The sequence below is a fragment of the Myotis nattereri genome, assembly GCF_964212035.1.
Source record: "Myotis nattereri genome assembly, chromosome: Y".
Lineage (NCBI taxonomy): Eukaryota > Metazoa > Chordata > Mammalia > Chiroptera > Vespertilionidae > Myotis > Myotis nattereri.
The window spans coordinates 20,283,191-20,422,366 of NC_138094.1; the positions used below are offsets into that span (position 1 = coordinate 20,283,191).

Consider the following 139,176-nt stretch of genomic DNA (forward strand, 5'->3'; position numbering starts at 1 on the left):
ATTGTGTATAAATTTTTACCAAACAGGATGATGGTCATAAGCATGCTGGTTAGCCCAAAATGATAAAATTCTATCTTTACATGTCTTCAGTACAGTGCTCAGAGTTATTGAAAATCAGTTTGGATAACTGAGAAAGAACTGAAGCAGCATTATATATATGTGCCAAAAAACAAAACAACACACACACACACACACACACACACACACACACAGAAACACACACCGGAATTTGAATGCAGAGTATCCAGTTATGGTAAGTGAAAGAAGTTATTTTAAAGATACAAGGTAATAGTCTCAACTAGTATTTAAATTAGTTTCATCTCAATAAAAGCTTTTAAAACGTGTAACGTCATAGTTAAAAATTAAAATGTAAAAAGTCAAAACATGCATTACAAAAAAGTGTTATTTAACGAATGTTATCATATAATTCCTACAGTTCATTTATAAAATAATTCTTTGATCAGAAAACTATACTCTATTTTAATAGTATTTAAAGTAAACATGTTGAATAATACATAATTAACAATCACTCTTATCAATTTTAAATAGAAAATAGGCTTATCTTCCAATTCTGTAATTTGTCATGGGAAAGAAGAACTAAGAGCATCCTCATATGTGGCCCAATATGAACTGGCAAACTCTTCTCAGTATCACCTCGGTGGGAAAAACAGGAACATCCACCTTCATCTTGCACAAACTCTGCAATAACACTTTAGGAAATTTCCCGTGAAATGTCACACACCTAATTATCACAAATGGACACTAAATCTTTGAAATTGGGAAAACTGGTTAATATGAAACCAACTTTTCCTGCTACAGATATATTGAATTGAATATACCTTCCTTTCATAGTCAGTAAAATAAGTAAATAGATAAATTAATTACAAGACAACTTCCCTGAAAATAGCTCATCGACATTTTTATTCATGTTTCATATTCCTCATATACAAGAAAGAAAGAGAGAAAGAAAGAAAGAAAGACCAATAAACTTGGTGAGTCATTGGTTTTTAGCCTTTTCCTGAGTCAGAGACCCCTTGGTGAATCTATTTAATACTATAGACATTTCCCTTATGTAGTTTCCAAATGGAAAGTTCTCTACACCAAATATAGGTACAAGATCCTCTTATCAAAATAATAATAGAGATTATTTTACACAGTACAGGGTTGCACATTCCTATACTCAAAGCTAGTATTTCAAATCCAATTCTAAATGAAGTGTGTGTCTTTGAAGTTTATATAGTTAGAGTAACTTTTATTTCAATGGGAATTTTCTAAGGTGAACTGATGTGCTTTTTTTGAGACGAAAGAAGTGTACTTTCAGAACAGATTCTTAGTAGTTCAGTAAGTATGAATCTTCATTTTAAACCTACATAGCTTCTTGTTCCCAAAGTGTAACATACTAACATTATATCAATAGAATTGAGTTCTTCGGAGAAATATTGAAGTCACTAGAGGCAAACAGTAATGCTAAAATAGACTGAATTTAGCTTGAGGTTTAAATCCTATCCCTAGAAGGTGATTAGGAGTGTTTCACACATTACATATTTCATTCATTATTATAAGTGCTATGCCTCTTTAGCAATTACAAATCATACTGATCATCAGTATACATTCTCAATCTAACGAATGGTATCATTACTTTTGCTTTTAAAGATATAAATGAAATTGAGGTGTATCTCTTCATTCAATGGTACTGTTTTCATATAAATAATGGTTTCATGCTCATATCTTTATTCTTTAATTTTTTAAAAACATTTGAGTTACTGACCATTTCTGCACTTTGTATTGAACTTATAGGAGTCAATATGATCACATAGGCTTCAGCTACAGAAGTCTATGATACCTCATTTTCATATTGTAATATATGTTTACCTAAGTCAGATCTCCTACCATCCCTAGATTTTGAAATATTACCTAAGTGTTTTCCACCTGAGGGATGTCCTTTTCCTTCTCTTACTTCCTCCTCTTCCACTTCTCAGACTTCTTACATCACCTCTATTTCTTTATGGAAGTGGTGCCCTCTGCCCACCCCCACTTTGAAAAGATGGTTTCTTGGTGTAGTCTACTTCAATTGTTTTTCCATCCACAGACTAAAATGAGTACACATAATATGAACATTACATAACATTTAACCTGAACAAGTGAACAACTGTTAGAAACCTACTAATTATTGCAACTAAAATCAAGATCTACCTCAAATTCTTCTTCCAAACCAAGCATTTCCTTCAAAAATGATAGAGTCCTTTTCCATGGTAAGTATGAAACACTTCATTATTACCAATATTCCATTGAGGTATTCAACACAGAACCATATATGTTGGTTAATAAAAGTCCTCCAAAGACCTCTAGTAATAAGCACTAAAATGTCTCACATTCCAGGGGAAAACAGATACATTCCATTCTTGTCTTTTAATAGGCTTATTCTTGGTTTTCTGGAGAGAGAGAAAGGGAAAGGGATAGAGAGTTGGAAACATAGATAAAAGAGAAATATTTTGATCAGCGGCTTCCTTAAATGTGTCAAACTGGTGAATCAGCCAGCACCCTGGGAATTTGTCCTGACCAGGAATAGATGATGAGACATCTTAGTTCACAATTCTATCCTCAACCATTGAGCAATACTTGCTGGGCAATGTGGATTACTTTTTAGAATGTGTCAGTTACTTCATTTTTGTTTTGACAACATCTATTTAATTTTTTCCAGTGCACCCGGCTTACATAAGCTATTTTTTAAAACAAACAATCATTCATTCAAAATGATTAGGTACTTTATTCCTCCTCTACCCCCTCTCAGTTTTCTTACTTTTATTATTTCTTCAGTTAAAATGACAGAAAAAAATGTCCAGTATGACTGAAAATCTGTATTTACATAGTTCTGATTTTTTCTCCATTTTATTTTTAATTGGCTTCTTGCACAATCTTTAGTATTTATATGTTATACACTGTTTGTTAAATATGGTTCTAAGAAAACAAGCCATCTTGAAGGGGAGAGCTGCTATGACTAGGAACCCAGCCTCACCTCCACCCAGATGGGCCTCAGACATCACCTGTGATCCTAGAGCCACTCTGGCCAAAGACCTTTTTATGGCAGCAGCAGGCCCACGGACACCGGGACTTCAGCCCCCCACCAACGCCACTGCCTCCTGTGAGACTTGGAGTGCACAACTGAATTGCCGATCCACTCTGTGGCCATTGGCCCCTCGCACCCTGGCACCAAAGGTTCTGCAATGATAGCTAAAATGGGGAGACAAACAAACCACCCCCAAAGGAGAGAAAAGGAGGAATTGCCGAGAAGGGAAACGCAACTAAATGGAGGCATACAATATGTTCGAAAAGGAATTCAGAATAAGGGTCATACAGTTTATATATCAGATGCATGGGAAATCCACAACTTACATAAGAATCAAGGAAAATGAAAAAATTTGATAATAGCTACAATAGAATATACGATGGAAGGTTTCAATAGTAGACTAGAATTAGCAAAGGATTAAATCAGCGATTTAGGAGACAAGGCAGAGTAACAACCCTGAACAACACAATCTGAACAGCAATTGGAGAGAAAAAATAAAAAGCAGGTGGATATCTTAAGGGAGACTGGGGACAACATGAAACAAAGTAACATGTGTATAATGTGTCAGAGGGACAAGATGAGGAACAAGGATTAGGAAACCTATTAGAAGAAATAATCACAAAACCTTCCTGATCTTGGGAAGAAAAAGTCACACAAGCACAGACAGTCCCAAACAAGATGAACCCAGTAAGACCTATACCAAGACACATTGTAATTATAATGGCAAACAATAACGACACAAACAGAACCTTAAAGGCTGCAAGAGAGAGAGAGAGAGAGAGTCACCTACAAACGCTCTCCTGTTAGATTATCAAATGATTTTTAACAGAAACACATCAGGCCAGAAGGGAATGAAAGGAAATATACAAAGTGATGCAAAACAAGGGACTGAATACAAGAATACTTATCCAGCAAGGCTATCATTCAAAACTATAGAGGAATTCAGTTTCTTCACAGAAAAAAAAATCTAAGGGAATGTTTCACTACGAAACCATCAATGCAAGAAATGCTAAACAGAAAGTTGTAAAAAGAAGGAATAGAAGAGACAGAAGAAAAACAGGCATAAAGAAAAAAGTGGCAACAAATCAGTACCTATCAAAATAACCTTAAACCTAAATGAAATAAACACTCCATTCAAAAGATATAGGATGGCTAAAATTATAATAAAACAAGACCCATATGTATGCAGTCCATGATAAACCCACCTCATAATAAGGGACTCACACGGACTGAAAGTGGAAGGAGAGAAAATATTTTTCAGGCAAAGGCGGGGGGGAAACTAGGGGATCAATAATTATATTTGAAAAAATAAATCTCGAGAAGCCAAGATTGTGGCGGAATAAGCAGAAGCGTCCCAGGGCTTGTCCTGGAGCAAATGGAGTGAGCAGCTGAAACTAGTAACACCCACCCCGAATTGGCGAAGTACACTCAGGTGGTGAGACAGTTTGCAGCAGGGAAGGGCAGAGTTCCTCTGGTAAGGTAAAAACCAGGGATCTGGGCAGGAAAGTTTGCCACACCTCTGAGCCCAGAGGGTAGGAGGGAGACCACGCAGCACACAGCCGCGACTCTTGGGACAGGCACAGCTCCTGACTGTGGAAAAGAGATCCGCGGGACTGTTGGTGCAGGGAGATTTGAGATCTGGTTTCCATAATTACGGAGGACTGAGCCTAAAGGGGCAGCCTGAAGTGTTGACCAGACCATGCCGTGCCCGTAAAAGAGGAGCTTACAGAAACTCAGCCTTCCCCGTTTCTGTGGCTGGAGTTTGTTTGTTTGTTTTCACTGAACCCTGTTCATAGGACATTTCGGATACAGACACTCACCTGTGCTGAAGAGCGGGAGAAGGTGAGGACAAGTGGAATCTGGGGAGAGGCTGGGAAGAGAAGGTGTGCCAGGAGAAGTGGCAGTAAATTGAGTTTTGAGTCACCCCTGAGCCTAGGACTTGGGCAACCATTTTCTACTGAGGCTATAATTCCTCCGTCCAGGCCCCAGGCAAGGAGAACAGCCACATCCAGATTCCACCCTGAATGAGATGAAGGATTAAAATAATATGATTAGTCCCTGGGACTTATCAGGGTCTGGCCTATAGCAGGGCTTTCAGTCCCAGCAATGACAACAAAAACAACAACAACAACAACAACAACAAAAAGCACAGACATTTCTGAAACCTGGGATCTTAAGCCAACCTAAGGAATGACATTTCAATTTTTCATTTTAATATTATTATTATTATTATAATTTGTTAGCTTTTTTCTTGCATTTTTCTTTGTTCTCTTTTTTTTTTTGTTTATTCCTTTATTTCCTACTTCTTTTCACATTATTTTTTCAACCACGGGAGCAGCAGTCACGTGAGTGGCACGCACTTGTCCAGGAAACATCAGCCCTATGAGCAGCCTACCTCGAGCCTAAGGGCAGCAGCCTCATGTGACCTGCCCCGTCCACAGAGCAGCAGCTGTGTGAGCGGCCTGCTTCCCCTTCTGAGGAGCAGCAACCATGTGAGCAGTCTGACTTGTCCAAGGAAGAGCAGCCACTGGAGCAATCTTCCTACATCTGAGGAAAAGCAGCCCTGTGAAGCCCGCCCCCATCCGAGGAGCAGCAGCTGCGCACACCCTGCAGTAGTCTGAGGAGCAGCAGCTGCACAAGCATCTTGGAATCGTCCAAGCAGCAGCAGCCACACGAGCACTCTGCCCAATCCAAGGAACAGAGGCTGTATGGGCAGCCCACCCCCATTGAAAAGCAACAGTTCTGTGAGTGGCCATGCCCCATTGGAGGAGCAGCAGCCCAACCCTGTCCAAGGAGCAGCAGCGACACGAGCAGACCGCCCACGTCTGAGGAGCGGCAGTCCTACACAGCACGCACTGGTCCGAGGAGCAGAGCCACAACAGCCTGCACCTGTCTGACGAGCAGCAGACGGGTGAGTGGCGCATCCCCATCCGAGGAGGAGCAGCCACGCGTGCAGCTCACGCCCGTCCAAAGATCAGCAGCCTTGCAAGCAGCCCATTCCTGTCTGAGGAGCAAAAGACTTGCAATCAACCTGTCCAAGTCCTAGGAGCAGTAGCCCAACAAGCAGCACACCACATCAGAGGAACAAGAGCAGCGTGCATCCAGCCCCCATCGAAGGATCAGCAGCCATGTGAGCAGTCCGCCCCAGTTCAAGGAGTAGCAGCTGCGTGTGTAGCCCACCCCCATCCAAAGAACAGATACCTCGTGATCAGCACATCGTTCGTCTGAGGAACGGCAGCTGCGTGTGAAGCTTCCCCGCACCAGGCAGAGGAACCACCACAGCTGTGAACAGCACCCACCAGAGGAGCGGCTGCCAACTGAGGAGCAGCTGCTACCACAACTGCTTGAGGAGCAACCACAACTCGAGGAGCCACTGCCACCCAAGGAGCAGCTCCTGAATGACTCAACATCTAGATATGTCGGTGAGATCAAACATGGGTAGACAAAGAAACCCCCAAAGGAAAGAAAAGGAGAACTCACCAGAAAAGCAGCTAAGTGAAACAGAGGCATGCAGCTTGACAGACAAAGAATTCAGATTAAGGGTGCTAGAATCCATAAACCAGATGGAGGAAAAAATAAACAACTTATCAAGAACATAGAAGAAACAGAAGAAAAAAACCATCAACTTATATAAGAATCAAAAAGAAACGAATGAAAAAAATCAATAAATTATGGAAGAACCAAGAAGAAATGAAGACTGTTATAGCTCTAATAAAAAACACCATTGAAAGTTTCTATACTAGACTAGGAGAAGCAGAGGACTGAATTAGCGACTTAGAAGACAGGGAGGCAAAACACACCCAAACTGAACTGCAATTGGAGAAAAAAAATTCAAAGACAGGAGGAGAGCCTAAGGGAACAATGGAACAACATGAAACGAAACAACATGCGAATAATAGGGGTTCCTGAACAACAGAAAGAGGAACAAGGGTTAGAAAACCTATTGGAAGAAATAATATCCGAAAACTTCCCTCAGGTGGGGAAGAAAAAAGTCACACAAGCACAGAGTTCCAAACAATGTGAACCCAAAAAGACCCACATCAAGACTCATCATAATCACCATGGCAAATGTTCAGGACATAGAGAGAATCTTAAAGGCTACAAGAGAGAGACTGAAAGTTACATACAAGTGATCTCCCATTAGATTATCAAATGATTTCTCAACAGAAACACATCAGGCCAGAAAAGAATGGATGGAAAATAACAAAGTGATGCAAAGCAAAGGACTGAATCCAAGAATACTATATCCAGCAAGGCTATCATTCAGAATTGAAGGGGAAATAAGAAGCTTCACAGACAAAAAAAGGCTAAGGGAGTTTATCACCACCAAGCCAGCAATGCTAAAAATGCTAAAAGGACTGGTGAAAAAAAGAAGAAAGACAAAGCTAAGAAAGAAAACAGGCACAAAAAATAGAAATGCCTACAAACAAGTACCTTTCAATAATAACTTTAAATGTACATGGACTAAATGCTCCAATCAAAAGACATCAAGTGGCTGAATGGATAAAAAACAATGACCCATATATGTGCTGTCTACAAGAGACCCTCCTCAGAAGAATGGACTCACAGAGACTGAAAGAGAAGGGATGGAAAAATATCTTTCAGGCAAACGGAAATGAAAGAGAAAAAAAAAAACAGCTGTGGTAGCAATACTTATATCGGACAAAATAGACCTCAAAGTGAAGGCCATAACAAGAGATAAAGAAGGCCACTTCATAATACTAAAGGGATCAATACAAGAGGCTATAACCCTGATAAACATATATCCACCCAATGCAGGAGTTCCCAAATACATAAAAAATAGCTCCTGGAAGACATCAAGGGAGAGATCGACAACAATACAATCATAGTAAGGGACTTTAATACACCACTGACATCACTGGATAAATCCTCTAGACAAACAATTGGCAAAGAACCAGCAATCCTAAATGACTCACTAGATCAGATGGACTTAATTGACATCTTCAGAACATTTCACCGCAAATCCAGGGAATATATGTTCTTCTGAAGTGCTCATAGGACATTTTCAAAAGTAGACCACGTATTGTGTCACAAAGTCTACCCAAATTCAAGAAGATTGAAAGCATCTTCTCAGACCACAATGGCATAATATTAGAAATAAACTACAATAAAAACCATCCAAAATACTCAAACACTGGAAGCTGAATAGCATGTTATTCAATATTGATTGGTTACCAATGAGATCAAAGAAGAAATGAAAAACATCCTGGAAACTAATGACAATGAAAACACAACAATCAAAAACCTATGGGACACAATGAAAGCAGTCCTGTGAGGGAAGTGTATAGCTCTACAGGCCTATCTCAAAAAACAAGAAAAATGGTAGTAAATCATCTAACTCTACAACTCAAAGAACTAGAAAGAGAGCAACATGAAAACCCCAGAGTGAGCAGAAGGAAGGAGATAATAAAGATTAGATCAGAAAAAAATGACATAGAGACCAAAAAAATACAGAATATCAATGAAACCAAGAGCTGGTTCTTTGAAAGGATAAACAAGATTGACAAACCTCTAGCCAGGCTCACCAAGAAGCAGAGAGAGAGGACCCATATAAACAAAATCAGAAATGATAGAGGCGAAATAACAACAGACCCCCACAGAAATATAAATGATTGTTAAAAAATACTATGGACAACTCAACTCCAACAAACTAGACAACCCGTAGGAAATCGACATGTTCCTAGAAAAATACAACATTCCAAAACTCAATCAGGAAGAATCAAAACATCTCAAAAGGCCAATAACTATGGAAGAAATTAGAGCAGTCATCAAAAAGCTACCAGCAAACAAAAGCCAGGGTCAGACAGCTTCACAGGGGAGTTTTACCAAAATCTCAACAAAGACCTAAAACCTATCCTGCTTACACTTCTACAAGAATCCAAGAGGAAGGAACACTTTCAAGATCATTCTATGAGCCAGTATCACCCTAATACCAAAACCAGGTAAAGACAACACAATGAAAGAGACTTACAGGCCAATATCCCTCATGAACAAAGATGCCAGAATCCTCAACAAAATCTTAGCAAATCAGATCCAGCAGTATATCAGAAAGATCATACACCATGGCCAAGTAGGATTTTTCTCAAGGATGCAAGGATGGTACAATATCAGAAAATCAATAAACATGATACATCACATAAACAAACTGAGAGTAAAAATCCACATAGTCATATAAAGTGATGCAGAAAAAGCATTTGACAAAATCCAACACCCAATTTTGAGAAAAACTCTAAGCAAACAGGGCATAGAGGGATCATACTTCAACATAATAAAAGCCTTATTTGACAAACCTACAGACATCATACTCAATAGGCAAAAACAATTACTCTAAGAAGAGGAACAAGACAGGGATGCCCACTCTCACCATTTCTGTTCGACAGAGTACTGGTAGTGCTAGGCAATGCAGTCAGACAAGAAGAAGTCAAACAAGGCATGCTAAGTGGAAAAGAAGAAGTAAAACTGTCATAATTCGCAGATGGCATGGTATTGTCCATAGAAATACCTAAAGACTCCATCAAAAAAACTAGGAGATTTAACAAATGAATTTGGCAATGTAGCAGGGTACAAAATTAACACCCAGAATTCTATGGCTTTTTGATACACGGATAATGAACTCAGAAATAGAAACAAACAAACAAAAATGCCATTTAGCAGTGCAACAAAAATTTAAGGAACCTAGGAATAAACTTAACTAAGGGGGTAAAAAGCTGTTCTTGGAAAACTACAGGAAATTGAAAAAAAGTGATAGAGGAAGACTAAAGCAAATAGAAGAACATACCATATTCATGGATTGGTACAATCAACATCATTAAAAATGTTCATAGTACCCAAAGCAATGTACAGTTTTAAGGTATTCCCCATTAAAATATCAATGGCGTATCTCACAGACCTAGAAGAAAGTTTCCAAAAATTCCTATGGATTTAAAAAAAGACCCCAAAGAGTTAACCGCAATCTGGACAAAGAAGAATAAAGTTGGAGGGATAACCATACCAGATATCAAGCTATATTACAAAGCCACCATTCTCAGAACTGCCTGTTACTGGCACTAAAGCAGACATAAAGACCAATGGGACAGAACAGAGAACATAGAAGTCGACCCTAACCATTATACTCAATTAATATTTGACAAAGGTGGCAAAAGCATAGAATGGAGTCATACAGTGTCTTCAATAATTGGTGTTGGAACCTGGATGGCAATCAGGCCTAGGCGGGGTGGGACAGGTGAGGCCGCGAGGCAGGGTGGGGCCTGGCGGGGCTGGGCGAGGCAGGGTGGCTGTGCACTGGGCTAAGACTAGGCTATCACAGGCAGAGAGACTATTGCCCTTCCCACAAGGTCTGGGGCCTCTGGGCTGGGTCCCATGTAGGAACTTAGCCTGGACAGCTGCAGAGAGGAGGATGAGGCGCCGGGCACCAAGGGGTGGCCCACACCCCAGGCGAGGGTGCACTTACAAGTGACAAGGTTCATCATGGAGGCAGGTGTCAAGCTAGGGATGCAGTCCGTTCCCCTCGCAACCGCCTGTGCCATTTACTGTAAGTTCTTCTGCGAGATCAACGTGGAAGCCTATGACCCCTACTTGGTCGCCATGTCTGCCCTTTACGTGGCTGGCAAAGTGGAAGAACAGCCCCTGCTAACCCGCGACATCATCAACGTGTCCAACAGGTACTTCCACCTGGGCAGCGAGCCCTTGGAGCTGGACTCCCGATTCTGGGTGATCCGGGACAGCATTGTGCAGTGCGAGCTCCTTGTGCTGCGGGTACTGCGCTTCCAAGTCTCCTTTCCGTACCCACACAGGTACCTGCTCCACTACCTGATTTCTCTCAAGAACTGGCTGAATCCTTACAGCTGGCAACGGACCCCCATCTCCATCACTGCCTGGGCCCTGCTGCGGGACAGCTACGAGGGGGGCGGGGGGGCCAGTGCGTCCGGTTCCAGGCTCAGCACATAGCCGAGGCAGTGCTCCACCTGGCCCTGCAGGTCTATGGGGTCCAGGTGCCCGCCGAGGCTAAGGCTGAGAAGCCATGGTGGCACGTATTTAGTGGAGACCTTACCAAGCCAATCATAGATAACATTGTTTCTGATCTCACTCGGTTTTATACCATGGACAGAGAGATCCCCGAAGGCCCTGGCCCAGGCCTGCCCAAAGAGAAGCCTGGGATGCTCGGCTGCCAGGGGACAGCGCCACCACATCGCCCTGATGGTCTGTCCCCAGAGCACTGGCTGGGAGGACTGGTTTTGTGCTGCTGGAGACAGGCCAGAGAAGGCAATGATATGCTGCCACTTTGATTCTCAGGCTTTGACTCTCCCTGGCAGCCAAGGTCCAGATGGGGATGGGCGCTGCACCTCCCAAGGGCAGGAGCGTGCAGTGGGCGGCTCTGAGGACTCAGTGTCTGCTTTTTTCCTTTGAAAGGATGCAGACTACAGCTGAGGTTTGGGATCAGTGGAAGGAAAAATCAAAGAATGGATGGGATTGTGCCCCAGGGGATTTTTTTAAAGGCCAGATTTAGAGAAAGCATGACTCAATTAACAGAGGAAATTTTATTTTGTTTCATTGAAGATATTACAAAGCCAAAATAAAAACATAATAATAATTGGTGTTGGACATATAGCATACATACATGCAAAAAAGTTAATCTAGACCACCAACTTACACCATACACAAGTATAAACTGGAAATGAATAAAAGACTTAAACATAAGTGGGTAACCATGAAAATCTTAGAAGAATCCATAGGCAGCAAAATAGCAGGCATCTGTCTCAGCAATACCTTTACTGATACAGCTCCTAGGGCATTGGAAACTGAGGAGAAAAGAAACAAATGGGATGAAGTCAAATTAAAACACTTTTGCAGAGAAGAAGAAGCCAACAAATACAAGAACAACAACAACAACAAAACAAGGAAGTCCACTGCCTGGGAGAAGATATTTGCCAATGTTATATCCGATGAGGACCTATTCTCCAAAATTCATACTGCACTCATCCAATTAAACAAAAGGAAGATCAACATCCCAGTAAAAAAATGGGCACCACCAGCACGAAGGCCCCCTCTGACTTATGGTGGTCCAGTCCCTGTGATGATTATTACAGCCACACAAGAGATGGATATGATGGGGGCACGGCAATTACTCCAGCAGCTGATGGGACACTCCTGTAAGAGGTTCTGAGTGTGGTGCTGGCGGTGATCACAGGATACACCATGTACACAAGAGAGAGTGATTCATGCAGTACAGTAGCTCACCTGATTGGGCACTTGGGGAGCCAGGGGGGAAGCCCCTGTGACAGAAGAATTAGAGACTGAAATTAAAAATGATAAGGTACCGACAAAATTTTATTGTAAAGAATGTGGCTTCTGTTATTTAAGGTGACTAAAAGGAAATGGTAGGTTTGGGGGAGGCATCAAGAATTGTAGGTACCATTATGAAGTTTCAGGATTGGAGGCAAGTTTTGAATTATACCAGGTTGTTTCATAAGTGCTGATTTAAATTACAATACACTTAAATGTTTAAATTTTACATATTGTATTGTTAAAATATTCAGAATATAAGCACAACCAACAGACCAACAGAGGAAAGACACTGGGAGTGGGTGACGAGAACAAGTGACTAGGAATAGGGGAGGCCAGGGGGAGGTCAGTAGAAAAAAAGAAAGAGACATATATATTACTTTTTGTAAAAACTTAAACACTAACATTACAAAAAATTTTCAGAAGAAAGTGTTCTGCAAATGGGATTTCTTGTCTGATTTTATGACAAACACATAAAAGCAATCTGTTTGGATGGTGAGTTATATTCATGGCCCTAAATTTCCCAGGGTGTCTATGACCATATGTGCATAAAGTCTATGAAGTGAACTGTATACAAAATGAAGCAGTGTGTTATTTCGTCATGGCATGCTGCCCTGTTTTCAGGTTAGGGAGGGTAAACAAATGAGGTATTCTCCTTGGAAAACCTAAATGGATAAAAGGATTGAAGAACCTCTGACAAGGCTGCAAAACAAGGATTCCTCCAGCTCTGTGGCCCACACTTTGCCCCCTAAGATACTGATAAGGAGCAGGCCGATCCCACTGGCCCCAGGAGGAAGAGGAGACCTTGGGGAAATAGGAGATGGTGGTGAGCAGCAACAGGGCAATGTGGTGTGGCAGCGCAGCAGCCTAGGCCTCAGCATGAGGAAGATTCACAGACACCTGTGGAAAGGAGTATAGGAAGAACATGTCATGGCAGCCCCTGTTGAGGGGCAGGTGGAAAGGCCTGAAGGTGCTGTGGGTGGCCTAGAGGGAGAGTTCAGAGGAGGGGCTGAGGTAATCTGCTTTGACTCTGAGTGACAATGGACATGCACACTCTCTCCCCCTGCCTAAGCCCCCCTGCCTGATCTGGAATTGCACTGCACTTGTTGTGCTGGTAGTTCCTGTCTCAGGCACACATCCTGAGGTCCGGGGGTCACAGGCTGTATCCTTCCCAGCATCCAGGTGTCCCTGTGAGAGAAAAGTAATGGCCCAGGAACCTGGCAGCACACCAGGGGAGAGCCCAGGCAGCCCCTCCTCACCCGCCCTGTCCACTCTGGGGACCATCTTCCTCTCATAGTTCTCCAGGGGATTGAGCCACAGGTCCTTGCTGATGATCTGGTAGGGCAAACAGGAGACCATAGGGACCTGAATAGAATTGCAAGCAGCAGGTGGACACAGGAAGCTGTATGCTGGCATGGCCAGTGATCCAACCTCAGCAATCCTGCCAGATCCTGCCACGCTGTTGTCAGAGAACCAGTAGAAGAAGCTGGCGCTGTTGTCCTGGAGCCTGTGGCTGTAGGCTTCTCATTCACAATGCTGGTACCACTGAATCGGAGTGGCACTGGACAACCTGTATCCTGTAGGAGAGGGGTATGTGAAGCTGGGCACATGGCCTTCCATCCCTGCCCACCACCAGCTGCAGCCCATACAGGGAGCCTCCTGTTACTTGTGAGAGTGATGAGATACTTCTTCACAATCACATGGTTGCGGAAGTAGGGGTTGCTGCAGAAGTACAGGCTAATGGTGCACCAACCCCAGGGATGCCTGACTTCCCTCACCTGCAGAAGGAAAGTGGATCCAGGGAGTGAAATCGCTGCCCAGGGCTCCAGCCTGTAGCTGTTTTCAGGGACAGGCCACTTACCCACCTGCCCTCCACCACTCCCTGGAGCAGGTAGACTGACCTTCAAATTGATCATGTGACCAAGGATGTTTTCACCTTGGACCCTGATCATTGCCGACAACTCTGGGTGGTTGACAAACTGCTGTGGGTCAAGCAACCTGCACCTTGGGCGCTGGGCATGGACCAGCTAGAAAGAGCAGCCTGGCCTAGCCTCTCCTTCCCTTAAGGCCACTCCTTCTCCATCAAGGGCAGAAAGGGGCACAGCACCACTCTGTTTCCTGACAGACCCTGATGCCCACCAGACTGTGTTGTGCTGAGGGTTTGACAGGTTACACATCACACATTCATGCTTCTGACTGAGGAACTGGACATACAGATGGCCTGTAGGGCAGTGTTAGTCCCAGAACAGCCCGTGCAACACAGCCCTGTCTGTGGGCATCAGCCTCTGGTGTATGGTGCCTCTGCGTTGGAGCTCTGCCCCTGGACACCCTGGTAATGCTTCTATGGTGCCTGTACAAGACAGAGGGTGTCTCCAGGATCCTGGGCCAGACCGGGATGCACTGCCCCTAGATTGTCCTCAATGTTCTTTTCTATGGGAACCATCCCCGCTTACAACGTTCTCCTGCACTGTCCCATGCTCCTTGTGATCCTGCTCCTCTACCCTCAAGGATACAGCTGTGAGCCAGAACCCAGGGATGCGCCTTATATTGAGGCTTCTCTGTTCGAAATAGGGCTTGAGCCTCTGCCGAGTCCTGCACCTGAGCCGAGAGAAGGCCCTGCTGGCTTGCTCGTTCATGGGCTCCATCTCCAATTGGAGAAACTGGAGCACCTCCAGAGGGGACCAGGTGAACTTGGCCCTGGGCCCTGACTGGGCCTCCTCCTGCTGCACTGGCTGCTCTTCTTCTGGCTTTGCTTTGGCCTTGGACTGAGGCTCCACCTCTCCCACCTGTTCCACTCCCTTCATGGTGCCCTCCACTCCCCCTGCAGGAAAAACTGCTCTACTGCAATTAATTGCTCCTCCATCCACCCCTCCTCCTGGTGGTCACTCCCTTGCGGGTCACCTGGATCCTGTGCCTCCAGCCTCAGCTCTTCACTCACCACCTTCTCCTGCCTCCCCACCTGCAGATCTGGGAAAACCTCCTCACCTGCCCACTTGGCCTGCCATGGCACCACCTGCAGAAGGCCCTCTGTCCACAGGATAAACTGAGCCTGTGCCTGGAACACCTCCCCCAGGCCCTCCTTGTCTTCCCCTTGCTCCTCACTCTGGGTTCCCTGCTGCACCTCACTCTCCTCTCCCTGCACACACTGCTCTTCAGACACCCAGTCCTCCTCTTTCCTGCACTGAAGATCAAGCCCAACATCCTGGCCTGTGTCCAACCTCCGCTCCAGGGTCTCAGCCTCCCCCACCTGCATGAAGTCCTCCCACTCCAGCCCCAAAGCTGCCCTCTGAACCTCCTGTGCCCTTGTGTCCTGGGTATCACCACTTTCCTGCACCGAGGTGAAGCTAAAAGCCTCCTGGATCATCCTGCTTGCCCTGTCCTTCCTGGTGCAAAGGCCCTGGGGAGCCCTGTGAATCCTCAGGCGCCCTGCAGCTGAAGGCCCCCTAGTGGAACTGAGAGGAAGCGCGCTGCCCCCAGGAGCCCCTCAGTCTCCCAACACAGCCTGACTCTGGATGCCCCCTGGCTCTGAGACTGGTGCTGTGAAGGAGCAGGTGGTGCAGAGCCTGCTGAGTCCAGGCAAGGTGCTTGCTCACTGGTGCATGCAACCAGGCCCTGGTGTGCTGAGTGGGTGCACACTGGGCTCATGCACAGGCGCTGGTCATGTGAGCATGTGGTACAGAAGGCACCTAGCCAGGCCCAGCCTGCTGTTTCTGGGTGGGCTCCACAAAAGCCTCCTCTAATCACAGATGGGGCAGTGGGCGTCACCCTGCGAAGCCCTGCCACTTACTCAAAGCTCTGGTGTAGATAGTTGGTAGACTCAGAGGTATCCTATTATTAGCCTGAAAACCGAGATTTTGCAAGCTTAGAAACTTGACCTGACTGAAAAGAAGGAAGAAATGGTGGAACTTGAAAATGACTTCAGGTTTTCTCACTGTGCAGAATAAAGTCAAACATTGCTTCAGTTAAATATTTTAGCCGTTGGTCTCCCCACATGAACTACAATAATAATGTGCTTTGTGTTGATATTTACTGCTGTGTTGCTGACAATTACCTGGAGGAGAAGTTAAGGTGATTCAATGGCTTGAAAAAAGTTTAGCTAAATCTGATTGCAGGTCTAATTAAGCAAGTTTATTCCATATATATATGGCTAAGTTGACTCGTGCATGTGTGATACATATGAAGCTCTTACTGGCGCCAATTGCATGAGTGTGTTTCAATTTGTCATTGTCAATCTGCATTTGATTGACACTGCTATTATAGAGAAAGGGCAAATAGCAGTATTATGGTATTTCTTCTAATTAATTTCCTTTCAACATGCACGAATCCATGCACCTGGCCACTGGTATTCTAATAGTGGCAAGATATCATCCGTGAATGGTAATATTCTATTGGGCAGGACATGCCAAATTGGTCGCACATATCTATCCTATCTAATAAAAGAGAAATATGGTAATTGGCGTACGACCGCTACCCTTCCCATTGGCTAATCAGGGCGATATGCAAATTAACTGCCAGCCAAGTTGGAGGTTAACTGCCAACAAAGATGGCAGTTAATTTGCATACATAGGTTCAATGCTAGGAGGCGAAAGGGGAAGGAGGGAAGAAGCCGCCTGCCCTGACTGCAATTGGAAACCCAGTGGCAGCCAAGAGCCAGAGAACCAAGCTGCTTTTGCTCAGAGAAGCCAGGCTGCCTTTGCTGGCTTCTGTGATAGGAGGACCTGGCCACCTTTGCTGGCCCTGGGCCAGTAATCGGAGAAACTGGGTGGGGCAGGGAAGAGGCAGATGTCTGCCTCTTCCCTGCCCAGCGTGGCTTCTCAGATCACTGATCACCAGTGATGGGAGAACACCCAGAGGCGGGGCCAGAGGCCAGGCTGTATAGCTGCCTGGGGACACCATTTGGACCCCAGGGGCGAAGCAGCCAGGCCCCAGCAAGAGACCCAGAAGGCGACCCAGGTGCTGGGGCTGCATCGCTGCTGGGTCAGAAATCCAGTGCCCAGGCTGAGGAGACCCAGGACCCAGAGCTGCGTTGCAGCTGGGGAACACGATCCGGTGCCCAGGCTGAGGAGACCCAGGGCCCGGGGCTGTGTAGCAGCTGGGGCACGCCATCCGGTTCGGGGGCGATGCAGCCAGGCCCGAGAAGGAGACCCAGAAGGAGACCCAGGGGCCTCCCAAGAGGAGAGTCTCCATGGCCAGATGGCGTGGTGTCGGGGCAGGAATAAAGACCCGAGGTGACTCAGATGCCTGGCCACAGGGTTAGTCCAGCCAGCAGGGCCTTTCAGTTGGGACTGGGGTGGGGGTGGGGCAGGGAGGCAAGCTGGAAATAGAGAACTACAACTCACAGGAGGCTTAGCAGCCGGGCCTGGGTGCCTGGCTGTGAAATCCAATGGGCTGTAGTTTTGCAAGCCACTTTAAACTAGAGGCTTGCAAGGTTGGAAGTTCTGCGCCTGGAGCCAGGGAGAAATGGAGCTGGGGCAGAGAGAGGGGTCCATGGCAGCCGTGGGCTTTGAGGAGTTCTCAGCACCTCCTGGCTGGGAGCTGGCGCTGCCTCCGCTGAAGGTGGTCACATCCTGGAGAGCGAGCTTGAGACCGAAGTGGAGTTCCTGTCTGGGGGTCTGGGCAACTGCAGCCTCCAGGAGCTAGAGGAAGAGGAGGAGGCAGCCTGAGGCTGGCAACAGCGGCGCCAAAGGGAACTTAATCGCAGGAAGTACCAGGCGCTGCAGGGAGATTGAGCAGGCGAAGGAGTGGGTCCTGAACAGGCTCCATCAGATATAGAGGATAACATGGAGACTCCAGCAGGAGAGGAGGTTCCTCATGAAGGTGCTGGACTCCTACGGTGACAACTACTGGGCCAGCCAGTTCACCATCTTACTGGAGGATGAGGGCAGCCAGGGCACAGATGCCCCCACCCCAGGCAACGCTGAGAACCAGCCTCCAGAGAAAGAGGGGCTGTCCCCGCCCAGGAGGACGCCAGTGCCTGCAGAAGCCAGCAGCCTGGCCCCTGGCGAGGGGCCCAGGGGTTGGAAGAGGCGGCGAGTGCCACCGGAAGGGGGCCAGGCGTGAGTCCCGCTGTCTCTGGAGCTGGCCCCCATGCAGATAAAGGTGGAGGAAGACTTTGGCTTCAAAGTGGTCGAGGCTTTGGACACAAGTTGGGTTTCTGGGGGCCAGACAAGTAGCTGCCCTACCCCACCCTAGCCAGCTCCCCCTTTGACTGACCCCCCAATAAACAGACCCCATGCTCTCCTTGGCAAAAAAAAGCTTATAGAGGCATGCTTTTAGGATCAAATAGTATAAATATAGATGTAACAGGACAATAAAAAGAGAACCTGGACATGATGATCACCTGAATGCTGCCTCTGTGTCATTCCTTCGTCGCCGACTCCATCCACACCTTTGGGAACCCCCGGACCTACTGAGGCAGGGCCCCAACATTCCTCTTCTTATAAGGACTTCAGTGAGATGGGCTAAGGGTCCCACTAGAACTGCCTCAATTTAATCTAATCCCCTCTTTAAAGATCTTATCTCTATACACAGGTACATTCTGAGGTTCTGGAGATTAGGATTCTAACATACATTTTGTTGATTACCCAAATCAGCCCTTAACAACCAACATGTTTCAGAAAGGAGATTCCTACAGGGTTATTTACCAAACATTCAGAAGTATTTTTAAAAGAGCTAAGTCCCTAGCCCACTGTGCACGCCCCTCCTGGCGAAGAGGGAAGGCCTGGGTTCCAGGCGCCGGAAGAAAACTGGTGCCAGCAGCCAGGGGAAGGGGCCCTCAAGGGGCCCCAGATTGCGAGAGGGCACAGGGCGGGCTGAGGGACCCACCCGAGTGCACAAATTTTTGTGCACCGGGCCTCTAGTATATATATATATATATATATATATATATATATATATATATATAAGCATAAGCGACATTATGAGTGGTTGGTACGATGCACACCGACCACCAGGACGCAGACGCTCAACACAGGAGCTTCCCCCAGGTGGTCAAGGCTCTCCCACAGCGAGAGCATCACTCAGCCAGAAGCCGGGCTAAAGGCTGGAAAGTGCAGCTGTGACAGCAAGAGCCTCTGCTGCCTATGTGACAAGGCTACGAAGCAGTGGTGGCAGGTGGAGTGGGGCCTGGATGAGCGGGAACACAGCACCTGGCTCCAGCTTGGGCTCCTGCCCGGCTGCCTGCCGTTTCGTGCACTGCTACATCCCTCAGGAGGTGTCAGACCTAATCTGGCAGTCCCACATCTCCCAAGGGGTCCCAGATTGCGTGAGGGCGCAGGCCAGGCTGTGGGACGCCACCAGCACTTGAATTTCGTTCACCGGGCCTCTAGTCATTTTATTATTTATCACCGATTTAGCATGGTTCTCTTCTAATGCTGAATAATTTAAAGGTATAACCTGAATTTTGGTAATGATGGCCATATAGATTTTACTGCTCTTTAGTGGTATTATTTAATGGCTTATAGGAAGGGCACTAATCTCCTTCAAAATATGAGAAATATTACATCTCCCACAAACAGTACTATGTTTCAGTGCTAATTCTTTCCACTAATGCCACTAAATGAGCCTTTCACTAATTTTCTTTGCTCACTAGCTCATCCAAAATTGAAATGGGAAGGCTGCTTGTCTATATTCAAGTGCAGAGGCATATTCTTCTTAACTACACTGATGCTATCAATACTTCCAATTTTCCAACATAAATTATAGTGAGGGTCTCAGTGTTAGATTTTAAAACATCTCTTTACTAATATGAATAAGTCACTTTTACCTTACTTCTTCACAACGATGTGCACGCTCTAATTTGGAACTTGCAATGCCTGACTCTTTGAAGTGTGCCTTCCCAACCTTGTTTTCATTAAAAACAGACTATCTGAATCCACATTGGTCACTTTTCAGCCTGTTGAGATAATGTAGACATTCCTTGGGTTATGTTGGACTCAAAGTACAAAGTTTTCTGGATACGTCTCCATACCCCATTTATTTATTTTTTAAAAAAGTTTGATCATTTCTACGTATGTACATATATGCTTCATGGTTTTTTTATTATTATTATTATTCATTTACCACAAGTAAAGGTCAGGAATTGTTATCTTTCTTTTAATTTTTTTTTTTTTTTTTTTTTTTTTTTTACTGTTTCACGCCATTACTGCTGTGTATGTGTACTCCATGTGAGTGACATACGTGCTTATGTAGGTGGGTTCTGACTTACGCGAATATTGCATTACATCCCACTTCAGGAACGTGTCAACAATGTAATGCGAGGAACTACAGTAATTGCATCCTATTGATTCAGTTGTAGTTATTTGGTCTCCACATTTCCTCAATACGTATATGATTGTTGGAAGCACAAAGTATATCTTTATATATTTATTAGAGGCCCGGTGCACAAAAATTTGTGCACTCAGGTGGGGGGGGGGGGTCCCTCAGCCTGGCCTGTGCCCTCTCGCAGTCTGGGACCCCTTGGGAGATAACGACCTGCTGGCTTAGGCCTGCTCCCGGGTGGCAGAAGGCAGGCCCAATCTCTCGGTGCAGCTCCTGGTTGGGCTCAGAGCAGGGCCCACTGGGATTTGGGGCACCACCCCCTGTCATGCACAGAGCAGGGCGGATTGGGAGGTTGCGATGCCACCCTCAGTCATGCTCAGAGTAGGGCCAATTGGGGGGTTGGGGCACCGTCCCCTGTCACACTCAAGGCAGGGTCGATGGGGAGGTGGTGGCACCAACCCTTGTCACGCACAGAGCAGGGCCGATCAGAGGGTTGGGGCACTGCCCCCTGTCACGCACAGAGCAGGGCCGATCAGGGGGTTGGGGAACTCACCCCCCCCACCTGTCACGCACAGAGCAGGGCCCATCAGGGGGTTGGGGAGCATCACCCTGTCACTAAAAGAGTAGGGCCGATAGGGGAGTTGGCACAACACCCCGTCACACACAGAGCAGGGCGGATCAGGGGATTGGGGCGCCACTCTCTATCACCCACAGAGCAGGGCCGATCAGGGGGGTTGGGGCGCCACCACTGTCACACTCAGGGCAGGGCCGATGGGGAGGTTATGACTCTACCCCATCACACACAGAGCAGGGCCCATGGTGGGGGGTTGGGGCGCCGCCCTCTATCACCCACAGAGAAGGGCAATCAGGGGGTTTGGGCGCTGCCCCCTGTCACGCTGATCCTGGTGCAGGGAGGCCCCTTGGCTCTGCTGATCCTGGTGCTGGGAGGCATATTATCCTTTTACTATATAGAATAGAGAACTGGTTCATGGGTGGGGCTGGCTGGTTTGCCCTGAAGAGTGTTCTGGATCAGGGTGGGGGTCTCCACTGGGGTGCCTGGCCAGCCTGGATGAGGGGATGTTTGCAGCTGGTCACACACCCTTCAGGGTGGGGGTCCCCACTGGGGTGCCTGGCCAGTCTGGGTGAGGGGCTGAGGGCTGTTTTCAGGCTGGGACTGAAGCTCCCAACTGCTCCTTTTTTCTTTTTCTTTTTTTAATTCTGGGCCAGCTTTAGCTCTGAGGCTCCAGCTCTTAGGCCTCCGCTCCTGAAAGCAGGTATCTGGTTTGTTTTAGTTCTCAAAACTCTGTATCAACCCCAGCTCTGAGATCCCAGCTGGCTGAGGTTTTGTTTAGCGTCTATATTTGTTACAATGTTTGAAACTGCAGGCTCAGAGGCCTGCAGTAGCCGGCAGGGAACGTTGGAGTCCTCCGTCACTGAAGCAAGCAAGCCTCATTTTAGGTTCAAGCTGCCTGGCTGCCGGCCGCCATCTTGGCTGACAGTTAATTTGCATATTGCCCTGATTAGCCAATGGGAAGTGTAGCGGTCGTACACCAATTACCATGTTTATCTTTTATTAGATTAGATGTGTTTCTTAGAATTATCATTCAATAAAAATAAATGCCTTGTCCTTATAAAAAGATCTGGCCTTATAATTGAATGGCCTAATACATTTTAGAGTAGGGCACCATTACCAAAGTTTCTCAGAAGAACACGTGTTGAAATGAAGAGTATATCCTGCCAACCCCTACTTGAAACAAGAGCCTTAGTTGGGATCCATCATGATCCAAACAGAGACAGAAACAGTAAGAGACATGGCAGGTTTATGTTACTATATGCCTACTAAGCATGCCTCAATGCACATTTCCTGATGGTGCTATTGATCAGAATGTGCACTCACAGGACATTAGGGCCTTCATGCACAACTCCATCCTGAAACCACATGAAAAGGAGTGTATTGGACAAGAATGTTAGCAGGGACTTTACAATGCAGAGGGATTCTGAAGAAGATTGAAAAAGGTGGCAGAACCCTAGTGAATTTGGAACAGTGGACAGATCACTGGCCTTCAGACCGAAGGGCCCAGATTTGATTCAGGTCAAGGGCACTTACCTGGGAGTGGAATAAATCACCAGTCTGGGGCTTGCAGGAGGGAGCTGATCAATGAATCTCTCTCATCACTGATGTTTCTCACTCTCACTCGCTCTCCGTTTCTCTCTGAGATAAATAAAAATATTTTTAAAAGAATGGTGGAAGAATAAGTGGATGCTGCAGGGACATGCTCCCAGGAACAAACTGATATTCCAACTAAAATACGGAACAACTTCCTGAATAATCAATGGAAAACTCACAGGAGAGAACCGTGACACCCGAGGACCGAAGGTGGAGGCCACTTAGACACTGGTAGGAGAAGAGGAGGCTGGAAGGGGGCGGGCCTGACACCCACAGACAGCAACTGAAGTCTCGGAGAGATATCTCAGCTGTGGAGGACTGCCACTGAAAACTCTGGGTCTAATCCCCAAGCTGGGCCTCCTAGCAGAGAGCACCAGAACTGAGGAGGGTACCCATATAACCTGTGGATGTGAATAGCAGCAGGGCACTGTCTGCCAGGGAGAGACAACTGGAAATTCAGGCATCCTCTTAAAGGGCCAACGCACAAACTTCCCTGTGGAGCCACACACCTTGTGCCCTGGCAAAGGGAGGGTGAAGCGGACTGGAGCTGTGAGGGAAAAAGCCAGAACTGGGAGTCAAGGTTACCAGCTCAGAAGACAAACACTTCAAGTTCCTGGGAGAAGTCATTTCCTCATGCAGCAGAGAAAATCTCTCCCATGCAGACATTTGCTTTTCCTGGAGGGGACACAATTAACACACACTACTGGTAAACACCGTGCCCTGAGGGCAGTTAAGAGATTATAAATAACAATTAACCTCCAGGCAGAGGCAACTGCCCCACCTTGTTGAAACAAACTCTTGTCACAGCTGATGACCATTGCCTTGGAGGCAAGTGAAGTTGGAATCCTACCAGTCTATAGAGAGAGGAGATCTCTGGAGGCTTTGAGTCTTTGCCTGACCGAATTAGTCAGAAACATACTTTAACAATGTCCTGCACTAGAGACTGAGAGGCATATAGGATCCACCTAGCTCCTCACCACAAACCCAGACAGAAAGCCAGAAAGAGGAAACAAAGAAACAACCCCCAATAACAGAACTAGAGAATTCTTCAGATATAGAGATAGATGAAGCACAGAGCAGACATTTATCTGAATCTGACTTCAGAGTTATGAGGGTAAAAGAGCTCAAGAGCATGAAAAAAGATATAGTGACTATGAAAAGAACAGTCCTAGATATAAAATGACATAACACAAAGAACACATTGGAAGGAATAGGCAGATATTAGGGAAAGCTGAGGATCAATCACTGAATTAGAACAAAGTTAAAAATATCACCCAATAAAAAAAAGACAGAAAAAATAAGATTTAAAAAAAAAAACCCAAACAAACAGGAGGACCACTTACCTAACAGTATTAGAATAGCGAGAGTGACAAAAGAGGCAGGAGGAGAGAAAGGCATAGAGGTCTTTGAAGAAACAATCGCAGAACACTTACCTAACCTGATAAAGGAAAACCCTACACAAGATCAAGAGCCAAAGAGAACCCCAAAGAAGAAGTACCCAAACAAACCCATGCCCAGACACATCATAATTAAAATGCCAAAAATTAAAGACAAAGACAGAATCTTCAAGGCAGCAAGACAAAACTGTTAGCTATGAAGGAGTTCCCATAAGGCTGACTCCTGATCTCTCATCAGAAACTCTACAGGCCAGAAGAAGATGGCATGAAGTACTCAAGTTAATGGAAAGTAAGGATCTGAGGCCAAGATTACTATATCCAGCAATTCTTTCAATCAAAATAGACGGTCAAATACAGAGCTTCCTAGACAGAAAAAGGCTGAAGGAGTACATCATATCCAAGCCAGCTTTACAAGAAATGCTAAAGAGATTGCTGTAATGAGAAGGAGAAACAGAGTCAGAAAGTTAGCCACACAGAAATGAAATGGAAAGAAATAAATACCTATCAATAATAACCCTAAATGTAAATAGGTCAATGCTCCAATCTAAAGGTGTATTGGAGCAAAATGGATACAAAAACATGATGCAAGTATATGCTTTCTACAGGAACACCACCTCAAAACAAAAGACACACACAGGATGAGAGTGAAGGAATGGGAAACATTTCCATGCAAATGGAAATGAAAAAAATAAACAAGGCTGAAGTAACAATATGGGTATCAGACAAAATAGACTTTAAAATAAAGGCCATCACAAGAGACAGAAAGGTCACTGCATGATACTAAAGGGACCAACCAACAAGACAATATAACCCTAGTAAACATATATTCACCCAACAGAGGAGCACCTCAATATATATATCTCAAACAAACAAACAAAAAATCAAAACTAACAAAAATTCTAGAAGACTTTTACAGAGAGTGTGACAACAGGACAGTCACAGTAAGGGACTTTTATCACCCCTCTGACTTCTCTGGATAGATCTTCCATATGAAAAAATAACAAGGATGCAGAGCCTCTAAAGGACACACTGGATCCATTAGATTTAATTGACATTTTAGAATAGCGGTTCTCAACCCGTGGGTTGCGACCCCTTTGTGGGTCAAATGGCCCTTTCACCGGAGTCGCCTAAGTAAAGGGTGTCCTAAAATTCACGCGTGAAGTAATTTTGATAGAACACAAGGTTTATAATTAAAAACTGTACATTTTTATTGACTCATAAAGAAAGTAAAAGAACTGCACTTGGAAAACTACAGGCCATTGAAATGGAGATAAAGATATCAACCAATGGACTAATATACCATGTTGATGGGTTGGTAGAATTAACATCATTAACATGTCCATACTCCCGAAAGCAATCTACAGATTAATTGTAATCTCCATTAATATACCAACAGAATATATCACAGACACAGAAAAAAATCCTCCAAAAATTGAAATGGAGTAAAAATAGCCTGAGCAATCTGAGGAAGAAGAAAAAAGTTGGCAGGCACACAATACCAGATATTAAGCTATAATATAAAGCCACCATTCTCAAAACTGCCTGCTACTGCCACTAGAAAAGACATATACTCCACTGAAACAGAACAGAGTACCCCGAAGTGGACCCAAGTCATTATGCTCTATTATTAATTTACAAAGGAGGCAAGACCATACAATGGAGTCAAGATATTCTCTTCAATAAATGTTAGGAAAATTAGAAAGATACATGCAGAATAATGAAACTGGACCACCAACTTACACCATTCACAAAAATAAACTCAAAGTGGATAAAGGACTTAAACATCAGATGAGAATCTATAAAAAATCTTACAAGATTGCATATGTAGCAAAATATCAGATACGTCTCCGCAATATCTTTACCGATACAGCTTCAAAGGCAATGCACACAAAGGGGAAAATAAACAAATTGACTACATCAAAATAAAAATCTTTTGCACAGCAAACAAAATCCTGAACAAAACAATAAGAAAGCCCACAGCATAGGAGAACATATTTCCCAAGTATCTCAGATAAGTGTTGAATATCCACTCACACAAATTTCAGGGAACTCACACAAATTAACAATAGGAAGATAAACAATCCAATCAAAACAAAGGACCTAAATTAACACTTTTCAAAAGGGGAACTACAAAAGGCCAAGAGACATACAAAAAAATGCTCAAACAGTCCAAGAGAACAGTCCAAGAGATGCAAATCAAAACGACAATGAGTTACCAATCCACACCTGTCAGAATAGCTGTCAGAAAAAAATCAACAAACCACAAGTGCTGGTGAGGATGCAGAGAAAAAGCAACAATACCCACATCAGACAAAATAGACTTTAAAATAAAGGCATGCTTAATGCAATAACAATAAACAACAAAGACAGATATAATAATAAAATATAATATTAAAAAAATAATAAAAATATCAAAAGGTACTCTCTGAACTCAGGCTCAAGGAAAACAAGTAACCTTGTCATCTTGAACTATGTGTGCTCTTATTCGAACTGCATTATGCCTAATTCGTATTGGGGATCAAAAGTCTGTAATACCTAAGGCCCTGGATCCAAGAAAACAGCCACACAAAAAAGAATCCATGTGCACTGCTGGTGGGAATGCAGACTGATGCAAGCACTGTGGAAAACCGTGTAGAGTTTTCTCAAAAAATTAAAAATGGAGCTCCCATTTGACCCAGTATTCTCTCTTCTAGGCATATATATCCCAAGAAGTGAGATAGACCAATCAGGAAAGATATATGCAACTGTATGTTCATACCAGCCCAATTTACAATAGCTAAGATTTGGAAACTGTCTCAGTGCCCATTAGCAGATGCACGGATGAATAAACTGTGATACATCTATACAATGGAATACTCTACTGCTGTAACAAAGAATGAACTCTTATAATTTGAAAGAGCATGGATGGACTTGGAGAGCATTACACTAAGCAAATTAAGCCACTCAGAGAATGATAAATATCACATTCTCACTCATTTGTGGAATATAATGAACAACATTAACTGATGAACAACAAGACATCTAGACACAAAGAAGCACTGATCACACTGTCAAACCTCAGAGTTAAGTGCTGGAGATAAAGACCAACAGTAGTATGTGTCTGTGTGTATGTGTGTGTGTGTGTGTGTGTGTGTGTATAGATGTATGTGTGTGTGTGTATATATATATATATATATATATATATATATATATATATGTATATATATATACTATCTAATAATAGATAAACATGGGAATTAACCATAACTTCACTACCCTTCCCATTGGCTAATCAGCGAGATATGCAAATTAACTCCCAATCAAGATGCCTGCCGGAAGCCACGCAGCTGAAGTGAACATGAGGCTTGGTTGCTCCAGTGATGGAGGAAGCCAAGTTTCCCCACCTGCGGCAGCCCTGCTCTGAGCTCCAGATGCAACAATGTTGCAATTATAGAAGCTAAACAAACCCAGATACCTGCTTTCAGCCAGCCATAGCCTCAAGCTGCAGCCGGCTCTCAGCTCCAGTGACAGCAATAGAAGGTAAATAAATCCCAGAATAAAAAATAAAAAAAAGAGGCTGGGAGCTTCAGTCGCCTGCCATCCTGAAAACGGCCCTTAGCCCCTCACCCAGACTGGTCAGGAACCCCAGTGGGGACCCCTACTCTGAAGAGTGTGTGACCAGCTGCAAACAGCCATCAGCCCCTCACCCAGGCTGGCCAGGAACCACAGTGGGGACCCCACCCTGATCTAGAACACACTTCAGGGAAAACCAGCCGGCCCCGTCCCATGCACCAGGCTTCTATCCTATATAGTAAAAGAGTAATATGCAAACTGACCCTAACAGCAGAAAGACTGAGAATGACTGGTCACTATGACACACACTGACCACCAGGGGGCAGACGCTCAATGCAGGTGCTGCCCTCTGGTAGTCAGGTCGCTCTCACATGGGAGGAGCTCTGCTCAGCCACAAGCCAGGCTGATGGCTGCCATTACAGCAGTGGTGGAGGGAGGCTCTCCAGACTCGTCAGCAGTGCTAAGGATGTCTGACTGCAGCTTAGGTCTTCTCCCCGCTGGCAAGTGGACATCTCCCGAGGGCTGCCAGGCTGTCAGAGGAATGTCTGATTGCCATCTTCGGCCCAATTCCCTGGGGAGCAGGCCTAAGCCAGCAGGTGGTCATCCCCTGAGGGGTCCCAGACTGCGAGAGGGCACAGGCTGGGCTGAGGGACCCCCTCTCCCCTGAGTGCACAAATTTTTGTGCACTGGGCCTGTAAAATATATATATATATATATATATATATATATATATATATATATATACACACACACACATATATGTATATATATATATATATATATACATATATATATATATATACACATATATATATACACACACACACATATATATATATATATATATATATATATATATATATATATACATATATATATTTTTATACAGGGCTAATGAACTTTGATAAACAGCAGGGCTGAAAATCTGCATTATATTACCCTGCTGTTGGCAAAATGGCTGAAGGCAATCTGCTAACCTGATAATTAAAGTAACTAATCATCAGAGAGATGCAAATCAAAATAACAATGAGGTACCATCTCACACCTGTCAGACTGGCTATCTTCAACAAATCAACAAACGACAAGTGCTGGAGAGGATGTGGAGAAAAAGGAACACTCGTGCACTGCTGGTGGGAATGCAGACTGGTGCAGCCACGATGGAAGACAGTCTGGACCTTCCTCAAAGAACTAAAAATGGAACTCCCATTTGATGCTATGGTCTCACTTCTAGGAATATATCTCAAGAAACCAGAAACACCAATCAGAAAGGATATATGCACCCATATGTTCATAGCAGCACAATTCAACATAGCTAAGATCTGGAAACAGTCCAAGTGTCCATTAGTAGTTGAATGGATTAGAAAACTGTGGTACATCTACATGATGGAATACTATGCTGCTGTAAAAAAGAAGGAACTCTTACCATTTGCAATGGCATGGATGGAACTGGAGAGCATTATGCTAAGTGAAATAAGCCAGTCAATGAAGGAAAAACAGCACATGATCTCACTCACTCATGGATAATAAAGACTATTATAAACTTAAAAAAAATAAGAAGACTATTGGCTCATGAAAGAGTGCACTCATTCATTCTTTAAAAAACATACTGAGATCTTAAGGTTTCCAAATAATACATATATTTATTAAAAAAGAAAGAGAACTGTGCTCGTTTCGGCACCACATGTACTAAAATTGGAACGATATAGAGAAGATTAGCATGGCCCCTGCACAAGGATGACATACAAATTCATGAAGCGTTCCATATTATTTTATATGAAATGCTGAAAGGTATTCTTTAAGAAGAGGAAGAAGTAAAGGTAAAGATAAAAATTATGAACAACAAATACATGTCTATCAACAAGTGAATCTAAAAATCAAGTGAGTAAAAAATCTGATCAGAGTAAACTGGTGAATATAATATAAAATTGGGCATAGAGAGGGGGTGGACTGAAAATTCTTGCGGGGGAAAGGGATGTGGGGGGTGTGGGGAGCGTGGGAGGAGACTGGACAAAAATCGTACACCTATAGATGAGGACAGTGTCAGGGTAAGGGCAGAAGGTGGGGTGGGAACTGGGTGGAGGGGAGCTATGGAGGAAAAAGAGGAACAACTGTAATAATCTGAACAATAATGATAAAAAATAAATAAATGAAGCAGCGTGTTACTTCTTCATGGCATGCTGCCCTGTTTCCAGTTAGGGAGGGTAAACAATTTACATATTTTCCTTGGACAACCTAAATGGAAAAAAGGATTGGGGAACCTCCACCAAGGCTGCAAAACAATTCTTGACCTCCTTCCTGTGACATTTTGTATGTCCTCAACCTTGAAAGGAATAGTAGAAATAGAGAAATATTGCATACGGAATGATATAAAAGTTTGAAGAAGTATAAATGTGGGCATCCTTTTGCTTACTTAAGTGACATCAGCACTTTCTGAAGTGGTTATACTAAGATTGAAACAGAGATTACCACTTAAATGGAACCAGTTAGCTTCCTGACTATACTTCTGAACGGAGTGAACAAAAGTGCCCCTAGATTGTGATATGTATTTTATTGGAGAACTATTCAGGCAATTTCTCTGCAACTATTTGACATTTAATGTACCACAAAGGGTATGATCACTCAAACTATGAGTTATCTTGAATCCTCAGTATTTTTATTAGTGAATATAAACAAACATCATGAATGGGAAAGGTTTTTAAAAACTCACCTCTTGGACTGTTGAGTGTATACTTATCAACAAGCCTTCCAACTTCAATTTTAAAAATTACCCCAATAATGTGTGGTTTTTTTAACATTCTTTTTATTGAAATAGTGTATGTGAAATTAGTTGAAAATTTAGGAAGCCTTGGACCTCAAAATTTTAAGGATTTTAAAATGTAGCCTGTCAGATTGCACATTGTGGGGTGGAACAAACCATGAATGGCATGGCTCAGTGAGCCCATTTTTCATTGCCAGCTGGCATGCACCTGGATTGGTGAAATACTTAGTAAAGCCATTTGGATGCCAAATTCACTCAGCCTAATTTTTCCACTGTAGGTTTGTATTAATAACGTATTATGGTACAGAGAAATACAACAAGACAAACAATACAAAACGTCCCAGCATGAAATAGATCACTTTATATACAATCCCATGGGGAAGTGGACTAGAAAGGAAGATTAAAGGGGAAGAAGGAACAGCATATAAATCCTGACCATGACAAAAGGCTCTCTTGTATTTCTAAATGGATATTCAGGGTATCAAAACCCTAAACTATGTACATACTTTTAGATATATATATATATTTTTATTGATTTCACAGAGGAAGGGAGAGGGAGAAAGAGTTAGAACCATCAATGGTGAGAGAGAATCATTTATTGGCTGCCTCCTACAAGACATCTACTGGGCTAAGAGCCCACGACATGGGCATGTCCCGGGCTGGGAATTGAACCCTGACCTCCTGGTTCACAGGTCAAAACTCATTCAATGAGCCAAGCATGTCAGGCTTTGGCTCTTCTTTATTCAGAGTCTTCCCTTTGACATTCGTGTGCTCCAGCTGCCCTGTATCCAGCCTGCCTGACTGCGGTGCAGATTGGTGGACTCTAGGGTACATTCTAGTAGTAAGGAACCTATTATGTGTGCCTTACTCTCCCTGCTTGCTTTCTGATGCCCTAGAGACCCTGCCCAAGGGCCTTCATGTACAAGATGCCTGTGCACCAGCAGTCACCTCCTATCCAGGCCCCTTCTGTGCCCAACTTCACAGATGTAGTCTCTATCTAAGCTTTCTCAGCCTCATTGCCTTAATACTATGTTTTTCTGAATATTTTATAGAATAATCCAGATTCCAATAAAGAATTTTGCTAGATTTCTCACTGTGGTCTCGAGAACAAATAAAGCGTCAAGTGCAGGACACTTGGTTTTAGAGGCAACATGCAGCAATGAGTTTTCTTTTGTTGTGTTTTAATATGGTGGGTTTTTAAAATTAATTCTTTAGAGAGAGGTAAATGGAGAGAGACAGACACAGAAGCATGCATTCCTGTGAGAGAGAAACAATGTTGGATGCCTGGGGACTGAATCTGCAACCTGGACATGTGCCCTGGCCAGAAATCAAATCAGTAAACTTTCTGGTGCACAGGAAAATGCCCAGACACACTGGCCAGTGTGCACTGTCTTTCATTTTCTTCCTTATCTTGCATCTGGTGGATAATAAATACCATCAATGCTAATAACAGTGGGCAATTCCAGAGGAGGACATGCTGACAATAGCTTTACATAAGTTGGCCCCACAGGTGAATCTCCACACAAGGTAATGGGCACGATCTCTTTGTGCAGAGGAATTAACACCCAGACCACAGGATGTTTTGCCTATGTCCTTCCTCCCTAAGAACCTGCCCATTTGTATACTTTTCCCCAAATTCCAGAGGTTCTGATTCCCATTATGGACACTATTTCCTGTTAATGTGGGGATGGGAAGACAAGGTGCATGTCAGACAGAGGGACAGGGAGAGGGAGATGGAATAGGAGAGGGAGAGGAAGAGAAAGAGAGCATTTGCTGTAAGAGATACACATTTTCTGAGCCTTGTTCTCTTATCCTCTTTTTTGGGGGAGTGGGGAGCTCACAGACTGTTACAGAGACTTCAGCATTTTCTCTTCCCACTAGAAGAAGCAGAGAGTGATGGCCAGTGTGGCTCAGTAGGCCTATGAACCAAGAGGACATGGTTCAATTATCAATTGGAGGAGGGGCCGGAGTTTATGTTTGGATCCCCAGGTGGATGTGCAGGAGAAAGCCAACCAATGATTTTGTCTCATTATTGGTGGTTTATCCATCTCTCCTTCTCCCTTCCTCTCTGAAATCAATAAAAAATGTACTTAAGAAACGGGAAAATGAGCTCCTACGCTGATGGGCCCAAGCTAGAAGACTGGAAGGTAGAAGACAAAGACAGGAAGAGCAATAAAAAGAGAACGAAGGGCCAGGTGCTATATGTGACAAGCTATGAACTTCTGAAACACAGCAGAGAGCAGCAAGCACCTGAGTGGCTGGCACTGAATGAGGAGCAGTAGAAGTAGAAAACGCAGGACTGACTTCCTCACAATTAGGGAGACATACAGGCAAATGGAGTCCTGCCCCTGGGCCTGGATGTGTGGCCTTCTTCCTAGGTGCTCCTCTGGCAGGCCACACAGTGAGCAAACTGAGACAGCCTAGGGCCAGAATGCAGTGGCAGGTGGGCAGGGAGCCTGTTCCATGCTGAGCAGCTAACTGTCCATTGACTGTGGGATCCAACAGCACACTAGGACATCTCCCTTTCACTTGGTTGTATTGACCCTCAGGGTGGCCCTCCATACCCCTATCTCCCCGGTGTGACCTTCACCTGTGTCCACTTAAATGCTCTCTGGGAACTGGCTTGGGGTTGGCCACTCTTCAGACCCAGGGCCTGTCACTGGCTGAGAGTTGCTTTACCACCTCCTTGATTGATGGGAAGGAGGATCATGAGGGATAGTCTTTGAACATTAGACCATCCTCTACAAAGGATGTCCTATTCTAGGGCGGGACACAGAACAAAGCAGAGGTTTATGCCAGCTTAATATTTTGCTGAAAAGAATGTAAATGTGTTTCCAGGCCACAGGAACTTGAGTTCAAGTAGGGCCTTGATCCAGGGGAATAACAGGCATGGACTGGTGAGGCCAGGGCTCTGGGTTCCTGACAGGCTTATGTCCCTTTCAGTATTGGGGGCCTGACTTGTGTACAGGGAAGCCCTACCATGGAGCCGCCACAGGCAACTGGGGAGGAGTGTTGGAGACCAGGGCCTGGACTAGTTAACGGTGACAGCCCCAGAGAAGTTGTACCTCGGTGGTGCTCACTGGAAACCACTTGTTCCAGTCCCTATGGATGCGCCTTGTGTGTGCTGACCCAGTACAAAGAGACAGAGAGGCCCAGATTTTCTGTAGGCTCTTCTGTACCCGCTGCATTGTGATGCCCAACAACTCTCATATTCCAGGCAGAGGGACCACATGACAGATTAGCACAGTGGTGTTGTCCAGAAAATTTCAGACTGGCTGTTTAGGTTTCTGGAAGAGGTGCAAACTGTAATGAGTTCAGCAGTTGAGCCTAGACTTGGTATCATGGGATTTTAGCCTGAGGGTGCCACCTGGGGGCTGAGATTTTCTCTTTAACACAGACATTACATGCACCAGGCAGAAACTGGAAAATTATAGGAGCCCAAGCTCAGGCTGCCTCTATGAGATCCCAGTGTCCAGGAGATACAGGGAGGCAGGATGGACCACTTAGAATGACCTAGAAACAAAATCTGAGCCCAACATGCCTTCTTCATGAGCAAGAAACACTCCTCTATCCACGCCCCCCATGCGGAGCCAGCTTTACCCAGGGCATGTGCTATGGCACTGTGGGCAGAACTTCCTGCCCAGTAATGGACAGGCCCTGCCGACTCCCAGCACCCACACATGAATTTGGGGGATGTTTTCACCACATCCTGGTCACCTGCCACCTGCTCTCATCATAGCCCTCACTTACGTACAGAACACAGTAGCCTCTGAGCCCACGAATAGGGCCGTCCTTTGCAACCTGCTCCAGTCACAAAATTCCTACTGCGATCCCAGGTCATCTGCCCTTGTGACATTTTTTGGAAGAAAGGGGGTCCTTAGAATGTGCTCCAAGTCTGGGACCCTCTTTATGCATCCCTGGAATGTCAGTCAGCCCATCAGGAATCTCATGCTGGGGACACCCACTGATAACAGAAATCAGGAGTTCTCCCCAATTCTTCTGAGCTGTTTTGGAGAACGTGACAAGCTACAGTGTACAGAAGGAAAATCAACATCCCAACTGCCTTTCTGGATCCAAAGAGGCACCAAAAAGGCACCAAAGAGGCAGGAGGATGCCCTTCCTGGGTTCCACAGCAAGCCCTGCCTCTATGGGCCTTCAGAGGCCCTGGGGACCAGTCCCCATGCATGGGCTTTCCCATCGTCCGCTCTCTTAACCCAGCCTTCGAGCAGACAGCCTTCCACCTGGCTTCTTTCCCTCTGCAGTCAGACCTCTTCCTACCCTGACATATTTTGTCCTCTGTGCCTTTTTCAAACTCACAAGTCTCTGCTGGCACTACCTGCCCTGCCCGTGCCCAACAAGACCTGGTTCCAATGACATCTAGACCTAAACAAGGGATTGCCCCTCTTTTTTGCTCCCCAAGGAGAACATGCCTCATATCCAAGACATGCCTGGCTCTAGCCATTTAATGCCAAGGGCAGTGCTTCTAGAGGCACAAGGGAGGTGCATGAGGAAGAGCACTCACTCTGGGCTAGAGGGACAAGGCAGAAAATGGCCCAGAGAATCCCATAAGGAACCCAGAATGAGGCACAAAAGTGAAATGGCAGCAGAGCATGGGCCAGTCTTGCTGAATCTGTGATCTGCATCCCTTAAATATCAGAGACATAATCTACCAGATTATGCAGACAGCGGTGGTGTTGGGGAGGGGTTGGGGTGCAGGGTTGGCCTGGCGTAGATGAAGTGCCAGTGACATTCCCAGATCCCAACCCCAAAGGCACTGGGTCATTCCAATATAGAGTGCAGGGCAAGGTGGGGAGAATGGCACACACCGATCCTGGACACAAAGAAGACGAGAGGTCGAGAGGGAAAGGGAGGGCCCGACCATGGCATTCAGGCCTGCAGAGGGATGCTTCTGGTGAAGATTGCACTTCTGCCTCATCAGATGGTAAGAATTATGCTTCTGACCAGAGAAGGAGAGAATGGTTCCTGCTACTGCATCCCTGTCATCCACTGACCCTAAATCTCCAACTCGAAGCCAGAGGAAGACTATTGTGGCTGAGAGGAAAACCAGATGCTATAGGCTGTACAGCCCATTCCACTGCTGATTGTTCCCCTGGAGACGGTTCCATAAGACTCATGGCCACAAAAGTTCTGTATCCATACTTGACAGGAAATCCCTCTATGCCCTATGTGAGGGCTGGCAGGAGGCACTGGCACAGAGTGGACATCTTCTCAGGGATGTCCACGGGTCAGCTGATCCTCACCTGCCAAAGCCAGACACCTCTCCTCGCTCTTCAATCCTTGATTTACTCCAAAAAATTTACTGAGTGCCTAAGGGTACATCCACTGCTATTCTGGGTGATCAGCTCGGACACCTCATGAGACGTTCATGATCTTCCTCAGGGTATCTCTGAGCCATGAACCCTCACTAGATTGAGGAGACCAACAAACAAACAAAACAAATGAAATGCAAAATGAGTAAATCACAGACTAGTCTTGCTTTGCACTGTAGAGCAACGCACATAGAATAGTACCTCCAGCTAATACCCTGCCCAGCAATCCAAATAACCATAGGAAAAGTTGTTATTTTTCAATGGCTATTACAGAGTTATGGCACAACATTAAAAAACTGTTATAAACATACCATACATGTAAATAAATAAAGTAGTAAAATCACTAGTTAGCACTCTGTGATTTTAAATATTTGAGAATTAAACACTGACATGCGCCTTTGCAAACTATTTCAAGAGTAGTTTAAACATGGCTTGAGGGTCTTCTGCTCATACAACTTTCCACACAGAGTGAGAGTCTTTTCCATGCCCTGGTGAACTGTCACATTGCTTACTAGTTTTGGATAAGCTTCCAAGGTCCCATCCTTCCTGCTGCCTACGTGGGCACCCGTCTCTGGGAGAGTTCCTTTAGTGTGAAGCTCTTTGGCCTCATGGCTTGCCCTGGGACCTCTCCATCCTTTTTTTGGTCACAACCATGTTGCTCATTTACACTTGTCTGATAGCTGGCCATTGTGAACCTGAAGCTGGATTCTGAGTCAAGATGATGAGTAAAAGTAATTCCTCATGTTTGGCAGAATTTAAGAAATTACAGAAGCATTCCACTTTCCAAGTCTCATTACTTCTCTCTCCAGGCAAGAGACCTTGGCAGGGGCCATCAATTGACTTCCTTCTCCATGTTCAGTATCTGAGGCCTGAATCAGTCGCCTGCACTCGTATCTCTGAGTGGGTCATGGGACGGTGACACAAGAACAAGGCACTGGTTCCTGATGTAAGGCTCCCATGTCCATCACCTGGGCCAGCCTGATGGGAGTGTGCCTAGAGAAGTCACCGGAGAATGGGAACATGCCACTCTATGTGTGGCAGCGGTAGACATGATCAGGGTCATGGGCAGACAGCGGGAGTGTACATTTAGGTGACCATCACTCACCGCAATCCAGGTTCTCAGCAGGTCTGTGCTCAGTCTTGGTCTATAGACCCAGCCAGTTCTTCCAGTCAGATGGGGGAGGGGAAAACATGTTGGAAGAAATAACGACAGAAAACTTCCCTGATACAGGCCAGAAAATAACTATGCAAGTCCAAGAACCACACAGAGTCACAAATAAGATGAACCCAAAAAGACCAACACCAAGCCACATCATAATTAAACATCAATGCAAAAGTAAGAATCATAAAGGTTGACAGACAGAGACAGAAAGTTACCTACAAGGCATCTCCCATTAGAATATCAACAGATTTCTCAACAGAAACACACCAGGCCTGAAGGGAATGGAATGAAATATACAAAGTGATGTAAAACAAGGGGCTGAATCCATACCCAGCAAGGCTATAATTCAAAATTGAAGAACTAATAAGGAAATTTACAGACAAAAAAGGGCTATGAGTGTTTATTACCACCAAGTCAGCAATGCAAGAAATGCTAGAGGGATGGAAGTAAAAAGAAGAAACAGAAAGGCAAGGAGAAGCACACACATTAAGAATAAATATGACAAACAAGTACTTACAATAATAACATTAAAGGTAAATGGATTCAGTGCTCCAATCAAGACATGAGGCAGCTGAATGGATAAGGAAACAAAACCCATATTTTGCAGTATGCAAGCGACTCACCTCAGAGCAAAGGATTCACACAGATAGTGAAAGAGGGAAAAATAAATTTTCAACAAATGGAAATGAGAAAAAAGCTGGGGTGGCAATGCTTATATCTGAACAAAATAGAACTCTAATGAAGGTCATAGCAAGGGATAAGGAAGGCCACTACACAATACTAAAAGGAGCAAATCAACAAGAGGATATAACTCTGGTAAACATATATGCACCCAGTACAGGAGTGCCCAAATACAAAAAACAACTTCTGGAAGGTATCAAGGGATAGATAGATAGCAATAGTATCAATGTAGGGTACTTCAATATCTCACTGACACCACTGGATAAATCCTCTAAACAAAAAACCTCCAAACAAACAGCAATCCTAAATGACTCTCCAGTTCAGATGGACTTGACATCTCCAGAACATTTCATCCCAAAGCTACCAAATATACATTCTTCTCCAGTGCACACGGGACATTTTCAAAGATAGGCCACATATTAGGACACAGGCAAAGTCTCTTCAAATTCAGGAGGATAGAAAACGTAATAAGCATCTTCTCAGGTCACAATGGCATAAAACTAGAAATCAAGTGCAATAAAAACAATGAAAAAAATCAAACACTTGGAGGCTAAATAGCATGCTATTAAACTATAGTTGGGTTACCAAAGAGATCAGAGAAGAAATGAAAAGCATCCTGGAAACAAATGACAATGAAAACACACAATCCTAAAATCTATGGGACACAATGAAAGCAGTCCTGCGAGGGAAGGTCACAACTCTGTAGGCCTACCTTAGAAAACAGGAAAAAAATGGTAATAAATTAAGTAATCTTCAACTTAAATAATTAGAAAGAGTGCAACAATAAAAGCCCATATTACCAAAAAAGAAAGAGATAATAAAGATCAGAGCAGAAATAAAAGCCATAGAGACCAAAAAAATAATACAAAAGATCATGAAAGCAAGAGCTGGTTCTTTGAAAAAAAGAAAAAAAAAATGATGAACCTCTAGGGAGGCTCACCAAGAAACTAAGAAAGGGGACCCAAATAAACAAAATCAGAAATGGAAGAGTTGAAGTAACAAATAACCCGGCAGATATACAAAGGATTGTAAAAACTATAAGAACTCTACTCCTACAAATGGAAAACCTGGACAAAATGGACACATTTCTAGACAAATACAAGCTTCCAATACTCAATCAGAAAGAAGCAAAAAACCTGAACAGGCCAATAACTACTGATAAAATTGAAACAGTAATCAAAAAGCAACCGAAAAACAAAATCCCTGGACCAGATGGCTTCACAAGGGAGTTTTTCCAAACATTGAAAGAAAAACTAAAAGCAATCTTTTTCACACTATTTCAAATAATTCAAGAGGACGGCATACTTCCGAGCTCTTTTCATGAAGCCAGCATTACCATAATCCCAAAACCAGAAAAAGACACCACAAAGAAAGTGACTTACAGGCCAATATTCCAGATGAACATTGATGCTGCAATCCTCACCTAAATTCTACAACCCGGATACAACATTACATTAGAAAGATCATACACCATCACCAAGTGGATTTATTCCAGGGATTCAAGGATGGTACAATATCCACAAATCAATGCACATGAAACATCACATAAACAAATTGAGAGAGAAAAACCACACAATCATATCATCTGGTGCAGAAAAAGCATTTGACCAAGTGCAACAGCCTTTTCTGATAAAAACACTCAGCAAAGTAGGAATAGAAGAATCATACTTCCACATAATAAAAGCCTTATATGACAAACCTACAGCCAACATCATACTCAATGGGCAAAAACTAAAACCATTTCCCTCTAGAACAGGAAAAAGAGAGGGACACCCATTTTCACCACTCCTGTTCAACACAGTACTGGAAGTCCTAGTCACAGTGATCACACAAGAAAAGGAAAGAAATGGTTCCCAAATTGGAAAAGAAGAAGTAAATTGTCATTATTTGAAGATGACATGATACTGTACATAGAAAACCACAAACAGTCCTTCAAAAATTTAGTAAACTTAATAAATGAATTCGGCAATGTAGCAGAGTACAAAATTAACGCCAAGAAATATATGGAATTTTTATACACCAATAGTGAACTTACAGAAAAGGAGATTAAAAAAAGAATCCCATTCATCATCCCACCAAAAAAATTAAGATAACTAGGAATAAACTTAGCTAAGGAGGTAAAAGACCTCCACTCAGAAAACTAGAAGATGTTGAAAAAAGAGGTAGAGGAAGACATAAAGAGATGGAAGAACATACCTTGTTCATGGATTGGTAGAAACAACATCATTAAAATGGCTATACTACCCAAAGCAATCTATACATTCAATGCACTCCGCATTAAAATACCAACAGCATATTTCACAGACCTAGAAGCAACTCTCCAAAAATCCATCTGGAATAAAAAAAAAAAAAAGATCACGAATAGTGGCAGCAATCTTGAGTAAGAATAACAAAGTAGGAGGGATCTCAATACCAGATATCAAGCTGTATTACAAAGCTACTGTGTTCAAAACTGCCTGACACTGGCACAAGAATAGACACATAGGCCAATGGAATTGAATAGAGAACCCAGAAACCAATTCAAACCACCAAGCTCAATTAATATTTGACAAAGGAAGCAAAAACATACAATGGGGATAAGACAGTCTCTTCAATAAATGGTGCTGGGAAATTTGGTCAGACAAATGCAAAAATGAAACTAGGCCACCAGCTGACACCATGCATAAAAATAAGCTCAAAATGGATAAATAACTTGAACATAAAGCTGGAAACCATAAAAATAGTAGAGGAATCCATAGGCAGCAGAGTCTCAGATATATGCGGAAGCAATATCTTCACAGACACAGCTCCTGGGGCAATGGAAAATAAAGTTAAAATGAACAAATGGAAAGACATCAAAATAAAAAGCTTCTTCATAGCAAAAGAAACCATCAACAAGGCAACAACAAAGCCCATTGCATGGGAGAACATATTTGCCAATGTTCTCTCTGATAAGGGTTTCATCCTCAACATTTATAGGGAACACATACTACTTAACAAAAGGAAGATAAACAACCCAATCACAAAAATGGGCAACGGACCTAAATAGATACTTTTCCAGAGAGGACAAAAGGAAGGCCAAGGGACACATGAAAACATGCTGAGAGTCACTAATCATCTGAGAGATACAAATCAAAAGGACAATGAGATACCACCTAACAGCTGTCAGAATGGCTATCATCAACAAAGGGCAAGTGCTGGTGAGGATGGCGAGAAAAAGGAACCCTCCTTCACTGGTGGTGGGAATGCAGACTGGCGCAGCCACTATGGAGAAGAGTATGGAGTTTCCTCAAAAAACTAAAAACGGAACTCCCATTTGACCCAGTGATCCCACTTCTAGGAATATATCCCAGGAACCTAGAATTACCAATCTGAAAGGATGCATGCTCCTCTATGTTCACTGCAGCACAATTTACAATAGCTAAGATTTGGAAACAGCCTAAGTGCTGGTCAGCAGATGAGTGGGTTAAAAAGCCCTGGTATATCTACATAGTGGAATAGTATGCTACATCAGAGCAAAAGCTGGCCCAGTATAAAACAAAAAGGAGCGGTTGGGAGCTTCAGTCACCCGCCAGCCTGAACACAACCCTCAGCCCCTCACCCAGACTGGCCAGGAACCCCAGTGGGGACCCCCACCCTGAAGGGTGTGTGACCAGCTGCAAACAGCCATCATCCCTTCACCCAGGCTGGCCAGGCACCCCAGTGGGGATCCCCACCCTGATCCAGGACAGCCTTCAGGGCAAACCAGCCGGCCCCCACCCATGCACCAGGCCTCTATATCCTATATAGCAAAAGGGTAATATGCCTCCCAGCACTGGGATCAGCGTGACAGGGCAGAGCGCCCAAACCCCCTGATCACCCAGCAGCTCTTTGTGTGACAGGGGGCATGGCCACAACCTCCCTATCTGCCCTGCTCTGTTCATGACAGTGGAAGGCGCCCCAACCCCCTGATCAACCCTGCTCTGTGCCTGATAGGGGGGAGCTCCCCAACCCCCTGATCGCCCTGCGGCTCTGTGTGTGACATGGTGCGGTGCCCCAACCCCCTGATTGGCCCTGCTCTGTGTGTGACAGGGTATGGAGCCCCATATGGAGCCCCTCTGTGTGGGGTGCAGCACTCCAACCCCCCTTCTCTGTGTGTGATGGGGTAGAGCCATAACTTCCCCATTGACTCTGCCATGAGTGTGACAGGATGTGGTGCCCCAACCCCCTAATCCGCCCTGCTCTGTGTGTGACAGGGGGCGGTGCCCCAACTCCCCTATTGGCCCTACTCTGTGAGTGACAGCGGGGAGCTCCTCAAACCCCTGATTGGCCCTGTTCTGTGCATGACAGGGGGGAGCTTTCCAAACCCCTGATGGGCCCTGCTCTGTGCGAGACATGGGGTGACTCCGCAACCTCCCCGTCGACGCTGCCTTGAGTGTGACAGGGGGCGGTGCCCCAACCCCCCCAATCGGCCATACCCTGAGCACGACTGAGGGTGGTATGGCAACCTCGCAATCCACCCTGCTCTGTGCATGACAGGGTGGGGTGCCCCAACTCCCCAATCAGCCTTGCTCTGAGCCCGACCAGGGGCTGCACCTAGGGATTGGGCCTGCCCTCTGCCACCCGGGAGCAGGCCTAAGCCTGCAGGTCATTATCTCCCAAGGGGTCCCAGACTGTGAGAGGGCACAAGCCAGGCTGAGGGACCAGCCACCCCCCCAGTGCACAAATTTTTGTGCACTGGGCCTCTAGTTCAAGTATAAGGGGCTTTCAAAGTTGCGGAGGGAGGTATGAGAGGAAATCAGGGGGAGATGTGACTTCAGTAGAGTCACAAGATGCAATATTCCTGGCTTTTAATGATGAAGGAAGCGGTCACCAGTCACAGAATATGGGTGGTCTCCAGAAGCTAGAAAGAAAGTCTCCCCAAGAGCCTCCAGAAGAGAATGCAGCCTCCTGATACCTGGATTGCAGCCTGGTGAGCCCCACACCAGACTTCTGTGCTAATAACTGTAACACATTTGCATTGTTTCAGGCCACTAAATTTGTGATAATTTTTTTACGGCAGCAGTAGATAACTAACACACATGTCAAAGCTTAAAAAAAGCCTTGCAGGCATGAGGAAAAAATATTTAAAGAAGTGTCAGCAAAAAGGTAAAAGAAAGTGAGGATAGAGGGAGTTCATTTACTATGGCACATGGATTGTAAAACTTTGTCAGAAAGGTTGGTCTGAGCACAATGCTGCATCAACGTGCAGCTACTTACAGCAATATGGAGAAAGAGTATGGAAAAGAACAGCGTTGTGTTTTTTTCCAGCCTGATTCCCTAACACTGAGACCAGGATATAATAAGTGCTCAATGTTTGCAGAATGCAGCTGCAAGGAGGGGACTGTAATTTAGACAGTATAAGATGACCCTGAGATTAGGGCAGAGGTAATGCTGGCATGAAAGGCAGGGTGGGATTGACTAACTCAGTTGAGGACCTTTGAGGGCATGGAGGAAAGGGGTGGTCTCAGGCCTGAGAGCTGAAGTCTGTGTTTGAACAATTATCACCACCTTTTTGAGAACCGGCTGAAGTTGTTAAGGTCCTTACATAAAGCAATCCTCATTACAAGGGACAGGGCCTGTTGCCTAAAGGTAGGGGAGCCCTGACTGGCTCCTGTGGGGAAGATAGCATCTGTCTCGAGTAGCTAGGGTGACTTTGTTAGGGGCAGAAATAGAACATTCAAGACTAGCTACCCTATATAATAAAAGGTTAATATGCAAATCAACGAAAAGGTGGAACAACAAGTTGCTATGACATGCACTGACCCCAGGGAGCAAATGCTCAATGCAGGAGCTGCTCTCTGGGGGTCAGTGCACTCCCACAGAGGGAGCACTGCTTGGCCAGAAGCCGGGCTCATGGCTGGCAAGTGCAGTGGCAGTGGCGGGAGCCTCTCCTGACTCCATGGCAGTGCTAAGGATGTCTGACTGATGGTTTAGGTCCACTCCCCAAGGGCTCCCGGACTGTGAGCAGGTGCAGGCCAGGCTGAGGGACCCCTCACCCCTGAGTGCCCAAATTTCGTGCACCAGACCTCTAGTTAATTATAAAAAACATTAGTCATGTTCTGCTCACTGTGATTGTTTTGTCCTGATTAAAGAAGGCACATTCTAACCTGGCTGGGAGTTGCAAGCAGGACTTAGGACCTCACTTGGAAATACGGCCCATCCTCCACATCCAGTGATGCCTTCCCCAGGATATAAGTGACACATTTTCCCATGGAACTCTGAATTAGTACCTTTCCCTCTAACTTTCTTCAAATTAAGAGAATCTATGGAGTTCCCTATACTGCACAGTTTTAATGAAAGAAAATAAGACTTTCTAAGAGCATCAAATACATGTTTTTTTTTATTTATAAACATATATACTCCTCTCTCTCTCTCTCTCTCTCTCTCTCTCTCTCTCTCTTTCTCTTTAAAATATATTCTTACTGATTCAGAGAGGAAGGGAGAGGGAGGGAGATAAAAACATCAATGATGAGAGAGAATCGCTGGTCGGCTGCCTCCTACACACCCCGTACTAGGGATCAGGCCAAAACCTAGACATGTGGCCTGACCTGGAATCAAACTGTGACTTCCTGGTTCATAGGTTGATGTTAACCCACTGAGTCACACTGGCCGGGCTCAATTCTTATTTATAAATTCATTCCAAGGACATATACAGCTTGAAAAGCTTTGAAAGCAGTTTTAAAAAAAAACAACAACTAGCTTTTAAGTAGCAAGAAAACAGTTATAGAAGAAAGTTTAAATTAAAAGAAAAAATAATTGTTTTACTTTATTCAAGAGTGGGAACATCCTCCATGAAAATGTGTACCTTGACTGAGGATGGCTGGGTGGCCTTATCACACCTTAGGAAATCAAATGCTTTTTACAATGACAAGAAAGAGAGTTTCATCTAATTTCTCTCCCAGGGTAGATGTCTGTCAACAGAAGGTGGACATGAATAAAAGGAGGGGCTTGCACAATCAATCCAGAAAATCAGCAATCTATGAGTAATCCAGAACCCAGTATATATCTCCTCTGCCACACACCCTCCCTCCCAGCCAGTGAGCAAGACAATTACTCTCAAGTCAAGCTAAGTGCCCCCCAGCCACAGTGGCCCAATGCTGACATACAAAGCATACAAATAATTCTCACTCTGGCATAAAAGTGACAACTTTCTTGGAAGAAAAGCAGATACTGTAAATTTCTCAAAGTCTTCCTGAAACATTTTCTAAAGTAATTTTTACTTCTTTAGAAAAAATGCATACCTGGCAAACCATCTGTAATAAAAGGCCCATTCTATAAAACCTTACCTGGTCCTACTCATATCTGCAATCATAATCATATTTACAGACAAATATATCTATACTAAGAAAAGAGCAATATGCTAATTAGACTGGGAGACCTTCCAGGAGACCTTCCAGATGTTCTTCTGGACAAAGCCATGGTGGTGGGGCCAAGGTAGAGGCGGTTAGAGGCCAAGAGGGGAGGGCAGTTGTGGGTGATCAGGCTGGTGGGGGGCGGTGCTGTTTGGGGGTAAGCAGATCAGCAGAGGGGCCAGTTGGGGGCAAGAAGGCCATCAGTGGGGGGCAGTTGGAGGTGATCAGGATAGCGGGGGTGGGGGCCAGTTTGGAGTGAGCAGGCCAGCAGGGGGACAGTTGGGGATGAGCAGGCCAGTGGGGAGGGAAGGGAGGGACAAGCAGGCCAGCAGGGGCGGAAGTTTGTGGTGATCAGGCTCGTGGGGGTGGGGGGGGCATGTGGGTGCAAGCAGGCCAGCAGTGGGGGGCGGGGGGAGGTCAGCTGGGGTCGAGCAGGCCGGCAGGCAGAGTGGTTAGAGGCAATGAGGCAGGCAGGCAGGCAGGTGAGCGGTTAGGAGCCAGCAGTCCCAGATTGCGAGAGGGATGTGTGACTGCTGTAAACTGGCAGTAGGACATCCTTCGAGGGGTCCCAAATTGGAGAGGGTGCAGGCCAGGCTGAGGAACACACTGTCCCCCGTGCATGAATTTCATGCACCGGGCCACTAGTAAAAATATAAACAAACAGAAAAAAACAAAGATAACATGCTAAAGACCACAAATTTATTATATGGCAAAAGTCAAGATTCAAAAATATCTCCCCTACTAGCAGAATTAGGTGGGAAATTAACAAAGTAGAATTTAATAGGATGCAAAATAAAGTCTCGTACTAGGGCTTTAAAAAAAAAACAAAAAACCTGCACAACAGGATAACCTAGTTTAAGACCAGTGCATCTACAAAAACACATTTTCGTTTATTGCAAGCTCAACAAGAGGCAGCAGTCTGAAACAGTGGTCCCAAAAAGCTAATGCAATTCTAAGTTGCATTAAGAGAAGACAATGTCCTCTTCACAAATAATATCATCCTGGGGACCATACTCAGTTCTGGGAATCACATTTTAAAAGAATCAATAACTGAACTGTGTGTTGGGAGAAGGGTGGGATCTAGCCTAGGGAATATTCTGCACAAAAGCTAGTGAAGGAACTGGGGATGTTTAAACTGTTTTATTTTGTTTTTCATCTCATCTGTAAAGAGGATATGCTGCATAATGGAAAAGGGAGTGGACTAGGAATGGCAAATGGGTTTCCTTTCCTGAGCCAGTTCTAATCAACTGGTAGTGACTCCCAGGACCTGGTGCTGAGAAAGATTCTGAGAGTAGAAAGGAGGGAGTGAGGGCAGAGAGAGAGACATCAACTGGTTGCCTCCCACATTATCCCAATCTGGGGATTAGGGGAGTAGAGGAGCAAACTGCACCCAAAGTAGGTACCTCTGACTGGGAATTGAACCCAGGACCCTTGGGTATGCTGCAATTCTCTAACCACTGAACAACACCCACAAGGCTTCAGTGCATCTTAGTTCTTATACCATTCTCTGGCTATGTTTTTATTACCGTGTTAACATAAGAAACATTCAAACCTGTAAAGAATTTTGTGTTTATTTGAGCAAACTGTCGACAAGTGCCTGGAAGCAGTACCTCAACGGATTGGGAAAGTGCTCTGGAGAGTGGTGGGTTTTCTTCTATTTTTATACATTACAACCAAAGGAGGAGACATAGGTAGGTTACAAGAAATTCATTGGTGATAGATTAGAGAGGCGGGAGAAACCAAAGGGGTCTTGGGGGTGAGGGAGAGAACCTGTGGGACTGGATAAAAAAATAAAATGATAGACACATACTTAGAAGGGTGTAGGATAGCCAACAGTCAACAATTAACATGAGAACAATGAAGGAATTAGTGGTAACAGTCCGGGAGCCCAAGCACATTAGGTTGTGCCACAAGGGGCCCAGAAAAAGGGAAGTTACAAGTTACCCAGATATTTCAAGGGTATCCTAGCTAATAAAAGACAAAAGGGTAATGAACCGTACCTCCGCTATGCTTCCCATTGGCTAATCAGGGCGAGATGCAAATTAACTGCCAACAAAGATGGCGGTTAATTTGCATACATAGGCACAATGATGGGAGGCGAAAGGGGAAGGACAGAGGAAGCTGCCTGACGCTGACAGTGATCGGAAACCCAGGCAGCAGGCAAAAGCCGGGTGGCAGGGCAAAGGGGGGGAACCTGGGCCGCCTTTGCCCTGCATGAACTATGCAGCTGGGAGAGGGGTGTGCGGCCGCTGGGAGCAGGGCGGGAACTTCCCGGGGTTTGCAGCAGGCAGCTGGGAGCAGGGCGGGAACTTCTGCCGCATTGTCATGGCAATGCGGCAGAAGTTCCCGCCTCGTAGCTGCTTGCTCATTCACTTACTCGCTCATTCATTCACTCATTCACTCACCCATTATTCACTCACTCACTCACTCAGCAAACCCTCTCAGGTCCCTGGCACCAGGCCAGGCACTGAAGTTGAAGCAGGATAAGACAGAGCAATGTCCTCAAGATGTTAGTAATTCAGTAGGGCGAAGCAGGCACATGAACAAGGCAGTTGTACGCACAGATGCAGTGTACTGGGTTCAGTGAGAGCAGTAACTAATGCCGACTTTGTTCTCTTGATACAATGGGGCCTCGGGAGCCAGGCTGCCCCAAGCCTGTAGGCCTCTGCCTAGGCCAGGAGTGGCTGGGGTCCAGGAACATGACAGAAGGCGCAGGTCGGGCTGAGGGGTCTGACCCCACCCCTCACCCTCACCCCCGAGTGCACAAATTTTTGTGCACCGGGCTACTAGTCTATCTATATAAAAGACTAATATGCTAAGTGTCCTGCCGTCAGGGTAATACGTTATGTCGCAATGCCCAGCTTCCTCTCCCTAGCGACTAGCCTCCTAGAAGTTTCTTCAGCCCAGGAACACAATTTGCTTTATAGCCAGGTAGAAACATTCACAGTTAACCAAATGTCTGTGAAGTGTTTTCCTGTGCCTCATCTCATTTGATCCTCACACAAGTCCTGGAGTAGGTAGATCGGAGACTTGGTAGAATCCTATTTTCTTTTCATTAAACAGAAAATGAAGATTTAGAAAGTTTAGAAACTTGACCCAACTGAAAAGAATTGAGAAATGGTGGGCCCCCCCCCGCCCCCCCCCCAACCCCCCCTTCCCCCGCTCAAAAAGAAATAAAGAAAAGAAATGGTGGACCTTAAAAATGACTTCAGGATTTTTCACTGCACAAAATATAGTCAAACACTGCTGCAAATTAAATATTTTACCCTTTGTTCTCCCTGCGTGATCTACAATAATAATGTGCTTCTTTGTGTTGATATTTACTGCTGTGTTGCTGACAATTACCTGAAAAAGAAGTTGGAGTGCTTCACTGGGCTGGAAAAAGTTTAGCTAAATCAGAAAGCAGCTCTAATTAACAAGTTTGTTTTATATCTATAAAAGGGTAAGTTGACTCGCACATGGGTGATACATATAAAGCTCTCATTGGCAGCAATCACATGCATTTCAATCTGTCATTGTCGATCATGAATTTGGTTGACACTTCTATTATTGAGAAAGGGTGAACAGGGATATTAAAATATTTCTTCTAATTAATTTCCTTTCAATGTGCACAAATTCATGCACCAGGCCTCTAGTGTTATTATAGATGCAAAAAGACAGATAGGCTCAGTGAAGATACTGTCCTAGAATGTAACTACCCACTATTACTGCTTTTGGTTAAAGTTTAATTTCCGATCGTCCTTTGTGGTTACTTCAGGTCTTTGAGTTTGCAAGACCATCATACAGGCCTTCCCTGAGCTTGTCAGGTTACCATGTGGCCCCTTTCACCCACAGCATCTTGGTAAGCCAGCTTACCTTTATCTTCCTTGGTATGCACAAGAGTGGGTACTTGCCATGGCCTGTGTTGCTCGGTGGTTAGAGCATCAACCTGAGCAGCAGAGTCACCTATTGGATTCCTGGCCAAGGGCACATACCTGGGTTGCAAGTCCAAGCCCACAGTGGAGTGGAATGGGGGTGCTGCAGGAGGCAACCTATAGATGCCTCTTTCACATTGGTGTTTTTCTGACTCCCCCCCCCCTCTGCTACCCTCCCTTCCTTCCAGTCTCTAAAATCAATGGAAAATATGTCCTTACTCCTTGGGAGAGGTACAAAGAAAACCAAAAACCAAAAAACGATAAAAAGGTAGATACTTAAAGTTTAGCTCACTGATTTTCAACCAGTGACTTTTGCCTCTCCAAGAACATCAGGCAATGTCTGAGACATTCAGTAAGGTCAGAACTGGTAAGAGGCGCTGCATTTAGTGGGCAGAGAGGCCAGGGATGCTGCTAAATCACCCGGCGGTGCACAAGACGGAGCCCCCTACAAAGGGTTTTCGGGTCCCAAAAGGAAACAGTGCCCCGGTTACTGCGTGACTTAATGAAAGGCAAAATAAGCAAAGCCCGAGCTGGCGGAGCTCGCTGGGTGCAATGCCTGGGCTGTGATGGGACCAGCTGGCCAGGGGATAGCCAGGTTGGGTCCAGCGCCCTAGGCCCAACAGGATGAAGACACAGGGTTAACACCCAGATCCCGCAGGCCCCGGATGTGGTGCAGAGCACATGGCTTCTCCTCCAATCCCTGCTCTAGCCCAGGGGTCCTCGCGGGACTCGGAGGCCAAGCTCTCGCGAGAAGTGGGCGGAGCTTCAGGCGGTTGTTGGCATTGACTTGGCTGTAAAGCTCTGGGTTCCCAGATTCCCGGATTCCTGGATTCCCGTGCTGGGCTGGCTGGGTCTCGGGGAGAGGGCGGGATCGGCTGTGAGGCCCCCACCCGCCGCGAGGTGCCTCCACTTCCAGGGCCGCGGGTTTCACAGCCTCGCTCCGTATCTCTACTCTCCAGCCGCTGGTGAGAGTCGCGCCCGGTACACAACCCCGCTCACCCGTGGCAAGCCGAGGGGAGGAAATGTGTTTATCCGCCATTTCCTAGTTCGAGTGGGCGGGAGAGCCTTGAGGTATACCCGTTCCTCTTGATTCCCGGCCCGCGGTTGGGCTCTGAGGACAGGTGAGGAAAAAGTACCGGGAGCACACGTGAGGAGATGTAGCATCTTGTTTGTTTCCGTTAAAGCACCAACCCGGTGCTCGGGTGAGGAGGCGAACCTTCTTGCTTGTTGTCGTGCAAGCGCCGTCCCCGCTGGGCTTTCGTGCTTTCCCGCTTTCCCGCAGGTCAGCCACTGTTCCGTCTTCAGAAATTCCCGTGCCCGCTGCCTGCCTGGTAACCGTTGGCATCTTCTCTTCCAGCTCACCGTGCCCCCCAAATATGACGTGTTGAGTCAAGACGAACTACGCACAAAGCTGTCCCAGACCTTCAAGCGCCGAGGTATCCTGGACTCCCTCAAGGTGTCGGCTTGAGGCATATCTGTTCTGTAACTTTTACAAGTGGAAGCGGTGACAGGGAGTCCGCATTTAAACCCACTGGGTCTTGGTTTTAAAAATAATATGATATGCAGGTGGTATTGGGGAGTGACGCTTTTATGTTTTGTAGAACTCGTTATCCTGGAAAGCATTCTCAAACGGTTGAGAGTTTGCCCAGTCTTCATATTCAAATAGATTTATTGACTGACATTCAGGTAGGAGCGAGTAGCTGTATAAAATGAAAACATTTTAGCAACAAGGCAAGTTTTGTGAAACTGGTTTGTAGGTTCTTGAATTAATACGTGGTTTTGTAATAGTCATGTTTGGATGAAGGATATTGAGACAATATAATAAGCATTGTGTGCTGCTTACAGTACAATAGTCTGGAGAATGACAGCTTTTTTCTTTAAAATATAATGAAAGCTCTGAAGGTTTCACTTGGGCAGCACATACGTATTAGTATGAATTAACAGCAAGGAGTAGGGTTACCTCAAATGTGTTTTCATTACTATATACAGTTAGATGTGTATTTTACACTTATCAGGGGAAATACTGAGTTTTTCCTTCTCCCCCATTGTTTTCGTAACTTAAAAAACAAAACAGAACACTTTATACCTATCTGAAAAACCCATAAAAACATAGAGGAAGAGAGTCTTTTCTGATTCAGCTATTATTGGCACAGTGGTGTGTGTGTGTATTCTTAGTTCACTGTTGTATAGTGAGCATTTTCCTGTGACCCGAAAAGTTCCTTGAAACCCTCCACTTAAGTGTCCCATGATTGGATGTATGGGTAATTTATGTAGCAGTCCCTGGTGAATGTTTAATCTTGGCAGAGAATAATTTACTAATACACTTTACATGTAAAGTAACATCAGGAATAGAATTGGTTTAAATGTGTTTTCATTACTACATATATTTCAGAAGTATATCTGAAATATAAATGCTGAATAGGTTATAACCAGGTCTGTGCATCCTTCAGTTGCATTTCTCATTTTTGCCTAGGTTACGTGGCATTCTTACATTCTTGTATGACTTTATCTATATAGAAAAGGCTAATATGCAAAGTGTTTCCTTGGAGGTTAGCCCGGGAGACCGGGAATTCGATTGCTCACTATGATGTGGGCTGACCATCGGGGGGTCGCACAGAAAATTGCAGGCAGCGAGCTGGTGTTGGCGGGTTACTGAGGGAGCAAGGAAAGGGGGAAGCAGGAACAGGGGAGGGGGGAACCGCGTGGTGGTGGTGTATGAGGGAGCAGGAAAGCAGGGAACCTGATCAGCCGTGATTGCCAGCCAGGCCTAGGCACCCTACCTATGCACTAATTTCTTGCATCAGGCCTTTAGTCCTGGAAAATAAAAGGCCATAAGCATTTTTTTAAAAATACATTTTATTGATTTTTTAAAGAGAGGAAAGAAGAAGGGTAGAGAGTCAGAAACATCGATAAGAGAGAAACATCGACGAGCTGCCTTCCGCACACCCCCTACCCAGGTACATGCCCTTGACCATAATCGAACCTGGGACCTTTCAGTTCTCAGGCTGATGCTCTATCCACTGAGCCAAACCGGTTAGGGCCGTAGTCGCCAAACTGTGGCTCGCGAGCCACATGCGGCTCTTTGGCCCCTTGAGTGTGGCTCTTCCTAAGCCTTAGGAGTATCCTAATCTACACTAATAAAAGAGAACAATGGTAATTGGCATAAGGCGATACCGTTTTTATTGGCTAATCAGGGCCATATGCAAATTAACTGTCAACAAGATGGCGGCTAACTTGCATATGTAGGCACAATGCAGGGAGGCGAAAGGGAAAGCAGGAAGAAGCCCCCTGCCACTGACAGTGATCGGAAACCCACGGGGGAACTAAGAGCTGAGGGGCAGCCCTTTGCCCTGCCTCCCAGCCATGATCGGAGAATCAGGCGCCTTTGCCGCCCTGGCCAGTGATAGCAGGAAGTAGGGGTGGAGCCAGCGATGGGAGCTGGGCATGGTCAAAGCTGGTAGTCCCGGGAGCTAGGGGTCCCTTGCTTGGGCCTAAAGCGAAGCCCATGATCGCGGCGCCCCCCGCTGCCACTGCAGGTCCCCGCTGCCCGGGACAGACACCTAGGCCAGAGGCATTAGGCCTGGGCAGGGGCGGAGCCTGCAACCGTGGGGTGCTGGGGTTCCCCTTCCGAGGCCTGACACCTCTGCCGGAGGCCTCAGGCCTGGTCAAGGGGCCGATCCGGTGATTTGTGATCGGAGGGTGATGAGGGTCAACTCCTCTGGCTGAGGTGTCAGGCCTGGGCGGGGGGTGGAGCAAGCGATCAGAGGGAGATGGGGGTCCCCTGTCCAGGCATGATTCCTGGGCCAGAGGCCTCAGGCCTGGGCGGGGGCCAGAGCCAGTGATCGGGGGGCAATAGGGGTCAACGCCTGAGGGCTCCCAGTATGTGAGAGGGAGCTGGCTGGGCTGAGGGACACTCTCCCCCCACACACACACCCAGAGCACGAATTTCGTGCACCGGGCCCCTAGTTACGTTAATAACAATGTACCTACCTATATAGTTTAAGTTTAAAAAGTTTGGCTCTCAAAAGAAACTTCAATCGTTGTACTGTTGATATTTGGCTCTGTTGACTAATGAGTTTGCTGACCACTGGGTTAGGGCAAAGCACTTTTTTTAAGGCTCTTTGGCAGAGCATGTGTATTCTTCTCAGTATAAATGTCTTTTGTACTATAGGATTTTTGATGTATAAGTACTGTTCTGAACTTGTAGTTATATACTCTTGTTCTTTTCAGGTGTAGGATAGAAGATAGAGGTATAGCAACTCTATTTGTTTCCTGCTTGTATAGTATTGATATGAATACGTTGCGTGGATATAGGCAACATAGTCTTGAGCTCTGCTCAGTTAATATGTTTCCAGATTATATGCAAAGTAGATTAGGACAATATTCAGTAGTTCAGTTAATTTAGAGGTTTTCTTAAAACTCAAAGGAAAACTAACACATTATAACCTTGAAGAAAATTACCCACTTTGAACCTAAGTTTTCATATTTGTAAAATGTGGGAAAATTACTGTATTTCACAGTGTCTTGAGATGTAAATAATATATATGGAAGTGCATTTTTAAAAATATATTTTTATTGATTTCAGAGAGGAAGGGAGAGGGAGAGAGAGATAGAAAAATGAATGATGAGAGAGAATCATTGATCAGCTGCCTCCTGCACACCCTCAACTGGAGGTGGAGTCCTGCAACCTGGACATGTGCCCTTGACCAGAATCGAAACCAGCACCCAATATTTCTTCCAATATTATTTTCATATTCTTCATCAATCCACAGAGAGTTGAGGAAGCAACAGAATTTTCTCTTACACATGCTATCTGAATCAAAGACTGCTGAAATGGACTCATAGGGAAGATAGTTAGAGTCTTCATGTGTTCTGACTAACCAGCAATTCACTTGGAAGCAGGTGAGAACAGCTTCTCTGGCCAGAATCCATGGGCTGCTTATCTCATAGAGTAAGACAAAGTGTGCAGCAGAGTAGTACTAACTTTTGGCCATGGATCTAAAACAACTCCCCCATCAGACCTGCCTTGAGTGTGACGGGGGGCGGTGCCCCAACCCCCCAATCAGCCCTACCCTGAGCGTGACTGAGGGTGGCATCACAACCTCCCAATCCACCCTGCTTTGTGCATGACAGGGGGCGGCGCCCCAACTCCCAAATCAGCCCTGCTCTGAGCCGGACCAGGGACTGCACCTAGGGATTGGGCCTGCCCTCTGCCACCCGGGAGCAGGCCTAAATAAAACGATTCTAATGAAACGATTCTAATTTGTGTGGCAAATCTGTGTATTCCTAGTGCAGCAAACCTGAAAGTTTGTTCCCATTTGTTTTTTTTTGTTTTTTTCTTTTTTGTCATTGAGCTAGACACAACTGAGAAAGCAGGTCATTCACGAATTGATGCACCCTGTATTGAGTGGAAGTCCTCCACCATTTCAGTGGAAGGGAGTGCCCTCTTCTTTTTAAAACATATTTTTATTGATTTCAGAGAGGAAGGGAGAGGGAGAGAGAGAGAGAAATATCAATGATGAGAGAGAATCATTGATTGGCTGCTTCCCGCATGCCCCCCCACTGTGGATTGAGCCCACAACTTGGGCATGTGCCCTTGACTGGAATCGAACCCGGACCCGTCAGTCCCCAGGCCAACGCTCTATTCACTGAGCCAAGCCAGCCAGGGCAGGAGCGCCCTCTTAATAGGCAGGTATACCTGTGTCCCACATGAGAAACCAGAGTCTGCAGAAGTGGGTAATTTGCTTAATGTCACAGGATTTCAAGATGGCAACACAGGGCAGTAAATCTAGATCTCTAAAATGTGCTCTTTAGATAAGAGAAATAAAGAATACATTAATTTTTTTGAAACCTGTTTTAATCCTCAAGTATTAAAGCATATGTTTACCACTTCTTAATTATTTTAACTATATTCCTACACCATTGCCTTTGAACATATTAGTTACATTTTATCTTAAAGGCAGATATAGCAAACTTTCCATATATTTTTTAAATTGACTTAATATTTTAGAGCAGCTTCATAGCAAAATTGAACAGAACGGAGAGTTTCTGTATGTCTCCTCCTCCTTCATGCACAGCCTTCCCCATGATCAACATTTTTACAGTCAATGAGCCTACATGGTGGCATCATTGTCACCTAAAATCCATAATTAACATTAGGGTGCACTCTTTATGTTGTCCCTATGTTTTAATTCTCTTTCTATTAGCTGTAGTTGTCCAAAAGTTTCTTATTCAGAAGTTTTAAGAAATCTTGAACAGTGTTAGTATTTGAAAAACTTGAAACTTAAATATGCTGTATTTAAGTTTGCCTGAGCAATAGTCAATTACATAGTTACTAGAGGCCGGATGCACAAAAATTTGTGCACTGGCGGGGGTGGGGGGTGCCCCTCAGCCCCACTTGTGTCCTCTCACAGTCTGGGACCCCTCGGGAGATTACGACCTGCTGGCTTAGGCCCACTCCCAGGTGGCAGAGGGCAGGCCCAATCCCTAGATGCCTTCACCGCAGCTCTTGGTCGGGCTCAGAGCAGGGCAGACAGGGGAGTTGGGGTGCCGCCCCCTGTCATGCACAGAGCAGGGCAGATCAGAAAGTTGTGATGCCACCTCCAGTCACGCTCAGGGTAGGGCCGATTGGGGGGTTGGGGCACTGCCCCCTGTCACGCTCAGAGCAGGGCCCATCAGGGGGGTTGGGGCTCCGTACCCTGTCAACACACAGAGCAGGGCCCATCAGGGGGTTAGGGAGCTCCCCCCTGTCATGCACAGAGCAGGGCCGATCGGGGGCTTGGGGAGCTCCCCCCATCATACACAGAGCAGGGCCGATCAGGGGGTTGTGATGCCACCCTAAGTAACGCTCAGGGTAGGGCCGATTGGGGGGTTGGGGTGCTGCCCCCTGTCACACTCAGGGCAGGGCTGATGGAGAGGTTGCGGCTCCACCCCGTCACACACAGAGCAGGGCCCATGTGGGGGTTGGGGCGCTGCCACTGTCACACTCAGGGCAGGGCCAATGGGGAGGTTATGGCTCTACCCTGCCACACACAGATTAGGGCCCTGCTCTGTGCGTGACAGTGGGCAGCGCCCAAACCCCCTGATTGTCCCGGCTCTGTGTGTGACGGGGTGGCGCCGCAACTTCCCCATCAGACCTGCCTTGAGTGTGACGGAAGGCGGTGCCCCAACCCCCCAATCGGCCCTGTTCTGAGCAGGACCAGGGACTGCACCTAGGGATTGGGCCTGCCCTCTGCCACCCGGGAGCAGACCTAAGCCAGCAGGTTGTTATTTCCCGAGGGGTCCCAGACTGCGAGAGGGCACAGGCCGGGCTGAGGCATCCCCTCTTCCCCCCCTCCCCCGAGTGCAGAAATTTTTGTGCACCGGGCCTCTAGTACTAATATAAGGGTAATACGCTAATCAGACTGGATGTCTTCCAGACATCCTTCTGGACAAAGCCATGTTGGTGAGGGCCGAGGCAGAGGCAATTAGGGGCAATCAGGCAAGCAGGGGAGAGCAGTTGGGGCAATCTGGCAGGCAGGTGAGCGGATAGGAGCCAGCGGTTCCAGATTGGGAGATGGATATTGGACTGCCGGTTTAGACCCATTCCTGGCAGTTGGACATTCCCCGAGGGGTCCTGATTTGGAGAGGGTGCAGGCCAGGCTGAGGGATCCTCCCTCCCCACTCCCTTACCCCACTCTTTCCCCCTACCCCGTGCATGAATTTTGTGCACCGGGCCTCTAGTATTATATATTTAAATGAATTAATCGTGAAGAACATAGTTAATTAAGCACCTGTTGATTGAGATTTTGTTGTTTTATTGTTTGGGTTTTGCCATTAGAAGCGGTGTGCAGTGTACACTCTTTGTTTCCCTGTGGAAGTGTAGCTGTGTGAATTCCTAGAGGTGAAAAGACTAGGTTAAAGAACACATGTCTTTTTGAATACACAAACACTAACAAATTTCCCTCCTGAGTGATTGAACCTGCCGACTTCCCTGCTTTCTTGCCAGCACTTCACGTATGATCAGAGTTTTAATCTTAGCAGTCTTATTGGGAAAATAGGACCCCTTTGTTTTAGTATTAACTTGCATTTTCTTAGGATTTTGTTTATCGACATTAAATTGTCTTACTGATTTATTAGATCTCTTTAATATTATGAAAGTTAGTGTGCTTTCTCCTCATTATAGCAAATATTTTCTTCCAGTGTGTCATTTGTCTTTTGACTTTATTTCATGCCATATATAAGTTCTTAATTTTTATGTTATTAAATATTTCTCTTTATCACTTCTAGATTTTTGTATCATGCTTGGGAAGGACTTCCTTCAGAAATTATTCTTAAGAGATACATAACGTACAACAGGATAATGTCATAAATCCAAAATTTATAAAGTGACTGAGTAATGGTTGAATGAAAGTTGTGAGACAAAACTATGTACATTGTGTTTTTTAGGTTTTCTCGTGGAGTTTTTAAAAGAAATGGCAGAATATCATCAGGCTAAAGAGACTTGTGACATGGACCCTCAGACAAGTGCAATTTTGCCTAGCAAAGACTCTCTTGGTAATTTCAGGCTTTTTTCCTGATTCCAGGTTTCTATTTTCTTTTTGAATGAAGAAAAAGATCTGCTTTCCTATGTTGTGTGTGTTCCTAAACTGTGTGCAGGTGGAGTGCTCATTTCCCATTGTGTCAGCACAGTCCTATCTTCAGTGCTGCCCCTCCCTCTGTGATCACCAGGTGGATGCAAAGGCCCATGTTCTTGTTTGTTGGGTCAACCCCTCAACTGGGAGGCTCTTCCCTGTGACTCATCTAACTTTATCGTATAGCCATTAACGTGAGAAGATCCTAGACTATTTGCATTGCGGAAAACTAGAGAAGTCAGTGGCCCGTCACTTCATGTTATAGTTGAGGAAACCAAGGTCACCAGATGAAGGAAAAGTGATACTGGAGTCCAAGTTTTCTGGTCCATGATCCAGATCCTTTTCCATGGGACAGCCTTTCTACATACAGTACCATCCTGCCTTTAGGCGTATGCTCAGAAGGGAAACAGGTGGCTAAAATGCTGTGATTAATCCTGGCTCCTCCTTACTCATTAAAAGCAATAACTTGTTAGACAATAAATTCAAATATCTTAATCTGATTCTGCCAGTCTTTTTTTCCTGTGCATACTTTTTAGTGGGCACTGGTGTTTACATGATTGAGATTGCACTCTCGTGTGGGTTTTGCACTCTGTTAATGTTTGATTCTAATCCACATTTGGTTTGAGGGCTTCGGGTCTGCTGCAGAGAGCACTGGAATGAGAGAAATAGCAGACCTGGCTTTTGTCCCAGTTATGCCATTGTGTAGTTGCTAAGCCCTCTGGGAGTCACCTACACTGTGTGGGCACCTGTGTCCTCTGTAAAATGGAAGACTTAAAACTAAGAATCTCTGATTCATTTTAAGATCAGTGTTTTGAACATGTGACTCAGCTTTCACCAAAGACCATAAAAGAACTCTTTGGCACTTGGAGACTGGAAAAAGATGCCATTGTTTTCTGACCTACGTTTTGCTTTCTTTTCCCCTGACTTTTATGATGGAAATTTTCCAGCATTCAAAAAAGTTGAAAGTTTTACAGTTCACCAGTAAGTTTGTATTATGTTTGCTTGATCACTTTCTGTTCATCCAGTAATCTATCTCAATTTTTTGAATTGTTTCAGAGTAAATTGCAGATGCCCCCTGTCCGTATCCCTGTACTCTTTGCTTTTGAACAGACTTCTTGCTCACCTACCCTGAGTCCTCTGCCCTGTTTGTGTTTTTTTAATAGCTGAGAAGCTTCAACATATTGATGATCAGTTTTCAGGTGCTTACCCTCAGCATCCAACATTAGGAACTTTAGAAATAAAGTTAAATGAATATAAGAGAGAACTAGAACAGCAGCTTCAGGCAGAAATGCATGAAAGGGTAAGTTTATCTTGTTGCTGTTAACAAAAGTGGTATTTTTGCTTATCTTTTCATTCTTAATCTTAGGTATATAGGAAAATATCTAGAATCTTTAATAAACTAGAGGCCCAGTGCATGTGTAGGTTCCCTAGTAGCTACCTGCTGGTGGGGCCTCCCTTTCCCTGGCCACCTGCTGCCAGGTGGGGCTGGTCTCAGGGGACGGGCTGCAGGTGGTTGGCCAGCCCCGCCCCTGCTTGAACTCCCGGTGAAGGGGACAATTTGCATATATGGCTTTCATTATATAGTTAATATGATATATACTCTTGTGCATGTTATTATTTTTCTTTCCACTTGCTGTTGTTTCTTTTTGCCTTTTGAATGAGTTTTACAGGAACAGTTAATGAGACCAAAGATGAATTAAACTATAAATATAGGGTGTCCCAAAAATATATAAACACACCTTGAATAATTATAAAGGCAGTGTATATTAAACAACATTTCACAATTGAGCTATCGGCTGTTAGAGTGTGTATACATTTTGGGGGGGATACCCTGTATAATTAAAGAATATTGAACTTAAACATGGAGAATTTGTTACTAATTGTTTAGTATTATTATTTACAATGATTTGTAGTCAATTTGCAGTTGAAGCATTTTAAAAATACTGAAGTAGTACAAATTAAAATGGAAAAGAAAGGAAAGTCTGAGGAGTTAGTGGTTTGGGAATGTTGTTGGAGAGCTTGTCAAGCAAGATCGGAAACCTTCTTGGGAAAAGATGTTCCTTGAGAGAATTCAAAAGCACCAGAAGGCAATATTTTAAAATCATTTACTGGATGGCTCCTTCCTGCAGCTGCTTGTAGATTTGCTAAAAGTCCAGGGGTGAGATGAGACATTTGCTGGAACAGTTGAGGACCTAGAGCAGTGATGGTGAACGTTTTGAGCTTGGCGTGTCAAAAATTTTGAAAAACCCTAACTTAACTCTGGTGCCATGTCACATATAGAAATATTCATATATTTTTTTTGATATTTGCAACCATAATAAAAAAAGATTTATATTTTTGATATTTATTTTATATATTTAAATGCCATTTAACAAAGAAAAATCAACCAAAAAATATGTATAAAATGAACAAAAACAGAAAAACAATGTACATTTAAGAAAAAATAATAATAAAAACAATGATAATCATTACCATTTGCAACGTCATGGATGGAACTGGAGAGCATTATGCTAAGTGAAATAAGCCAGTCAATGAAGGAAAAATACCACATGATCTCACTCATTCATGGATAATAGAGACCATTATAAACTTTTGAACAATAATAGATACAGAGGCAGGCCTGCCTCAAACAGATTGTCAAACTGCAGCGGGAAGGCCGGGGAGGGTTGGGGGGCAGGAGGTAGGGGGGTAAGAGATCAACTAAAGGACTTGTATGCATGCATATAAGCATAACCAGTGGACATAAGACATTGGGGGATAGGGGAGGCTAGGGGACTGTCTAGGGCGGGGGAATAAAGTGGACACATATGTAATACCCTTTGTAATACTTTAAGCAATAAATTAAAATAAATAAATTAAAATAAATAAATAAATAAAAAAAAAATTAAAAATAAAACAATGATAATCAAATGGTACGAAAACTAGAAATTAGTGACTTTTTTGGTGCTGAAGTTTGTCTGCTATTTCTTCGATTGCAGGTTCATACTTGGTGCACTTCAAAGCCAAGCAAGCCCCACTAACATCATGTTAGCCGGTTCCTTTTGTTCATTTTAATATTATTTAATGCTGAGAACAAAGTCTCACAAAAATATGTTGATGAAAAAATTGTTAGCAAAGCCATCGCTAGATTTTTTATATTGCTAAAAGTGTCAGGAACTCTGTTCCAAGCACTCAAAATTTCTTCTTCATAGTTGCACTCTTCATGTTTCAAACGAATTCATTCCAGATTTTCAAGTTTCGACCTTAAGTCGACAAACACGAGTCCAAATGCTACCTTGAAAATCTGCAAGTTGCATCTCTAAATCATCAATTTGCATCCATTGGAAATTATTCAATTCCAAAGTACTGTAAACTACATCCAGATACTTAATTATTTTAATGGTCTGTTCTAGGCTTCTAAATTGGTTGAATCTTTCACTGAACTGTTCAAAGAAAGTGTTTACTATATTCTGGTACATAAGTATAGACTCCATTACACTTGTAGTAGCCTTCTCGAAATACTTTTTCATCTGAGGAAAATACGAGTTTTAGTTTCAATATCTCGCTTGAAAATTTTAAGTTTACTTTCAAAAGATTTGATGTATCCAAACATAACGTCAATATTTTTGCCAAAACCTTGTAATTTTAAGTTCAGTTCATTCATATGAACAGAGAGATCTGTAAAAAACATCAAATTGCTGACCCACTTATGATCATTGATCTGAGGAAAGTTTGCCAGATCCTTATTCTCAATAAATACCATAATTTCTTGAAAGCACTCCACAAATCGCTCAAGTAGTTTTCCTCGACTTAGCCATCTCACACGATTGAACATCAGTAGTCCACTGTAGGTTGAATCAACTTCCTGTAAAAGTACAGAAAATTCTCGCTTGTGAAGGGGTCGAGAAGCTATAAAATTCACAATTTTTGTTACAGCTGACATTAAATCATTCAATTCAGAGAATCCCGATTTGGCACACAACACCTCCTGATGGATAATGCAATGAAAAGGTGCAAGTGGATGTCTAATAGCTTCCATAAACAATTTCAGGAATCCCACTTTTTTCCCACCATCTTTGGTGCCCCGTCTGTCGTGACTGACACAATTTTAGAGATATCAATGTTTAGGACACTGAATGTTTTTATAACAACTTTACATATTTGGTTTCCTGATGTACTCATTGGCTCTTATTCTAACTTTATCAACTCTTCTCTCATAGTGAGACCATCAGAATATCTAGCAATAATGGCTAACCGAGCATATGATGTGACATCAGTAGTTTCATCAAGAGAAATCAAAAAATATTTACATCTATTTAAGTCTTTTTTTTAATTGACTTTGTACGTTTTTGTCAAGATCTGTTATTCTACCTTTTTTTTAAATTAAATCTTTATTGTTCAGATTATTACAGTTGTTCCTCTATTTTCCCCCCATAGCTCCCTGCCACCCAGTTCCCACCCCACCCTCTGCCCTTACCCCCACCCCCTACTGTCCTCACCCATAGGTGTATGATTTTTTTTCTATGTCCCTGATTCTATTATGATCACCAGATTATTTATTCACTTGATTCTTAGATTCACTTGTTGATAGATGCATGTTTGTTGTTCATAATTTGTATCTTTACCTTTTTCTTCTTCTTCCTCTTCTTAAAGGATACCTTTCAGCATTTCATATAATCCTGATTTGGTGGTGATGAACTCCTTTAGCTTTTCCTTATCTGTGAAGCTCTTTATCTGACCTTCAGTTCTGAATGATAGCTTTGCTGGATAAAGTAATCTTGGTTGTAGGTTCTTGGTATTCATCACTTTGAGTATTTCTTGCCACTCCCTTCTGGCCTGCAAAGTTTCTGTTGAGAAATGAGCTGACAGTCGTATGGGTATTCCCTTGTAGGTAACTGAGTTTCTTTCTCTTGCTGCTTTTAAGATTCTCTCTTTGTCTTTTGCTCTTGGGATTTTAAATTATGATGTGTGTTGGTGTGGTCCCCTTTGGATTCCTTTTGTTTGGGGTTCTCTGCGCTTCCTGGACCTGTAAGACTATTTCTTTCTCCAGGTGGGGGAAGTTTTCTGTCATTATTTCTTCAAATAGGTTTTCAATATCTTGCGCTCTCTCATCTTCTGGCACCCCTATAATTCTGATGTTGGTACGCTTGAAGCTGTCCCAGAGGCTCCTTACACTATCTTCGTATTTTCGGATTCTTTTTTCTTTTTGCTTTTCCAGTTGGGTGTTCTTTGCTTCTTCGCATTTCGAATCTTTGACTTGATTCTTGCGCTCCTCTGGTCTGCTGTTGGGTGTCTGTATAGTATTCTTTATTTCAGTCAGTGTATGCTTAATTTCTAGTTGGTTCTTTATCACAACATCGAGGGTTTCATTAGATTTCTTGAGGATCTCACTACATTTATCGGCGGTCTCACCAGTCTTTCCGAGGGCCTTACTAAGTTTATCGGCAGCTTCTAGACAGTTCTTGAGAGACCTTAAAAGTGTGGTTTTGAGCTCTATATCTTCCATTTCTGACATTTGCGTCCTATTTCTTTGTCTCCGCATTTTTTTATCTTTTCTTGGTGCATCCCCTAGTGGTCTTTGTGTGCAGTCTTGTTGTAGTTACGCCTTGATTGTTGTCGGCAATACTGGGGGTGATTTGGCCTCCAGGCTAACTGGCTATGAGAGCTATTCTGCCTTTGATAGTATTTCTACTGAGTGGTAACTTAGAAATTCTTTTAATAACATCATCTTTTTTTTCATATCGTGAAATAGAGCTGGTGCACCTCTTAGAAATGTTTCCTTACTAAATTCTCCGTCACTGAGGGCTTTTTCCATGCTGAGCTATGGAGAGAGCAATATAGTAACTTGCTGATATTAAATTTGTAGAGCATCTTACAAATTTAATGATGGAATTTGATTGACTTTTATAGAGGTGTAGCTGCCTAGAAATGCATTCCTTCCTCTCATCAATACTTTTTTTCAAGAACTGACAATGATTAGTTTCAAAATGTCTCTTTACATTCCACGTTCTGCTTACTACTGTTTCATTAAACAGTATGCACAATGAATTGTTGTTTCTGTTGACAATCCCGTACATCTCGGTGCATATGTCTTGAAAGGGTCGGCTACTGCTACTTCCACTTCCCTTATCATTCAATCTTGCTTTTTTATTTTTTTGATTCTCCATCACAAGGCTGCAAAAATGAATATAAATGACGGCATTTTTTACAAAAGGTTGATAGTTTTCTTACCTGTTAACTTTTTGCAGTGTTGTTGCACTGACTCCTGGTGCAAAACAATTCAAAAATAGTATGTATAACCAACAAATATATGGTGCTGTAATCAATTATCTGACACGCAGAATGTCTCGTCGAGCACTGTTGCACTGTATATCTTTTTCTTTTCTTTTTCTTTTTTTTATTAGTTAAGGTATTACAAATGTGTCCTCTTCCCCCCCATTAACCCCCAACCTCCCCAACCTCCCTGCACACTCGTGCTCCCATCCCCCTGTTGTCCATGTCCATTGGTTTGGCTTATATACATGTATACAAGTCCTTCGGTTGATCTCTTCACCTTACCCCCGCCCTCCCCTACTTTCCTTCTGGGGATTGATAGCCTGATTGCTGTTTCTCAGTCTTTGGATCTGTCCCTTTTCATCAGTCTATGTTGTTCTCTATAATCCACAAATGAGTGAGATCATGTGGTATTTATCTTTCTCTGACTGACTTATTTCACTTAGCATAATGCTCTCCAGTTCCACCCATGCTGTTGCAAAAGGCAAGAGTTCCTTCTTTTTTACCGCAGCATAGTTTTCCATTGTGTATATGTACCACAGTTTTCTAATCCACTCATCTGCTGATGGGCTCTTAGGCTGTTTCCAAATCTTAGCTATGGTGAATTGTGCTGCTATGAACATAGGGGTGCATATATCCTTTCTGATTGGTGTTTCTGGTTTCTTGGGATATATTCCTACTAGTGGGATCACTGGGTCAAATGGGAGTTCCATTTTTAGTGTTTTGAGGTGGCTACATACTGTTCTCCACAGTGGCTGCACCAGTCTGTATTCCCACCAGCAGTGCAGAAGGGTTCCTTTTTCTCCACATCCTCTCCAACACTTGTTTGTTGATTTTTTGATGATAGCCATTCTGACAGGTGTGAGATGATAACGCGTTGTCGTTTTGATTTGTATCTCTCCTATAATTAGTGACTTTGAGCATGTTTTCATATGTCTTTCGGCCTTCTGTATGTCCTCTTTCGAAAAGTGTCTATCTAGGTCCGTTGCCCATTTTTTTATTGGATTGTTTATCTTCCTTTTGTTAAGTTTCATGAGACCCCTGTAAATGTTGGAAATTAAACCCCTGTCGGTGGTATCATTGGCAAATATGTTCTCCCATACAGTGGGTCTTCTTGTTGTTTTGTTGATGGTTTCCGTTGCTGTGAAAAAGCTTTTTATTTTGATGTAGTCCCATTTGTTTATTTCCTCTTTAGTTTCCATTGCCCTAGGAGCATTATCAGAGAGGAAATTCCTTGGGCATATGTTTGCAATTTCGCTGCCTGTGGATTCCTCTAGTATTTTTATGGTTTCCCATCTTACATTGAAGTTTTTATCCATTTTGAGTTTAATTTTGTGTATGGTGTGAGTTGGTGGTCTAGTTTCATCTTTTTGCATGTATCTGTCTAATTTTCCCAACAGCATTTATTGAAGAGACTGTCTTGACTCCATTGTATGCTCTTGCCTCCTTTGTCGAATATTAATTGGGCATAGTGGTTTGTGTCGATTTCTGGGGTCTCTATTCTATTCCATTGACCTATATGTCTGTTCTTGTGCCAGTACCAAGCTGTTTTAAGAACAGAGGCTTTAGCCGAAACCGGTTTGGCTCAGTGGATAGAGCGGCGGCCTGCGGACTGAAGGGTCCCAGGTTCGATTCCGGTCAAGGGCATGTACCTGGGTTGCGGGCACATCCCCAGTGGGAAATGTGCAGGAGGCAGCTGATCGATGTTTCTCTCTCATCGATGTTTCTAACTCTCTATCTCTCTCCCTTCCTCTCTGTAAAAAATCAATAAAATATATTTAAAAAAAAAAAAGAACAGTGGCTTTGTAATGCAGTTTGATATCTGGTATTGAGATCCCACCTACTTTGTTCTCCTTTTTTAAAAAAATATATTTTATTGATTTTTTTACAGAGAGTAAGGGAGAGAGATAGAGAGTTAGAAACATCCATTAGAGAGAAACATCGATCAGCTGCCTCCTGCACATCTCCTACTGGGGATATGCCCGCAACCCAGGTACATGCCCTTGACCGGAATCGAACCTGGGACCTTTCAGTCCGCAGGCCGACGCTCTGTCCACTGAGCCATACCGGTTTTGGCTACTTTGTTCTTCTTTATCGGGATTGCTGCAGCTATTCGGGATCTTTTTTTTTTTTTTTTTATTCCAGATGAATTTTTGGAACGTTCGTTCTAGATTTGTGAAATATGCCATTGGTAATTTAATGGGGATTGCATTGAATATATAGATTTCTTTGGGTAGTATGGACATTTTGATGATGTTGATTCTACCAATCCATGAACACGGTATGTTCTTCCATCTGTTTCTGTCTTCCTCTACCTCTGTTTTCAGTGTCCTGTAGTTTTTTTGCATATAAGTCTTTTACCTCCTTAGTTAAGTTTATTCCTAGGAATTTTAATTTTTTTGGTTCAATGGTAAATGGGATTGCTTTTGTAGTTTCACTCTCAGTAAGTTCACTTTTGGTGTAAAGAAATGCCATGGATTTCTTAGCATTAATTTTGTATCCTGCTACATTGCTGAATTCATTTATTAAGTCTAATAATTTTTTGATGGAGTCTTTTGGGTTCTGTATGTACAGTATCATGTCATCTGCAAATAAGGACAGTTTTACTTCTTCTTTTCCAATCTGGATGCCTCTTATTTCATCTTGTCTGATCGCAATGGCTAGTACTTCCAGTACTGTATTGAACTGGAGTGGTGAGAGGGGGCATCCCTGTCTTGTTCCTGATTTTAAGGGGAATGATTTTAGTTCTTGCCCATTGATTATGATGTTGGCTATTGGTTTGTCATATATGGCTTTTATTATGTTGAGGTATGATCCCTCAATTCCTATCTTGCTGAGAGTTTTTATCAAGAAAGAGTGTTGGATTTAGTCAAATGCTTTTTCCGCATCAATTGATATGATTATACGTTTTTTTTCTCTCAATTTGTTTATGTGATGTATCACATTTATTGATTTGCGGATATTGTACCATCCTTGCATCCCTGGGATAAATCCTACTTAGTCATGGTGTATGATCTTTTTGATGTACTGCTGGATCCGATTTGCTAGGATTTTGTTGAGGATCTTGGCATCTATGTTCATGAGGGATATTGGCCTATAATTCTCTTTCATTGTGTTGTCTTTATCTGGTTTTGGTGTTAGGGTGATGCTGGCTTCATAGAATGAGATGGGAAGTGTTCCTTCCTCTTGGATCTTTTGACATAGTCTGAGGAGGATAGGTTTTAGGTCTTCCTTGAATGCTTGGTAAAACTCCCCTGTGAAGCCGTCTGTCCCCGGGCTTTTGTTTGCTGGAAGCTTTTTGATTACTGCTTCGATTTCCTCCATAGTTATTGGCCTATTGAAATTTTTAGATTCTTCCTGATTAAGTTTTGGAATGTTGTATTTTTCTAGGAATATGTCCATTTCCTCCAGGTTGTCTAGTGTGTTGGAGTAGAGTTCATAGTATTTTCTAACAATCCTTTGTATTTCTATGGGGTCTGTTGTTATTTCTCCTATTTCATTCCTGATTTTGTTTACTTGGGTCCTCTCTCTTTGTTTCTTGGTGAGCCTGGCTAGAGGTGTATCAATCTTGTTTATCCTTTCAAAGAACCAGATCTTGGTTTTGTTGATCTTTTGTATTGTTTTTTTGGTCTCTGTGTTGTTTATCTCCGCTCTGATCTTTGTTATTTCCTTCCTTCTGCTTAGAGTGGGCTTTTTTTGTTGCTCTCTTTCTAACTCTTTGCGTTGTAGAGTTAGGTCATTTATTCTCATTGTTTCTTGTTTCTTGCAGTAGGCTTGTAGAGCTGTGAACTTCCCTCTCAAGAGTGCTTTCACTGTGTCCCATAGGTTTTGGATTGTTGTGTTTTCATTTTTGTTTGTTGCCATGATGTTTTTTATTTCTTCTTTGATCTCTCTGGTAACCCAGTCGTTGCTTAATAGCATGCTATTTAGTCTCCATGTGTTTGATTTTCTTGGATTGTTTTTGTTGTAGTTGATTTCCAGTTTTATGCCTTTGTGGTCTGAGAAGATGCTGGATATTATTTCAATCTTCTTGAATTTGAGGAGACTTTGCCTGTTACCCAATATATGGTCTATCTTTGCAAATGACTAATGAGCACTTGAGAAGAATGTATATTCTGTGGCTTTGGGTGAAATGTTTTGAAGATGTCAATTAATTCCATCTGATCTAGTGAGTCATTTAGGATTGATGTTTCTTTGCTGAGTTTTTGTTTAGAGGATTTGTCCAATGGTGATAATGGGGTGTTAAGGTCCCCTACTATGATTGTATTGCTGTCAATCTCTCCCTTGATCTCCTCCAGAAGTTTTCTTACGTATTTGGGTGTTCCTATATTGGATGCATATGTATTTACCAGAGTTATTTCTTCTTGTTGGACTCCTCCGTTTAATATTATGAAGTGGCCTTCTTTATCTCTTTTTATGTCCTTCACTTTGAGATCTAATTTGTTAGATATAAGTATTGCTACCCCGGCTTTTTTTTCACTTCCATTGGCCTAAAAAACCTTTTTCCATTACTTCACCATCAGTCTGTGGGCGTCTTTTTTTCTGAGGTGGGTTTCCTGTAGACAGCAGATATATGGGTCATGTTTTCTTATCCACTCATTTACCCTATGCATTTTTACTGGGGCATTTAATCCATTTACATTTAAAGTTATTATTTATAGAAACTTGTTAGTCACCATTTTTTATCTTTACCGCTGCATTCCTTCTTTGTTTCCTATTTTTTCTTTTTTCAGCAGACCCTTTAGCATTTCTTGCATTGCTGGTTCGGTTGTAATAAACTCCCGTAGACCGTTTTTGTCTGTGAAGCTCCTGATTTGACCCTCAATTTTGATTGATAGCCTCGCTGGGTACAGTATTCTTGGATTCAGACCCTTCTTTTGCATGACTTTGTATATTTCATTCCATTCCTTTCTTGCCTGATGTGTTTCTGTTGAGAAATCGGTCTCTAGTCTGATGGAGGATCCTTTGTAGGTAACTTTCTGTCTCTCTCTGGCTGCTTTTAATATTCTTGCTTTGTCGGTGTTTGCCAATTTAATTATTATGTGCCTTGGTGTCGGTCTTTTTGGGTTCATTATGTTTGGGACTCTGTGAGCTTCTTGGATTTGTGTGAGTTTTTTCCTTCCCTATCTCAGGGAAATTTTCCCTTATTATTTTTTCAAACAGGTTTTCTATTCCTTGCTCAGTTTTCTCTCCTTCTGGGACCCATGTTATTCGGATGTTGTTTCGTTTAGTGTTGTCCCAGAGTTCTCTTAGGCTCTCCTCATGCTTTTTAATTATTTTTTCTAGAAGCTGTTCTGTTTTGGTATTTTTTCCTACCTTGTCTTCTAGCTCACTGATGTGGTCCTCTGCGTCTTCTAGTCTACTGTTGATGCTTTCTATTGAGTTCTTTATAGCAGTGATGTCATTTTTCATTTCTTCTTGGTTTTTCTTCATTTCCTCTTGGTTCCTACACATATTGGTGAATTTGTCTTCCATTCTTTTCATCCACCTTATGGCCATTTCTCTGAATTCTTTCTTTGACAGGTTGCTTTCCTCCATTGCCTCCATTTCGTTTACTTCCTTTTCTGATGATGCCTGTTTTTCTTTCATATGTGGGTTGGTTCATTTTTCACCATGATCTCTCTTCTCCAGGTGTTTGGTTATGTAGTTCTCTTTCTGATGCGTTGATTTAAAGGCACAAAATACAACACAAAAAGGCACAACATACAAGGCACTGAAAACAAATGTATTTACGATATTAATAACCCCAAATAAAGGTGACCACTGAGTGAAGAGAATTAGGGGATAAAGAAGAAAAAAGAGAAAAAGATTAAAGAGAAAAAGAAAAAAACAAAAAGGAATGCCGAAATGAGATTGGGAAAAGGGAGAGAAGAAAGAAGAAAAAAAAGTGAGAGAATGAATTAGAGGTGGGGAAGAGGCTATTTGTATTGGGAGAAAACTCTAATAGAACCACAAATAATCCCAATGAATTCCAGCAGCAGATCCCTGGAGATTAATGCAAACTACAATCAACCACTAATATCAAGAGAGGCAAGGGAAAACAGAAGCACAAAAATAACCAGAGAAAGAAAAAGCAAAACAGAAAAATAAAAATGTAAAACAAAACAATCTCCCAAACAAGCATAAAAAAAAAAAAAATATACTCAAAATCAAGCAAACACTAGCAAAACGACAGAGAAAAAAAATTGGATAGTGAAGAACGATAAGAGAGAGGTGTATATGGATTTAGAGCAAGGGATTGGAAATTAGGTATATCAGTAGGGTGAAATTTAGACAGTGGGTAAAAAGAATGAATAGGGAAAATCTAAAGCAGGAATAGGGTAAGAGAAACAGGACAACAAAAGGGGAAAAGTGAGGAAGAGTTATGGCTTAAGGGTAAAGGTGAGATAGAGAGAAATGATGCTAAAGGAACGATGAAAATAGAGTGTAGAACACTAATTCCAAAATAAAATAATGAAAAAAAAAATAAAATGACACTTGAAAAAATGGTAAAATGATAGCAATAATACTGGTTAAAAAATGTAATTACAAAGGTAAAATCAGGTGATGAAAAAAAAATAATAATAGGTTCTTTATGAAATGGTGAAAAAAGAATTAAAAAGAAAAAAAGTTAAAAATGTACAGTAGTGAAGGTGCTTCAGATCTTCTACTCTTCTTTTTGTCACGCCTTAGTCCTGCCAGGCATTTAGGAGAGTGTTGAATTTCCCTGCGATACACTGTTCCTCTGTGCTGTAAACCACAGTCCTGATTTTAAGGCAGGTTGTATTTGTTTACCAGACTGCCTTTATTTGTATTTACAGAAGAGACAGTTCGTGGCTCTGCCTCTGGGTGGCAGTGTGTCTGGATTGACCTCCGAGGCTATAAGTCCTCTCTATCCAGTAGTTAGGGTTTATTTTCTCTATGTTACTTGAAACTGGTTTGGGAAAGTCCACTGCCCAGAGCTGGTTCTTTAATCATTACTCCCCGCTCTGTTTCCCAGGCTCCCCAAAATGTCTTTCCCCTACAGGCTCTGTGAATGACCCCACCTGGGGAATCCCATCCACTGGGTTTAATAATCAAACACACGGATCTAAGGGGAACTGTAACAACAAGAGCCTGAGAAGTTGTGTGAATTTGCAAGCCTCCACCTTCCAGGTCTGCGCACAGTCTCCACACACCCACTCGCCCCTGGCACCAAGCACCCGGCAGACTGGGAGAATCCGAGGCTGCTTTTTTGCATCCAGTCTAGCTATGTGCTTATTTTTATCGTTCCCTTCTGCCAGCTGCTCTGTGGGGCCCCTTCGCCACTTGAGGGTCACGCTGGTCCCAAGGGCCACGGACTCTGTGGGGCGCAGATTTCGCCCCTCGCGGTTCTCTCTCCAACCTGAATTGCAAACCGCACCTTTAGGGGAAGTCTAACCTTTCTGTGAGAAGAAGCAGTGCTCGTCTGAGTTCACGCAGTCACGCTGCTTGAGATCCCTTGTTTCCAGGTTAGTAGCTGATCTCTGGTTGTCTGTAACAGCCACTCAAGATGGCACAGTCTCCGCTGCTGAGCCGGCACACAGGGAGATGTTTCAGCCGCAGTTTCCAACCATCCTTTTTTTTCTGGGAGTTCTCTGTCTTTCCCAGCTGCAGACTGTCTCTCAGCTGAATATCCTCTGCCTATTCGGGCTGTATGTTACCCGTTTCAGCTGCTCACCCTTATCTGCTCCAGGACAAGGCACAGGATACGTCCGTTTATACCTCCGCCATTTTTCTCCCCTTATATCTTTTTCTTCTAACCCTCCCACTCCTGTCCCCTAATGAACATGGCGATCAAGTGTGTCCGTTTGCCGAATGCACCCAAACGCACAGGAAGCTTACCCGAGGCACATGTTGACAATAATGAGGCCGTTTCCAGAATTGGGCGTTTTGTCACTCGAGTAAAAATAAAGTGTCTTGAGTAAAGATTAATCTCTTTATAGTGCAATTCTTAACCTTTTTATATTAATGCCAATATTGGAACAGTGTATCTTGGATGTTTTCACAATGTATCTTTGCTACGCAACACTGATGTACATGCTTACATCTGGTTTTAGAATTGTGTAATTGATCATGAGTAACATGAGTAATAATATTACTCGAGTGATGCCCAGCTCTGGCCATTGCGAGAGACAAATATATGAATACGCAATTTTTTGTCTCTGTCGATGCGTGTCACCCAAAATGGTACGCGTGTCATAGGTTCGCCATCACTGGCCTAGAGGACTAGTAGGGACTGCGGTCAAGAATACACCTGGAAGAATCAGCTTTGAAAAGGATACTAAGACTTCTTTTTTCGAGATTACTGGAAGGAAGAGTGGAAGTGAATGTCCGAGTCAGGGGCATGAGACAACCTCACTAAAATTGCAGCAGATGTGAGAATTAAGTGATAAGTGACCTTTGAGGAGAGGACCAGAGGTAAGGAATGGCCAGTGGGTGACGGGGGGTTGCAGAAGGAGCAGAGCAGCTCTCTGAAGCTGACAGGATTCTCGAGCTGTTTTGAGGGTACTGCTGAAGTGGGCAACCTGGAATTGAAGTAGACCAGACCAAGTGCATGTAGGTCAAGAATTTCAAACACTAAAACGAACCAAGTTTATGTGGGCTGCAAAACAAAAGCTTCAATTTTCATAGAAAGGTTTATTTCGATAAAGACATGTTGAATACAAAGGGCTGAAATAAATGAGTAATCGTTAACAAAAAATAATAGAACGTTTTAATAAAAATCAGTATTTTGCATTGAACATTAACTTCCCAGACACTGAATAACTGGACAGATTAATAAGCACAATGCAAATAAACCTACTTTTCTCATTCTCCAAAAGCAAAGTATTTCCTGTTGCACATACCAAACAAGTCAGTACAAGACTAATGATTTGGCCATCGGGTGCTAAAATATTGTCTGCTAGTATTAATGGAGAGAAATGGCACGCCTGCGCATAAGGCACATAAGGGAAATGAATGCAACACAATTATAATCAGTCATTAGCAAATGTAGTTAGTAATTAATAATTATGTAAAACAGGTTATTGTAAAAATCAGGTTACGAAATTTTTATTAAAACGCTACATACTGTTATATTCGCTGAGCCACAAAAATATTCATTGTGGGCCACGTGCGGCCTGTGGGCCATGCGTTTGACATGCTTGTTGTAGGTGATTGTTCTGTTGCAGCTCTTGGGAGGATTTGGAAGGTCAATGAGGGCAGAAAAATGGTCGTAGTTGAGGAGTGTAGCTTTATAGAGCTGAATTTATTTCATTTGAGAAAGGCAGCCTGTTTAGTTGAAGACTTTGGGGTTCAGCATGATGGTGAGCGGAACCAGAGCAGAGTGTGGATGACTAATAATCCAGGAGAGAAGGGAGAGCTACGTGGCAGTCTCAGACATCAAGGAGTAAGTCTGGGGATACAGACAGATGGAAGAATAAGGGTGGACCAACAGGACAGAGTTGCAGGTTGGGGTTCTAGGTGAAGTTGGAAACCAAATGCAATGTGCTTCCATCTGAGCAAAGGCAAAGGTCCCTGCAGTAGAAGGGTCTGGGGCTTATAAGTGTCATCCAGTGGCCATTTGATCTTGTCACCCAGAAAATGACTGGACAGGACATGAAGAGGTTGAGGAATGGTGGGGAGTGCATGCCAGCAAAAGAGATTGGATTGTTTCTTTTGGAAAAACAGTTCCTTTCCCAAGGGTTGTCAGACCTAACTAGGTTGGGGTCATGGTTTCCTCAGCCAGGACTACTGATACCAGGAGATGGTTGAAGTTAAAAGGCTTCCTCCCAGTGTCAACCTTTCTTGGAGCTTCTCAGTAAAACCCAGTTATTAATGGTGACCACACCCCCTCTCCAATTTTTTCTGGCATTTCTGGGAATTGGGTTAATTTTAGCTATAAAAATAAATGGAAGCACTGGTCTTTGAGATGATGGGTTGTGTTCAGACTAACACTTTGAACCTTAAAATGAGTGACTGACTAGATCAGATCAACCAGTTGACAGCCTGTCTCCATTCAGTCAGATTCTCTGAAGGCACTGGAGAAGCTTGGCATCCTCATAAAAGGCACCATACTTTTACTCTGCCACCCGACTGTTCACCCCCTTCTCTCCCTGATAAAACTGTCCTGTCCTTCAAACTTTAGCTTCAATGATGCTTCCTGGTGACGCCTTCCCTGAATCCCATTGATAGACTCATTTAGGCATCATTCCTGCCGTGGAGACTGGACTCTGGTTGTGAAATTATCACATTGTAGTATTATTTCTCTCTCCCTCAGTAAATTGTGAATTTTTTAAAAGATGGGGACTGTAGCTGTTCATCTTTTCATATCCAGCTCACTGTGCTTTTTGACATGATATTCAGTAAATCCTTGCTCAGTGAACACACAAATGTAAGTGTGATCTATTTTTCACAGTTTCATTCCAGCTTGTTCATTCTGAGTCAGAACCGCCCATGAATTGAAACTTTCAGACGACTATTGAACCATGGGGATTCTACTTTGTTAAGTTCCCCCATTTTGTTTTTTGTGTTTTTTTTTCTGGAGAACTTACAAAAATGTTAAGGAAGTGTCAGGATATTCTGCACAAGGGATATTAGGGTAATATAGCGTAACAGTCATTGGGCTAGGGAAGCCATGGGCAAACTACGGCCCGCGGGCCGGATCCGGCCCGTTTGAAATGAATAAAACTAAAAGAAAAAAAGACCGTACGCTTTTATGTAATAATGTTTACTTTGAATTTATATTAGTTCACACACACACTCCATCCATGCTTTTGTTCCGGCCCTCCGGACCAGTTTAAGAACCCATTGTGGCCCTCGCGTCCAAAAGTTTGCCCACCCCTGGACTAGGAGGTAAGTTCTTGTGTAACTAGAATAGGCAAAATGCATACCTTGAGATGGAATGTTTTAAAAGTGAAATTGTTCCTCTAAATGTCTGTACTTTGTTCTCTGGAATGTAGGAAGCAGTCCATTAGTTCAAACCTGTCTTATTTTCCTCAGCTTGCTTGCTACAATTAATGCTTTCCTCTACAGATGGAAACAAAAGAACTTTATGCTCAAATACAGCTTCTACTGAAAGATACCGATTTCCTAAGAGGCAGAGAAGCAGAACTGAAGCAAAGAATTGAAGCTTTTGATTTGTAAGTAATGTTTTCATTTTGACTATTCAGAGACTGTGAGTTTAAAACAAATACTACTAATTATTCTAATGCTAATTGCCAAGTAGAGTTCTTGCTTGTAAAGGTACATTCGGCTAGTTTTAAAAGGCATAAGTTGAGAGAAACAAAGACTAGGATTTTGCTTTTGAAATATTAGTTATTGGGATGAAAAGCAGTGAGACACCATCATCAGGCTACAGTAAAACCAGACCAGTACTTTGAAGAAGCTAACAACTGTTAACAAATTATGTTCAGTCACACACTTATGTTTAGTCATTGAGATCTAACGGTTCCATGTGCATGTAGTAACTCAATGCAGTGGCTCTGACTTGATTTGTACTGGGTGATGGATGTGTGTGTACTAAGTGCTCACCACTATTTCATTCTTCACATTGTACCTGCCATTAATGGCAAGCTCACCAGTCTAGTTTATGAAACAGGTTTCATTTCCATTAGGTTCTACTGTTAGTTGACTCTTACTTCCTTAGTGGATTTGCCCTGGTCTTCATTTATGTGGTTAGATCATTTATATAGGCTTTAATTCATTTTATTTTTCATCTCTGCTACATTACTCTGTTCTAAGCAGTACTGAAGTGGTAAATTGATCATGACAGAAAAGGAAAGTGACAAATAAGCCATCGATTTTCAACTGGTGTGCTGCAAGAATATATAAAACATGACATACCTGACTGTAGTCAAGGGCATTAACCTCTTTTTCCTTAGATTTTCAAATAAAAAAAAAAAAGACAACAGTCAACACAAAATAGCGGTTCATTGTGAACGATTCAAAAATATACCTGTTGTGTTTTTTATAAATGGGCAAATATATTTTTGGCATGCTGCAGAATTTTAGTAGTTTATGTGTGTCAGAGATAAATAAGGTTGAAAATCGCTGATATCTTACATAATAACAGCCTAATATGCAAATTATTCCCTCTACTGGAGTTCCACTGTGAGTTTGACCACTGGATCAGTCGATCAGTCACTATGACATGCACTGACCACCAGGGGGCAGACGCTCGGACCAGTAGGTTAGCTTGCTGTGGGCACTGGTGGGCTGGACTGGAAAGTGAGATGTGAGGTGAGAGCTGTCAGGAAGTTCCTGGGGTTTGTCTTGAGCCCTGGGCAGAGGCAGGTGGGGGCGGGAGCCAGCAGGGACCAGGTGGCTGGGGAGGCTTCTATGCTGAGAGCCTGGACTATGCAGCCCTCCGCAGCCTGTGGCCTTCTCAGTGCTCAATTTATAATCTTCAGAGCTGCTTATATTTATTTAAGTTTCACTAACTACTCCAGGAGAGTGGGTAACACCATTATAGGGGGCAGGCCAGGCATAGCTGCCCAAAGCCAACGTGCAGCCTCAGGCTCCTGGAACGCAGCTGAGAGGGGGGTGGGGCTGAGTCAAAGAAACTGAGTCCAAAACTTGAGGCGGAGGCAGCAAGAGGTGGAGGATGATAGCTGTGCAGGGGCATAGAAAAGCTGCTGTGTGGGGACAGCCCAGGAACCCAGTGCCTCTCCCACGGGACAAGGTCTACATCCCTCCCTCCTCCTCCCGGTGACCTGTCACCCCAGCTCTTCTCCAAAGGTTGGACTTGGCCCACAGAGCTCTCCACCACTGCACACCCTGTACTGCCTTGTCTGCCCCACCCCACTCTGCACAGCCCACTCCATTCCCACACAGCCTTTGGAGAGCTCTGCCCCCAGAGGAGAAAGTTCGAGGCTGCGGACAGGAGGTCACATGAGGAGGGGGCAGAGCAGGGCCCACCAAGTTAGATGGAGGGGAAGGAGGGAGAAACCACACAGGACTGGGGGCAAAGACAGTCGGGAAAGGAGGTCCATGTGGAAGCTTTGCCCTTGGTTGAAGTAGAAATCCTGACCCCATTTTACAGACCGCAGCAGAGTGTGTGTGTGGGGAGGGTCAAAGACAAAAGAGGGTTTGAGGGGACTGGATGGAGAGCAGCAACATTTGATTAATGGCCTACTTCCTATTTTTATTGATTTCAGAGAGGAAGGCAGAGTGAGAGAGAGAGAGAGAAACATCAATGATGAGAGAGAATCCATCGCCTCCTGCATGTGCTCCATACTGGGGATTAAGCCCGCAATCCAGGAATGTGTCTTTGACCGGAACCAAACCTAGGACCCTTTAGTTCGCAGGCTGCGGCTGTACCTACTCTACCAAACCATCTGGGGCGACCCATGGCCTGTTTAAAAACCACTGCAGTAGGCTGAGCAGGGGTCTTACCATGATGGTGTTACCTGATAATGAGGGTGTCTGTCTTTATGTTGGAGTAATTGGAACTGCAACGAAGTAAAGACACAGCAATGGAGCCTACAAAGGGTTTCCACGCACACAATGCAATTTACTTCATGTGGCAGCTGAATTTGGTGAGCAGAGCCTTAGAAGAACATGCGGTCTCCAAGACCAGGGGCAGGGGAAAGTTCATGCTGAACATTCTGTGCTGTGAGTTACAACCTATATATATAAAGGCATGATATGCTAAGTGTCTGACCGAGTGGTCAACTGACTGGTCGCTACGACTTGCACTGACCACCCGGGGGCAGATGTTCCAACCAGTAAGTTGCTTGCTGCTGGGGTGGGGCCCATCAGGACCAGGCAAGACAGGACCAGACTTGCCCTGGAGCCCTCCTGTGATCCCACCCCAGCCCCAATTGGGACTGGGTGAGAAGATCAGGACTGTGTGAGACCACCGTGATCAGCCAGGTGGAGGGACCCCTGCCATTCATGAATTTGTGCACCAGGCATCTAGTAAGCTAATAAGTATTGTTTACTGCTCCTTTGCTTTACATGTTAGTCAGCAGAGGGTGCTAACACATAGAGCTTTTATCCTTTGCTTGGAATGGTCAGCATTCCCTAGCACTTACCTGGCTCGATCCAAGGGAAGACCATTCCATTCTTCAGTATTTGGAAGTTCTGATTGACCTATCTATCTTTTTCTATTGTTCAGCACTCTTCAGTATTCAATCACTAGATTATTAAATATCAGAAACAAATCTTTTGTCTTTCATACCTATGGGCTGATCAGTTAAACCTCACAGAAATAATCTTACTGAAGAAATAAGTACTAAAGCAAAAGTACACTAACTTAAGTTTGGTATGTAGCTTTTCTCTGAATTTATTATGGCCATTTATTACCTGCAATCATTTTTTAAGTGTTCATCATCTTCTATGAAAAGCACTTTGGTCTTGAAACTTGCACACTCCCTGCAGCCTGGTGCACCATGCTGCTCCATCTGCTACTTCAGATCCCACATAACTTGGTCAGTTCATAAAATAGATGGAGAACTCCAGCTCTTTCCAGTTACTTCCCAGCAGTGACAGTCACATAACAGTTTTAGCTTGTGGAGCTAAAATTATGTTATTTTTTTCTCCTGAAGTCTTTACTTCAGCAATTACAGTTTTATTTTTTTTTGCTTTTTATATTTTTGCTAATATCAGAGGCTACAGAAGAAAATCATAAAAGTGTGGCTGATGCACTTAGGAGACAGGATCCTGAATATAAAGAGCATGGAGGAGACCTGTGACCAAAAGCTCAAGAATGAAATTCTAAAGAAATTGTTTGGTGTTCTTAAACAAGTAATAGATTTGGAATAAGTTGATGGAAACACAGCAATACTAGTGAAGTAGATAAGACTTAACATTTTATGGTGATAGTGTTTAAAAAAATACGTGTTTTTTATTGACAGTCAAGCCTTTCCCATGAATATTTAAGATAATTTTACAGAGTTACAGTATAGGGAATAGCATCCTCTGCTCTTTCTTACTCATAGCTTTTCTAACATGTATTGAGGGTCTGTGATTTGCTTTCATTTTATGGCACATTGTGAGTTGCTCAGCTCACATTGTAGATAAACTATAAAAGTGGTTGATCTAAGGCAGTTGTTCTCAACCTTCTGACCTTTTAAATACGGGTTCTCATGTTGTGACCCAACCATAAAATTATGTTCGTTGCTACTGCATAACTGTAATGTTGCTACTGTTATGAATCGTAATGTAAATAGCTGTTATGCAGGATGGTCTTAGGCGACCCCTGTGAAAGGGTCGTTCAACCACCAAAGGGGTCGCGACCCACAGGTTGATCAACTTTTTAAAAATTCACTTTTTTTAAAAAAAAATAATAATTTTAGGGAGGAAAGGAGAGAGACAGATAAAAATCAGCATGAGAGAGAAATATTGATCTGTTGCCTCCTGTATGTGCCCTGATCAGGAATTGATCCCATGACCTTCCAATGCACTGGACAGTGCTTCAACCATCTGAATCAGGCTGACCAGGGCTGGAATTATAATCCCTTTTAGTTCTCTTTTCCTCTCCCGCCTCATACTTGCCACTACTCTGGAGGTATCTATCAATTTATAAATTATTCTGCCTAGTGGTTTTAGTGCTTATCAGGTAACATGTGCCCTGTATTCCTTCAAGATTCTGCAAAGCCAGAATCAAAAGAAATAAATGGAAATTAACAATGGAGCAAAAAAATTATACAGGAAAAGGAAAATATGATAACTATGGTTACTATGACTTCCCTATAATCTGAGTTTTAATGTGTTGCAGTGATTAACTACTCAGTGCAGACATCAAGCCCATATGGTAACTTTTCTCTACAGTGCTCAGTGTAGTGTCTAGCACACAGGTGTTCATATAATATTCATTGAGTAAATGAATTTATGGTGAAGAGATGACTCAACTAACTTTTGGTATGTCTTAATAAGTGGTCTCTTTTTACTGCCTTGCCCGTAATTTGTCATGAGATTACATTACATAGTACTTACATTACATAGTACTGAGCTTATTCTTTAAAAGAATTCTAATTAAAATATAGTACCTTTCCATGTATAGATTTTGAAATGATGACATACATATAGTATGTCAGCTTCTCGAGTGTAATAGCAAGTGCTGACATGTCTGTAGTTGTTAAACCCTTAGGAATAAATGAATGAGTAAATGTGTATGTTAATTTTCCCACTGCTTCGCAGATCATGTACTGTTTGATGTTGTCTGGTTTGGGTATCCTCTATGACTTGAGCAAGGGTGGGAATTCACAGGATACTCACCATCTCTCTCAACTGAAACGTCTGCTAGTGGCAGTTGGTGGAGATAAGTAAAACTTGAAAGTGTGCTTTTGGTATTGCTAACCCAGATATGAGGGTGGTCGAAGTTGGCCCCGAACCCTATGCCCAGCCCTTGAGGGCAAAAGTTCTTTGGGGTGGGGATGGGGTGCAAGGCAAGGCAGGTGGATGTGACTGACTTCTTGTTCTTGGGATTTAGAGTCAGTTGTACCAGTGTAAATTGAACTTAATTTACTTTTGTGTGCCAATCCAGACCACCATGGAATAATTGTTCTCAATAACCTCACAATAACGAGTTTTGGGGACCAAATTAAAGGATTGTAGCAGGTTTTATATTCAGAATTTGCATCTCTGGGCTTTGGTACTGATAGTCCTTGAAGTTATGCATGGCCATGTTCATGCCCTTAGGTGCCCGGGTGCCACAGAAACCCATACATTGATAGGAATCTGTTCAGGAAAGTGACAAGAAAATCATTTTGGTCATTCTAATTCTCAGGTATCAACTTGAGCTAAAGGATGACTACATCGATAGATCTAACAGACTGGGTGAAGAGGACAGGAAGAATAAAGGTGATTCTTGTGGAGAAGAAAGCTGCATTTGTAAATTTCTGGTATAGGTTATTAGCTTCCTAAATTGGGCCTGTTCTAAATTTATATGTGTGTGTGTAGCTTACATTTTACTCTTACTACAAAATTAATCATTATTTTGTTCTTTTAATTTTACGTATCAAAAATGACCTTAACCTGAGAGAGGTAGGGTATTCAGGAGGTTTTTCTTCCCCCATCTACTTTCCTCCCTCCCCTTTGACCACCACTTGCTTGTTATCTATATTTATGGGCCTGTCTGTTTTGTTTTATTTTTATTTCTTAAGATTCCACATGTAAGTTAAATCATAAGGTATTTGTTTTTCTCTGTAACTTATTTCATCATAATATCCTTTAGATTCATCCATGTTGTCACAGGTGGCAAGATTTTATTCATTTCAGTGGCTGAGTAATATATCACATCTTCTGTATCCACACATTCATTTATTGATGGTAGTCTAGGTTGCTTCCAAATCTTGTCTGTTACTAGTAATGGTGCAGTGAACATGTGGGTGCACATGTATGTATTTTCAAATTGGCATGTTGTTGTTTTTTACATATACTGAGAAGTAGAATTATTAGAACATATGGCCGCACTTATTTTTATTATTTTTTGGGGGGTGGGGGTGGGGAGAGTGACTTCACACTGTTTTTCCATAGTGGCTGCACCAATCTGCATTCCCACCAACAGTGTATGAGGGTTCTCTTTTTTCCACATCTTGGCCAGCACTTGTTATTTATCCATTTATTGATGATAGCTGTTCTAACAGGTGGGAGGTGATATCTCATTGTGGTTTTAAGCATGAGAGACTTCATTTTTTACTTATGGAAAATTTTAACTTCTCCATTCCCTGTGACCTGTTTCCTTATTTCTTTTACTTGTAACATATGTTTATGCCTCATGATATTTTTACCTGACATATAACTTCCTAAACTGTTTTATAACTAACCCAGGAGTAGGAAAGTTGAATAATTTTTCAATCTCTTGATATTTTATGTCTCAGTATATTTGTAGAAACTTGTCTATGAAAAGAAGTGAACTTAAGTAGAAATTTCAAAGGAACCAGAGCTGGGTACTTGATAAAGACCCATAAGGTCACCCAGTGTGTGGCTGCTCCTCTGTGACTATCTTGTGAAAACTAGACTAATACTTCTTAGGAATTAGTACCATCATGTAGTCAGCTAATTTTTTTTAATGATATATCTGCAAAGACTCATATTGAATGAAGTGAAAATGATGAAATAGACACTAAAATCATAAGACAAATCTTTGTATTTAAGGAAATTCAGATCTTTGGGTATGAGGGCTCTGAGCAGCTGGTGCAACTGGTTGGTATGTGTAGTGGAAGAAAGTTCACAATATATGTGACCATTAAGACTTCCCATCACCTGTTGGGTAATAGGACTTATTTCTTACTTTCCCTACTGATTTTTGACTATGACACCTGCTATTTTAGATGATGAAATAATCGTCATTAGGTCTGACATTGTACATAAATTCTTAAATGAGTTTTTATTCACTAGAAAAACATCTTAAATTGGTTGGCTTTCTCTTTCAGAAAAACCTATTCTTTTGCAAGAGCAGTCCATGGCTACCAATTCAAAACAGGAAGAAGAATGCAATCATTCTGCAACTCGTGTGAAAGAACTTGAGGTAATTGCTAAGCCTATTGTTTTTTGAAGTCGATAAAACTTCAAGGCAGTAGATGAAATTTTAGCTTCAGCCATACATTATTTAGCTTGATGTGTTTAGACTGTTTATTTTATGACTAAGAAGGCCCAACTTAAGTTAATTTAGTAGTTCTTCCTTTTAGTCCTTCCTGCTTGTTGCCTCGAACAAGTTCCTTAAACATTGGGGTGGTTGAGGTTCCGTGGTGAGCTGACCTATGTGCCTAGCCCATAGCAGGTGGCCAGTGCTTTTAGTTTCTGCCTTAGCCTCTCCTTCCTTCCCATCAGCAGAAGGTGAACATTCCTGTCATTACATTGGGATCTTACAGGATAAAACAGAATGAGATGTGTTTTTACATGCCATTTATTTTCTTGCTGTTCATCACGTGTGCTCTCTGAAGGACAGAGCTGGAACTTGATGTACCTGGATATATCCTGCACATAAAATGTATTTTTGCAGCTGTAATGATCTATTTATTTGAGAACATTGTAGACTTTTGTATGTAAACATGAAATGTATAAAAAAAGGAAAGCACCACAGCATGTTTGTGATAGCTCAGCTTTTCATTTTTATAAACATTGCTGCAGTCTGTGATTGCTATTGGGACCTTAGTTGTATCTGGAAAATGGGCAACAAACTTAATCTGAAGCACTTGCTTTGTAGGCCAGGGTTCTGCATAAGTATAAGGTTGGATGAACTTCCCCCGCCCCTTCTAGGGCAAAGATGAGCTTCCATGTTGGAATCAGGTTCTTCTTACTGCAGAGAATGAGTCCTCTGTCCAGTGACCTTACTTACTATGACACCCAGTTTATAGCAGCCTGCCAGTTTTTGCATAAGAAGTACTGCAGTAACTGTTCAAATGCAAGTTTTTTTTCAATTCCAGCTTGAACTCGAATCTCTCAAGGCCCAGTTCTTGGCAATAACCAAGCAAAACCACCTGCTGAATGAAGAGATGAAAGAGATGAGTGGCTATTCGCTTCTAAAAGAAGAGAAATTAGAGCTTCAGGCTCAAAATAAATTACTTAAACAACAACTGGAAGAGAGCAGAAATGAAAACTTGCATCTTTTTAACCGTATGTCTTTTTCCTGATTTGCATGTCTTTGTAATTCATATTAGCTTAATATTATGACACTATGCTTTGTATCTGTAAGGAAGGCTTCAATCAGGAAAATTTTTGTAAAATTAAGATTCTCAATTTGAAGTTACTTCCTTTTTTGCTTGCTATTACTATAGTATATTATTAGTGTCACTAAGAAGTATCTTTAAACTACAAATCTGCCTTCTGGGTTGTACAAATCTCCCCTCACTTTCTGCTGCTCAGATTTGGCCATTGAGAAGGAGGAATGAGAGTGAGGTTGAGGTTATTATTCCCTCTCCACCATTGCATCCTCACCCCCACTGTATATATTGGCTGTGGGCTGGCCCTGTGCCTCTCAGCAAGGCAAGATCCAGTGCTTACAGGATGACCTCTCACCATTGCTCTGTGCCTGTGCCAGATCTTTCTCTCCCAATTCTGGGAATTCTTCCCTCCCTGATGGTTTAGGCCAAGTGTGGAGACTGTCCTGCCCACAGGCTATAGAAGACCCATAAAATCTTTTGATCTGGCCCTGCCAAGGCATTAGGGGTGAGTTAATTAAATGTTTGACCAAATATAGGAGGCTAATTAAGTTGATAATTTTGTATGACCTGCAAATGATGTTATAAATATCCATGTCAAAACCGGTTTGGCTCAGTGGATGGAGCGTCGGCCTGCAGACTGAAGGGTCCCAGGTTCGATTCCGGTCAAGGGCATGTGCCTGGGTTGCGGGCACATCCCCAATGGGGGATGTGCAGGAGGCAGCTGATCTATGTTTCTCTCTCATCGATGTTTCTGGCTCTCTATCTCTCTCCCTTCCCCTCTGTAAAAAATCAATAAAATATATTTAAAAATAAATAACTAACTAAAAATAAATATCCCAATGGCCCTTGGCAGAAGAAAGTTTCCCCACTCCTACTTTGGGCCCACGGAGTTAACAGCATGGCCCCATTACTAGCCCAGAGAACTATACCACCCTTAGTGGCTAACCTACATGAATCACCCTTTAGTGGTTCTTCAGTGACTGAAATGGTGGAACTCCATCTGATGTCTGCTTGAACCCTGAGTGTTGCTGACTGGTGCACAGATCAGATTAGACCTAGGGGTACTTAACAGGTTTTGATGGAGAACTCCTTTTATGCCTCCTGTGTGTGATAGAGGAAAGAGGTGGGCTTTCAGGTTAGTTAAAGGATTTGAAAGAATTTCTTTCATTTGCATTAGAAAAGAGTAGTGAACTTTGCCTCTGCATGCATTCAACTCTTCTGAAATTTGTGCTCTTAGTCCATTCCATAGAATTAATATGGTATTAACTACATGTGTACAAAGAAAAGAAAGAACAATTTAAAATATCTTTAGCTGCTTTTGCTAAGTGAGATGGGAAAACTTACTGTTGATAATCACTAGGCTTTTTTACCTTCTTCGTTATAGCTCAACCACCTCCTGAACTGGTAAATTTGCAGAAACAGTTGAAGGAAGCAGGAGCTGCTTTCGTGTTAGGGCATAAGAAGTTTGAAACTCACAAGGAGGCTCTGCAGAGACAGCTGCAAAGTGAAGTGAGTACTGATCTTTATTTGGTCGGGTGTTAGTCTGATCCACTGTGTACACATGTAAGCTTGGTGTGTGTCACACCAGTGTAAATCAGATTGGTTTTAACATCAAAAATTATCCCCCCACTATTCTAAGGTAACCTTCTCACCTGAGAAATTCTTGGGTGATGATATAACTATATTTATAACAGTAATAAAATCCCAAGGAAAGCGCACTCATAAACAGAAATTGTCCCAGTCTCGGTTGTGCCCTCTAGTAATGTCTCTTGATTCTTGCCCTGTGACTTAGAATTGTTGACACTCTGGTGTCTGCCTCATACCTTATAGAACTGTTCTTAGAGATGAGTGCAAATGGAGGTGGCAAACTTGTTTGTGTGCTCTATTGTTTTCTAGGGACCTGTGGACCACAGGCATGAAGCTGCTCAGAATGGGCAAAATGGAAAAGAGAATAAGCCCTATAAAAGACTTGTTCCTTTTGAAGTGAACTGGGATTTCTTTTACATTGATTTCTTCCCTTCTTTAAATCTTTTCAGACTGAGCATTCTGCAAAGCTGAAGGCCCGGATATTAAATTATGATGCTTCTGTAAGGAGGTTAACTATGCAGGTGGCTGATTTAAAATTGCAACTGAAGCAGATTGAGACAGGTTAGAGAGATTTTTAACTTACAAATGTGTATGTGTAAAACTTCCAGTATATATGGAAATGTAATGATCACTACTGAAGTTTCAGTAATTCTCATAGTAGGGGAAAAGCCATAGAAATATGTCATCTTAGAAGTAAAAACTCTGTCCATTTCAGGAATACCAACCAGTCAGTCATCAGCTAACGTGACTTGCTTTTATAGGTTCCTTTGGCTTGGAAGAGCCTTGTACCCCAAATAAGAAAGGTGTAATGGCACAGAGGTTCCCAAATTCATGGACCTTGGTTTTTCTTTTATATTTGTTACCTTGATAATAAGATCAATCTGACCCTTCAGGGTTTTTACGTGTTCCTTGAGAAATGAGTAAAATATGTGAGAAGCAGGGTGACTTATGTCACTCTAGAGGCCTGGTGCATGAATTTGTGCATGGGTGGGGTCCCTCAGTGTGGCCTGTGGGGATTGTGCTGAAACTGGCAGTCCAGCGCCACCTGCTGCTACTGCCTACCACTCTGGCTCATCCTGATCCTGCTGCACCTGCCACAGGCTCACGCCCAGTCAGTCCTGATCAGGAGAAGCTCGTCTGCTGCAGTGGCGCAGTGGCGCTTGCCTGCATCTGGCGCCTGTCCCAAAGGGTATGGGATGGAGGGGCGGTAGGGGGAGAACGCAATCTGCCCTTTGGGCAGGTGGTGGGATGCCCTTGCCTGCCCAGGATCCAGATCTGTCCCTGACGTTCCCAGGGATTGTCAAGATTTCTTCCTTGCAGAGTGTCTAGGGAGGGGAAGCAGCTGCGGTGCCTGAGGCCAACTTTCAGGAGGCTAGTGGCCCTGTGCTAGTGGTACTGGTCTGTTGGTGCCTGGCCTGTTCTCTAGAGATTGGACCTGCAGGACTACTGAGGGAGTGAGTGGCTACTGCTGCTGGCTGGTGGGCCTCCAGGAACAGGTCAGTCAGCAGAGCGGCACTCCCCCTGTGGGAGCGCACTCACCACCAGGGGGCAGCTCCTGTGTTGAGTGTCTGCCCCCTGGTATCAGTACATGTCAGAGTGACTGGTGGACCTGTCATTCAGTTGCTTTAGATAGAGGTTAGTATATATCACATTGATTATATACAGTGTTTATGTTTTTGCACCTCAATTTTGAAGTTACTGATTAACCTTGGTTGGACACATTTAACTTCTTTGTGATAACCATTATAATAACCTGGTTATTAACAGGGAAGGAGTAAAAGGAAGATTAGGTAATAGAGACATGCCATTTATACAGCTTTGCCAGGGAATTGCAGTTAATAGTCTCCAAGTTTATTACCTAAAGATCACTGTGGGAAGGCACTAGACAATGGACCCATGCCCAGTGAGGTCTGCATGACGTGGGATGTTGCTTATCTGTTAGTCAGTCACACCAGGGAATAAGTCAGTAGCCAGAAATAGGCATGCCACCGCAAGTACAGGAATATTTAATTTTTAAGCTCCTGAACAAAGAAGCCCCTCTCTCTCGCTGCTCACCTCAGATTCCCAGCTTATGGTCTTCTTACCTCCCTCTACTCACCCTGTGACCCACAGCCATGTAGACTTCACACAGTGTACTGATGTACTAAATGTAGCCTGACACTAAATCATGCCCTGCTCCACCATGGAATGGACACTCTGGATACTGGCCCTACTCTTTGATTCTGCTGGAGCCCCGTCTGCACTCTTTTCAGGACTAGGCTAAGGGACATTGAACCCTGCAGACCAGAAAATATAATTACACACCAATAAAATACATTCATTCTCCCATGGGAGTCTTAGAAAAGTCTTTTTCTAAAGATACTGCAAGAGCCACCCACTACCACTAAAGTCGGAAAAATTTGACCCAGTGATTTCTCCAGCTACAGTTGGACCTCAGTTTCCTCATTTGCAATGGGGATATGAATATCTACTTTGCCATGGTGAAGAAGGCAAAATGAGATGGCTCTCAGTTGAGTGCCTGCAACACATCAAATACTCAGAAGGATTACTGCTATCATGTTACTGCATGTTTGCCCTGAGGATGCATACTGCCTGCCTCTTCTTCATAACAGGTGTACTGAAGCTGAGATACAAAGCTCAAAAAGAAAGTTTCTGTGTGTTAGCAGTTGAACTGGTTTCCACATTTCCTGGCCTGGAGCCTTCCTCAGTTCCTATTTGTACTCACTCCTCCTCAGTTCCTTTTCCCATCTTCCACGCTAGTTTCATTTTTATCTCTTGACTCCTTCCCTGTTCCTTATTTTCTCTCACGCCTATTTGCTAAACTGCCCACAGCTGAAATCACAGTGATCTCGAAAGATGAATAGTTTGAGGATGGAACCTTTTCAAACACATGCATTGCCCTGGAGGCATTGCTGGAGAGTAGTGGCCACAAGACTGGCTATGCATGTTCAGGTTTTGCTTAGGGAGTCCCAGCATCTGTACACCTCCCTACCTGTATGACCTAGCCTTAGCTCCCCAGGTGTAATGTGGGAGGAGCAGAGTTGTTAGTCTTGTTGTGGCTGCAGGTCCTCATACCCTTATCTGAAAACTAGAGGCCTGATGCATGAAATTTGTGCACTCACCTTCGGTGGCTCGCCTCAGACCTCGCAGCTGTGGCTTTGTCTGGAAGGTTGTCCAGAAGGATGTCTGGAAGGTCATTCGGCTGTCCGGTCTAATTAGCACATTATGTTTTTATTATCGACTAGAGGCCTGGTGCACAAAATTCCTGCAGTCAGGCGGAAGGGGCCCCCCAGCCTGGCCTGTGCCCTCTCAGTTCTGGAGCCCCACGATAGATCGCCCCAAAGATGTAGGCTCCTGGATGAATTGCCCCAAAGAGGTAGGCTGGAGTAGGGTCCCTGCCTGCAGGCATGTAAAGCCTCGGGACCACCAGTGCTAGAAGCTAAGACCAGCAGGTCATAATAAATGCGAGAAGTTCACCAGAAGGCTGATGGGCTTCTATATTCAGCAGGGCTGAAAATCTGCAAATTATTACCTGCTGCTAGAGGAAAGGCCAAAAGCAGTTCCTCTAACCTGATAATTTTTTCCTGTTTATCAAACCTGACCTTTGATATGTGTGTTTATTTTGCTAAAGGGCAAAATGTGTAAATAAAAAGCCATGGGTCCAGAAATTCGGCAAGCCACTCCACTAGAGAGCTGGTTTCCGCCTGGCTTTCCCCCATGCCTTCCAAATTTATACTTCTTGTCCAGTGTATCCATTTATGTGTCAGCCCCTTCTCCAAATTCCTGAACCTTTGATGCAAAAAGACTGCGGCACCCCAGGCCACGCCATGTGGAGCTAGCTGCCAGGCCCCACCTCCGTGCACACAGCATCAAGTCTGCGCCCACCTGTGCACGCAGCCTCCTGATGATGGATGTGATGGGCATGAGGGCATTGCGGCGTGAGGGCTTAACAACCACATAAACTTATATTAGCATAGATAGATTGGGCCCTATAGTGGTTTTGCCACAGCCCTGGGAGTTCTGGGGCAGCATCCTTTAGTGAACCATGTTTGCAGTCAAATATGTGACTATCCATGCTGGGTAGAATAAATAAAGGTAATGAATGGATTTGCATCAGTTCAGGTAAAGTTTATCAACAGTGAATTCAGGTCTGCTTAGGCTTTGTTACCAAATTTATGAATATGATTGTGGATCCTGGGTTGTGAAATAATATCATGCATTAAGAAGGAAGGCCTAGCTCTGGCTAATTTTGTTCAGTGGTTAGAGCGATGGCTTGCAGACCAAAAGATGGTGGGTTCCATTCCTGTCAACCACATATACCTCAGTTGTGGGTTTTCTCACCATCTTTGGTTGGGGGTGCATGTGGGAGGCCAAGTTGAGGTGTCTCTCACATCAGTGTTTCTCTTCTCCCTATTCCTCTACTCTTCCCTTTCACTCTTCAATGGAAAATACATCTTTAAATGAGGACTAAAAAAAAGGCCTAAAAACAAGGTCTGTGAAGTTATAACTGGTACATAAAGCTCTCAAAAAAATGCTAATAAATAAGAATTGGCTTCAGAAATTGTTTAGTGTGCATATTTGTTCTTATTAATACCTCTCTCTTCATTTAAAAAAAATATCAAGCATATTTGAATTTTTTTTCCTGCTCATTGGTCACATTATTTTCATTTAGCCCCCAGCCAAAGCCATCTCTGTTTCATCATTCTGCCAGCAGATTTATGGTGTCTCCTACTGGTGAAACAAGCAGGGATTTCTTGAAAAAAATCATCTCAAACAGGAAAAGCTGATGGGAGAGACAGTTACACCAAGGATCATAAATCATCCAAATACAAGCACAGTTGTTTGCTCCCACATTTCTGATCTTTAGTTTGTAATCACACCAAGGCAAGAATGAAAGAGCTAGAGCAAGAGATTGATTGCTTAGAAAAAGCTTTCTTCGGTATTCTGTTGCTAGAAGCCCACTAGCATCTAAGAGTCTGCCTCCACTCATGTAGGTAAGCTTCTGCAGAAAGGGTTTCAGGACTTTCATGGTCCTTTTATCTGAGTACGAGTGAGTGAGCTGTAGAGAGCAAGAAGGAGGAGAAGTCTATGCTTGCTGTACCTGGGAAATCTTTAGCCTGAGTAGCTTCATCCTCACTGCACCTATGGTTGCCTGCTTACCAGAGACTTCTCCCCTGTGACATAACATTGTGGGAGGCAACGGGTTAGAGCAAGTTCAGCATTTTGCTTGACATGCAGACGTGTTCAGAGAATGGTAATCAATGGCTTTTCCCTTACTGCTGATTAGTTTTATTATTAATGCTGAATCCTTAATAATGTGGGTCAGTTATACATCATACTCAACTATTTGCAAGGATAATAGAATTTCTTTTCAAATTAAACTCCTTGGGAACCATGTTGCTGTTTTCACTGTGTAATTTGTAATACTCTTGTCCTGATACCTTTTGCCCTTTAGGTCTGGACCAATCCCAGTCCTTTGCTTTTCCCAGTCCTTGTCCTGAAAGAATGCTCCCGCCTTCAGCAACTGAATCTAGGCACAGCCTTTCCATCCATTCACTCTCAAGCCTTCTGGAGCAGAAAGCCAAGTAAGTTCCACATTCTGATTGGCCCAGCCAAGTCTGGTTAGCTGAATGGCCCTGACTTTGCGTTGTTTTAAAGTGACGCTCAAGACCATGTGGAGTGTAGAATCAGATTGTAAGATGATGTGTAATCTTCAAGAATCATCTGAATTATTTGGGGAAAATTCCTTTTAGCAAATAATTAATTTTTCCTTGTTTGCTAAACCTGATGTGTACACAGTGCACTATGGTAGCAGTAAGCATTTTCATAGTTCTATGAATAGACTTGGTTTATAGAAATAAAAAAGCAACATACAAAATCTACAAAAGCAAATTCAGTTTATTTTTAAACTTGAAGTAGTTTCACACATTTTAATTTTAAAGTCCTTCAAAAAAAATAAGTCAGTTAAAAAATATTTGGGCATTTAGTCCAAACAAAAGTCTAATTTGTCTGTTGAGATAAATACTGAATTGGTAGTGGGTTGTAGGGTCTGATTGCTGAAGTAGAATGGCGTATGTAGAAGTTGGGTGGCGGGTCACCCAGGCTGGGATTGAGGCGCATAGGAGACTCCTGTCTGTGCTTGATCCATATGGACGGCACTCTGACTCCTTAGTTCTGGGCTCCAGGCTGGACATCTGTCTGCATATTTTGATTCACTCCCAGTGTACAGAGTTGAAAACTGCCACATGTGTCCATCATGGTCCTAATGCGTGTAATGTGCATTTATTTATATTGCTTTCTCATGATAAAGCCAAGAGGAGAAACAGCACACCCATGTGGGAGTTAGGGCACTTGGATGCACATGGGGCTTGTAGTTTTGCATCTTCAGCTGACTCATACTGATGCTGTGCAGAATTTGTTCTTTTCAAAAACGTTTTGTGGTTCTTGAAAATATAAAAGCATTGAGAGTGCCACATTATTTCTTGTCAGCAATATAATACCTGCCTCACAGTGTAAGGTGGTTCTGCAGAGTGCCCAAGCTAATGTCTTGATTACTTGGAATGATGCCAGTTGCATGGAGCGTGCCCAGTGCAGGACAGCTTTCATTTTCACAGAGCACAGTTCATTCTCTAGAGCAGCGGTTCTCAACCTGTGGGTCGAGACCCCTTGGGGGTCAAATGACCCTTTCACAGGGGTCGCCTAAGACCATCGGAAAACATATATATAATTACATATTGTTTTTGTGATTAATCACTATGCTTTAATTATGTTCAATTTGTAACAATGAAAATACATCCTGCATATCAGATATTTACATGACGATTCTCAACAGTAGCAAAATTACAGTTATGAAGTAGCAACGAAAATAATTTTATGGTTGGGGGTCACCACAACATGAGGAACTGTATTAAAGGGTCGCGGCATTAGGAAGGTTGAGAACCACTGCTCTAGAGCCTTTTCCAGAGTCACAAAGGCTTTTCTTAGCCCTGTGCTCTTGGTTTTACCTTATTACAACTTCACACTCATGAATTTTATTCTTTCAACCCAGTCTTTATCAAAGACAAACTGGAGTTCAAGACAGACATAAATTTTCAAATGTGGATGAACTATCTTTTGAGGATAATGAGGAATTTGGATCATCTTTTGAACGTAAGTTTAAATGTAAGTACCAGTTTTTAACAGTTGAAAATGTAGAAAGCTAAGTCTTGGTGAAATATATCCATTGTTAAATCAAAGGCCTTAAAAATTACAACATTTGTATTTTGTGATAAAAACATGGATACAGATGTATTACCTTTTTTATATCACAGATTTTGATGGGTCTATTTGAGTGTTACTTTTTTTTAATTTTCAAGATAACCAATAATTTCAAAGTTGGAGCTAAGCTCACAAGTGAACCCTTAACTTAATTTACCAAGTTTGGGATTGCCTCAGATTAAAATACCTGATTCTTAATTTTTTTTTCTTTTTATGGAATAAGAAGATGCTAAGTTATTTAAGTTATACAGATTCTGATGACTGCATCAGATGTAGAAACCTCATTCTTAGTGAATGAGTGGAGGTGGAAGTATATTAGCTTCCTTATCTGAAAACTGGAGGCCTGGCTCTGGCTCTGCCTTAGATTGTTCTCTGGGAGCATACTGCTTAAGTATAAAATTAGGATATAGAAGTCAGTCAGCTCTAAGGTTCTCTCTAGCCTAGGAAATCTTTATATTTGTATATAATCTGTAGTTTTGCATTGTGAGCTTCATTGTCAAATCTGAAAGTACTCTACTTTGAACAGTTAAATGAAAGAGCTTAGTAAAATTGGTAAATTCTTTGCAACTAACTTTTTAACAATTTTGTTAAGGCTTTACTATCTAAATGGAGTTCATATAATTATCAGCAAGTCAGGTGAATTCTGTCACTTTCCTGTTGGGTTATAAATCTAGTTTTGGAAACAAATCTAATTCTTTTAAGTGTAATAACACTTTGAGAAGCAAATAGATTGTCAAGTGGTATGCTGAAAGTCTTAGGATTAATTCTGTAGGAAAAGATCTGGCTTGGTTGCTTTGGCTGAGACTTGAGCGCAGCCAAAGTTACCCCCATACTGCCCTGCCTTCTTTTGCTGTTGTTAAGGACTCCTGGGACACTCATTTGTACCTATTATAGATGCAGCAGACATGCCGATACAGTTTGAAGTGAATGGCCTCCATCCTGCTGGTGACATGCCTCTCTTGGGAACTGCCTTGGGTGCTCCTCCTGCCAGACCTATCTCCTCTCATTACCCAAGTAAGTTTTCCTTGGTTGTAACTACAGATAGTATGATAGCTACTAAATGCCAGCCTGTTCCTAGTGAGTTATTTCATTTATTGAGGGAGGACCTTTATAAGCATAAATTATTCAAAGTCTTAGAGTTGAGTATTGCCATTGTTAATACATTTCTGAAATAAATTTGAACATGTAAAGAGGAGAAAATTAAAGGAGTTGCTTCTCATTAATCTTCCCCAACAGTGGCTTTTTTAAAAAAAAAATCTTTATTGTTGAAACTATTACAGAAGTCCCCTTCTTTCCCCCATTGACCTCTTCCAGCCTGCTCCTGGCACACGCCCGCCCCCCCCCCCCACACACACACACAGGCCCTCACCATCCCATTATTTGTGTTCACTCATTATGCATATATGCATACAAGTTCAATGATTGAGCTTTTCCTACCCACCTCCCCTCCCCTGACTTCCCTCTGAGGTTTCACAGTCTGTTCCATGCTTTTATGTCTCTGGGTCTATTTTTGTTCATCAGTTTATTTTGTTCATTAGATTCTACACATGAGGGAGATCATGTGATACTTATCTTTCTTTGACTGGCTTACTTCACTTAGCATAATGTTCTCCAGGTCCATCCATGCTGTTGCAAATGGTAAGAGTTCTTTCTTTTTTACTGCCACACAGTATTCCATTGTGTAAGTGTACTATAGTTTTTTTATCTACTCATCTGCTGATGAGCACTTAAGGCTCATTCCAAATCTCAGCTACTGTAAATTGTGCTGCTATGAACATAGGGGTGCATTTATTCTTTCTAATGAGTGCATTGGGTTTCTTAGAATATATTTCTAGAAGTGGGATCACTGGGTCAAATGGGAGTTCCATTTTGAATTTTTTGAGGAAACTATACTGTTTTCCACAGTAGCTACACCAGTCTGCATTCCCACCAGCAGTGTACTTTTCTCCACATCCTCGCCAACAGCTGTCATTTGATTTCTTGATGATAGCCACTCTGACAGGTGTGAGCTGGTACCTTATTGTTGTTTTGATTTGCATTTCCCAGATGATTAGTTACTTTGAGAATTTTTTCATATGTCTCTTGGCTTTCTGTATGTCCTCTTTGGAGAAGTGTCTATTTATGTCCTTTGCCCATTTTTTAATTGGACTGTTTACCTTGTTTTTGTTAAATTGTATGAGTTCTCTATATATTTTGGAAACTGACTCCTTATTGGATGTATCATTGGCAAATATGTTCTCCCATGCAGTAGACTCTCTTGTTATTTTCTTTTTAAAAAAATACTTTTATTGATTTTTTACAGAGAGGAAGGGAGAGAGATAGAGAGTTAGAAACATCGATGAGAGAGAAACACCAATCAGCTGCCTCCTGCACACCCCCCACTGGGGATGTGCCTGTAACCAAGGTACATGCCCTTGACCAGAATCGAACCTAGGACCCTTCAGTCCACATGTCAACGCTCTATCCACTGAGCCAAACCAGTCAGGGATCTTGTTATTTTCTTGATGGTTTCTTTTGCTGTGCAGCTGCTTTTTATTTTGATGTAGCCCCATTTGTCTATTTCCTTCCTAGTTTCCTTTGCCCTAGGCACTGTATCCATAAACATGTTGCTGTGTAAGATGGCTGAGATTTTGGTGCCCGTGATTTCTTCTAGGATTTTTATGGTTTCCCAACTTAAATTTAAGTCTTTTATCCATTTTGAGTTTATTTTGTGTATGGTGTAAGTTGGTCTTATTTCATGTTTTTGCATATCTCTGTCTAATTATCCCAACACCATTTCTTGAAGAGACTGCCTCTGCTCCATTGTATGCTCTTGCCTCCTTTGTCAAATACTAGTTTAGTATAGTGGTGTGGGTCAATTTCTGGGTTCTTAGTTCTGTTCCATTGCTCTGTATGCGATACTTGTACCAGTACCAGGCTATTTTGATTACAGTGGCTTTCTAGTATAACTTGATATCTAGTATTGTTATTCCTCCAACTTTTCTCTTTCTCAAGCTTGCTGCAGCTTTTGAGGTCTTTATTGGTATAATTTTTAGAGTATTTTTCTAAGTCTGTGAAATATGCCATTGGTATTTTAATAGGTATGCATTGAACCTAAAGATTGCTTTGGGTAGTATGGACATTTTGATGGTATTTATTTCTGCCAATCTATGAACATGGTATATTCTTCCTCTAGTTTATATCTTCTTCTACCTCTTTTTTCAATGTGCTATGGTTTTCTGAGTATAGGTATTTTACCACTTTGGTTAAGTTTATTCATAAGTCTCAATTTTTTGTTGTTGTTGCAGTGCTAATTGGGATTGTTCTTTTATTTCTCTATCTGAGCGTTCAATATTGGTATATAAAAATGCCATAGTTTACTGGGTGTTAATTTTATATCCTGTTATGTTGCATCCCTGTCTTCCTATTCTTAGGGAAAATGGTTTTAGTTTTTAGCCATTGAGTATGATATTGGCTGTAGGTTTGTAATATATGGCTTTTTAATATGTTGAGATATGATCTATTTCTACTTTACTGAAAGTTTTTATCAAAAAAGGGTGTTGGATTTTGTCATGCTTTTTCTGCATTGATTGAAATGATCATGTGATTTTTGAGTGTTGCAGTCTGTTAATGTGATATATCACATTTATTGATTTGTGGATATTGTACCAGCCTTGCATTCCTAGAATAAATGCCATTTGGTCATGATGTATGGTCTTTTTAATGTATTGCTGGATCTCATTTGCTAAAATTATGTTGAAGATTTTAGGGTCTGTATTCATCGGGGATAATTCTCTTTCTTTGTAGTGGCTTTATCTGGATTTGGGATTAGGGTAATGCTGTCCTCATAGAAAGTGTTCCTTTCCCTTGGATATTTGGAATAGTTGAGGAGATTAGGTATTAGTTTTTCTTTGAATGTTTGATAAAACTTCCCTATGAAGCCATCTGGACCAGGACTTCTGTTTGCTGGAAGTTATCTAATTACTGCTTCAATTCCATCAGTACTTACTGGCTTATTCAGGTTTTCTGATTTTTCCTGATTGAGTTTTGGAAGATTGTATTTTTCTTATTTGTCCATAGTCTGACAAAGCAGTTACCTTTTTGCTTAAGACAGTTCTTCAGAAACCATTCCATTTTGGGAAATCATAGTATAAAATTGAAATGGCGGTTAATACCCATATACATCTTCAATGTGATTGTAGTATGTTAATAATTCTTTGTTTCCTTCATGTCTTTAAAAAAAAAAATAAGGACAGAAGAACCTTTATATTTCAGTTTTCAGAAGAGCTGATGACATTGGAGGAAAACTCGTCATCAAACTTGTCTGGCCCACTTTCTCTTTCTTCTTACTGTCTCTAATTTACACACTTCCCTCCCCTGTGTGGAATCAGGGAGGAAAGCTCTAGGGGGAGATTAGAGCTTTGTCTCATACTCCAGCCAGATCTTTTTCTCCTTGAACTAAAGAGTTTAAGCCTCAAGCTTGAAAGGAGATTTCTTAAGTAAAACCACCTCTTGTTTTTCCAGTGTTTGGATGGGACTATCATGTTCAACGCCTCTTGTAAGTAGTTTCTTGGTTCAAGTCAGCATACTCAGGGAGATGAGGAATTGCCAAAGGAAACAAGACTTTGAAAGGATTGTTCTCACTGATTCCAGGGTACACCATCCTGTAAAGCACTCATTCAGCGAGACTTCATTGAGAACCTTCACTTCATATATGAAAACTCTATCACCCAATATCACCTCATTGATTTAATTGTGAAAAAAGAAAAACAAACACCTCCTGTGTGCTGGGTGCTGGGCATACTGCAGTGGGACAACCCAAGCCCTTTCTTCATGGAGCTTCTAGTGGGAAAGTCAGCAGTCAGCTAGCCATCACCAAGACCTCTGATGGGATAGATACTGAGTAGGGGCAGTGGCCACCCAAGAGTGGCTGTGATAGGTTGTTTCGCAGAGACCTGGGTGAGTAGGAAATAAAAATAATACAATAAAGGAAACCAACTGAGTTCATAGGTGTTCTATCTCAGAGATAGAATGAAAATTATAACAATGGCTTTTAAAATTATTCTTAAGTAATGTTTACATTGATCATTGAAAAATTCTCTTATAATCATCATTTCCCCTCTTCGTTTGGATACAAAGGGAAGTGAAAAAATCCAAAACTTGATATCTTTGAGATGTCCAGTGGAAATACTAATTAGGTAGCTACCAAGTACAGTCATGCACCATTTAATAGCAGGTATATATTCTAAGAAATGTGTCCTTCGGGAATTCATTGTTGTGTGAACATCAGAGTGCACTTTTGTAAATCTAGGTGGTACAGCCTCCTGTACATCCAGGTAGCCTATTGCCCCTCCGGTACAAGCACATACAGCATGTTACTGTACAAAACAAGATTAAATCAAGCACAGGAGAAAATGACGCCATCGAGAGATGTAATAAACATGAGGTATATGAAGTTGCTGCCCATATAACATGGGATGCTGTTTCACAGCACACTTTTCTTTATCATTAGAAAAAAAAAAACCACTATAAAACAGTGATTAAAAGGGTAGTGTAGTAAATACATAAACCAGTGACATGGTCCTTTATTATATTTATTAAGTATTAGGTACTAGACGTAGTTGTATGTGCTGTACTTTTATATGACTGGCAGCACAGTGGGTTGGTTTACATTAGCATCTCCATAGACACGGGAGTAATGCATTGTATTACATTACCATGTGGTGATAGCCACACCACTTAGACAGTAGTGATTTTTCAGCTCCATTATAATCTTACCAGAGGCCTGGTGCATGATTTTGGGGGGTCCCTTGGCCTGGCTGGTGAACAGGGCCATCTTGTCCACTCCTGATCGGGGCCTACTGGCAGGGGTGGGGTCGCGGGAGCAACCATGGGAAGTTGTCTGGTCATGGGAGCTTGGCTATGGGAGCACACTGACCACCAGGGAGCAGATTCTGCCTTGAGCATCTGCCCTCTGGTGGTCAGTGCACATCATAGCTACCGGCCAGTCTTAACCGTTGCTTGGACTTTTATATAGAGAGAAGATGGGACCACTGTCATATATGTGGTCTGTTGAACGAAATGTTGTTATGCAATGCACAGCAAAGATATAGTCCTTTTTTCTTCTTTATTGTTTAAAGTCAGCAACCAAACAGCATTTCTATTTTGAGATTGCTATTCCATGTGATAAAGTGATGGCATTTAGGTCTGCAAGCAAGAAGAAGATTGCATTTCTGCCTGTGAAAATGATGAACTGCCTCCTCTGGTATTTGAATTTCATGACCAGGAGTATGAGTCCGAAATGACTGTGTTGTTTCTGTCCTGTTAGCAAAAACCTTCAAAATCCTTTGGTGAACCTATGAATTTGTCTCTTAGCATTGCTGGGGGGAAAGTGTAGCCTACAAAAGTTTAGGCTCTTCCAGAGCCAGAGGAGAAAGGCAAGCATAGCCATCTGTGGGATTGACATTGAGTTAAACCTGTGACAGGTGAGGACTTTTGCTTTGAGCTACAGGTAATAGACAAATAAAGCCTGGAACAATAGATGTAGAACAAACAGATTCATGTGGTTGTGAGAAGGCAGGTACAAAATACTGTGTAAATGTGGTGGTGGAGAGGTGTCACTTTAGGAATACTGTTTTTCTTAGTGGCTGTATCTTGTATTCCTTAGCCAGAAGTGTGCTAAGGTTCCTTCTTATCCACAACCTCACCAGCACTTATTGTATGACTTATTAATGGTTGCTATTCTGGCTGGTTTGCAGTGGCACCTCATTGTCATTTTAATTTGCATCTCTCTAATAATTAGTGACATTGAGCCTATCTTCATGTCTCTTGCCATTTGTATGTTGTCTTTGGAGAAGTATCTATTTAGATTTTCTGTCCACATTTAATGGGGTTGTTTTTCTTTTGGTGGATTATAGGAGTACTTTATGTGTTTTGGAAATTAACCCCTTACCATATGTATTATTGGCAAATATGTGCTCCAATACAGTGGATTCCCTTTTCATTTTGATGCTGATTTTTTTTTTTGCTTTGCAGAAGTTTTTTTAGTTCAATGTAGTCTCATTTGTTCCTTTTTCTCAAGAATGTTGAGGCTAGGGGACCCTACCCCCCTCCCTATGTGGGAGTCTGTTCTGTGGTACTCTTTCCCCCTCCCTACTTTGGAGTCTGTACTTGTTCTTTAACAAATCTCCGCCTTTGCTATACCGAAAAACAAAAAACAAACACAAAAACAAAAACGAATGTTGTGGCTATTTTGGGGTCTTTTTCAGTGTTCTGTATCTCATTTGAATGTTCAGAACATTCAAATTTATATGCAAATATAAATTTTTTGCATATTTCTAGATCTGTGAAATATGCACTTGGCATTTTAATAGTGATTGCATTGAATCTAAGGATTGCTTTGGATAGTAGGCACATTTTAATGATATTAATTCTACCAGTCCATGAACATGGTATATTCTTCTGTTCGTTTATCTCTTTTTTCAGGGTCCTGGGCGCTTGCTCAGTGGTGGGGTTGTGTGGGAGAGGTGGGAGGAAGTGAGTATTAGGTTAGGGAGAGATTGAAAGCAAAGCACAGAGCAAGGGAGGCACAAATATACCCAGGTAGCATGAGTCTGCTGCTGGAGGTGCAGTGTTCCCAGTGCAGAAGTAGTGTACTATTTCAGGTCAGTCCGGAAAGAAGGTGTGGACACCACCAGAGCAGAGACAGCAACAGAAATCCAGGTCTTATTTTCAGGAAATGAACGGTGCTGCTGATGGTGGTTGCTTGAAGGCAGAGAGACTGATGTCAGGGTGAGCACATTGATTAGGTTATTTCAGCTCAGCTGTCCAGGTAAAAGGTGAGAGGTAGTCTCATTGCAGTATCTGGGGGAGTTAGAGCCTGTAAGCCCTGGTGGATGAGTGAATGTAGTGTAGAAAGGCATGATAAAAAGGGACAGGAATGATAACTTCAGGTCTGAAGCTGATGCTGTGGGATTTCCAAGTGTTGATGGTAGGGAACTGGCCAGAAATGCGGATGAGACTCGGGGAGAGATCTGTGCTAGAGAAAAAGATGTGAGAATGATCAGGGCAGAGGTAATAGCTAAAACTCCAGGAAGGGATCGGCCCAGGGCAAGTGGGAAATGTTGGTAAGATGACTAGGGGGGTTCAGGGGCGGGGTGCTGGTTTTGTACTAATTTTGTACTGTTCTGGGCGGGAGAGGCTCGATTGCTTTTGTGGGAATTAGGGGAAGAGTTATACAACTGCTGTATAAATACAGACTAATGTTTAAGTTAGAATCCTAAATAGAGAGTTACAACTGAGGATAGAGGCAGAAATGCAAGGCTTGCGAAGGGCAGAGTACAGAAGAAGGGGTGAGGAAGATAAGGAAATGTGTTGTGGCAGGAGGACAGTTGAAGTTGTTCATGGCAAGGGTGACTTGTTTTCATCTAAGTAAAGTAAAAGGCAGATGCTGTGCCAGGTGTGGGGCTGGAGGCTGCGAGACCATGAAGATGGATCAGCAGGCCAACACAATCAACTGAGAGTTGAGCAGTCTCCCTGGGCCTCTGCTCTTTATTTTCTGTCTCTTTAGGTGCAGATGAGAAAGAAGTTAGAGAAGAGAGTGAAGAAGAAAGAATATGGAACCTGCTGAAAGAACAGAAGCTGAGAGAAGAAAGAAGGCAGAATGAACAGAAAGCTTTGGAAAGAGAACGGAGAAAACTAGAAAAACTGGATCGAGAAAAGGTATAATAAGCATAGCTCAGTTCTCCATGCTAGTAGGTAACTTTTAAAAAGCTTGCTGCAGGCATCCCAATCCTCTCCTGTGCTTAAGCCCACTGAAAAGGGCTGTACATGGGCATAATAGGAGTCTCATAGGAAAAGGGAGCTTTGCAAGTCTGTGAGCATGCATTCTCATGTTCCTGAAAACACACTCGGAAAGGAGATGGACTCTGCTTTGCTGTAGAACTTCCCTGTGTAAGGGGTTTCAAGGTCAGCTGGCTAGGACCAGAAGAAACTGGGGGAGGTGGCTGCCAATCTGGTGGCTTCCTCAGGCTGCCCTGCCCTCCTCCCTCCTCATTGTCTTTGACTTTCTATGTCCTGATTCTGGTCCCAGGCAGATGGATTACCCTGCTACTTCTCATGCCTGCTGGACCTTACGTAGATTAATCTTCTGTATCATGTTCCTTGAATTCCTGGCTCATTTGATCTGGAACACAGACACTTTAGGCACAGTAATTCCTGTTCTTCATTACATGATATATTTGTGCCACTTTGATAGTAGCAACGAATGAAACAGTTTTCTGTCATGCACATGTCACATAAAGAAACAGAGTTATAGTACTATGTGTTTTTAAAATGTATATGTGTATCTCCTATTTTGCTGGTCATCTATTTACAGCAGATTATTGAAGAGTCTTTCAAGACGGAAATGGAGAAAGAATTAGAAGTGAGTGCTCAGGAAATGAAAGACAAATCTGTTTGTGGTGAATATGCTTTAAAGAAATACATGCATATCACCCAAAAGGACCAAGACCTGAAGAAGGTGGATAAGGTACTGATGCTATGGACCAGTGGTCTGTATGTGAGGATGTGAGGGCTTCTGTGGTTTGTTAGAAAACCTTGGGACAGGAGTTGGAGACAAAAGGTAACAGCAGAGGAAATCCAAAATTCAAATGGAGCCTCAAGTCGTATGTATATTACACTTCTGACAAAATGTTATCTCCTTTGCTTGGGCCAAAGAGTGAACAGATCTTGATTGGTAAGGTTTGTAAAATTGGAGCTATCTCATTATTTTCAGAACAAGAATGAAAGTGCTATCAATGAAAAACAAATGGATTGGTACTATCTGAGACATGAATTCTATATAATAAAATCCTAATATGCAAATGGTTGAACCGCAGAATGACCAGTCATTATGATGGGCACTGACCACCAGGGACAGATGCTCAATACAGAAGCTGCATCCTGGTGATCAGTGCGCTCCCATAGGGCTCATGGCTGGCGAGCGCAGCGGTGGTGGTGGGAGCCTCTCCCACCTCTGTAGCATCGCGAAGCGATCAGTGGGACATCCCCCGAGGGCTCCCAGAATGTGAGAGGGTTCTGGCCGGGCTGAGGGACCCCCTGAGTGCACAAATTTCATGCACTGGGCCTCTAATATATTACATAAGTCTAGAATACTATGGCTATTGAGAATGCGCACAGGACAGTTAGAGTGCTTGCTAAATTTCACATCTAAAAGTCAACGTTTTGGACTCAAATTATATTTAGGCAGTCCTCGGGTTATGTTGAACTCGATGTATGTTGTTTTGCGGTTACATCACTATCTCCCATTTACAGTGTTAATAAAAAAAAGTTCCGTCATTTCGACATATGTACATATGTGCTTTGTTTTTTATTATCTGCCACAAGTAAAGGTCAGGAATTGTTATCTTGCTTTATTTATTTTTTTTTTTTTTACTCTTTCACTTCATTACTGCTGTGTATGTGCTCCATGTGAGTGATGTAGGTGATTCTATAGGTGGGTTCCGACTTAACGGGGAAAATCGCATTATGTCGCGATATAACCCGAGGACCTACTGTATATTTCAAAAAGTTTTCAGCCCAACCAGAATGGCTCAGTGATTGAGTGTTGACCTATGAGTCAGAAGGTCACAGTTTGATTCCTGGTCTGGACACATAACCCAGGTTGCTGGCTCGATCCCCAGTGAGGGACGTACAGGAGGCAGCCAATCAATGATTCTCATTGTTGATGTTTCTATCTCTCCCTCTCCATTCCTCTCTGATATTTTATTTTATTTTATTTTTTATTTTAGTATTTTTTATTGTTTTATTGCTTAAAGTATTATAAAGAGTATTACATATGTCTCCTTTTTTTCCCGCCCTTGACAATCCCCTGGCCTCGCTTACCCCCAGTGTCTTATGTCCATTGGTTATGCTTATATGCATGCATACAAATCCTTCAGCTGATCTCTTGTCACCCCTCTCCAGCCACCCAGCCCTCCCCGGCTTTCCCGCTGTAGTTTGACAGTTTGTTTGAGGCAGCTCTGCCTCTGTATCTATTTTTGATCATACGTTTATAATGGTCTTTATTATCCATAAATGAGTGAGATCATGTGGTATTTTTCCTTCATTGACCGGCTTATTTCACTTAGCATAATGCTCTCCAGTTCCATCCATTCTGTTGCAAATGGTAAGAGTTCCTTCTTTTTTACAGCAGCATAGTATTCCATCGTGTAGATGTACCACAGTTTTTTAACCCATTCATCTACTGATGGGCACTTAGGCTGTTTCCAGATCTTACCTATGGTGAATTGTGCTGCTATGAACATAGGAGTGCATATATTCTTTCTGATTGGTGTTTCTGGTTTCTTGGGATATATTCCTAGAAGTGGGATCACAGGGTCAAATGGGAGTTCCATTTGTAGTTTTTTGAGAAACTCCATACTGTCTTCCATAGTGGCTGCCCCAGTCTGCATTCTCACCAGCAGTGCACGAGTGTTCCTTTTTCTCCACATCCACTCCAGCACTTGTGTTTTGTGGATTTGTTGATGATAGCCATTCTGACAGGTGTGAGGTGGTACCTCATTGTTGTTTTGATTGGCATCACTCGGATGATTTCAGTGACTTTGAGCATGTTTTCATATGTCTCTTGGCTTTCTGAATGTCCTCTTTTGAAAGGTGTCTATTTAGGTCCTTTGCCAATTTTTTGATTGGATTATCTCCCTGTTATTAAGTTGTATGAGTTCCCTAGTTGGAGATTAAAAACTTATCGGTGATAACATTGGCAAATATGTTCTCCCATGCAGTGGGTTTTCTTGTTGTTTTGTTGATAGTTTCTTTGCTGTGCAGAAGCTTTTTATTTTGATGTAGTCCCATTTGTTTATTTTCTGTTTAGTTTCCAATGCCATAGGAACTGTATCGGTGAAGAAATTGCTTTGGCATATGTCTGAGATTTTGTTGCCTTTGGATTCTTCTAATATTCTAATGGTTTCTGGTCGTATATTTAAGTCCTTTATCCATGTTGAGTTTATTTTTGTGTGTGGTGTAAGTTGGCGGTCTAGTTTCATTTTCTTGCATGTATCTGCCCAATTGTCCCAACACCATTTATTGAAGGGACTATCTGGACTCCATTGTATGTTCTTGCCTCCTTTGTCAAATATTAATTGAGAATATTGGTTCGGGCCCGTTTCTGGGCTGTCTGTCCTATTCCATTGATCTATATGTCTGTTCTTGTGCCAGTACCAGGCAGTTTTGAGAACAGTGGCTTTGTAATACAACTTGATACCTGGTATTGAGATCCCACCTACATTGTTCTTTCTCAGGATCGCTGCAGCTATTTGGGGTCTTTTTTTATTCCAGATGAATTTTTTGAGAGTTCGTTCTAGGTCTGTGAAATATGCCATTGGTATTTTAATGGAAAGTGCCTTGAATTTATACATTTCTTTGGGTATTATGGACATTTTAATGATGTTGATTCTACCAATCCAAGAACATGAATATTTTCTGAATAGAGGTCTTTTACCTCTTTAGTTAAGTTTATTTCTAGGTAGCTTAGTATTTTTTGGTGCGATGGTAAATGGGATTGCTTTTTAAGTCTCTCTTTCGGTAAGTTCACTATTGGTGCATAGAAATGCCATAGACTTCTTGGCAGTAATTTTGTATCCTGCTACATTGCCAGATTCATTTATTAAGTCTAATAGTTTTTTGATGGAGTATTTAGGTTTTTTTATGTATAATATCATATCATCTGCAAATAAAGACAGTTTTACTTCTTCTTTTCCAATTTGGATGCCTTTTATTTCTTCTTCTTCTTGTCTAATTGCAGTGGCTAATACTTCCAGTACACTGTCAAACAGGAGTGGTGAGAGTGGGCATCCCGGTCTTGTTCCTGTTCTTAGGGGAAATGGTGTTAGTTTTTGCCCATTGAGTATGCTGTTGGCTGTGGGTTTGTCATATATGGCTTCTATTATGTTGAGGTATGATCCTTCTATTCCTACCTTGCTGAGAGGTTTTATCAAAAATGGGTGTTGAATTTTGTCAAATGCTTTTTCTGTATCAGTTGATATGACTGTGTGTTTTTTTCTTTCAATTTGTTTATGTGGTATATCATGTTTATTGATTTGCGGATATTGTACCATCCTTGCATCCCTGGGATAAATCCTACTTGTTCATGGTGTATGATCTCTCTTATGTACTGCTGGATCTGATTTGCCAAGATTTTGTTGAGGATTTTGGCATCTATGTTCATGAGGGATATTGGCCTGTAATTCTCTTTCATTGTGTTGTCTTTACCTGGTTTTGGAATTAGGGTGATGCTGGCTTCATAAAATGAGCTTGGAAGTGTTCCTTCCTCTTTAATTTTTTGTAGTAGTCTGAGGAGGATAGGTTTTAGTTCTTCCTTGAATGTTTGGTAAAACTCCCCTGTGAAGCCGTGTGGTCCTGGGCTTTTGTTTGCTGGAAGCTTTTTGATGACTCTTCAATTTCTTCCATAGTTATTGGCCTTTTGAGATTTTTAGATTCTTCCTGATTGAGTTTTGGAATGTTGTATGTTTCTAGGAATATGTCCTTTTCCTCCAGGTTGTCTAGTTTGTTGGAGTGGAGTTGTCCATAGTATTTTTTAACAATCATTTGTATTTCTCTGGGGTCTGTTGTTATTTCGCCATTATCATTTCTGATTTTGTTTATTTGGGTCCTCTCTCTTTATTTCTTGGTGAGCCTGACTAGAGGTTCAACAATCTTGTTTATCCTTTCAAAGAACAAGCTCTTGGTTTCATTGATTTTCCGTATTGTTTTTTTTGTCTCTATGTCATGTATTTCTGCTCTAATCTTTATTATCTCCTTCCTTTTGCTCCTTCTGGGCTTTCCTTGTTGCTCTCTTTCTTATTCTTTGAGAGGTAGTTTTAGATGATTTACTACCATTTTTTCTTGTTTGTTGAGATAGACCTGTAGAGCTATAAAGTTCCCTCTCAGGACTGCTTTCATTGTGTGCCATAGGTTTTGGATTGTTGTGTTTTCATTGTCAGTAGTTTCCAGGATGTTTTTAATTTCTTCTTTGATCTCATTGGTAACCCAATCAATATTTAATAACATGCTATTCAGCTCCTAAGTGTTTTTATTTCTAAGTGTTTGAAAATGTTGAGTTGTTTTTATTCTAGTTTATTTCTAGTATTATGCCCTTGTGGTCTGAGGAAATGCTTGGTATGATTTCAATCTTCTTGAATTTGGGGAGACTTTGTTTGTGACCCAGTATGTGGTCTGTTTTTGAATATGTCCGATGAGCACTTGAGAAGAACGTATATTCCGTGGCTTTGGGGTGAAATGTTCTGAAGATGTCAATTAAGTCCATCTGATCTAGTGAGTCATTTAGGATTGCTGTTTCTTTACCATTTTTTTTTTTTTTTTGTCTAGAGGATTTATCCAGTGATGTCAGTGGTGTATTAAAGTCCCCTACTATGATTGTATTGTTGTCAGTCTCTCCCTTGATATCTTCCAGGAGTTTTTTTTTTTTATGTATTTGGGTGCTTCTGTATTGAGTGCATATATGTTTTTCAGGGTTAAATCCTCTGTATATTCAATCCTTTAGTATTATGAAGTGGCCTCCCTTATCTCTTATTATGGCCTTCACTTTGAGGTCTATTTTGTCAGATATAAGTATTGCTACCCCAGCTATATTTTCATTTCCAGTTGCCTGAAAGATATTTTTCCATCCCTTCACTTTCAGTCTGTGTGAGTCCCTGATTCTGAGGTCAGTCTCTTGTGGACAGCAAATGTATGGGTCATGTTTTTTTTTGTTTGTTTTTTTTTTGTTTGTTTTTTCTTTTTATCCATTCAGCCACTCGATGTCTTTTGGTTGGAGCATTTAGTCCATTTACCTTTGAAGTTATTATTGAAAGGTACTTGTTTGTAGCCATTTCTATTTTTTCTGTGTGTTTTCTTTCTGAGCTTTTTATTTCTTCTTTTTACACTGATCCCTTTAGCATTTCTTGCATTGCTGGCTTGGTATTGATAAACTCCCTTAGCCTTATTTTGTCTGTGAAGCTTCTTATTTCCCCTTCAATTTTGAATGATAGTCTTGCTGGATAGTGTATTCTTGGATTCATTGCTTTGCTTTGCATCACTGTGTAAATTTCCGTCCATTCTTTTCTGGCCTGATGTGTTTAGTTGAGAAATCATATGATAATCTAATGGGAGATCCCTTGTATGTAATTTTCCGTCTCTCTCTTGCAGCCTTTAAGATTCTCTCTTTGTCCTGAACATTTGCCATGGTAATTATGATGTGTGTTGATGTGGGTCTTTTAAGGTCACCTTGTTTGGGACTCTCTGTGCTTGTGTGACTCTTTTTTCTTCCCCTCCTCAGGGAAGTTTTCTGATATTAGTTCTTCAAATAGGTTTTCTAAGTCTTGTTCCTCTTTCTGTTGTTCTGGCACACCTATTATTCGCATGTTGTTTCGTTTCATGTTGTTCCATAGCTCCCTTAGGCTCTCCTCCTGTCTTTTAATTTTTTTTCGCCAATTGCAATTCAGTTTGGGAGTTTTGCTTCCCTGTCTTCTAATTCGCTAATTTGGTCCTCTGCTTCTCCTAGTCTACTGTTGAAACTTTCAATGGTGTTTTTTATTGCAGCTATATCTCTCTTCATTTCTTCTTGGTTCTTACATAATTTATTGATTTTTTTTATCTGTTTCTTCTTGCTTCTTGCATAAGTTGTTGAGTTTTTCCTTCATCCGGTTTATGCACTCTAGGACCCTTAATCTGAATTCTTTTCCTGTCATGCATGCCTCGGTTTCACTTAGCTGCTTTTCTGGCGAGTCCTCCTTCTCTTTCTTTCGGGGGTTTCTTTGTGTACCCATGTTTGATCTCACCGACATATCTAGATGTTGAGTCATTCAGCGACTGCTCCTTGGGTGGCAGTGGCTCCTTGGGCTGTGGTTGCTCCTCTGCCGGTTATTGTAGCAGCTGCTCCTCAGTTGGCAGCAGCTCCTCTGGTGGGTGCTGTTCACAGTTGTGGTGGCTCCTCTGGCTGGTGGGGGGAGGCTTCACACACAGAATCTGTTCCTGAGACAGAGGATGTGCTGATCACGAAGCTGCTGTTCCTTGGTTGGGGCTGGCTACGCACGCAGCTGCTACTCCTTGACCTGGGGCGGACTGCTCACGTGGCCGCTGAACCTTGATTGGGGGCTGGCTGCATGCTGCTGTTGTTCCTCTGTGGTGGGCTGCTTGTGGGGCTACTGCTCCTAGTATCGGCTGCTGCTCATCAGACAGGTGCAGGCTGTTGTGGCTCTGCTCCTCCGGTGCATGCTGTGTAGAGCTGCCACTCACCAGATGTGGCCGGTCTGCTCATGTGGTTGCTGTTTCTTGGACCGGGTTCGGCTGCCGCTGCTCCTCGAATGGGGCCAGGCCACTTGCAGAACTGCTGCTCCTCGGATGGGCACACAGCTGCTGTTCCTTGGATTGGGCAGGCTGCTTGTGCGGCTGCTGCTGCTTGGACAAGGGCAAGATGCTTGTTCAGCTGCTGCTCCTCGGACAGGTCAGACTGCTCATGTGGTTGCTGCTCTTCGGACGGGGAAGCGGGCTGCTCACACAGCTGCTGCTCCTTGGATAGGGGCAGGCCACATGAGGCTGCCTCTCTTTGGCTCGACGCAGGCTGCTCACGGGGCTAATGCTCCCTGGACAAGAGTGCACCGCTCACATGTCTTTTGCTCACGTGGTTGAAAAAATAATGTGTACAGAAGTAGGAAATAAAGGAACAAACAACAAAAAAAGAAAAACAAAGAAAGAAGAAAGAATAAAAGCAACAAACAAAAAAAAGGGGAGGGGGACGACAAAAAAGAAAAACAAAAGCTAACAAAATAATAAATAAAATTGAAAAATTGAAATGTCATTCCTTTGGCTGGGTTAAGATCCCAGTTTTCTGGAATGTCTGTGATCTTCTGATATTTTCAAAATCATTTTTTTAAGAGTTTCAGAGAAATCAAAATCTACACTAATAAAAGAGAAAAATGGTAATTGGCGTACGGCACTACCCTTTTCATTGGGTAATCAGGGCTATATGCAAATTAACTGCCAACTGAGATGGCAGTTAACTGCCAACAAGATGGCGGCTAATTTGCATATGTAGGCACATGCAGGGAGGCGAAAGGGAAAGCAGGAAGAAGCTCCCTGCCACTGACAGTGATGGGAAACCCAGGGGGGAGCTAAGAGGTGGGGGGCAGTTCAAAGGCGGCCCTGGGGCCACCTTTGCCCTGCCCCCCAGCCATGATCTGAAAATCAGGCGCCTTTGCCACCCTGGCCAGTGATAGCAGGAAGTAGGGGTGGAGCCAGCGATGGGAGCTGGGCACGGTCGAAACTGGCAGTCCCGAGAGCTAGGGGTCCCTTGCCTGTGCCTAAAGCGGAGCCCATGATCGCGGGGCCGCTGCAGCTGCGGGTCCCCGCTACCCGAGCCGGATGCCTCAGCCAGAGGCGTCCTGCAGGGGCAGGGGCGGAGCCCGCGCAATGGCGGCGCCCCCCGCTGCCACTGTGGGTCCCCGCTGCCCGGGCCGGACGGCTAGGCCAGGGGCGTTAGGCCTGGGCAGGGGCGGAGCCTGCAACCACTGGGAGCTGGGGGTCCCCTGCCCAGGCCTAATGCTTCGGCCAGAGGTGTTAGGCCTGGGCAGGGGCAGAGCGGGGGATCACGGCGCTGCTGCCGCTGCGGGTCCCCGCTGCCCAGGCCGGACGCCTCGGCCAGAGGCATCAGGCCTGGGTAGGGGGCAGAGCCGGGGATTGGGGGGATATGATGGTCCCCTTGCCCAGGCCTGAAGCCTGGGTCAGAGGTGTCAGGCTTGGGCGGGGGGTGGAGCAAGCGATCAGAGGGAGATGGGGGTCCCCTGCCCAGGCATGATTCCTGGGCCAGAGGCCTCAGGCCTGGGCGGGGGTCAGAGCCAGTGATCGGGGGGAGATGGGGGTCCCTTGTCCAAGCCTGACACCTCTGGCGGAGGCGTCAGGCCTGGGCAAGGGGCTGATCAGGCGATCGGAGGGTGATGGGAGTCTACACCTCTGGCCGAGGCATTAGGCCTGGGCAAGGGGCAGAGCCAGCAATCGGAGGGGTCTGGGGGTCCCCTGCCCAGGCCTGACGCCTGGGCCAGAGGCATCAGGCCTGGGCTGGGGGCAGAACCAGTGATGGGGGGAAATGTGGGTCCCCTGCCCAGGCCTGACGCCTCTGTCAGAGGCGTCAGTCCTGGGCAAGGGGCCGATCCTGCGATTGGAGGGTGATGGGGGTCAACGCCTGAGGGCTCCCAGTATGTGAGAGGGGGCAGGCTGGGCTGAGGGACACTACCCCCACACACACACCCAGTGCACGAATTTCGTGCACCGGGCCCCTAGTTGTTTAATAAAATTAATACATTAATACACCTCTAATTTCAAAATTATTCTTTCTCCTCTTTTCAGAGCTCAATAAAGAGTGTCAGAGAAGACTCACAAGTGGACAAGCTGCTCCCTAGTGATAAAGATTAAAGGTATGCTTTCCCCAACATTGTGTTCTTATGCAAATCATTCATCACATTGCTGACTTTGTTAGCCCAAGAGCATTGTTCATATGTTGAGGTCTGCCTCTAAGAAACTATTGAATTAATCAAAATTACTGACTGCCAAAAGAATCTTTTACATTTTGAAGTTATGATATGGCTACTGATTAGGAAAGGAATGAGAACATTAGAAAGGTCCCCTAATGAACTGACAAGAATTTAACAAATTTTTAAAATTTTTGTCTTTCTCTAATTTAGTTTCACAGGGCTGTCTCATGAAGAACCAGATGACTTCTGGTAACCACCTGTGTTGCCCAGCTTTTTTCTCATGTAACACAATGTAATAAATACAATTCTCAATAAAAAATGTTTGTTTAATACAGGGTGGTTTCTTTTTCATCATTTAATTTGGTACTCTAGTGTATAAAATTAAAAATAATCAGAATTCCTCATACTTAGACCTTTCATTATACTAGAATGAGCTGTTACGTGTTTTTTTCCTCATTTTTGTGTTAGATATTTCTTTGAAAATCATGTTATTGGTCAAATTTCCGGACTGCATTTTGGTCGTTTCTTCTGTGTTCCTTGCTCTCCAGAGTTGGGCTATTGCCTGTCAAACCAGAGGCCATCTTCCCCAGCACCACCCTTCTGATTTGTCCCTCAAAATAAAGACAAAGGTTTTTCATTCTAGGTGCCAGAAACAGCATAGTACACTGGGCTTTATTTCTGACATCTTTGTCTTGAGAATGAACCCAAACCCTGAGAAGAAAAGGTAACAGTTACTGAGCACTTACTGTGTGTCAGGTATTCTTTAAACTTGTACCTGTATTAACTCACTTAATGCTCATATCAGCCATATGAAGTGTGACTGCCTGCATTTTATAGATTAGGGAACGTGGGACACAGAGGTTAGAGACTTGACCAAGGTCTTGTGACCATCCAGTTGTGCAGCCAGGACCCAGGTGTCTAGACCAGCATCGCTGCCTCTAGCCTGGGCTGTGCTGGAGCTGCTTCTATGGAATACATCCCAGGACTGGGAATGTCTCAGCCCCTAGAAGCTCTTCCAGAATGGCCTTTAGAAAATGCACTTCACCCAAATCCAGCCTAACACAGGAAGGATTTATCTGGTCAGTCCTTCCATGAAAATCCTGGAGTGGATCATCTTCCTTTACAAATACAAGCTAAGCTGAATTGTTTTTGCCATTAATACTTGTCTAGCCCTTGAGTTCTACAACAAAATGATAAGGCTTTTTAGTGTTATTCTTTAGGCTTTAAGAAATGTATCTTTGAAGTATTTTTAATCCTTGACAATATGTTTTTCATTTCTTAGTTTTTTTAATTTTAGAGACGGGGACAGAGAGAGACATCAATTTGGTTGCCTCCCCTACGTGCCTGACCAGGGATCAAATCTGCAACCTGGGTATGTGCCCTGACAAGAAATCAAACCTGTGACCTTTTGGTGCACTCCAACCAAGTGAGCCACATCAGCCAGGGCTATTGAAGAATATTTTGGAAAGTAATTGAAAGAATTTAAGCACTATTTTTTTTTGTCACAATTAGCATAAGCAAAACATTTACTCATGTTGCCACCAAGAATTTGACATCTCTTGCAACAGCTCTTAGATAACATTATTTTTCTTCCAGCTTTATTGAGATAAAATTGACAGAAGATTGTGAGTTTAAGGTAAGGTATATAATGTGTTCATTTGGCACACTACTGCAGAATGTTTGCCACCATGGAATTCAATGACACCTGCATCATGTCATATAATTATCAAATATTTGTGGTGAGAACATTTAAGACCTACTCTCATCAATATTCAATTATACAACATAGCATTATAACTATAGTTACTATAACACATAATAGACTTCCCAATCTTACTCATTCCCTAACAGGGAGCATATGCTTTTTGGCCAACATCTCTTTTTGCCCACTACTCAGCCTCTGGTAAACCCTTACTTTAGTCTCTGTTTATATGAGTTCTTTTTAAGATTCCACATATAGAGATTTAGCATTTGTCTCTGTAATTTATTCACTTAGCATACGAATCATCCATGTTGTTGCATATGCGAGGATTTCCATGTCTTCTCATGGCTGTGTTTCTAGGAATTTATCCAGGATGTTCAATTGTTGGCCTGTAATTGTTCATAGTAGTCTCTTACACACACCCACACATATTTTTCTCCATTCATCCCTTATAGACACTAGGCACTTAGGTTGTTTCTATATCTTGGCTATTGTGATTAATGCTGCATTATATCTGCTTACATTGGAGTGCAGAGTCTTCAGTATTCTGTTCTCATTTTCTTTTGATAATACCCAGAGGTGGAATTGCTGATCATATGGTAGTTCTATTTTAAATATTTTGAGGGACCTCCATATTGTTTTTCATAGTGGTTGGACCAATTTACATTCTTACCAAGAGTGCACAAGGGTTCCCCTTTTCTCCATATTATCACCAACATTTGTCTTCTTTATGATAGCCAACCTAAATGTGTGAGGTTATAGCTCATTGTGGTTTTGATTTTGCATTTCCCTGATTAGTGATTTTGAACACATTTTCATGTACCTGTTAGCGATTTGTATGTTTTCATTGGAAAAACGTCTTCAATTCTGCCTATTTTTTGGATTAATTGTTTTTTGTTTGTTTTGGCTTAGGTGCATTTTATTGGTTTTCTGTCAGAATCCTTCTACAAAAGGGCAAAGTTAAAATCCAAGTCCCTAGTAAGGCAGTGAGAACCCTCCCCTTTACCCAGAGCCCTCCACCCTTCTCATGTTCATGGAGGTGGAGAGGGGGCTAATTCCATCCCACTTAGTGGGCTCCGTTAACGTCATAGGTAACATACAAGTTTTACATTTGTCACAGACGTGTTAGAAACCCCAAAAGGGGAAAGACCTTCCCCCTAACTCACCCTGCCCCTCAACCCCACCCCTCACACGTTGGTCCTGGCTGCAGGAGCCTGTCGTTAAGAACTGGTGCCATCCAGCAGGAGTTCTAACCCCAAGAAGGCCACGGCCAGGTTATAATCCAGGAACATCCGTCCTCCAGCAGCACTGCGGAGCCCAGCACCATCTCACTCCCGGAGGCCGGCTATGTGCAATCTGGGCCAGGGAGAAGCCGAGGATGGGCAGGGAGAAGCCGAGGATGGGGCCGTGTCCGGGAGCTGGTGCAGGTAAATGCAGTCAGACTTGAAGGGGCAGCGGTCATTCCCCTGCGCAAAGTACCAGCATCGGATCTGGCTGGTTCGAGCCTTGAAGTTCCTGATGATTTGCACCTTCTCTGCCCCCCTCACTCACCCAGAATTTGTGGGGGATGATGTAGCTGGAATAGACACGGCACTGGGGACAGGCCTTGATGACATTCAGCGGGAAGTGCTGGCGGCTCATCCGCCAGGTGCTCAGGCAGCCCAGGCAGTGGGCTTGTGTGCAGTTGGGCAGGATGCCGAAGATCCGCTTGCCCTCCGGCTTGTCCCACACCTTGTCCATGCAGATGCCACACACGACATCGCGGCTGTCTTGCTCGCTCGCAAGGTCCGTGCTCTGAAGTGGGGCCCAGAGCCCCTGGGCAGGGTCTGACTTAGGCCGAGACTTCTGGGAGTAGCCGTGATCTCCATCAGGTGATGTCAGCCACCAAGCTCCTCATTCCGGCTGGCCAGCCCCTCGAGGCCAGGCTCCGTGTCCCAGATGGCCTCAGCCTCGGCCTCAGCCCCTCCCTAACCCACAGCCACTGTGGGCAACTAGGTGGGCTCGGAGCCCCTGCGGGTCAGCCCCAGCGGGGGTCCTGGCTGGGTGACAAGCGGCTAGGAATGGCGGCGGCCCCCACTGCAAGTGGCCCGGGGGCTGCGGGTGCTGATAGCTGCACCAGTCTCCATGGAAGCAGAATCCTCGCTGAAGTACCTGCAGTCCTGGGACGCCTTCCTGTCTTGAGCAAAATGGCAGCTGGATCCCGAGTGATGGGCCCGTCAGGTAAAGGTCCTGAATGGCCACTGGGAGTGGGGTCTGTCCTCCTCACCATGGCTGCCGCCACCGCCACCGCCATCCAGCCCTGCAGGGTCCATGCCAGCTGTAGCTCCTAGTGCCTGGATTAATTGTTTTTAATGTGTTTTGCTGTTGAGTTGTATGAAAGGGACAGAATATATACTTTGGATATTAACCTCTTATCATATAATAGTAGATGAATTGTGAATACTTCCTCCCATCCTATCTAGTTTGCCTTTTTATTTTGTTGATGATTTTCTTTGCTGTGCAGAAGCTTACTTTGATGTAGTCCCACTTATCTGTTTTGGCTTTGTTAGCTTTGCTTTTGGTCTTAACCCCCCCCCCCCCAAAAAAAAAAATAATAATAATTGCCAAATCTGTTAAGGAGCTTGCTTATGTTTTGTTCTAGGAATGTTACTGTTTCAGGTCTTACATTCAAGTCTGTATTCCATTTGGAGTTGATTTCTGTATAGGGTGTAAGATAGCGGTCCAATTTTTATTCTTTTGCATGTGCCTACCCAACTTTCCCGATAAAATTTGTTGAAGAGACTTCTTTCCTTATTGTACATTGTTGGCTGCTTTGTCATAACTTAATTGACCATATAAGCGTGGATTTATTTCTAGGATCTCCATTTTGTTTCATTGATCTATGTATATTTTTATGCCAATACCATACTATTGATTACTATATCTTTGTAACATATTTTGAAATCAGAAGTGTGATGCTTCCAATTATGTTCTTAACATCATTTTAGCTATTCAGATTTTTGTTGTTTTGTGATTTTATACAAATTTTAGGATTTTTTTTCTATTGCTATGAAAAAAAATGACTTTGTAATTTTGATAAGTGTTACATTGACTTTTTAGGTCTCTTTGGGTAATATGAACATCTTACCAGCATTCTTCCAGTTGAGCATGGAATATTTTCCATGTATTTGTGTCTATAGTTTCTTTTATCAGTGTCTTACACTTTACAATGTATAGATGTTTTATCTTTGTTAAATATACTCCTAAGTATTTTCTTATTTTTACTAGAGGCCCAGTGCACGAAATTCTTGCACTGAGGGTCGGGGGTCCCACAGCCCAGCCTGCCCCTTCTTATAGTCCGGGAGCCCTAGTGGATGTCCTACTGACAGGGAGTGGGCCTAAGCCACAGTCTGGCAGCAGAGGCTCAGAGCAGGCCCTCTGTGTGTGTGTGTGTGTGTGTGTGTGTGTGTGTGTGTGTGTGTACGCTGGGGGCCTGCCCCCAGCCGCGTCGGAGGCTTGGCGAGCAGGCACCCCGTGTGTGTGTGTGTGTGTGTGTGTGTGTGTGTGTGTGTGTTCGTGTCCACTGGGGGCCTGCCCCCAGCCACACTGCTGAGGATTGGAGCAGGCACCCCTCTGTGTTGATCTCTCAGGCTCCTGGCCGCGGCTGCGTGTTGTTTCCTCCCTTGAGCGTGGCCAGGGTAGGGGGGAAGCTTGGCTTCCTCCATCACCGGGGGCAACTCAAGCCTCCTGCTCCATGGCTGCTGGCATCTTTGTTGGGTTAATTTGCATACTCTCCTTGATTGGCTGGTAGGTGTAGCTTAGTGACACCAATTTGCATGTTTCTCTTTTATTGGTGTAGATACTGTTGTAAATGATAGTTTTCTTAATTTTTCTTTCTGAGTTTTCATTGTTAGTGCATTGAATTTTATATATTGGTTTTTCATTGTTTACAGATTTTTCTTATTGGTTCCAACAGTAGTAGGGTACTTAGGGATTTCTATATATGATACCATGTCATTTTCAAATAGAGACACTTTTACTTCTTTCTGATTTGGATAGGTGGGTTATTTATTTCCTAATTGTTTTGGCTGGGTCTTTCATCCTGTGTTGCATAAAAGTTACAAGAGTACACATCCTTCTGATTTTAGAGGAAAAGCTTCCGGCTTTTCACTGTTGAGTATGATGTTAGTTGTGGATTTGTCATATATAGCCATTGTTGTGTCTCAACAAACTGGTATTGGCACAAAAACAGGCATAGATCAGTGGAATAGAATAGAGAGCCCAGAATTCAATCCACGCCTTTATAGCCAATAAATATTTGACAAAGGGGGCAAGAGCATAGAAGGGAGTAAAGACAGTCTCTTCAGTAAATATTGGGAAAACTGGACAGATACATGCAAAAAAAAAAAATGAAAATAGACCACCATCTTAAGCCAATCACAAGAATAAACTCAAAATGGATTAAAGACAAATATAAGTTGTAAAATAATAAAAATCTTAAAAGATTACAAGTAGTAAAATTTCAGACATCTCTTGAAGCAATATATTTTCTTATTTGTCTCCAAGGAAAGAGAAACAAAGGAAAAAGAGACAAATGAGACTACCTAAGAGCAAAAATCTTCTGTACAGCAAAAATGTGGCAGAAATCATGGGAGAACAATCAGTTAACACTCTGAGGGAGGAAAGTTTAACCTTTATTTCACAGATCTGCTAGTCCAAGTAATTCCAGATTCAAAGCCAGAACTGAACTAGTGGGGAGGCTCTGACCTATATATCTCCTCCTGTGATGGGCCCCAGAGTCCCCGCAGCTCTGCCTGTCAGTCTTGGCTCCGCCCAAGTGGGCTGTGGCAGGGACCTGGGATTAGGCTCTGCTGCTCCACCCAAGTTCAATACTCATTCTGCAATCAGAGGCATCAGATACTGAAAGCATGTTCTAGTAGAGTCAATATTAAAAGGCAGAAGAAAAGTTATACAGATATAATGCACTTGGAAAAATGGCCAAAGTTATTAAGAAAAGGCAAATATAAAACAAGAGGGTGCTTTTACCATAGAGTAATTTCATAAACTAATGCAGAAATTAAGAAACATTGTGGTTATTTTCAAGTAACTGTAGAGCAAATATCTTTCCTATGAAAGGTCTTTTACACAATAAAAATCAATTACACGAAAGACCTAAAAAATGTAAACAATGTTTATTTTGGGTAAATAATAACTACATAATTAACATAAAATAATTAAGTGAATTTCAAAATCAACCTTAAAAATTACAAGCAAAGCATGCAGTCTGTGTTAACTAATTTCTAGTAGTAAAAATACATTTTTCATTTTATAACTATTTCATTCCAAAAAAGTAAAAATTCTGATTGGGAATTTTTACAGTTGATGTGGCAACACTTTTTCACATTTATTTCCCTCATCTTTCCTACAAAATCTACATTTCAAGTTCCTTATATTTCAACATATTTAACACTTTCAGATCCAGGAACAGTTTTTCTTCCCATAAAAATCTTACATGTAATTTGAGAACTGGCTTTGATAAATCAGCTACTACTCAAAAAGAATTTACAGTTACCAATTTTGTGGGCTCTGCAAGGAAAGACTGTGTTGGGGGAAAAACAGGCCCGCCCATAAAAGTCCTTTATCACAGAAAATAAATGGGTGGTCTTTATTTTACTTCAAATCTTTATCTGATTTATTCAAGGGGCATTTATTTGGTAGTGATCCATGTAATCAAAGAGCTAAGTAATATTGAGGCAAACAACTTATCTGACAGTTCAGGAAAAGGTTATAAGGATGCTCAAAGAACTTAGAACCACAAGGTACTTAATGAAAACTACAACCACATGAAAGAGAATATAGAAACCATAAGAAATAACCAGTCAGAAATAAAGGATACAATATCTGAACCTGGCCAGTGGCTAAATTAGTTGGAATATTGTCTCATAAACTAAAAGTGGGTTCAATCTCCAGTCGGTACATTTGAAGGAAATCAATTATTTTTCTTTCACACTGACATTTCTCTCTCCTGAAAATACATTTAAAAATACCTCACTTTTAACTGCTCATTAAAAAAAAAAGAATACTAGTATGATATTTGAAATGAGGAATACACTGAAAGGAATAAATGGTAGGTTAAATGAAGCATAGGTTTGATTCACCAATTTGGAAGATGGGGTATAAAAAAACACAATCAGATGAACAGAAAAAATGATAATTAGCCCTGGCTGGTTATCTCATTGGTTAGAGCATCAACCTGCACACCATGTTCCTGGTTGAGGACATGGGCCTCGGTTGAGGGTTTGTCCCTGCCCCTGTTTAGAATGCATGCAGGAGCAATCAGTTGATATGTCTGACATTGATCTCTCTCTTTTCCATGCTCTGAAAAGCAATGGGAAGAATACTATTAGGTGAGGATTAACACAGAGAGGAAGGGAGGGAGGGAGGGAGGGAGGGAGGGAGAGAGAGAGAGAGAGAGAGAGAGAGAGAGAGAGAGAGAGAGAGAAGGAGGAAGAGGATAATTCAAGGGAACTTAGGGACAATATAGAATGTACCAACATCTGCATCACAGGGGAACCAGAAAGAGAAGGGATTGAGTAAGGGAATGAGAACCTATTTTCAGAAATAATGAACAAAAACTATACTAGCCTGGTGAAGAAAAACAGCACAGTCATGAAGCATAGTCCCAAACAAGAGGAACTAAAGAAGCCCACACCAAGACATATAGTAATTAAAACTGCAAAGGTTAAGGACAAATAGAATATCTTAAAAGCTCCAAGATAAAGATAGTTACCTAAAAGGAGGGTCCCGTAGGACTATCAGCTGAAACACCAGGTCAGATGGGATTGGCATGAAATAGTCAAAGAGATGAAGATAAAGGACCTACAAACAAGGCTACATTATCAAGAAATGCAATTATTTAAAACTAGTGGCCTGGTGCACGAAATTCGTGCAATGAGTAGGGGTTGTTCCTCACCCCAGGCTGCACCCTCTCCAATCTGGGACCGCTCGAAGGGATTGGGCCTAAAATGGCAGTCGGACATCCTTCTCACAATCCAGGACTGCTGACCCCTAACTGCTCACCTGCCTGCCTGCCTGATTGCCCCCAACTGCCCCCTCTGCCAGCCTAGTCACCCCCAACTACCCTCTGTGCCAGTGTGCTTGCCCCCAACTTCCTGCCCTGCCAGCCTGCTCGCTCTCAACTTCCCCCTCTGCGGGCCTGCTTGTCCCCAACTTCCCTCCCCACTAGCATGCTTGCCCCCAACTGTGCCCCTGCTGGTCTGCTCACTCCAAACTGCATTCCCCCTCCCCCCGCACTGTCCTGATCACCTCCAACTGACCCCCACTGATGGCCTGCTTGCCACAACTGGTCCCCCTGCTGGTCTGTTACTCCCAATAGCCCTGCCCCCCACCAGCCTGATCACCCACAAATGCCCTCCCCTCTTGGCCTCTAACCACCTCTACCTCAGCCTTGCCACCATGGCTTTGTCCGGAAGAATGTCCAGAGGTCTCCTGGAAGGTCTCCCAGTCTAATTAGCATAGTACCCTTTTATTAGTATAGACTAGAGGCCCGGTGACAAAAACTTGTGACCTTGTGGGGGGAGGTCCCTCAGCCTGGCCTGTGCCCTCTTGTAGTCTGGAACCCCTTGGGGGATGTCCACCTGCTGGCTTAGGCCCAATCCCCAGAGGATCAGGCCTAAGCTGGCAGTCAGACATCCCGCTGGCAACCCGGGAGCCCTAAGGGGATGTCCATTTGCCAGTAGGGAGCAGGCCTAAACTGCAGTTGGACATCCTTACCGCTGTTGAAGAGGTGGGAGAGGCTCCCACCACCACCGCTGTACTGGCAGCCATCAGCCTGGCTTGTGGCTGAACAGAGCTCCCCCTGTGGGAGTGCACTGACCACCAGGGGACAGCTCCTGCATTGAGCATCTGCCTCCTGGTGGTCAGTGTGTGTCATAGTGACCAGTCATTCCCAGTCATTCTGCTGTTAGGGTCAATTTGCATATTACCCCTTTATTATATAGGATAGAGGCCTGGTGCATGGGTAGGGGTTGTCTGGTTTGCTCTAAAGGGTGTCCTAGGTCAGGGTGGGGGTCCCTATGGGATGCCTGCCAGCCTGGGTCAGGGGCTGAGAGCTGTTTTTAGGCTAGCCACACCCCCTTCAGGGTGGGGGTCCCCACTGGGATGCCTGGGCAGCCTGGGTGAGGGGCTGATGGCTGTTTGCAGGCTAGTCAAGCCCCCCAGTGGGGACCTTCACCCCATGGGGGTTTGGCCAGCCTGGGTGAGGGACTGATGGCTGTTTCCAGGCTGGCCACGGCCATGGCTGGAAGCAGGTATCTGGGATTTATTTATCTTCTAGAATGGAAACTTTGTAGGCTTGAGCAGAGCTCAGGGCCGGCAGGGCAGGCTGGAAGCTTGGCTTCCTCCATTGCCGGGGCCAACCCAAGTCACCTGCTTGCCCCAGCTCCGTGGCCGCTGCCATCTGAGTCGGGTTAATTTGCATATTTGCTCCTGATTGGCTGATGGGCGTGGCTTGTGGGTGTAGCAGAGGTACAGTCAATTTGCATGTTTCTCTTTTATTAGATTAGCTAGAGCCCTGGTGCATGGGTGGGGGCCTTCTGGTTTGCCCTGAAGGGTGCCCTGGATCAGGGTAGGGGTTTTCTTCATGCATGGGGCAGCCTAGGTAAGTGGCCTGTGGTGGTTTGCAGGCCGGTCATGCCCTCATGGAGTGAGGATCCCTGCTGGGGGAGTGTGGCCAGCCTGGGTGAGGGGCTGAAGGCTTTTTTAAAGCTGGCCACATCCCCTTCAGGGTGGGCGTCCTCACTGGGGTGCCTGGCCAGCCTGGGTGAGGGCCTGATGGCTCTTTGCAGGATGGCCATGGCCCCAGTGACCCAAGCTCCTAGCCCCTTCTTGCCGGCTGGAAGCAGGTATCTGGGATTTATTTATCTTCTATAATTGAAACTTTGTAGCCTTGAGGGAGGCCAGGGACTGTCAGGGCAGGCCAGAAGTTTGGCTTCCTCCATCACCAGGGGTAACCCAAGCCTCCTGCTCTTTCCAGCTCCATGGCTGCCACCATCTTGGTTGGGTTAATTTGCATACTTGCTCTTGATTGGCTGCTAGGCGTGGCTTGTGGGTGGAATGGAGTGATGGTTAATTTGCATGTTTCTCTTTTATTAGATAGGATTAAAGGAAAAAGAGCTTCCCAGGCAAGGAAAATCAAAAGGAGTTTGTTACCACTAAGTATTACAAGAAATGTTAAAGGGGCTGCATTAAGAAGGAGGGGAGAAAGGGAAGAGGAAGAGGTAAAGAAGATAAACAAAGGAACATAGTTAAAAGACTAAAATGGCAATATATATGAAACATAATATTTACTTTAAATGTAAATAGCTTAAAAGTTTCAAACATAAGACATAAGACAGCTGAATAGATAAGAACAGAAAAAGTATACATATGTTGTCTACAAAAGATACATACACTAAAAGCAAAAAAAAAAAATTAAGATATTTCACACAAATAGAAAAAATTGCTGGGTGGCAAAACTTATATCTGATAAAATATATTTTAAAGCAAAAGTTATAGTTAATACAACTAAAACACTATAAAATGATAACAATAACAATCCAACAAGAGGATATAATCCTTGTAAATATTTATGTACCAAACATAGGAGCACTAAAATATGTAAAGCAAATCTTGATGGACATAAGGCAGGAGGTTACCAGCAATACAGTCACAGTAGGGGATTTAAACACCTCATAGATATCAATGGATAGATATTCCAATCAGAAAATCAGTAAGGATATGGTGGCTTTAAATGACACACCAGATCAGATGGATTTAATTGATATCTTCAGAAAATTTCACCCAAAGCAGTACAATATACATTATTTTCAAGTGCACTTGAAATATTTTATAGGTCAGACACATGTTAGGACACAAAATAAGCCTCAATAAATTTAAGAAGATTGAAGCATATCAAGCATCTTCTCTGACCGTAATGCTATGAAACTTGACATTAATCACAACATGAAAACTAAAAAACACAAAAAGATAGATGCTATAGGCCTACCTCAAGAAACAAGAAAAAACACTAATAAACTCTTTAACCCGCAATACATAATTAGAAAGAGAACAGCAAGAAAACCCAGTGCCCTGACCGGTTTGGCTCAGTGGATAGAGTGTCGGCCTGCAGACTGAAGGGTTCCAGGTTTGAATCCTGTCAAGGGCATGTACTTTGGTTGCAGGCACATCCCCAGTTTGAGGTGTGCAGGAGGCAGCTGACTGATGTTTCTCTCTCAACAATGTTTCTAACTCTCTATCCCTCTCTCTTCCTCTCTGTAAAATATCAATAAAATATATTTGAAAAAGAAAAGCCCAGTGGAAGTAGAAGGAAGGAAATAATAAAGACCAGAATGGAACTAAATTATGTAGAGAATAAAAAAAAAAAAACAGTACAAAAGATTAATGAATATAAGAGCTGGGTGGTTGGTGTTTTTTTTTTTTACAAGATAAACAAAGTTGATGAAAATCCTTAGTCAAACTCATCAAGAATCAAAGAGAGAGGATCCAAATAAATAAAATCAGAAATGAAAGTGGTGGTATAATAACAGACACCACAGATATACAATGAATGGTAAACAAATACTACGAACAATTATATGCCAACAAAATGGACAAATCCCTAGAAACATACAGTCTTATAAAATTCAATCAAGAAGAGCCAGAAAAGCTGAGTAGGCCAATAACTATTGATGAAATAGAAGCAGTAATAATAATAAAAACACTTCCAGCAAACAAAAGTCCTAGGCCAGATGGATTTACAGAAGAATTTTCCCAAATGTGCAAAGAACAAACACATATCCTCCTCAAACTATTCAAAAAAATTCAAGAAGAAGGAACACTTCTAAGCTCTTTTTACAAAGCCAGCATTATATCAATTCCAAAACCAGAAACTACAAAAAAAGAGAATTATAGGACAATAACCCTAATGAACACGGATGCTAATATCCTCAGCAAGAGGAGAATCAAGATGGCAGGTTAGGTAAATGCCTGTACTTGCTGCCTCCCACAACCAAATCAAAATTACAGCTAAAATACAGAACAACCATCCTCCAGACCATGAGAAAACTGGCTGAGTGGAAATACTACAACTAGAGAGGTAAAGAAGAAAGTGCATTGAGACTGATAGGAGGTTCAGAGGCATGGAACGGGCTGGTCTGGCACCTAGGTGTGCCACTTTGTTAATCAGGAGGGAGATTGCCTCTGCAGAGGCCACCTGAAGGAGCAAGAGGTCCCAGCCCCATATCAGACACCCAGCTCAGGGTTCCAGAGCTGGGGAAAGAGGTCCCTACAGGAAGTAAGAAATATGGGCTGCAAAAACCAGTGTGGATTGGGGCTGAGTAACATACAGGTTGCTGGAGACCTAGCTGCTCCTCTTAAAAGGCTGACACCACAAACTGCATTTATAAGCTCTGAGCTCCTCTGCTGGATGAGGCTGTCGTGGTCCCAGACATATACGGAGAGAAATGGGACTGTTTAGCAGCAGGGCAGGAACTCGGAGGTGGCTTTCTTCCAGATGGAGGAGCTCTCAGTGGTCATTGTTCCCAAGCTGAGACCTCCCTGGTGCAGAGCTGACTGGCAGCCATTTCTCTTTGCTCCACCAAGGTGAATACCTAAGACCCCACCCCACCCAATTTATAACACCACCCAAGCTCTGTGCAGCAGCTTTTGCATATGAATGGCCTGTTCTTTCTCAGGCTAAAACCTGTCAAACAAGCTGCAGCTGGGTCAGGGAGTCCCAAACTTATAAATAAAAGGCATCAAAACTGGCATCAGAACCAGCCTGCCTTGCTTCACAGCTGGGCCTCCTCTGGACACTTCCAAACCTGATTCAAAGAGGAGGAATCTGCATATGTCTCTGTAGCTCCTGCTGGATGGCTCCAGGCAGAGGCTGTCTTTGCACCGCCCTGGAGACCCAAGAACCAGTGTACCCAGTAGTCAGTGTGAGACCATACCAGATTACAACGTTTCACATCCATAAGAGATACACTCAAGGGGCAGACTCAGTGAGCACCAAAGTCCCACTAAAGCAAGTCCTGCTCCATAAGGGTGTCTCCTGCACACCAGCTCTCCCACTCTAGTCACAGCTGGTCCCTACAGCCAATTGGCCTGGAGGTCAATTCCTCTAAATAACACCAACAGCAATTAAGGCTTAACTGCAACAAAACTGTGCGCACAGCATACAAAGGATGTCCATATCAGGTGATTGGGTAGGCTGAGCCACTGGGCCCTATAGGACACCTACTACACAAGGCCACTCTACTAACTCAAGGAGACTTAGCAGCAACCTAATACATAGAAACAAACACAGGAAAGCAGCCAAAATGTGGAGACAAGGAAACATGTCACACATGAAAGAAATGGAAGAAAACAAACTACTAGATATAGAGTTCAAAACCACAGTTATAAGATGACTCAAGAATCTTCTAGAAACCTCTGAGGAACTTTGCCAGAAGCCGGTCCATCCTTGCTGCTTGACACAGTCGCTGCAGGATAGAAACATCTGCACAGCATATGTTTCAAGGGACCTGGCGTACATAGCATACTGTTCTTAATATGTTTGCTCCCCTTAGCGCTGTGTGTTTTAACCAAGGTCACCTCTCCAAGACAGGTTGTTTCCCCAGGTAGGGATTTTTCCCTGAAGTTAGGGAGGGGATGAAACTCCTTAACTAAGTGCCAGGCGGGTAGTTAATCACTTTAACTACAAACAATCATGCTTAAGCTACATAATCTTTACTCCCTGGAATGGAGATAAGAAACACCCTAACCTTTGTAATAGAAATTGGCAGGATTAAAATCAACTGGTATAAATACGGATGTAACAAGACAATAAACAGCAGAACCTCTCTGGAGATCCAGACCAGAAGTTGGCTGGAGATCCTGGCTGGAGATCCTGGCTGGAGATCATGGCTAGGCTGCTGATCAACTGAACACCGTCGCTGTGTCCTTCCGTCTTCGCCGACTCCGTCTTCGCCGACTCCGTCTATGCCTTTGGGAACCCCTGGACCTGCTGGGGTTGGACCCCGGCATCTGGCGCCCGAACAGGAACCCTTAGGTAATTCCCCCTATACTTGGGACGGATAGGACTGCACCTTAGGGTGCTGCAGACCCCCCACCCCCCAGAGGATAAGTAGGGTAAGTGGGTACTTAGTACAGAACTTAGATTGACAGGATGGGTCATACTGAGTCTAAAGAAAAAAGACTCTGTATTAATCTTTTAACGCATATGCTTGCTAGCAGAGGAGTTAAGGTTACTCCCAGTCAGACAGAAAGTTTTATAGAAGACGTATGTCAATGGCTTCCTGAGGATGGAACTGTTAATTTAGAAACTTGGACTAAAGCAGGAAAGCAATGAAAGAACTATTACAGCTACCATGGATCTGAGAAAGTCCTGCCAAATGTCTTTTCCCTCTGGAATTCAATCTGTGACACCTTGGCACCAGAGGCAAAAACGGTTGAACTTTCTCAAATTTTAAATAATCCCTCGCCTCCACCCAGAGAGGACACATCATCATTGTCTTCAGCTCAATCTAAAAGCAATTTAGCTATGCCTACTGATCGGGAGGAGAATAAATATCATAAACATGACCATTGGTCCTTTCCAGTCAGTAGAGAGGAGAGAGGCCATCCCATTCAAAACAGGCTCCCCAAATTAGAAAGGAAGACTGTGGCTCCTAAGAGCTCCATGTCTAAATTTCAAAGGGCGATAAGAGAAGCTGAAGCTAATGGAGATCTTGAATTCTCACTCTGCTTCCCAGTTGCATATGAGAATGAGTCTGGTGGGGACGGAAACCCCACCTGGGAGCCTATACCTTACAAAGTACTTAAAGAATTAAAATTGGCCTGCTCTGAATATGGACCTCTAGCTCCTTACACACAAACCTTGGTAGAAACCCTAGCCAGTAAATGGATGACTCCTTATGATTGGTCACAGGTTTGTAAAGCCTGTGTCTCAGGAGGCGATTACTTATTATGGAAAACTGAATATGATGATCTTTCTAAGAAAGCTGTAGCCACTAGCAAAAAAAAAAAAAAAAAAAAAAAAGAATAACCCTAGACATGATATTAGGAGAAGGTGATTTTAACATGGCTCAGGAGCGAATGAATATGCCCACAGGGGCACTTACCAAAGTAACCAGTTGTGCAGGAAATGCCTGGAAATCCCTACCTTATACAGCAGGAAAAACAACCACCCTTACAGAGGTTAAACAGAAGGTCGAGGAACCATATCAGGATTTCCTTTCTCACCTCATACAGGCAGTCAAGAGAGTAATCAATAACAAAGAGGCAGCCGATATCCTAATCAAACAAGTGGCTTTTGAAAATGCTAATAATACCTGTCAGGCTTTATTAAGGCTGATTCGCAGAACAGGAACTATAAATGATTTTATAAAACAGTGTGCTGATGTAAGTCCAGCATTTATACAGGGTGTAGCTATAGCTGCAGCTCTCAAAGGGGAGACATACCCTCAATATGTACAGGGTATAGGACAAGCCAGCAATACTACAGGTAATAAAAGAAATATGAACTGCTACTCTTGTGGCTTATCTGGGCACTTTAGCAGAGAATGCCCAAATAAAAATAATAATACTCAGGCCAGATGGCAAGCTCCTCGACAGCCTGGAAATACATTAGGGAATAATATGAATCCTCCAAAAACCGTTTGTCCCCGATGTCAGAAAGGATTCCATTGGGCAAAGGAATGTAGATCAAAATACCATAAAAATGGTTGGCCAGCCGAAACCGGTTTGGCTCAGTGGACAGAGCGTCGGCCTGCGGACTGAAAGGTCCCAGGTTCGATTCCAGTCGAGGGCATGTACCTGGGTTGCGAGCACATCCCCAGTGGGAGATGTGCAGGAGGCAGCTGATCGATGTTTCTCTCTCATCGATGTTTCTAACTCTCTATCTCTCTCCCTTCCTCTCTGTAAAAAAATCAATAAAATATATTTTAAAAAAAAATGGTCGGCCTTTAAACTCTACAAATAGCTCCCAAGGAGGTTATATCCCATCACCTCAATTGGGAAACTTGAGAAGGGGCCAGCCCCAGGCCCCTGCAATAAAAGGGGCATCAACCTTCAACTCCTCTGCAAATTTCGATCAGTCAGTGACCTCTTCAGGGCAACCCCAGGCAGTGCAGGATTGGACCTGCACTCAACCACCCATGCAATACTAACCCCAGACTCACCAGTAGCAGCCATTCCTACAGGAGTGTCTGGGCCGCTGCCTGAGGGAACTGTAGGTTTAATATTAGGACGGAGCTCCACCTCGTTACAGGGGATCTTAGTCATCCCAGGAGTTGTTGATGCAGACTACACAGGAGAAATACAGATTTTACTTTCCCCACCCACCACAGCTATACAGATTCAGCCCAACCAGAGAATTGCCCAATTACTCCTGTTACCAATACATAAAATAGGGACAGCTGTTACCCAGAAAGCTAGAGGGGCCAGAGGCTTTGGATCTAGTGATGCAGCATTTTGGATACAAGAAATCCATGCTACTAGACCTACAAAAATTTTACAAATTCAGGGAAAACCAATTGAAGGTCTATTGGATACAGGAGCAGATGAGTCCTGCATAGCAGGGAAGGATTGGCCCTCTTCATGGCCCACGCACACCACCTCCACTTCCCTAGTAGGCCTAGGCAAGGCATCTAATGTAAAAAAGAGTTCTCAGATTTTAACTTGGGCTGATGAAGATCAACATTCAGGAACATTCTGTCCCTATGTAATTACGACTATCCCGTTTACATTATGGGGAAGAGATATCTTATCTCAAATGGGAGTTCTATTATATAGCCCCAGCGGTGTTTGATTTACTCCTGTTACAAAATATTACAAGAAAATGAGTTTAAATATTCCTCTCCTCATCATGTTCTACAACATACTCTATTTGTAATTAATATACTAAATGTAGATTCTGAGGGAAATTCCCCGATGTACAGGCATTGGAACCCTGATTTAACTAAACCTAAAGCCCTCGTCAAATGGAGAGACTTGCTTACAGGAACCTGGAAGGGACCTGATGTACTTTTAACCTGGGGGAGAGGATATGCTTATATATTTCCACAGGACGCAGACTCACCTGTGTGGATTCCAGACCGTCTAGTCCAACCTTATGTCTCACCGCCCTCCATCTCTGCCTCACCATAGCACACCTGACCAGTGCCCGTCTGCAGCAGATGTGCATCCCTGAGCTGGAACAATCTGTCCGTTGGGAGGATCACATGTGCCTCCTTTTTGTCTTTCCACATGTCCCAGCTTTGCCCCACATCTCCTTTCCTTTTTTCCTTCTTTTAAAACCTAACTACTTGTTTGATGGTTCTTTGGCCTTTCTCCTTCTTTCCTGAACACAGCCTTTTCTAGAATCTCCCTACCCTACTGTTCCAGGAAGGGCACCTCTCTTTTACGCCGTGACTAGGGGTGTTTGGTATATGTCCCATACATGGAGTTGCCTTGTGCCAAGAGCCTGACATCCTGGGCTGAGAAAGCCCTGTTCCTGGACTCTCCTTTGTCCTGTATTGGCCTCTCTTACCCTTGTGCCAAGAGGGACCCTCTTCTTACAATCCAATTGCCCATAGCTATTGCCTGAGCTCTCTGTTCATGCTGAGGTTGAAGCCTCATGGTGGCTGGTACCGTGGATCTGTCTCTCACCCAATAGCGTGAGCTGGGCCCTCCCTGGAGAAGAAACCCGGGTTCCCCAAGATATGTGATCAATGTCGGGGCCCCGCCAGCAGGCAAGGGGATCCCAAGGCAGTTGCTGGGCATGGAGGCCAGAGGGACATAGGCTACCAAGGAGACAGAACTGAACCTCACATCACCCTACTTGGCCCAGAGATGGCTGGTAGTCAAAGACGGGTAAGACCCCAAGGGGTGGGGCAACCTAAGACAGGCACAGTTCGGAGGGCCAGTAGGAGAGAACTTGGGGTTCAACAGAGGTGGGGCACAGATCCTCACCCCCCCAATGGTTCAGGGGCTTGAACACTCGCCCCTTCTGAGGAAGGTCTCCTGTCGCCATGGCTGCTTCCTGCTTCCCACACCCAGCTCAGATCGGGACCCAGGTAAAGACAGAGACTGGCTGACAGCAGCTGCCCTCTCACTGCAACAGGACTTGTTTCCCATTTCTACCTTGGACCACGGGGAAAGGGTCAGCTGAAGGTAAGGGCTGTGTCAGGATGCTGCCTTCTTCCCTGTCTTCTCCCTCTTTTTTCTAAACACTTCCATGCCTTGTAGTTCTTTTGCTTTCTCTTCTTTTTCTCTCTATTGCCCTCCATCTTCCATATCAGCTGACCCAGAGGGCACAGCTTACTCCTCCTCGGACACCGACACCACCATCAACCACGGCCCTGATGGACGCTTTGATGCAGCCCTTCAACTCGCTGATGCTTCGGGAAGCCCGTCGCCAGTGACGCCGCCCGCTAGCCAGACCAACAAAGACAATCAAAACAACAACTTGAAGACAGCTGAAATCCCTTGACTGAAGAGGCCGGCAACCTTCTACAGGAATGGGGCTCCTTGTGCACTCCATCCACTATGTTTATAGTTATGCTCACTGCCATTGCTTGCCAGTCTTCTTCCGAGTTTTAAATGGCCCAATCTGAGAGGTGGCCAGTGATTTGCATGTGCTATCATTTGAAAAACAAGAAAGGGGGAATTTGCCGGAAGCCGGTCCATCCTTGCTGCTTGACACAGTCGCTGCAGGATAGAAACATCTGCACAGCATATGTTTCAAGGGACCTGGCGTACATAGCATACTGTTCTTAATATGTTTGCTCCCCTTAGCGCTGTGTGTTTTAACCAAGGTCACCTCTCCAAGACAGGTTGTTTCCCCAGGTAGGGATTTTTCCCTGAAGTTAGGGAGGGGATGAAACTCCTTAACTAAGTGCCAGGCGGGTAGTTAATCACTTTAACTACAAACAATCATGCTTAAGCTACATAATCTTTACTCCCTGGAATGGAGATAAGAAACACCCTAACCTTTGTAATAGAAATTGGCAGGATTAAAATCAACTGGTATAAATACGGATGTAACAAGACAATAAACAGCAGAACCTCTCTGGAGATCCAGACCAGAAGTTGGCTGGAGATCCTGGCTGGAGATCCTGGCTGGAGATCATGGCTAGGCTGCTGATCAACTGAACACCGTCGCTGTGTCCTTCCGTCTTCGCCGACTCCGTCTTCGCCGACTCCGTCTATGCCTTTGGGAACCCCTGGACCTGCTGGGGTTGGACCCCGGCATCTGGCGCCCGAACAGGAACCCTTAGGTAATTCCCCCTATACTTGGGACGGATAGGACTGCACCTTAGGGTGCTGCAGACCCCCCACCCCCCAGAGGATAAGTAGGGTAAGTGGGTACTTAGTACAGAACTTAGATTGACAGGATGGGTCATACTGAGTCTAAAGAAAAAAGACTCTGTATTAATCTTTTAACGCATATGCTTGCTAGCAGAGGAGTTAAGGTTACTCCCAGTCAGACAGAAAGTTTTATAGAAGACGTATGTCAATGGCTTCCTGAGGATGGAACTGTTAATTTAGAAACTTGGACTAAAGCAGGAAAGCAATGAAAGAACTATTACAGCTACCATGGATCTGAGAAAGTCCTGCCAAATGTCTTTTCCCTCTGGAATTCAATCTGTGACACCTTGGCACCAGAGGCAAAAACGGTTGAACTTTCTCAAATTTTAAATAGTCCCTCGCCTCCACCCAGAGAGGACACATCATCATTGTCTTCAGCTCAATCTAAAAGCAATTTAGCTATGCCTACTGATCGGGAGGAGAATAAATATCATAAACATGACCATTGGTCCTTTCCAGTCAGTAGAGAGGAGAGAGGCCATCCCATTCAAAACAGGCTCCCCAAATTAGAAAGGAAGACTGTGGCTCCTAAGAGCTCCATGTCTAAATTTCAAAGGGCGATAAGAGAAGCTGAAGCTAATGGAGATCTTGAATTCTCACTCTGCTTCCCAGTTGCATATGAGAATGAGTCTGGTGGGGACGGAAACCCCACCTGGGAGCCTATACCTTACAAAGTACTTAAAGAATTAAAATTGGCCTGCTCTGAATATGGACCTCTAGCTCCTTACACACAAACCTTGGTAGAAACCCTAGCCAGTAAATGGATGACTCCTTATGATTGGTCACAGGTTTGTAAAGCCTGTGTCTCAGGAGGCGATTACTTATTATGGAAAACTGAATATGATGATCTTTCTAAGAAAGCTGTAGCCACTAGCAAAAAAAAAAAAAAAAAAAAAAAAGAATAACCCTAGACATGATATTAGGAGAAGGTGATTTTAACATGGCTCAGGAGCGAATGAATATGCCCACAGGGGCACTTACCAAAGTAACCAGTTGTGCAGGAAATGCCTGGAAATCCCTACCTTATACAGCAGGAAAAACAACCACCCTTACAGAGGTTAAACAGAAGGTCGAGGAACCATATCAGGATTTCCTTTCTCACCTCATACAGGCAGTCAAGAGAGTAATCAATAACAAAGAGGCAGCCGATATCCTAATCAAACAAGTGGCTTTTGAAAATGCTAATAATACCTGTCAGGCTTTATTAAGGCTGATTCGCAGAACAGGAACTATAAATGATTTTATAAAACAGTGTGCTGATGTAAGTCCAGCATTTATACAGGGTGTAGCTATAGCTGCAGCTCTCAAAGGGGAGACATACCCTCAATATGTACAGGGTATAGGACAAGCCAGCAATACTACAGGTAATAAAAGAAATATGAACTGCTACTCTTGTGGCTTATCTGGGCACTTTAGCAGAGAATGCCCAAATAAAAATAATAATACTCAGGCCAGATGGCAAGCTCCTCGACAGCCTGGAAATACATTAGGGAATAATATGAATCCTCCAAAAACCGTTTGTCCCCGATGTCAGAAAGGATTCCATTGGGCAAAGGAATGTAGATCAAAATACCATAAAAATGGTTGGCCAGCCGAAACCGGTTTGGCTCAGTGGACAGAGCGTCGGCCTGCGGACTGAAAGGTCCCAGGTTCGATTCCAGTCGAGGGCATGTACCTGGGTTGCGAGCACATCCCCAGTGGGAGATGTGCAGGAGGCAGCTGATCGATGTTTCTCTCTCATCGATGTTTCTAACTCTCTATCTCTCTCCCTTCCTCTCTGTAAAAAAATCAATAAAATATATTTTAAAAAAAAATGGTCGGCCTTTAAACTCTACAAATAGCTCCCAAGGAGGTTATATCCCATCACCTCAATTGGGAAACTTGAGAAGGGGCCAGCCCCAGGCCCCTGCAATAAAAGGGGCATCAACCTTCAACTCCTCTGCAAATTTCGATCAGTCAGTGACCTCTTCAGGGCAACCCCAGGCAGTGCAGGATTGGACCTGCACTCAACCACCCATGCAATACTAACCCCAGACTCACCAGTAGCAGCCATTCCTACAGGAGTGTCTGGGCCGCTGCCTGAGGGAACTGTAGGTTTAATATTAGGACGGAGCTCCACCTCGTTACAGGGGATCTTAGTCATCCCAGGAGTTGTTGATGCAGACTACACAGGAGAAATACAGATTTTACTTTCCCCACCCACCACAGCTATACAGATTCAGCCCAACCAGAGAATTGCCCAATTACTCCTGTTACCAATACATAAAATAGGGACAGCTGTTACCCAGAAAGCTAGAGGGGCCAGAGGCTTTGGATCTAGTGATGCAGCATTTTGGATACAAGAAATCCATGCTACTAGACCTACAAAAATTTTACAAATTCAGGGAAAACCAATTGAAGGTCTATTGGATACAGGAGCAGATGAGTCCTGCATAGCAGGGAAGGATTGGCCCTCTTCATGGCCCACGCACACCACCTCCACTTCCCTAGTAGGCCTAGGCAAGGCATCTAATGTAAAAAAGAGTTCTCAGATTTTAACTTGGGCTGATGAAGATCAACATTCAGGAACATTCTGTCCCTATGTAATTACGACTATCCCGTTTACATTATGGGGAAGAGATATCTTATCTCAAATGGGAGTTCTATTATATAGCCCCAGCGGTGTTTGATTTACTCCTGTTACAAAATATTACAAGAAAATGAGTTTAAATATTCCTCTCCTCATCATGTTCTACAACATACTCTATTTGTAATTAATATACTAAATGTAGATTCTGAGGGAAATTCCCCGATGTACAGGCATTGGAACCCTGATTTAACTAAACCTAAAGCCCTCGTCAAATGGAGAGACTTGCTTACAGGAACCTGGAAGGGACCTGATGTACTTTTAACCTGGGGGAGAGGATATGCTTATATATTTCCACAGGACGCAGACTCACCTGTGTGGATTCCAGACCGTCTAGTCCAACCTTATGTCTCACCGCCCTCCATCTCTGCCTCACCATAGCACACCTGACCAGTGCCCGTCTGCAGCAGATGTGCATCCCTGAGCTGGAACAATCTGTCCGTTGGGAGGATCACATGTGCCTCCTTTTTGTCTTTCCACATGTCCCAGCTTTGCCCCACATCTCCTTTCCTTTTTTCCTTCTTTTAAAACCTAACTACTTGTTTGATGGTTCTTTGGCCTTTCTCCTTCTTTCCTGAACACAGCCTTTTCTAGAATCTCCCTACCCTACTGTTCCAGGAAGGGCACCTCTCTTTTACGCCGTGACTAGGGGTGTTTGGTATATGTCCCATACATGGAGTTGCCTTGTGCCAAGAGCCTGACATCCTGGGCTGAGAAAGCCCTGTTCCTGGACTCTCCTTTGTCCTGTATTGGCCTCTCTTACCCTTGTGCCAAGAGGGACCCTCTTCTTACAATCCAATTGCCCATAGCTATTGCCTGAGCTCTCTGTTCATGCTGAGGTTGAAGCCTCATGGTGGCTGGTACCGTGGATCTGTCTCTCACCCAATAGCGTGAGCTGGGCCCTCCCTGGAGAAGAAACCCGGGTTCCCCAAGATATGTGATCAATGTCGGGGCCCCGCCAGCAGGCAAGGGGATCCCAAGGCAGTTGCTGGGCATGGAGGCCAGAGGGACATAGGCTACCAAGGAGACAGAACTGAACCTCACATCACCCTACTTGGCCCAGAGATGGCTGGTAGTCAAAGACGGGTAAGACCCCAAGGGGTGGGGCAACCTAAGACAGGCACAGTTCGGAGGGCCAGTAGGAGAGAACTTGGGGTTCAACAGAGGTGGGGCACAGATCCTCACCCCCCCAATGGTTCAGGGGCTTGAACACTCGCCCCTTCTGAGGAAGGTCTCCTGTCGCCATGGCTGCTTCCTGCTTCCCACACCCAGCTCAGATCGGGACCCAGGTAAAGACAGAGACTGGCTGACAGCAGCTGCCCTCTCACTGCAACAGGACTTGTTTCCCATTTCTACCTTGGACCACGGGGAAAGGGTCAGCTGAAGGTAAGGGCTGTGTCAGGATGCTGCCTTCTTCCCTGTCTTCTCCCTCTTTTTTCTAAACACTTCCATGCCTTGTAGTTCTTTTGCTTTCTCTTCTTTTTCTCTCTATTGCCCTCCATCTTCCATATCAGCTGACCCAGAGGGCACAGCTTACTCCTCCTCGGACACCGACACCACCATCAACCACGGCCCTGATGGACGCTTTGATGCAGCCCTTCAACTCGCTGATGCTTCGGGAAGCCCGTCGCCAGTGACGCCGCCCGCTAGCCAGACCAACAAAGACAATCAAAACAACAACTTGAAGACAGCTGAAATCCCTTGACTGAAGAGGCCGGCAACCTTCTACAGGAATGGGGCTCCTTGTGCACTCCATCCACTATGTTTATAGTTATGCTCACTGTCATTGCTTGCCAGTCTTCTTCCGAGTTTTAAATGGCCCAATCTGAGAGGTGGCCAGTGATTTGCATGTGCTATCATTTGAAAAACAAGAAAGGGGGAATTTGCCGGAAGCCGGTCCATCCTTGCTGCTTGACACAGTCGCTACAGGATAGAAACATCTGCACAGCATATGTTTCAAGGGACCTGGCGTACATAGCATACTGTTCTTAATATGTTTGCTCCCCTTAGCGCTGTGTGTTTTAACCAAGGTCACCTCTCCAAGACAGGTTGTTTCCCCAGGTAGGGATTTTTCCCTGAAGTTAGGGAGGGGATGAAACTCCTTAACTAAGTGCCAGGCGGGTAGTTAATCACTTTAACTACAAACAATCATGCTTAAGCTACATAATCTTTACTCCCTGGAATGGAGATAAGAAACACCCTAACCTTTGTAATAGAAATTGGCAGGATTAAAATCAACTGGTATAAATACGGATGTAACAAGACAATAAACAGCAGAACCTCTCTGGAGATCCAGACCAGAAGTTGGCTGGAGATCCTGGCTGGAGATCCTGTCTAGGCTGCTGATCAACTGAACACTGTCTCTGTGTCCTTCCTTCTTCGCCGACTCCGTCTACGCCTTTGAGAACCCCTGGACCTGCTGGGGTTGGATCCCAGCAGAACTTAGTGATACTTACAGGGATCTTAGGGAGAATGCCAAGAAAATTGAAAAGGACCATACACTGAAATAAAAAATAATATACAGGGATTCAACAGTAGACTAGTGAATCCGAAGAATCAAATCAATGATTTGAAACACGAGGAAACAAAAAACACCCAACCAGAAGAGAAAAAAAAATTATTTATTTATATTTTAATTAAATCTTTATTGTTCAGATTATTACATTTGTTCCTCTTTTTCCCCCCAGAACTCCCCTCCTCCCAGTTCCCGCCCCACCCTCCTCCCTCACTCCCCACCCACTGTCCTCATCCATAGGTGCACGATTTCTGTCCAGTCTCTTCCCGCATCTCCCACACCCCTTTCCCTCCCAAGAATGGTCAGTCCATTCCCTTTCTATGTCCCTGATTCTATTATAATCACCAGTTCATTCTGTTCATCAGAATATTTATTCACTTGATTCTTAGATTCACTTGTTGATAGATGCATATTTGTTGTTCATAATTTGTATCTTTACCTTTTTCTTCCTCTTCCTCTTCTTAAAGGATACCTTTCAGCATTTCATATAATCCTGGTTTGGTGGTGATGAACTCCTTTAGCTTTTCCTTATCTGTGAAGCTCTTTATCTGACCTTCAGTTCTGAATGATAGCTTTGCTGGATAAAGTAATCTTGGTTGTAGGTTCTTGGTATTCATCACTTTGAGTATTTCTTGCCACTCCCTTCTGGCCTGCAAAGTTTCTGTTGAGAAATGAGCTGACAGTCGTATGGGTATTCCCTTGTAGGTAACTGAGTTTCTTTCTCTTGCTGCTTTTAAGATTCTCTCTTTGTCTCTTGCTCTTGGCATTTTAATTATGATGTGTCTTGGTCCTCTTTGGATTCCTTTTGTTTGGGGTTCTCCACGCTTCTTGGACCTGTAAGTCCATTTCTTTCACCAGGTGGGGGTAGTTTTCTGTCCTTATTTCTTCAAATAGGTTTTCAATATCTTGGTCTCTCTCATCTTCTGGCACCCCTATAATTCTGATGTTGGTACGCTTGAAGCTGTCCCAGAGGCTCCTTACACTATCCTCGCATTTTTGGATTCTTTTTTCATTCCGCCCCTCCGGTTGGGTGTTTTTTGTTTCCTCGCATTTCAAATCATTGACTTGATTCTTGCGCTCCTCTCGTCTGCTGTCGGGAGTCTGTATAATATTCGTTATTTCAGTCCATGTATGCTTAATTTCTAGTTGGTTCCCCATCATAACATCGAGGGTCTCATTAGTTTTCTTGTAGATCTCATTAAGTTTATCGGCGGCTTCTAAACAGTTCTTGAGAGACCTTAAAAGTGTGGTTCTGAACTCTATAGCTTCCATTGACAATTTTGTCCTGTTTCTTTGTCTCCGCATTTTGTTATGCTTTCTTGGTGCACCCCCTAGTGGTCTTTGTGCGCAGTCTTGTAGTTAAGCCTTGATTGTTGTAGCTAATACCAGGGAGGGTTTGACCTCCAGGCCAAGTGGCTGTAGAAAAAAGAATTAAAAAATATGAAGATAGAGTAAGGAGCCTCTGGGACAACTTTAAGTGCACCAATATCCAAATTATGGGGGTGCCAGAAGATGAAAGGGTGAGCAAGATATTGAAAACTTATTTGAAGAAATAATGGCAGAAAACTTCCCCTACCTGGTGAAAGAAGCAGACTTTCAAGTCCAGGAAGCTCAGAGAACCCAAAAGAAGAGGAATCCAAAGAAGACCACATCAAGATACATGATAATTAAAATGCCAAGGCTATAGATAAAGAGATAATCTTAAAAGCAGCAAGTTAGTTACCTACAAGGGGTGCCCATATGACTCAGCTGATTTCTCAACAGAAACTATGCAGGCCAGAGGGAGAAGCAAGAAATATTTAAAGTGATGAATAGCAAGAACCTATGACCAAGTTTACCCAGCAAAGTTGTCATTTCGAATTGAAGGTCAGATAAAGAGCTTCAGTCAAGAATAAGCTAAAAGAGTTTATCACCACCAAACTAGTATTATATGAAATGCTGAAGGGTATTCTTTAAGAAGAGGAAGAAGCCAAAACCGGTTTGGCTCAGTGGATAGCGTCGGCCTGCGAACTGGAGGGTCCCAGGTTCGATTCCGGTCAAGGGCATGTGCCTGGGTTGTGGGCAGGAGGCAGCTGATCGATGTTTCTCTCTCATCGATGTTTCTAACTCTCTATCTCTCTCCCTTCCTCTCTGTAAAAAATCAATAAAATGTATTTAAAAAAAAAAAAGAAGAGGAAGAAGAAGGAAAGGGTAAAGATAAAAAATATGAGCATCAAAGTGACAACAAAGATATATCTATCAACAATTGAATCTAAAAATCAAATGAATAAAAAATCTGCTGAACAAATTAAACTGGTGAATGGCATAGAATTAGAGGCATGGAAATGGGACAGACTGACAATTCTTATAGGCAAGGGGATTTGGAGGGATGGTGGGAAGAGATTAGACAAAGATCTTATATGCATTACCTATGGACACAGACAATAGGATGGCGAGGGCCTGGAGTAGGGTGGGAACTGGGTGGAGGGAAACTATGGGGGGAAAAAAGATGGGCATCTGTAATAATCTCAACAATAAGTATTAATAAATGAAATAAATAAAAAATAAATCCTCAGCAAAATATTAGCATATCAGATCCAACAATATTTTGAAAAGGCTAGAGACCCAAGCACAAAATTTGTGCAAGGGGCTTGGCCCTTGCAGCTGCCTTGGCTTGCCTAGGCCTCACAGTCCTGGCTTCGTCCAGAAGGCCATCTAGAAGGATGCGAGGAAGGTTGTTCAGCTGTCCAGTCCAATTAGCACATTATGCTTTTATTATTAGAGATCATATACCATGATAAAGTGGGATTTATTCCAAGGTTATAAGGCTGGTACAATATTTGCAGATCAATAAGTGTGATACATCACATAAATAAATTGAAAAATAAATACCACATGATCATATCAATAGATGCAGAAAAAGGATTTGATAAAATCAAGCACTCTTTTTTGATAAAAACTCTCAAAAGAGTGGAAATAGAGAGATCATATCTCAACATAATATAGGCCACATATAACAAAACTACACACAACATAATACTGAATGGACAAAAACTAAAAGTGTTTCCCTTAACAAGAGGAATAAGAAAAGGATGTCCACTTTCACCACGCTTACTCAACACTGCATGAATCCATGCATGGTTGGGGTCCCTCTGCCTGTCCAATGATTGGGGCTGATCAGGGCTCTCTCACCCACTTCTGATTGGGGCCAGTAGCTGGAGA

The 139,176-nt window shown here is 43.4% G+C and overlaps 1 protein-coding gene and 1 pseudogene across 2 annotated transcripts; both read left to right on the forward strand.

Annotated features, from left to right (window-relative positions):
* Nucleotides 1–17,830: 17,830 nt before the first annotated feature.
* On the forward strand, nucleotides 17,831–18,582 carry LOC308512471 (TCF3 fusion partner-like; annotated as a pseudogene). Its single transcript has one exon. The product of its transcript is annotated as a TCF3 fusion partner-like (transcript).
* Nucleotides 18,583–49,566: 30,984 nt separating this feature from the next.
* On the forward strand, nucleotides 49,567–110,683 carry LOC308512369 (centriole and centriolar satellite protein OFD1-like; the record flags this gene model as incomplete). The annotated part of the gene is given in 17 exon segments (XM_081082138.1): nucleotides 49,567–49,579; nucleotides 57,370–57,477; nucleotides 58,718–58,854; nucleotides 59,479–59,600; nucleotides 59,602–59,641; nucleotides 74,820–74,918; nucleotides 78,419–78,448; nucleotides 78,450–78,514; nucleotides 80,518–80,591; nucleotides 82,166–82,260; nucleotides 83,159–83,341; nucleotides 90,443–90,567; nucleotides 92,031–92,143; nucleotides 93,140–93,253; nucleotides 100,788–100,939; nucleotides 101,595–101,747; nucleotides 110,618–110,683. Coding segments are annotated over 17 exon segments (1,689 nt in total).
* Nucleotides 110,684–139,176: the final 28,493 nt, after the last annotated feature.